The sequence below is a fragment of the Oryctolagus cuniculus genome, chromosome 2 (genome assembly GCF_964237555.1).
Source record: "Oryctolagus cuniculus chromosome 2, mOryCun1.1, whole genome shotgun sequence".
NCBI classification, from domain to species: Eukaryota; Metazoa; Chordata; class Mammalia; order Lagomorpha; family Leporidae; genus Oryctolagus; species Oryctolagus cuniculus.
The window spans coordinates 112,719,930-112,849,985 of record NC_091433.1 but is presented as its reverse complement, the minus strand read 5'-3'; the positions used below and the strand labels follow the sequence as shown (position 1 = coordinate 112,849,985).

Genomic DNA, 130,056 nt, shown 5'->3' with positions numbered 1-130,056 from the left:
AGATTGGCATCCAGTGAGGTCTGTGGATGGTAATGCCAAGCGGTGTGTGCAGGAAGGGTCACGTGGCGAGTCAGGAAACAGAGAGAGCGGTTGAGCCCAAAGCCAGGCTTTCACAGCCTGCAACATCTGAGCACTCCTTTCCAAGCACAAGTGCCCTCAATAGTCTGAGGACCTCCTACTGGGCCCGCTCCCCAAACACCATCATTGGATGCCATGAACATGACTCTGTGTTTAAGCATCTGCATGAGTTCAGGTGCCAAACCATATTCAACCTGCAGCCTTCTTGACTCAGCCTTCCTTTTTGCTTATTATGTTCCTTCCACATTTTACAGCTGATCTAAGAGTAAAACAAAGTAGAAATGACTTTAAAATCTTATCTTGCCTTGGTTTTGTCCTTGGAGTACAGTTCTCTTGTCTCGACAATAATCCCAAACTCATGGGCCTGGGGACACTTGGAGGAAGGCACCTGGCACTGATGCTGGCTTTCCTGGGGCCTGTCCTGAGCTATGACCTGAACTGTGTACCTAGGGACGTGAGAGGTGGCACAGACTCCACGAGGCGAACTGCACTGTGAAAGCTTTCTTTTTTCCTTAAAGATTTACCTTGTTTATTTTGAAAGGCAGAGAGAGCTACAGAGAGAAAGAGGAAGAAGATTCAGGGAGAGAGAGCTTCCATCTACTGGTTCACTCCCCAAATGGCCAACAACCACCAGGGCTGGGCCAGGCCGAAGCCAGGATCCAGGAGCTTCTTCTGGGTCTCCCGCATGGGTGCAGGGGCCCAAGCACCTGGGCCATCTTCTACTGCTTTCCCAGGTGCATTAGCAGGGAGGTGGATCTGAAGGGGAGCAGCTGGGACTCGAACTGGTGCCCACATGGGATGCCAGTGTCATAGGCGGCAGCTTTAACTGCTACTCCATGGGCAAAGCTTTGGCTAGCCTTTGAGGGAAGAGTGGTGGCTCTGATTCCAACAGACACGATAAGGGGATAGAATAGGCCTATTTTGAGGGTTATCAGATTTAGCAACAAACAAACGAAAACAGGGTCTTCAGTTAGATTTGAATACCAGATAAACAATGAATAATACTGTAACATGAACATGTCACGTGGAATATTTGGGACATGCTTCCACTAAGCATGATTTTTTGTTTATCTGGAATCAACCTCAATGGGGTGCCTGGTGCTGTCCCCAGTGCCCCTCTTGTTTCCCAGGGCCATGTGCTGCTTGTCCCAGACTCTCTTTGCTGGTGGTGGCTGCAAAGGTGTGAGGCACATACATTCTCCGAGACATCCTCACCCAGACCCCTCCTATTCCTGTAAATTCCCCAGCAGCCCATGGGCAAGAGCAGGCCACAGTTCAACCTCTGCCCGGCTTGAGAGATCTTTCCCAGATCTCAGCACCTCTCTCAGCCTTGATATACCACCCACTGGTTCACTCCCCAGGTGGCCACAACAGCCAGGGCCGAGCCAAACCAAAGCCAGGAGCCAGAAGCTTCACCCAGGTCTCGCACGTGGGTGCAAGGGGCTCAAGCACTTGGGCCATCCTTTACTGCTTTTCCCAGGTGCATTAGCAGAGAGCTGGATTGGGAGTGGAGCAGCTGGGTCTCGAGTGGGTGCCCGTTGGGATGGCTCCGCCTCAGGTGGTGGCTTTACCCGCAGCACCACAGCGCCAGCCCCGTGGGTTCTCTTTAGATTGCAAGTGGCCTATGCCTGCACTGGCGGGAGGCATGTGTGAAGCAGCCTGCTACACAGGAGAGGAGCCTGGGCCTTCCTGGGCCATAAAGATGGGGAGTCCTCTTCGGGAACATTCAGAGCCATGAAGATGGGATGCGGGGCTCCAGGGCTGCCAACTTATTCCTCACTTCTCGCTTCCCACGTCTCCCCACCCACAACCCAACATTTCCAGCCTTTGGAAATTCCAGAGGAGCCTCTTGCTCGGGGCTGGGAGTCCAGCGGGCAGCTCTCTGAGAGGCGCTGCCTCCTCCTGGGCCTTTCGGGGCGGCGCTGTAGCTCCCCCAGCCCTGCGTCGTGTGCTCTAGCTGCTGCCCTGCCGGTGTGTTCGTTCCCAGAGCCAGATTCTCTCATGGCCTTTGTAGGGACATCCCTCAAGTTCCCCCAGGGACCCCTGGCCGGCCAGCGTGCTTCCTTTCTCAGGCGTACGTGGGAACGGGAAGTCTGTGCTGGGATCAAGGGCACGCAGCATTTCCCAGACACGCTCAGAGCCTGCTTCCTTTTGGAGGTCCTGAGGTCTGCGCCACATGGAGCCCACGTGCCTGAAACGCTGGGTGTGGCCAGCTCTGCTGGGCGTGGTCACACCCCTTCACTCCTCAGCAGATGGGCTGCAGAGGGGCTGGAGTGGCCAGCACTGGCTCAGCAGAGCGGACTGTCAGGTCTCCAGGAAGCCTGCAAGCTGGTTGTGAACACAGCCCTTAGTAAGGATTATCCAGGCTTCCAAGTAAACAAAGTCCATAACAAGAGATAGTGGATATCTAAGAGACAATCTCTAGAGTAAGTGTTTAGCCTCGCGGTTAAGACAGACGTGTGCCACCACGGAGAATCTGGTTTCATTCCTGGCTCCACGCCTACGTCCTGCTAATGCGCACCCTGGGAAGCAGTGTTGACGGCTTAGGTGCCTGGGTGCCCTGCTACCCGCCTGGGAGACCTGGATTGCATCCTCTGCTCCCAGATTCTGCTGGCTCAGCCCTGGCCTTTGAGGGCATTTGAGGGAGGGAACTAGCAGATGGGGGCTCTTTCCGCCGCTCAAATAGAAATAAATAAAATGCAAACAACCAACAAATCCAGACCAAAAATACACCTAAACATTCCTGTGCGCTACTATTCCCTGTGCTCTTCAGGTTGTTTACCGTGCGTCTGCATGGTGGAATTAGGAGGGCATGCCAAGACGTTAGTGGAAGATGGTACTAAAGGATTATTTTGGGGACCAGCATCGTGGCGTAGGGGGTTAAGCCACTGCCTGTGACGCCGGCATCCAATAGGGGCACCGGTTCGAAACCAGGCTGCTCCACTTCCAACTCAGCTCCCTGCTAATGGCCTGGGAAAATAGGAAGATGGCTCAAGCTCCTAGCCCAGCCCTGGCCGTTTAAGCCTTCTGGGGAGTGAGTCAGAGGATGGAAGTTTCTCTCTCTCTCTCTCTCTCTCTCTCTCTCTCTGCCTTTCAAATAAATAAAATAAATAGATTATTTTTAAAGCAAGCAAGGAGGTCAGTGGACAGTCCCCATCTGGGTGGTCCACCCCAGCTGTCCTTGTGGGTTTCACAGTGATGGGCTCTGGGTGGTGAGTGCCTGTCTGCCCTGAGTGCCCGAGCTCACAGCCTCTTTCAGGAGCATGGAACATGGGCCATCTTAGTTAGTCCACTGGGGCTGCCCTAACAAAACACCGTCAGCCAGCACTGAGTTCTTGCAACTCTGGAGGCTGCAAGCCCAGGGTGCAGGGTGCTGAGGGCTCTGAAGAGGGTCCTCTGCCTGGTGTGCACATGGCTGCCTTCTCTCTGTGTCCCCACTTGGTGAAGACAGGAGAGCTCTGGTCTCTTCCCATGAGGCACTACTCCCATCAAGAGGCCCCCACCCCAATGACTGTGATGCAAGCCTAATTAACCTCCAGAGGTCATCACACAGAGGCTTGGGCTTCCACACAGAGCCTGTGGGAGACACAGATCTGCAGTTCCTGGTAGAAGGGCTCAGCATCTCTGAATGGGGGTGAGTCTCGATACAAGAGGCTGCTCCAGGCTGTGAGTGTCCCCTCCCTCGCTGCCTCCCACACCCATCAGCTCCTGGTGTGCCCACCTGCAGGAGTTCAGGGACTGAAAGGGACAGGAGGCGAGAAGGGTGCAGATGCGACCTCCCACCCCCACCACACAATCGGTCCTGCGGGGAGGGCCCTGGAAGAGGCTTGGTAGCCACTCTGGCACTGGAACTGTGGGACCACTCAGGAGGCTTGGGACAGCCTGGCTGTCAGACCACCCACTGCCTGGAAGAAGCTGATGAGCTCGCGCTCTGTGGTGTTTGTGTCCCTGTGCCCGGGGACCCCAGGAGACAGGTGGATACTGAAGCTATGGCAAAGTGGCCTGGCCCTGCGAGTCAGTCCTCTGTCCGGGGACACTGACCACAGACACCCGCTGGGCATACTTCAGGGAGGGGAGGGGACAACCCAGGCCCTGCCCCAGCGTTGTGAAAGACTCAAGGCAGCTGCCTTCTGCTAAAGGGACCAGGAGACACTTCCCGAGGCTACAAAGGGAGCCCTGACTTCCACGGGGTCGGGGGTGAGGGAGTCCACCCAACTCCGGGAGGGCCACATCAAGCATCCCTACCGGACACTGCCTTCTAGAGGTGATGTCACATTGGTGACAGTGAAAAGACGGGGCGTGTAAGCTGGGGACAGAGAGCACACAGCTAACACATCCCCATCACCACAGGCAGTCTCATCGTGGCCCAGTCTCTCTGAGAGTGACGTTGCCTAAGGAATCCAGCCGCTCAGAGCAACACCAATAGTGATGCTTCCGCTCAGGCCAGCCAGCACCCCCCCCCCCCCCCCGCACACACACACACCCCAGCTGAGAATACTGATCGCACCAGCATTTGAGACGGAGGAGACGCTGCTAAACCTGCGCTTGCATGGGTGGTCCCGGCGTTTCCAACCCATCAGTCACCAGTCATGGGTAGCAAGTGCGAGGGAAAAACTTATTCTTTGACTTTTACGTTTTGCACAAGATACTACAAGCCAGAGGTTACCCTGAGACTTAAAAGAGTAGCGCCTTGTTACCACGCTTTTACACACTTAGCTGCCGTCTGTGGGCAGTTGGCAAGCCTGCCTCCCTCCCCTCCCCACTCATTTATAAAGTAACCTCCTACATGGTGCTATTAAAATAAAGACTTACTCATCTGCTTAGTCAGTGTTGAGCAGAATTTCTTTCATAGGTTCCCTATGAATGAGTTCTGAAGTAACAGGTCTAGAAAATGAAACTGCCCAAAAAGATTATGAAAATGATTTGAAAAGGTGCCAGAAAATACTTTGAGAGAGAGAGAGAGACGGTGTGGGAGGGCTCAGCTCATGGGAGTGTTCCAGGCCTTCCAGATTGTGATGGCAAAGGAGCAAGCTCAAGAACTGCCGTGGGAATAAATGATTCAGGATTCAAGCGGGACAGCCCCATGGTGGAGCCCACAGAATTTTCCAGTCAAGAGGCCACCTGCAAACCCATGACCTCACGGCTGCCTCCTGATTCTGTGGGTGTAATCGAGGCCCGGACTTTGGGTCCCAGCTCCACTGTGTACAGCTGTGCGGCCCGGGGGCAAATTGCTCAACCAGCCTGCGCCTCAGTTCCCTTTGCCTGTTACATGGAGATAGCAATGGTCCTCCTCTCCCCAGTTCCTCAGAGCTCAAGAATTAGATGAGGGGCCGACGCTGTGGCACAGCGGGTTAACGCTCTAGCCTGAAGCACCAGCATCCCATGTGGGCACCAGTTCTGGTCCCGGCTGCTCCTCTTCTGATCCAGCTCTCTGCTGTGGCCTGGGAGAGCAGTACAAGATGGCCAAGTCCTTGGGCCCCTGCACCCACATGGGAGACCCAGAAGAAGCTCCTGGCTCCTGGCTTCAGATTGGCACAGCTCTGGCCGTTTCGGCCAGTTGGGGAGTGAACCATCGGATGGAAGACCTCTCTCTCTCTCTGCCTGTCTTCTCTCTGTAACTCTGACTTTCAAAAAAAAAAAAAAAAAATTAGATGAATCATCACAGTCTCTGCCATTGGTCTGGGTGTGACTCTGTTTGCATTTATTTAATTATGCAATTAGTTCTTTTCAGTAATGTAACAAGCAGCCATGGATCCCTGCCCAAAATGTAGGCCAGATCTAGAATGGCAGCCTACCTCTTACCCTCTGGTCCCCAAGATCTCATTCACTCCTTCGCCCCACTCCTGGGCACCCCGCCACATTCAGCCCTGTTTTCCTAATGCCATTGATTCCATTTTTATTAGGTTGTATGCTTCTGTATGCGTTTCTAGAAAGTCTGTACATTTGTGTCTTAATTGCTTTTCACTTTATAAATATGGCATAGCTACATGTGTGTTTTGGGAACTTTTTCTGTTTTCACTGACTGCTGTACAGCTGAGACCCATCCGTAGTGCTGTGTCCCTGTAGTTCATTTGTTCTGACTCCGGCACAATAGTGCATGAGCACACCATGCTGTAGTCACCCATCTTTCCAAGGGGGATATGGGAAGGGGCCTGGCCCAGACTCCTCCTTGGGGCTACAATCCTAACTGTGCACATCGGCCCTTATACAAGTTTAAGGGTTTCTCTCAGGTATGGATCTTGAAAAGGAATGCTGGCAGAAAAGGTGTGGAAGTTCAATTTTAGAAGACAACACCAAACCATTTTTTTAAAGACTGGGTGCCAAACTACAATGCCAAGAGCTTCATCCTCTGTAGTAGTGTTGGGGTTTTTACATTTTGCTGACAAGTGGTTCTTTCTTTTTTTTTTTTTTTAAGATTTATTTATTTATTTGAAAGGCAGAGAGAGAAGATAAGAGAGAGAGAGATGGAGACAGAGAAAGATCTTCCATCTGCTGGTTCACTCCCCAAATGGCCACAACAGCTGGAGCTGGGCCAGCATCCAGGTCTCCCACATGGGTTCAGGGGCCCAAGCACTTGGACCATCCTCCAATGCCTTCCCAGGTGCATTAGCAGGGAGCTGGATCAGAAGTGGAGCAGCCAGGACTTGAACTGGCGCCCACATGGGATGCTTTTGTCACAGGTGGAAGCTTAGCCTTCTATGCCACAGTGCTGGCCTCAACTAAGGGTTATTTCAATATGACTTGATTTACAGGTTTCCTCACGAATCCCTGGAGTTTGCCATGTGTCCCCCAAAAAGCATGTATTGGAAGTTTAATTTCCAAAGCAGCAGTGCTGGGAGGTGGACTTAGGGGGGGGCATTTGGCTCTTGCGTGCTCCACCCTCCTGAATGGCTGAATGCTAATTATCAAAGGTCTGGGCTGTGAGTCTGCTCTCTCCTGTTTGCCCTGCCCTGCCTCTCTGCCTTCCACCATGGGATGGCCCAGACATTGATAGCATGGCCTGGACTTCTTGACCTCTACAAGTGTGAAGCAAACAAATTTATGTTCATAGTAAGCTACTCATTCTCCTGTTAGAGCAGAAAACATGAGACTAAACAGTGGTTGTTTCCCCATTCTTATATTGGGTCATTTGTATGTCTTTTCACAAAATTGATTTGTAGAAGTTCTATACATTCTCTTGGTATTGAACCTTTGTGGTTGATATTATGAATGTCTCATTCCAGTTTCAATCTTGCCTTTTCACTTTTTAGAGGCATCTCTTGGTGAGTAAAAGCTCTTGATTTTAATACAGTTGAAATTCTTCATTTTATAGTCAAAAATTATCTGTTGGTTAAAAAACGAACTTTGGGGACAAGATACAAAATATAGTCATCTGTATTATTTACTATGAATTTTAAAGTTTGTTTCTGACTTTTGTGTCTTCAGTCTACTTGGGATTTTCACATAGTTCCTTTTAAAAGATTTATTCATTTTATTTGAAAGGCTGAGTGATGAGGGAGGGGAGAGGTAAAGAGAGAGAGAAAGAAAGAGGGGGGGGGGGAGAGAGAGAGAGAGAGAGAGAGAGAGAGAGAGAGATTCCAATGGCTGGTTTATTTTCTGGCTGATCATGACAGCCAGGTCCTGGCCAGACAGAGGCCAGGAGCCAGGAACTTCCTCCTGGTCTCCCACATGGGTGGCAGGGGTCCAAGCACTTGGGCCATCTTCTGCTGCCTTCCCAGGTGCATTAGCAGGAAGCTGGATTGGAAGTGGAGCAGCTGGAACTCCAGCTGGCACTCCAATACCGGATGCTGGTGTTGCAAGTGGTGGCTTAACCAGCGGTGCTACAACTCTAGCCCTTATGCATGCAGTTCATTTTTTCTAATATGCATAATTATTTTTCCACATCTATTTATTCATATATCATTTCTTCTCCTCACCTGCCTCCATTATCCTCTGTCATATACCAAAATTCATTAACCTATGGGTCATTTTCTGGGATCTCATTTGTATTTCATAGTCTGTTTTTCTGTTCATTCACCAATACTGCAAAGTTTTAGTCAGTTTCCTAAAAGTAGATATCTGATGGTAAGTTCCTGCTCACTTCTTTTTCAGAAACATTTCAAATAAGTTTAGAATCATGTTTTCAGGTTCTATTAAAAATTTACTGGGAATTTGATAGGAATTGCACTAGATATATAGATCAAATTGCAATGCTAAGTTGTGTTATCCAGAAACTTGATATATTTGTCTCTTTAGATCTTCTTTAATATCTCTTAATAAAGTTTGGTACCATTCCTTTTAGGGGTTTTGCACATTTATTCTCAGAGACTTGATATATTCTATTTTTCTTATTTAAAAAAACATTTGGGGGCTGGGTGTGTGGCATGTGGTTAAGATGCTACTTGGGATGCCCCATTCCATATTGGAATGCCTGGGTTCAAGACCTGGCTCTGCTTCTGATAGCACCTTCCTGCTAATGTACACCTTGGGAGACAGTAAATAATGACCCCATATGGGGGCCTTGGATTGAGTCCCAGGTTCCTGGCTTCAACTTGCCTCAGCCCAGCATCTGGGGAGTGAACCAACAGATGGAAACTCTCCCACTGCATCTGTGTCTCTTGTCTCTCTGCTTTTCAAATAAAAATGAAAATACCTATTAAATAAAAGTTAAATAGCTTTTGATGCATACTTTTGTAGTTTTTGGAGAAAGTGCAGTATTTTAACGTACACACACAGCATGCACTTACCAAATCAGACAACCAGACTTTCCATTTTCTTATCTTTCCTTTGTGTTTGGAGCCAGCCAGCTCCTCTCCTCCAGCTCCTTGTTCAGAAAATTCTACATTATTGTGATCTATGCAGCCTGAGAAGCCGAGGTCCTCTGGCCGCACAGCCCAGTGTCCTTTCTCTCGATGCCGCCCACTGAAATCTCCTGTTGGGCTGGGCAAATGCTCCCCAACGCCAAAGAAAACGCAGTGGTGCTTTGTTAGCCTCCACCGAGAGGCAGCCCGCACCTCGTGTTCCACAGTTCATCAGCCTGGCAGGGAGTGCCTACAGGGCCTCCTCGAATTGACTTCACTTCGGTTGGAGTGGAACGTGGGCCTGTCCCTCCTGATGACTTGAGCAGTGTCATCCCAGTCACCTGCTTTCTCTAATGCACCTGAGACAGTGGAATAGGAACCGCAGCCCACGTGTGCTATAGCCGTCACGTGGCCAGCGTTTTAACACGCACTCACCCAGGAGTGGAGCAGGGGCCTACCCAGAGGCAAAATCTCAGATTTTTCCTGTGCCCAAAGCCAGATGGACTTTGTTAAGGGTAAATATGTGGGATCCAAGAAAGGCAGGCCCTTGATTCCCTGCACCCTTCTCCCTGACTAAACTGGGTTTTGCTAATATTCCTAATACAGCTTCTATTCGGTCTTTATGTGTGTGTACGTGGAAGACGGCTCTTCTGTCTTACTCCGTCAGGATTCTCACAGAGCCAGGCACAGAGCTGTGCCCACAGTAAGTCCTCATGGAAGGTCAAATGGAGGCGAAGTGGACAAACAGACAGATTTGCAGGGTGCAAGTCGGAGGCCCCGTTGGAGGCTGCGTTTAGCTACAGCGTCCTGTGTGGCGGCCGAGCAGAGAAAGGCTGCTGACAGCAGACTGGCGTGGCTTTTGTTCATGCAGAGATGGGTGATGGAGAGAAGGAGACAGGGTGCTTTGTCCACTCAGAAAGACCAAGGCAGGAGTCAGAAGCAGGACTCTCCCTGCTTCCCTGAGGCCTGCAAGGCCTGTGTGTGCACAGTTAATCTCTTAGGGACAGGAGGGATTTCCCAAAAGCTCATGGGAAAAGTAGATTATGAGAGGAGTATGTGTAGATGTCCAAATATTGTTGCATCAAAATAAACTTAACTTTAAGTTCCATTTTTCCAGGACCCTTTGGAAGTCTCCTGGTATTTTCCATATGTGCCCTAACGGGTGGGAGTGCCACGTCTCTCTTGAGACACAGCTGTGTGTTTCTTGCTGCTGCTGCTTCTCTTGCTCGTAGCCTAGTTTCTCTTTGGTTCTGAAGTGCGTTACGTGGGAAACCCAGGGTGAGCTCCTGGCTCACACCTTCTGCCTGACTCGACCCCAGTCCTGAGCATTTGGGAAGTGAACCAAAGGATGGGAGTGCTCGCTCACTCTCTTTCTCTCTCATTGACTTTCAAATAAATAATACAATAAATAAATTTAAAATGTGTGTTAGATATTTCTCAAAACCTATTTCTCCCCATTCTGATGTGCTCATCCGCAGATAACAAAAGAAAGGGTGGCACTGATGCCAGCACTGTGGCATAGTGGGTAAAGCTGCCACCTACAGTGCTGGCATCCCATATGGGCGCCGGTTTGAGTCTGGCTGCTCTACTTCTGATCCAGCTCTCTGCTATGGCCTGGGAAAGCAGTAGAAGGCAGTCCAACTCCTTGGGCCCCTGTACCCATGTAGGAGACCCAGAAGAAGCTCCTGGTTTTGGATCAGCACAGCTCTGGCTGTTGCAGACATCTGGGGAATGAACAAGCAGATGGAAGACCTGTCTCTCCCTCTCTCTCTCTCTGTAATGTTGCCTCTGACTCTCTGTAATGTTGCCTTTCAAATTCTCAAATACGTCTTAGCATTTCAGTGTGCACATAGGTGTATTTGCTTCTTAAACATTTTTATTATCAATCTTTTTGCTGGGCTGTGTCATTAGAAATGACAGCTTCCTACTCTCTTCTCTTTGCCATGAATGCTTTTTTTTTATTTGACAGGTAGAGTTATAGACAGTGAGAGAGAGAGACAGAGAGAAAGGCCTTTCTTCCACTGGTTCACTCCCCAAAAGGCCAACACGGCTGGAGCTGCGCCGGTCTGAAGCCAGGAGCCAGGTGCTTCTTCCTGGTCTCCCATGCGGGTACAGGGGCCCAAGGACTTGGGTCATGCTCCACTGCCTTCCCAGGCCACAGCAGAGAGCTGGACTGGAAGAGGAGCAGTCGGGACTAGAACCCGGTGCCCATATTGGATGCCAGTGCCGCAGGTGGAGGACTAACCAAGTGAGCCATGGCACCGGCCCCACTAAACCGGCGCCCATAAGTACAGTTCAGAATCTTAAAGGCAAAGGACAGAACATCCCACTGAAAGGATTAGTTTTTTCTGACGTTCCTTCTCCGTAAAATATTGTATTAGCTTTTTGTTACTGCAAGGAAAAACCTGGGGCACTAACTTTATAAAGAGAAAAGGCCTACTTAGCTCATGGATTTGGAGGTTCCCAGTCCACGTTCAAGCTGGCTCCATTGATTTGGCCTCTAATGAGGCCAGAGCCCTGGCAGGTGTCTGTCTGGACACTGGAGACGGTGCTCGGCAGGAACCTTGACAGAAATGGTGACATCAGAAGAAACTACTGGGGTTGTAAGTTTATTACTGTAAACCCCAAGAAACCAAGGGCCTTTGATACCAGGTAGGAATAGACAGAAAAGATCTGCTTCGTCTTCTGACAAAAATAAACAAGAGGCACTGGCAAGTCCTTTGATCTGCTAAGAATAGCTCAAGGTTTTGATCGCTTACTGCCTGTCTTTTGTTGTTCTAAGCACTATGCAGGTTGGATATCACTAATCTGAAAATCCAAAGCCTAAAACGTTTTGAATATGATGCCACAAGTGGAAAGTTCCCAAGCCATGAAACTTTGTTTATGTGCAAAATTACTAAAAATATTGTATTGCATCAGGTACATTTGGACTATAAATGAATTCTCATTTAGCCTTGGGTCCCAACCCCAAGATATTTTAGTTTGTATATGCAATTGTTCCCACATCAGAAAAATATCCAAAACCTGGAAGATTTCTGGTCCTAAGGTCAGATAAGGAATACTCAGTCTGTATGTAAATTCACTCCCTTCTTCATACTTCTGTGGTCCATGCTGTTTGAATCTTACTCCCATTTTTCAGATAAAGAAATGGAGGCATGGAGTCACACACAACAGCCTGCCCAGGGTTGCACAGTGTTTAAGTGGCTGGGCTGGGACTCCCCAACCCAACACGTGCGGCTCCAGGCCTGGTTCCTAACCTCCCCTTCTCGGAAACCACTTTTATAGAGGTGAATTGATTTGATGTCATAGTTGTTTATTTATTTAGTATTTATTTGAGAGGCAGAGAGATGGAGAGAGAGAGAGAGATATCTCCTATCTGCTGCTTCACTCCCCAGAGCCTGCAATGACCAGGGCTGGGCCAGGGCTGAATCTGGGAACCAGGAACTCAATCCAGGTCTCTTACATGGGTGTCAGGGACACAACTCCTTGAACCACTGTTGCTGCCTCCCGGGGTCTGAATTGGCAGGAAGCTGGAAGTAGGAATCAGACCCAAGTACTCTGATATGGGATGTGGGCATCTTAACCACTGGTCTAAAAGCTCACTGCTCACCTCACACTTCTCATCCTACCTCTGTGTGTCCCCTCTTCCTGGAGTTCACTGAGACCAGAGCAGGAGAAAAATTCTCTCATTCCCTTCCCAGAGCTGTAAGGGTGTGGCGAGCGGCTGCATGTAGGGGGTTCCCCCCACCCCCGCCGCGCAGCTAGCTCAGGTTTCAGGGGGAGGGGTGCACTCCCACAGCTCCCCTTGGCCAGCCCACTCCCTGGGTGACCCCACGGGGGTCATGGCACTTAGGCAGGCCACATGAGGTCAGGGAAGACAGGACTTTCTTACCTTTTATGCTTCTGGGACTCTTGATTGGACTTCTATGTTTTCACAGCTTTTCAAACCCTTTAATTTGGGCCTTGGTGGAGTGGCGGGGTGGCGGGGTAGAGGGGAGGAATCTGTCTCCTCCAGTGCCTGGCGTGGATTCCTGGTTGGGAGGGATGTTGGCAGAGCCGGAGGCTGTGCAGGGGCTCCCACGATGTGGAAACCAGAATAGCTCTCCTAGCTGTTCCAGGTCCAGGAGCAGCGGCCAGCTCTGTCTGTGGGATACGATGTTCTGTGTTGTTCCAGGGACGGGGTGCTTGATCGTGTGCACAGACTTCTAGCGGGAAGCCTCATGCAGTGGGAGATGTAAGTCTGCAAGCTGCCACGGCTGTCACTTAGCAGGGTCTTCTGCAAGCTAACATCAGGAACATCTATTGCCTTGAGAACATTGCGTCCAAAATAGCAAATGAACTAAAGCTGTAAAGTAATCCAAATCTACAGAATGAAGGCAGACAGCTCCATAGGGGAGCTCTAGGTTTTGAGTATACTGGTGATGCCTAATGTGGCCTGCCTGTGAATCTCCCTATGCAGATTTTTCCCTGAATGCAGTAAGGTTATATGTAGTTATGAACTGTAAAATTGGTCTGTATGAACTATATTAAATGTCTGAAGTTTGAAAAGTAGATTCACATGTACAGGTAAGCATATTGTGTAATTTTGCTCATAGAACTGTATAATAAAATATGATTTATTAAAGATGGGAAAATATCTAGCACAGAGAATACTTATTTCTACCAGGTTTTCTTACACTTCAAAAAGAGAAGTTCAAGTTTATCAGTGAGTCTTCTTCTCCACACCCAGCCTCCAAAGTTTGGTGACTGCACTGAGATACGTTTCAAGGGACAGTCCCGTGCCACCTCCTGGGGAGCTCCCTGTATGTTCCTGAATCTGGGATGTGGGCTCCAGGCTCTGTGCTTGCAGTGCCTGGGAACAGAGACCCCCACGAGGGAGCCACCCAGCTCAGGACCCATTTGTTCCATTCCCCATTAGACGAGGTGCAGCCAAACACTGAATGCACAGCACCGGCCCATTTAAGGTTCAGGATAGAATTTGCTCACTGGACTGCCTTTTCAATGACAATGCCAGTGTTCATGCTGCCCCTCCTCTCACCAGCGCTCCCCTTTGTCAGGGACAGAATCCCACAGCTGCTGAGCACACAAGACACCACCAGGCCTCACAGCTCACCGCCAGCGCGTCCTAGTGCGGGCCTGTCTCTTCCCAGAAGAAGAGGTGCTACAGCCTACTGGGTCCAAAGATGCCCTAGGGACCAGGTGGCCTGGGCCGGGTCAGCAGCCAGTCAGCAGTGACCGGGTCTAGGGCACGGCACTCGTGGAAGCACTCTGAAGTCGGGAGAGAGACACTTAGCTTCCAAAACTTTCTGGAAGTTGCATGGGAGGATCTTAGGGAAGGAAATACCTGTTGTTGTGTTGAATGAAGTAGCATTCTGCATCTGAGAGTGGTGATTGAGTCCCTGCTCTGAACCGGCACAGTATTCCCAGAAGGTGGCCAATACAGGCCTGGTTCATCATGTACGGAATACCCAACCTGCTGGGTTAGCATTCGACCTGGGGCACGCTCCAAACACTCATCCAGGGACTTCTAAGAGGAGCCCACGTGGAGGCTCCAGGTTCGGAGCTCCTGGAGCCAGGGCTGCACAGCCCAGCACCCTTCATGAATGCTGTGGGTCACTGCTCTGGAGAGCAGGCAGCGGCGGCCGTAGGGGAAGCGAACTGCGTCGCAGCATCAGTTTTTCAAACAGTTAATCATCCCACCCCCATGGCAACTCCCCAAGCAGGCACTATTATCTCCTGGGTTGTTGGTGGGGAAGCTGACGCATGGAGAAGCCAGGTCTCTTGCCTGCGCTCACACGGGCGGTCCTCCAAGGTAACTCAAGCAGTCAGCGCTCCCTGGGGAGAGGGCGTTGTGGGTGGGGATGTCCCGGAAGACTTTTCCTGCATGACCTCCAGCCAACGAGGCTTTCAGGTGGACTCGTCTTGGCCCTCCCTCCCCTCCGCCTGCACTGGCCACTCCTCCCTCCTCTCACGGCCAGCTGAGGTGCCTCCTGTCCTGTGCACCTGTGAGCTGTCATGGCGCAGCAGACTGCATCCCAGGCAGCGCTTTTCTGCTGTTTGATCTTGAACTCAGTTGACAGGTTTAAGTGTTTTCTTAATTCAGTGAACGGATTCCTTTCTGCTGTCCTGTTTGTTTTAGGGCCCTGCCTTTGCCTCTGGGAAGGGAGCAGTGGGCCCAGGAGAGACCCTCACTGAGCGCGCCCACCCGGCTCTGTGCAACTGGCTAGCGTTCACCTGAGTTCAGCTCGCCCTTAGGGCAGCTGCCCTCCTCTGCCCCTGTCTGTGTCGCCCTCCAGGAAGGAAGGTCGGCCTGGGAGGGGAGGTGGTAGAGATACCGGGGTGTCCCATGTGGGTCTTGTATTTTCTGTATTCTCATTTGTAATTTCTTTCTGAAAATGTTTTTGCAGATGTGGCAACGGTCAAGCTTTGTAACTACTGTTGCAAAGAGTGCTCTCCAAGGTGGAGGCCTGGCTGTTTCACGGGGCCGAAGCACCCAGGGCTCAGTGAGGAGCGGCTTCGTGGCAATACATTGGCGCCCGTGTGTGTCCATGCGGTTGGGAGGCGGTGTGCAGTGCGCCTGCGCACTGGGAGAGGGATGGGGGGGCGGGAGAGAAGGGGCGTGGGGAGGGGAAAAGGGGTGAGGAGTTAGAAGGGGCGTGGTGGGGAGAAGAGAAAGCAAGTTGGTAGGGCTGTGGTTTCTTTTTTGCAGGACAAAACCCGTGTGATTCCGATATATGCAAACCCATCTTTAAGAGTTCAAGGAAACTGAGTTTCATATTAGATAATTGTCCCCAAGAAAGACACCCATATGTCTTGTAATAGTTATTCTTTCACTTTGTCTCATAGAAAATCACAAACATATAAACACAGAATATTACGAAGAACTCCCACGCATCCCATTGCTTCAACAATGATCAGCTTATACGCCCACCTGGATACTCTCTGGATTTTTTTTTTAAAGAAAAAACTAAATATCATATCATTCATCTATAAATATTTTAGTGTATGTTCTTAAAACCCAAGAAGTCTTGTTTTCTTTGAGACATAATCATGATCACGATTTTAAGGAAAAATCCAATTCATGTGATTTAAAAATCTCCCGATACCTAAGCCCTTTCTCACTACCCTCAGCTTTATAACTCTTTCTTTTTTCTTAACCTTTATTTAGTAAATATAAATTTCAAAAGTACAACTTTTGGATTATAGCGGCTTTTCCCCCATAACCTCCCTCCCACCTGCGACCATCCCATCTCCCCCTCCCTCTCCCATTCCATTCTTCATTAAGATTCATTTTCAATTATCTTTATATACAGAAGATCAACTTAGAATATAATAAGTAAAGATTTCAACAGTTTGCACCCACACAGATATACAAAGTATAAAGTACTGCTTGAGTACTAGTTTTATTGTTAATTTGCATAGTTCAACACATTAAGGACAGAGATCCTACATGGGGAGTAGGTGCACAGTGACTTCTGTTGTTGATTTAATAACTGACACTCTTATTCAGTGATCACCCGAGGCTCTTGTCATGAGCTGCCAAGGCAATGGGAGCCTCTTGAGTTCACAAACTCCGACCTTATTTAGACAGGGACATAATCAAAGTGGAAGTTCTCTCCTTCCTTCAGAGAAAGGTACCTCCTTCTTTAATGGTCTATTCTTTCCACTGGGATCTCACTCACAGAGATCTTTTATTTAGGTCATTTTTTTTTTTGCCACAGTGCCTTGGCTTTCCATGCCTGAAATACTCTCATGGGATTTTTAGCCAGATCTGAATGCCTTAAGGGCTGATTCTGAGGCCAGAGTGCTGTTTAGAGCATCTGCCATTCTATGAGTTTGCTGTATATCCTGCTTCCCATGTTGGATCATTCTTTCCTTTTTAATTCTATCAGTTATAATTAGCAGACACTGGTCTTGTTTATGTGATCCCTTTGACACTTAATCCTAACTTTGTGATCAGTTATGAACTTAAACTGATCACTTTGACTAGTAAATGGCATTAGCACATGCCACCTTAATGGGATTGATTTGGAATCCCCTAGCACGTTTCTAGCTCTACCATTAGGGGTAAGTCTGATAACTCTTTCTGTTGCTTATTTTTTTTAACAAAAGATTTACTTATTTATGTATTTGAAGGGCATAGTGACAAAGAGACAGAGAGATCGAGAGAAAGAGACATCTTCGATCTGCTGCCTTACTTTCCACAAGCCTACAATAGTCAGGGCTGGACAAGGCTGAAGCCAGCAGCCAGGAACTCCACCCAGGCCTCCCACATGGGTGGCAGAGACTCAAATGCTTGAGCTATCACCTGCTGCCTCATAGGTGCACTGGCAGGGAGTTGAATCAGAAGCACAGCAGCCAGGACTTTACCTGGCATTCTGATATGAGATGTGGGCACCCAAGTGCCAGATTAACCTGCTGTGCCACAGTGTCCACCCCCTTTTTTTCCCTAAGGTGTGTTTTTTTTTTAAAGATTTATTTATTTGAAAGTAAGAGTTACAGAGAAAGAGAGAGATAGGGAGAAGGAGAAGGAGAGGGAAAGGGGGAGGGATAGGGAGGAGGGAGGGAGAGGGAGAGGGAGAGGGAGAGGGAGAGGGAGAGGGAGAGGGAGAGGGAGAGGGAGAGGGAGAGGGAGAGGGAGAGGGAAAGAGAGATCTTCATCTGCTGGTTCACTTCTCAGATGGCTGCAATGACCAAGGCTGGGCCAGGCCAAAACCAGGAGTCAGGAGCTTCATTTGTGGCATTGCATGGGTGGCAGGTACCCAAGCACTTGGGCCATCTTCCACTGCTTTTCCTAGGCCATTAGCAGGGAGCTGGATCTGAAGTGGAGCAGCAGGGACGGTAATTAGTGCCCATAGGGATGCAGGCTTCGTGAGCGGTGGCCTAACCTGCTATGCGACAGTGCCAGCCCCCAAAGACCTGTTTTTTGCAGTCCAACTCTGATCCTTCCAGAAGCTGTACCTGCAGAAGTCAGAGGTGTGTCTGAGTGAGGCTGAGCCACTTCTGCTTCTCTGGAGCCTGGAAGGATTGGAGGCCACCTCTGATCCAGTCTCTGGGCATGGCTCTGTGAATGCACCTGCCTTCTCTCTAGACTTGTGCCTATCTCTCTCGCCTGTGTATGCACCCCTCCCATTCATGGCTGCAGGAGATCCTCTAGAGCAGTGAAGGAAGGACTGAGGCAGGGCCACCGTCAAGGAGAGCAGCATCAAGGGCCGGTGTGTGTCAACACCGTCTCCCAAACAGAGAACGAAGAGCCTGCACCGCGGCTCGCGATGCGTGTGACGGCCAGAGAGCACAGAATCGCCCTAGGGAGCTCATCATGTCACAGATACGCTGCCGCTTGAGTGATCTGTAGCGGTCAGAAATTAGGTAGTTTACTGCAGGTCAGGCAACAAGCTGAAGAGCCGGCGGATCTAGGACACGCCCCATCCTCTGGCGGCTGTAAGGACGCGTCAAAGTCACCTTTCTGAGGGCCCCGGCTGCGGGGTTGTGGATGTGGGAGGTGATGCACTGGGGTGAAGCCTGGCGGCTTTCTGAGTCGCCCCTCCCCGAGGCTCAAGTCAGGTGCAGAGGGGAATGAACTCCTTCAGGCGGTCAGTGAGATGCATGGTCTGCTCTCCGGTCCGTGCCTGCAAACTACATTTTGCCGCTGGAGAACGAGCCAGTCCATTATATTGGAGTCAATGACACAGAGTGCTTTGCTCCAGCTCAGATGTCTAAGAAGAGCCCTTGTCTTTCTGAGGGCGTGTTATCAGTTTCATGAATATGCACTCTGTCTTTCATTAGCATTCTTCTAGCAAAACACGATTCTGAGTCATTTCTGAAATTTCTGCTCTCGCCTGCAAGTTGTTTCTCAGTTTTTACAAAAATTGCCTTTTCTACTTACTGGCAGGAGGGTTTTTCTACCACACGAGCCTAAAATGGGGGTGCTGAGCAAAACCACAGCACACCTATGGAGTTGTGATGGCGACAGTGCACGGCTCTCTGGCCCACGGCCTCGCTCAAGCTTCCTCCTCTCCCCGGGGCAGAGCCTTGGGAGAGAAGGGAGGTTGGAGGCTGAACAATGTTCACCAGAGGGAGGCTCACTGTCTCGACTTTCTCAGATTTGAAACCACAGTGAGGCTGAGAGAGCTTGGCAGTTGGAGCCAGCAGGTAAGGAGCTGCTGTATGAGTCACGGCCAGAGAGCTTTTGAGATCCAACCCCACGGCGGTTTAGATCCCACTCACTTGTGTGCAACTAAGGGCAGCGTGGGCCCAGCCTGCTCCTCTGTCCCACGAGAAGCAAACAGGAAAAGATGCTGTCCCCTATGCTACCTAGTAGTGTGACCTTCAACCAAACGTATCTTTGTCTCTCGCTCTACCTAATTGTTGTAAGGATTGTCTAGGGCGTCCCTTAGCAGCCACCCAAATGAAGCCCCATTGGCCTCGTCTGCTGTGATGTGACACCACCTCTTTGTCAGCCTCCGCAGACATGGGGAAGGGATAGATGTCTGTCCATAGCCGTCACAATTGCTTCCGTTGCTTGCTTTTCAAGGACACTGGGGAAAGTCACCGTTCTACCACTCTACTCCATCCCAATCCTAGGAGGGCACACATCCTCCATCCCCTGCCTTTCCAATATGTGTGCCTTTGGGGCTGGGGGGTCTCGACAGGGCTGACTCTACCTCTGCAAGCAGGGCTTTGACAAACTCAGCCCAGTGCATACCCACACAAGGGCTGCCAAGAGCTTCTGGAAACTTCTGGTTCGCAGAGGCGTCTTCCGGAACAGCATCCACAGAATTGTTTTTGGCAGCTCTGTCCTCCGATGGGAGGCTCAGTCTCCTGAGCCCAAGCCCGGAGGCAGGGTCGGAAGCTTGTGTTCCTGGACTGCCTCCAAGTCCTTTCAGCCCAGGAGAGTTGTTCTTGCTTCCTCTGGGACTGCTCTGAGAAGCTGTGGCGTGACTGCCTGCAAGTGGCACAGCCTGGCCCTCCTGTTCCCCACAGGGCTCAGGGGCCCACTCCTCTAGGAGTGCAGAGGGAGTTGCTGAGGCTGGCAGAGCTGGGCACTGGGAACCTGTTCCTGTTGTTCTGTGGGATCTGGAATGACCCAGAAGTAGGGCTCCACTTAGAAGAGTCACAGGCAAGGCAGAGATGAGCTTAGCCCAGCAGGCCGACTTGAGTCCCTTTGTTGTCAGGGTCACCACTGCGGCCCCGGGGCCTCCTCACCAGAGCAGTGACATATCTTGGAGCCCAGCTGTCCCTGGGCCACTCACAGGCACATTTCCACAGGCAAGTGCCTGGGATCCTCTGGTCGGGCCTTTAGTTGGATGCATGAGTCAGCACCAAGAAGAGGCCACAACCCAAACCCAGCAGAGCAGCAGAGGCAGGCCGGGCTCCAGGGCTGGTGGGGGGAGGACCGACAGCTGGTGGAGGCTGCAGGCATCTGGAGCCGCCCTTGGGCACCTGAAAGGATTTTCAGACACACACCTGCTGCCAGTTAGGCGATTTGCCCCTGCACCTGCAACCCAGGCCTGGGCCCCTCCCACCGCCTCTCAAGGAAGTGCTACAGGATTCAGGGTTACAACTGCCGGTCACCGACCTCGGAATTCAGAGCCCAGAGCAGATCCCACGGTCATCTCATCACAGCAGCACTCTGCTTTGTTGCTGCTGCTGTTTGGGACAGCGACTAAAATGAAGCTGCAGTCAGAGTGCTGTGGGGACACGAGGTGGCCATCATGCCCCCCAGGATACGGTGGTCCGGCGGACAGAGAGGCCAACTCTAAGTCAGGTGTAGACATGCGGACAGTTCCGGACGTTCATATGCGTGTTGTGTGTATACTTTAGAAAGGAACTACCCTTGAACTCCCTTAACTGTGACTAAGCTGTCCTTGAATGTGCTGGCATTTAAAATAGGGCTCACGTTTATAATTTTATGAACAGGCTAAGGGGAGCACATACAACAGCTGTTGTGCAGAAGAGCTGGAGAACAGGATGTTCCTGAAAACTGGGCGAAGAATTCAACGCAGAAAGGACCCACAACCAAGATTGCTGAAATGCGAAAGCTGGAAGCCCAAACAGATTTGTTTAGCCGTTAAGCACTTCTGTTTCCTTTATACTCTTGCTCATTCCTGTATTCCCAGGCCTTCTAACCACGTGGGACTCAGAGGCATTGCTCAGTAAGAGACTGATAAATGGCTGTTTGGCAAGCAGCACAGGGCTGTCAGAGTGGTGGCTGTCAGCGAGAATCTTGGGTGTTAGATTAAAGCCAGCACAGGGGCTGCAGCATTTGGGGGCCTCGCACAGAGCTGGTGGGGCAGTCACCTGGGGAGAGGTTCGGAGGGGACCTGAGTGCCAGGGCAGGAGCGAGGCATCACCAGCACCCTGCAGGTGCAACCAACCCTGTCTCTGGTAAGTGGGTGTTTCCAAGGCACTTTTTATTTTATTTTTTATAAACTTTTTTTTATTTGACAGGTAGAGTTATAGACAGTGAGAGAGAGAGACACAGAGAGAGAAAGGTCTTCCTTCCGTTGGTTCACCCCCCAAATGGCCGCTACAGCCGGAGCTGCGCCGATCTGAAGCCAGGAGCCAGGTGCTTCCTCCTGGTCTCCCACATGGGCACAGGGGCTCAAGCACTTGGGCCATCCTCCACTGCCTTCCCAGGCCACAGCAGAGAGCTGGACTGGAAGAGGAGCAACCAGGACCAGAACCTGGTGCCCAAATGGGATGCCGGCGCTGCAGGCGGAGGATTAACCAAGTGAGCCATGGTGCCGGCCCCTCCAAGGCACTTTTTAAGCGAGCATCCAACTCTGTGTCTCTCAAGCCTGCTCAGTCCCTGGAGCCTTAGTTCCCCAACTTTTCCAGCAGACTGCTCAATCTCCCTGTCGGCGCGTTTGAGAAAGGACTTGATCGCCCTCACTGTGGAAAAGGACCCTTGCTTTCAAGCTCAGACCCCAAAGAAGCTGTGCAATTGTTCTTCAAGTGGATCCCGGCAGGGTAACCACAAATGCCAGCCCCGGTGATGGTTTCTAATTGAATGTGACTTTCTTCGTTAACGCCTGTCCTTGCCCCCAGCAGCAAACTGACAAGCACGGCTGGCCTTTGTGAGCCGAAATGATGTAGCTGATAAGCAACAGCTTGTATTAATTTCTCCTGATAATCTCATGGTACTTTTAATGAGATCGGTGGCGAATATGCCATCGCCAGGGCGAATGCATTTGTCCTTGCAAAACAGAATGTCAGCAATTTTTGCTTCTTTTGTGTGCGAGTCGTAAGGGGTTGTGTTTTCTATGGCAATGCATACGCCCTGGTATTTTAGCCGCACTGCTGGGAGGACAAGATTTTGCCAAGAACAACAGAAGCAGAACAACCACAATTAAAGCAGATGATTAGCATTTGGGAAAGCCTTTGTTTTCCTGGTTGAAGTAGGTTGTGATTTAGCAAAGGGCCCAAGAGATGGCTGGTTGCTCAGCCTCCACATAGCTTGGCCATGAAAAAACAAAGTGGGTGAGCAGTGGGGACCCCCCTCTCCTTCATGTGTGATCCTACCTTGTTGTCCATAGCCAAGAACTTGCACTCCTGGTGCAGCCACAAGTGTGGTGACCTGCGTTTATGGCATTTTGCAGAGCAGAGACAATGATAGTGAAAACTGGAATACTAGTGAGAAATATTGCTCCAACTCTTTGATCTCATTTCCCGAGCATTGCTGCTCCTTCCACCACCCAGAGAAAGCAAAGCTAACGTTCTATACTGGTTAGAAGGGTCTTGGCTACAGTATCGGTCATGATGGCAGTTTCTGTCTTCTTTGGCTATTTTTTCTATTATCAAAATGTAGCATGATGTTTTCAACTGGGCAGTTCACGAAATCATGCTGAAAATTAACCACCTCTCTTCTCCAGCTGAACAGAAAGGAACTTGTATGTAGAAGTCACTAATGCAGGTTTCAACTGAGACAGCCTTCGAATTTTAATGAGAGCGTTTTCTGCTTATTTATGGGGCCTATCACAGAAGAGAACGGATATGAATATTGTCTTCCATGAGCAGCAGGATCCTGATGGGTGCTAACAAGCCTGCAGGGCAGAACGGGATTGGTTTCCCCTGTGCAAAGAGCAAGTGGGTTTGCAGAGTGCCCTGTCTCCTCTGTTTCATCTCATCAAGAAACCAGGGTGGTGTCATCGTCTGTTTTCTGTTGCTAAAACAGAGCGTCTGAGGCTGGGTGATTTATAAAGAAAAGGAGTTTGTTTTGACTCACTATTCTAGAGGCTGGGAAGGCTGACACGGGGCAGCTGCTGCTGGTGAGGGCCTCGGGCTGCTTCAGGTGGATGGGCCAGCAGGTGCCTGGGGAGGGGAGGGCAACTCCCACAGCAGTTAACCCCCGCCCATGAGAAAGGCAAGAACCCATGCCTAGGGGCTCTGGCCCCATGGCCCAAACTCCTCCCACCATTGCCACATTAAAGAGGTGCCCCTGAACACGAGTTTCGGAGGAGATAAACCATATTCCAGCCGTAGTGGGAGGCTGCTCCAGGAGCTGCTCTGTGCTGTCAGAGCTTTTTGCTGCTGACGTGGTGGGCTGCAGACGATGCCTGCTACAAATCAGCCAAGAAGGGCGGTGTGGGAACAGGAAGCACTGGGTAGAAGGGGGCATAGATGGACTCCATTGCCTTCTCAGCTTGTGCCTGGTGACTTGCAGCAGCCAGCGCACGGAAGGCAAGCATCCTTCCTCAGGCCCTGGTTTCAGGTTTATGCATCCTAACTTGGGGCTAAAACAGCAAACCATACATATAATGTATATGAGGCAGAGTAGCGTCGAATGCATTAGGATGAAGCATGAGTTGGGTGCTTAGTAGATGTCTTCAAAAGGGGCACAGGCAGTGGCGCTAAATAGTGCTTTGTAGCCACACGGGGGCACGATTCTCCCCCGAGTGGCACGGCCTTCCTGCTCCAGGCTGATGGCCCTGCGCACCTGACACGGTTGGGTGAGGATCCTGGCTTTGGGAGAGGCTTTCTAAATCCATGGCATCCTGCTCAGGGAGCAGCGTTCCGGGTCACGAGGCTCAGCAAGGAGCTGGGGTTAAAGTGACTTTGGAGGAAATGCGTGTCTTCTCGGACATGCAGAGGGCACGTGGACATAGAAGGAAGTCAAGCTTCGGTCTTGGGGAGTATAAACACCATCTTTCAACATGTTCAGGACAACCTGTCTGCTTGCTCTCTTTCCAGGCTGGAGGTGAGACTAAGCAGGAAGCGGAGCTCGGGTTCCTGGAGTGTGTGGCCTCCTGGTCCTGCTCTGGCCTTTATCGTATGGACAGCCTGATTCCCTGGGCTGGGGGCTTTGGCTTGGGTGTGAGCCTCCCAGTGCTGACAACATTCACTGCGTGTAACTTTGTTCTTGATCTAAAGCTCTTAAGTCACTTTGTAATTTCATTTATCTTCATACTAAAAAAAAAAAAAAAAAAAGAAGAAGAATAAACTGCTTTGCCCGCTGGGAGGATTGGCCACCTGAGGTCAATTCCCAGCAGAGAAGTTGTGCTTTTCTGGGAACAGTGTGTCTAAATCCGTCTCTGGGGCTCCGGCTGTGACTCCGGGCTCCCTCATGGTTGCTCCCTCCATGCCACGGTCTTCTTTGCCGTAGATGAACGGCTTTTCTGCACCCACAGACCTCCATCTGTGACCTCAAAGACACCTCCCTGAAATAATGGCCATGCTCAGAGACAACTAATCAAGCTTACTATTGCGTACCAGGGGTGTCAGTGTCTTCATGCGGCCGAGATGCTGACCGATTTGTAAAATCTCCAGTTGCACCCAAGTAAATCACATATGCTCACAGGTACAGTGATAGCAATGTAATTAATATAACTATCAATACATATAGAGACATGCAAATCAATATAATGAATATAATAAATATGATTATTTTATATAAGTGTATTTGTTGTGAATATCTTTATAATATAAATATCAATAAAATGTTGTTGAATGAACCAATAAATTCTTTTTTAAGCCAGTCTAAGTGTTTTAAGCAGCACCATGATTTGTTCACTTCACACAAGCATTCTCTATGTGTGTAATTAGTACTGAAGGCAAGCTCATTTCTGTTTAGCCTTATGAAATGGAAAGTTGCTTTCTGATACTTTAACTTCCCTAAAGATAAAATTGAACAATATTATAATTTTAGGGCATATGATTCTTTTTCTACCCCCAAAATCAATTCTTTATAAATTCCTTGTTGCTTACCTTAAAAAGATAAAAATCAAGATCAAGATACTAAACTAATATTTAAATTATATTTTAGGGACCAGCACTGTGTCATAAAGGGTTAAAGCTCTGGCCCACGGTGCCAGCATCCCATATGGGCACCAGTTTGAGTCCCGGCTGTTCCACTTCTGATCCAGCTCTCTGCTGTGGCCTGGGAAAGCAGTAGAAGATGGCCCAGGTCCTTGGGCCCCTGCCCCCACATAGGAGACCCAGAAGAAGCTCCTGGCTCCTGGCTTCAGAATGGCCCAGCTCAGGCCATTGCGGCCAAATGGAGAGTGAACCAGTGGATGGAAGACCTCTCTCTCTCACTCTCTGCCTCTCCTTCTCTCTCTGTGTAACTCTGAATTTCAGATAAATAAATAAACCTTTAAAAAATAAATAAATTCAGCTGGTGCCGAGGCTCACTAGGCTAATCCTCCGCCTTGCGGTGCTGGCACACTGGGTTCTAGTCCCGGTTGCCCCTCTTCCAGGCCAGCTCTCTGCTGTGGCCCGGGAGTGCAGTGGAGGATGGCCCAAGTGCTTGGGCCCTGCACCCCATGGGAGACCAGGAGAAGCACCTGGCTCCTGGCTTCAGATCCGCACAGTGCGCCGGCCGCGGCGGCCATTGGAGGGTGAACCAACAGCAAAGGAAGACCTTTCTCTCTGTCTCTCTCTCTCACTGTCCACTCTGCGTGTCAAGAAAAAAATTATATTTTAATACCACAGTCGTATTGAAAATAACATTGCTAAAACTCAATTCCAAATGGATGGCAGACTTACACGAGGAAAGATGAAATCATTAAAGTTTTAGAAGAAAATACAGGAGAATGACTTCAGGCAAATCTTTCTTAATTAGGATGCAAAAAGTACCATCCAAGAAAGCGAGGGATAAAGTCAGTGTCTGAGCAGTGCTGGATACAGACAGTAATTTCCCCATCTGGATGGAAACGGGTACGGGGCAGGTCTTTCTCGTCCTGGGAGGACAGGCCTCCGAGAGCAGTGCCAACCTGCAGGCAGCCCAGAAACTCGTGGAAAACAGCGGCAGCAGCGCTGTCCTCAGCCACTGTTGCTTAGGGAGGGGCTGCAATGTGTGTGCAGTTCTCTTTCCCACTTCTCATCCTGCCCGGGGGGTGACCCACACCGTGGACAGAGTGATGCTGAGGAAGCCAAGGCTGAGGTCTGGAGACTCGCCCAAAGCCGGGCCCCTCCCCAACAGTGGCAGGAGAGCCCAGGACAGTCTGACCGTGCACCTGCTCCACACTCCTTGGATTCAGGCCGCCCAGCCATTCGCAAGCTTAGCAAGAGTTCACGCTGGCTCCTTCCTTGTCTTCTCTGGGCCAGGCCTCCTGTTTGTCCACGTATTCTGCTTTGTTTGATTCAGAACGTGGATCGATTGTTTGATAGAAGAATCCAAACCTAATCTAAATTCTAAACAAAGTAGGTATGCAAGAAACTGCCCTCAGTCTCCTGCCTTGCAAACCATGTTCCCTGTGGAAGTCCTTTTGGTTTAAAGGTGTTATGATGCAATGGGAGCTTGTAGAATAAGAGGAGCTCCTGTCCATCATTGTCAAGGGAGATCAAGGCTTCAGCTAACTGTTGAGTGATGGAGAAAGGTATTTGGTAGCCTGGCCCCAACCTCATGGTCTCAAATCTCCCTCCCCTGCACAGTACCTGGGACCCTTCGTGTTGCTGTTCGATTTATGAACAAGATAATCACACTCATTTTGAGGTCTCAGCCTCGGCGCACTAGAGCGTGTTAGTATCAATTAAAAACTCCAACACAGAGCTGCTGAGGCTGGGGGTGTTAAAGAGTTGGGTGTGAAAGTCTGGATATCAGAACGCATTGTAGACATTTGCTTTAAAAAGCTATCCCTGTGACAGAGGCTCAGAAAGAAACTTCTACAATGAATGTTCAAAGTTCCAGACTGAATGTGTTGCCCACGTGCTGTAGGGTATGGAGAAAAATTGTAGCACAGGCTTTTTTTTTTTTTTTTTTTTTTTTGATCGACACAATGATTGCACATATTTACCGGATACAGTGTGACATTTTGATACATATGCACAACATGTAAGATCAGAGTCACTAGTATGTTCATGACCTCCAAAATTTATCATTTCTTTGTGTTGGGAACATTCAAAAATCCTCTCTACTAATCTTTTAAGCTCCATTGGCTTTCTCACGTGTGTTTGGTATCATTTCTTTTCTTTTCTCTCTCTCTCTCTCTTTTTTTTTTTTTTTTTGACAGGCAGAGTGGACAGTGAGAGAGACAGAGAGAAAGGTCTTCCTTTGCCGTGGGTTCACCCTCCAATGGCCGCCACGGCCGGCACACCGCGCTGATCCGAAGCCAGGAGCCAGGTGCTTCTCCTGGTCTCCCATGGGGTGCAGGGCCCAAGCACTTGGGCCATCCTGCACTGCACTCCCGGGCTACAGCAGAGAGCTGGCCTGGAAGAGGGGCAACCGGGACAGGATCTGGTGCCCCAACAGGGACTAGAACCCAGTGTGCTGGCGCCGCAGGCGGAGGATTAGCCTATTGAGCCGCAGCACCGACCTGGCATCATTTCTAAGGTGTGGGGTGCCTTGGGTGGCTCAGGCCATTCTGGGCTCTCAGGAGAGAAGGAGAATTATGGGCAGGTGCATTTCAGTCGTCCAGGAAGCAGGGGCAGCTCACTGGGTCTGGTCCCATATGGGTGGAGTCCACAGCCATCCAAGGGGTTTTCTCTGGGAAACCCAGCCGTGCCCAGGCCTAGCAGGGGGTGTTAGTCAAGTATTTGCACCTGAGCCACAACCCTGCCTATGCGTGTAAACACCTTTCTCCCCCTTGATAAAACAACCAAATGAAACCCCTATATTTTGAAATAACAAGTATTTTTAACATGTCATGACACTGACCTGACTAACTTGAAGGCTGGTGTTTTTTTCGGGACCCATCTTCCTTCTGGGGTTTATCCCACTGGTCCCAGCTGGATTCCCTTGAGTGTTCTAACTGGCTGCTCCTCAGTGTAGCGTGGCCCCATGGCCCGGATCATTCTTGGGCCCTTGGTTCTCCCTCCCAGGACTCTTCCTGCAGCCAACCAGCCCCCTTGCTGGCTCCTCATGCAGACCCCCCACCCCCGTGCCCACAGCCGCTCTCTGCCCACGATGCTCTTCCCTGGACCCTCTGTCTCACGCTCTAGAAGAGAAAACCCAGGAACCTCAACTCTACCATGAACCCACGACAGCTCAAATCCATGTTTTGCGTGCTGAGGATTTGCTCATGGAAAGGCCATGCTGGGTGAAGCCTGGTAAGAAATAGCCTCGAGGGGCTGGTGCTGTGGCACAGCGGGTTAAAGCCCTGGCCTGAAGCGCCAGCATCCCACATGGGCGCCGGTTCTAGTCCCGGCTGCTCCACTTCTGATAAAGCCCTCTGCTGTGGCCTAGGAAACCAGTAGAAGATGGCCCAAGGCCTTGGGCCCCTGCACCCATGTGGGAGACCTGGAAGAAGCTCCTGGCTCCTGGCTTTGGATCGGCCAAGATCCGGCTGCAATAGCCATGTGGGGAGTGAATCAGCAGCTAGAAGACTCTCTGCCTTTCAAGTAAATAAAATAAATCTTTAAATCTAAAGAAAGAAAGAAACAGCCTTGCAGGGATCCAGCTGTGTTGCAGATTAGATTGTGCACTGGAGGTCCCAGAGGAGGAACCCTGCTCAGCTTTGCAGAGAACAGAGAGAGGCCTTTGGGGATCCCAGGTGAGCCGGGCCACCCTCCGACCAACACCCTAATGCACATCTCCCACGTGGCTCAGAGCACAGCCCTGGAGAAGTCCCTCCTGCAGCTGTACGGGAATGATCGTTTTGTAAGCAGAACAACATTCTTATTGCATGCAGCGAGGGCTCTCTTGTAAAGGAATCCTGCAGCAAATCCTTCGCTGATGAGGAACCCTCCTGCAATGCAAATGCAGTCCACTGATTAAAACCCCACATGTGACTCTTAGAGTTTCTTTCCTTTTTTTTTTTTTTTTTTTTTGGACAGGCAGAGTGGACAGTGAGAGAGAGAGACAGAGAGAAAGGTCTTCCTTTGCCATTGGTTCACCCTCCAATGGCCGCCGCGGCTGGCGTGCTGCGGCAGGCACACTGCGCTGATCTGATGTCAGGAACCAGGTACTTCTCCTGGTCTCCCATGGGGTGCAGGGCCCAAGGACTTGGGCCATCCTCCACTGCACTCCCTGGCCACAGCAGAGAGCTGGCCTGGAAGAGGGGCAACCAGGACAGAATCTGGCACCCTGACCAGGACTAGAACCCGGTGTGTTGGCGCCGCAAGGTGGAGGATTAGCCTAGTGAGCCGCGGCGCCGGCTAGAGTTTCTTAAAACAGTGGAATGCATGCACACACACACACACACACACACACTTTTCCAGATGCACAGACACATCAGAGAGTAGCGCCAGCTGCTCTGCAGGCAAGCCCCAGGCTACCAGCCGGGGACAAACCAACAAGGTTGCTACTGGCTGGAGCCCCTGGTTCCTTTGTGGCTCTCCACTTCTCTGTTCCCAGGTCCTGGGGGTCTCTGCAGCAGACAGGGGAGAGAGGAGAACCCCCCTGCTTGTTTGCAGCCTTGGCTGGGATGACAGCCACATCACCTCCCTCCCCTCCCGCGGCAAGCCCTGGGTGCAGCCACAGCTCCGCAGCGTGAAGACGGAGCAGTATATTTTGACCAACAAAGGCCACCTCCACCACATCCAACGTGCTGAGTCCCAAGTAAATTTCCTCCAGGTTATCCAGATTCTTATGCGGAAGTTTGAATAACTTGTGGCATCTTTACTTTCCAGAGAGTGAACTGAGACTGTAGGGACATTTATTTGCATTTTGGAAGAGAAATAAAGATCCCAGCGACTTCCTGTGCTTTGCAATGTCAGCTTTACATGACTGTGGCATTGATTTTGATAATAATAAAAATAATAACCATAAAGCAAGGAAGCAAAGGAGAAATGAACTCCTTGGAAGCAGTCCCTGTGGGGCGGCTTCCCTCCAGGGGCCTAGGGACAGACACATCAGCTAAGGGTCTCGTTGTTCCCCACCCCCACACCCCGGGGAGATGCAGGCCTCCCCTGTTCCTGTTTGGCCTGTCACAATGTCTTAGGTGCTTGGGTGACATCCTCGGCCTGGCCGTTGATCTCCCCTGCTGGTCCCTGCTCCTCCTGCAGCAGCCTGGACCTCCAGTCCCCTCCGACACCAAGGCCAGCTGTTTCCCATGGCAGCCTGCACAGACCGCCTCCTTCTGTCCAGGAAGAGGCTTGCCCAGGGCAGGCGGCGGTAGAAGTCTCAAGTCTGAAATAAATCCAGACCCCGGTGGCCGAGGCCCTGCAGTCCCACCCGCCCCGTGTTACTGCTCCCATAGTTCAGATTTCTCTCCAGCTGGACTCGTTCCAGCTCAGAACTATTGAACTAAACATGAGGCAGCCTTCATGAAGAGGATCCGGCTCTCTCGTCTCCACTCTGCTCTCTGGATTCGTCTCTCACTCGTGCTCTTCCCCTGCCTGGATATCATTCTGGATTCCCTGTTCTTTAGTTTTTTAGCCTCCCTCCCCCCACCACCCCCATCCCCCCACTCCCCCATCCCCCCACCTCCCACCGCCCGACTCTTAGTCACAAAATTTCTCCCTTTCTTGGGACACCTGCATTCTGTGTCTGAGCGCTGGTTCAAGTCCTGGCTGCTCCACTTCCGATCCAGCTTCCTGCTGGTGCATTCTGGAGGCAGCAGTTGATGGCTGCAGTACCTGGGTCCCTGTCACCCACCTGGGCAGCCCAGAGGGAGTCCTGGCCTACTGGCTTCAGCCTGGCCCAGTCCTGAATGTAGCAGGCATGTGGGGAGTGAACAAGCAGATGAAAGATCTCTCTCTCTCTCTCTCTCTCTCATTCTGCCTTTCAAGTAGATGAAAACAAATAAACATTGAGAAGACCATAAAGGGCCAGTGTGGTAGTGTAGCAGGTAATGCCACTGCCTACAGCGCCAGCATCCCATATAGGCGCCGGTTCGAGTCCTGACTGTTCCACTTCTGATCCAGCTCTCTGCTATGGCCTGGGAAAGCAGTAGAGGATGGCCCAAATGCTTGGGCCCCTGCACCCACGTGGGAGACCCTGGAGAAACTCCTGGCTCCTGGCTTTGGATTGGCACAGCTCGGGCCATTGCAGCCATTTAGGGAGTGAACCAGCAGATGGAAGACCTCTCTCTCTCTCTCTCTTTCTCTCTCTCTCTCTCTGCCTCTGCCTCTCTGTCACTCTGCCCTTTGAAATAAATACATCTTAAACAAACAAAAAGACCAGAAAAAATTGCTTGGGGTTTAAAAATAAATGTTAGAAGTATTGAACATTCAAAATCCAGCTTTCCTTAAGCTTTATAGTTGAAATTATACAGTTTATTATTCTGCTTACTAATTGAATTTTACAACCTTTAATTATGCCTAAGTCTTTTAAACTGCATTTACACATCTGAAATATTTGTCATTTTGAAAGTGCATTTATTTATTTATTTCTATTTATTTGAATGGCAGAGAGAGCAAAGACAGAAAAAGAGAAAGACAGAGATCTTCCATCCTCTGGTTCGCCCCCCACCAAATGTCTGTAACAACTGGGGCTGGGCTGGGAAAGCACCCATGTCTCCCCAGCAGATGGCAGGGACCCCAGGACTCGAGCCATCACTGCTCCTTCCTAGGGTGCACTTCAGCAGGAAGCTGGCATTGGAGGCAGAGCCGAGGTTCAAACGCAGGCTCTTCGCTACGGGATGCGGGAGTCTCCAGCCGCGTCTCAAGCGCCGAGCTCAGTGATTGTCTTCTTAAGTCTTTCCAAAGCCTGTAATAAACAAAACCCTTCTAAGCACTTAAAACGTCCTTGATAATCTGGTAGGTTAAACTGATAACACAGGTCGATCTATCCCCTCACCCTCTATCTAGATGCTAAAACTGAACACCTGATTAGACCTTTACTGTGGAGTCATCAGGCTAATCTGTTGGATTTGCCAAAATGTCAGAGATACTACGAAGCGTTCAAGGATGGGACCCACGCCGACTGACCACTGACATCAGCGTGGTCACTGTGCTACTTCCTCCTTCCTCGGCTTAATTCTGACCTCCTGTGTCGAGACGCTCCTCCACCAGTTATGCCAGGAGTGAGAAAGTTGGGAGTTCACGGCAAGAACTCAGCGCAGGGAGCTGGGGCTGCAGCTCGGGGCTCCAGTTTGCATGGCCATGTTAATTTCACCGGAGCCCAGATGCCACCTTCCTAGCACTGGTCCCTCTGAGCGTAGCCCTTGGAGCCAACGTGCTCACCACCCAACTCTGGCTCCCTTTGAATCAGCTGCTGCCTGGGTTTGCACTTCTGGTTCTCTCTCTCCTCCCTACTCCTCCAATCTTTAGGGAGCCTCCCTCGGCCTCCTCATCAGAGTGTCACCTCCTCTTAGCAATTGTCGCAGCCTCTTTTACCATCCTGGCTGGGTTCAGTGGAAGGAATTCTGTGTCCTCTGCGTGTTACTTGTCAGATAAGGCCCAAACTCTGAGCGATGCTAACAAGCTGTGGACAGGATTCTGCATCTCTTGTGGGCTTGTGCTTGTTCTGGTACGCAGGGCCTGGCATTGTTGGCCACTGCTCACATGCCTGGGACACCGCAGAGGGCCCTCTGTGCTCTGCACTCCCTCCGCCCGCCCCCCACCCGCCATGATCTCCAGCTTGTTCTATGCAAGCAATAACGCACTGCAGTGCTACCCGCGTGCACTCAGCCTGGGCGAGCCCAGATGGGAGGGAAGATTAGCTCAAGACCATACAGGGTGTTGAGGGCAGAAGAGGAATCCCTGTTCCTCCTCCCGCCGACACCCCCTTGGATGGGCTTTCCGCTTGTACTTGAGCTGCTAACATAAAAGAAACGGGCTTGCTCTCGCCCCCTATTCTCAATATGCTGATTCATACTCCCCAAGCGGGAGCAGCTCTGAGATCTTAAGATGTCACCCTATCCTGGGTCCTGGGGTTAACGATGATCATTTATGGCAGCCGGGGGCGGGGGGATTTCACTTCTTCATTCCGTGCGGCTCGGTGAGGTTATAAAACTTGCACTACACGCTGTGATCTGGTGTGCCAGGTCGTTGAGGCTGAAAAGGGGGGGGGGGCTCGGATGTGCATTTGTGAGGATTTTTTGGCAGCAAGAAGGGGAAAATGAGAAAACTTGAGGTTCTACGTGTGTGTGTGTGTGTGTGTGTGAGAGAGAGAGAGAGAGAGAGAGAGAGAGAGAGAGAGAGAGGAGAGGAGAGAATTTATGGGAAAATATACGAGTAGCTCATAGAATCAGAAAGAGTCTGGGAAAATGGGCTCTGGGAAGGAGCCCTGGCGTCAGGGGTGCAGGCAGACCTGCGGGAGCCAAGCGGATGTGGACAGCGGACAGTGGTGCACGTGTCGTTTTGCAGATTGGCGGCCATGGTACCAGTGCCATGAATGCTAGTGGAACTGACCTTGGAGAAACATTCGTGAAAGGAGCACATGATGCGTCGCCACAGAGGGGAAGGGCGTGGGCAGACACCGGGAAGGACTGGAAGGGGCGTGTCTGTGGGGAGGAGGCTCCCGGACCCTCGGACAACCCAGCCTCTGCCTGTGGGTACTGCTGTCTCTTCCAGTGACCATGCTCAGGAGTGTTGGAGCAGGGTTGTGGTTTGACTCTTCCAAGTTGATGATGGGATGCAAACGTTGTTCTAAGCTGATGATTGCCATGTGTCTAAGTACAAATGGTCCCCAGCTTACGATAACTTAGGTGTTTTTGACTTTATGGTGGTGCAAAAGTGATCCACGTTCAGCAAAAACCACACTTGGAGTCATGAATGCGGCTCTTTCTCCAGGCCAACGCTGTGTGGCCACAGCCTCTCTTCTGATGCTGGGGTGGGGGCTCCCAGGCAGCCCCATGGTCACGAGGGGAAGGGCTGAGGCTCTGCCATGTGCCATGCGAGGGGCTGGGGTGCACCGTGGATCAGGGGTGTTCCGTGCATTTTCCACTTGGCACAAGTTAATTGGGATGCAGCTCCAACATAAATGGAGAGGCAGCCATAGTTTCCAGAAGACAGACTTTTTTGTAATGTTTGCACTGCTCTGTATTTGTGCTTCTAGACAAACAAATGTCCTAAGTCCCCTTAGGGGCCAGCACTGTGGTGTAGCTGGTAAAGCCGCCACCTGCAGTGCCACCATCCCATATGGGTGCCGGTTTGAGTCCTGGCTGCTCCACTTCCCATCCAGCTCTCTGCTGTGGCCTGGGAAAGCAGTAGAAGATGGCCCAAGTGCTTGGGCCCCTGGGCCCACATGGGAGACCTGGAAGAAGCCCCTGGCTTCAGATCAGTGCAGCTCCGGCCGTTGCTCCATCTGGGGAGTGAACCAGCAGATGGATGGTCTCTCTCTCTCTGCCTCAGCCTCTCTGTAACCCTTCCTTTCAAATAAAATAAATAAATCTAAAAAAAAAAGTCCCTTTGATCTACAGTGTTCCAGAAGGATGTGGCTGGAGGATATTCTGACATCAAAGTGTATGAGATCCCGAAGACCGTCCTCCAACAGGCACCAGGACCTGCTGGGTGGCCGTCAGTCACCCACCACCGGAGCTCGGGCGAATGCAGTGAGCTTTGGTTTGGGGCCAGCTGTGGCGCTGCTAGGGGTCTGATATTCTCCTAGACTGAGGATGTGACCTGTTTTGTTTTTTTTTTTTTTAAACCACATTTTTTTTTCCTGGCTGCTTCTCACGCAGGATTTCCATGGCCTCTCCTTGCCTGTGTGGACTGGCTGTGTGCCCGGATGCTTCACCTTGGCCTGGGGGAGCCGTGAGAACTCACCATGCCTTCTGCCATCGAAGGAGCCTGGTGTGTGGGGAGCGTGAGAAGCTTTCTCCCACGGGCTCGGGGAGGAGACTGCCACGCAGACACACCAGGAGCTCCTAGGAGAGGGACGGTCCCTCTGGCCAGCGGGCCCCCTTGGCTGCTGACCGGCGCTGCAGGAGGGAAATGCATCATGCTAAGACTTAGTGTCTGCAGCTGAGCCACCGCGGGACGGAAGAATGGCGCTGGCAGCTCCGGCCGGTGAGGCCGTGGTGGAGATGCCCGGTGTCCCAGGGCAGTTTTGCTTTCTGTGAGAAGGACCTTTGGAGAGATTGTATCTCTGGATTAACTGTTTCCTTGAGTAATTTTGTGAACGGGGCTCCTGCTTTGAGGCTGATAGTGGAATCCGGTTATGTTTCCAGGATGTTGCAACTTAGGATACAATTGTCTGAAAACAAACAAACAAAAAAGCCTGATGTTTCTGTGCTAAGAATGGGAGACAGCCCTGTTCTCTGGCCGAGGAGGACCTGTCCTGATGGACTTCGGGGAGTCCATAATTTGTCAGAGAAATTGGTGCGTTTTTCCCTTTTAATGTTAGTCCACGCATTGAACTTGTAGCTTCTTGCTTTAACACATCATATCAATGTGTTGTTCAGTTGAACCGAGTAATAAAACCTTTGTTCACGTCTGCAGCCAGAGAATTGCTGGATGCTATGAAATACTCTTCCCACTTAAAACGGCGAAGAGAAACTTGCCTCTCATATGTCACAGAAGCAGGGCTTGGAGCACCAACCTACGTGGGATCATGGCTGTCCTGGTCCTCGTGGGCTGAGCCGAGCGCGTTGTGAAATTCTGTGTGCTTTGCCCGGCACTGGAGGAGGTGGCAGGTGGCACAGCAGAGCTGGGTCAGACCCCGGCTCTGTCCTGCCCTCGTTTCTGTGTGGGCAGCTGCTGTGTGCCGGGAGCCAAGGTTTTGGGGAGCGCGTTGTGAGCAGGATGCGCAAGGCGGAGCATAGAGGACCGGCATGAACTTGAATTTTAACCCATACAGATTGTTGCATGGAGGACATGTTAGTTTTCTGAAATAGGCTCAGAAAAAAAAAATCCCACAAGCACCTATCATGGTTTCTGTGAGTCCAGAATTTGGATGGGGTGGGGAAGTGGGGAGGGCAGTGCTGTGGCATAGCAGGTAAAGCTGCTGCCTGCAGTGCCGGCATCCCATGTGGGCACCAGTTTGAGCCCCAGCTGCTCTACTTCTGAACCAGCTCCCTGCTAATGTACCTGGGAAAGCAGTGGAAGATGGCCTAAATGTTTGGATCCCTACCACTCACGTGGGAGACCTGGATGGAGCTCCTGGCTTCAGCCTGGCCCAGCCCTGAGCGTTGTGGCCATCTAGGGAGTGAAACAACAGATGGAAGATCTCTCTCTCTCTCTCTCTCTCTCTCTCTCTCTCTGTAACTCTGACTTTTGAATAAATAAATCTTTAAAACAGGAATCTGGACTGATGTTCTTGGTGCAAGCTGACTCACAGGGCTGCAAGGAAGCTGCCAGGCACCGGCTGCAGCTTTATTTGAAGGCTCCGCTCGGGGCTGGGGGTGGTGTCTGCCTCTAGGCACATGCAGGTGGTGTTGGGGCTGGGGGTGGTGCCTGCCTCTAGGCACACCCAGGTGGTGTTCCAGGTTTGGGTCCCCTACCCTGGGGGGAGCAAAATGGCATGAGAGCACTCGAGGCAGAAGCTACCATCTTTCTGTGACGTCATCTCCGAGATGACAATTCCATACTTCCACTACGTTCTTTGTTAGGAGCGAGTCCGAAAGTCCAGCTCAGACTCAGTACTCTTACTCAGTACTCAGTACTCCGTACTGTAAGGTGCGTGTCCTAGGGGGGCAGGAAACTTGGGGGTCACGCGTAGGCTGCCACTCATAGTGTATATCAGTTAAAAATCTGGTTCAGCTATTAGTAACAGACCTGCTCTAAGTGGCTTAAACACAGAAGGGTGTCTTTCTTTTGTGGCAGCCATGCCTGCTTCCCCCTGGGGAACAGGGCAGGGCAGGGACAGCAGCCGGAGAAAGCGACTCCTGCCTGGGAAGGATGATGGCTAGAGCACCAATGCCGACCGGCGCCGCAGCTCACTAGGCTAATCCTCCGCCTTGCAGCGCCAGCACACCGGGTTCTAGTCCCGGTTGGGGTGCTTCTGTCCTGGTTGCTCCTCTTCCAGTCCAGCTCTCTGCTGTGGCCCGGGAAAGCAGTGGAGGATGGCCCAAGTGCTTGGCCAGCCGCAGTGTGCCAGCCGTGGTGGCCATTTGGGGGGTTAGCCAATGGAAGGAAGACCTTTCTCTCTGTCACTCTCTCTCACTGCCTAACTCTGCCTGTCCAAAAAAAAAAAAAAAAAAAAAAAAAAAACCCAAAAACACCAACGCCAATGCCCCGGAACTTGCAATGGTTCGACTTAAGAGTGTTCTTCTGTAAAACAGTAGAAAAGAAAGTCACATTCAGTCGAATGTTGCATGAGGGTCTTTGCCCCGGGTAGTGGCCCGTGGTCCAGTCCTCTCTGGAGCTGCTGGGGGCAGCAGCCAGCACCTCTGCAGGCATGTGTGGGGGAGGGGGACAGCGGAGACTGCAGTGTGCCGTGCTGCTCACTTAGGATGCCCTGCAGGGTGGGGGACCCAGTGCCTTTTCCACTTAGTGACGTTCTCAATTCTCATGGGCTCCTCAGGACCATCACCAGTCGGGGAGGCATTCACTCTTTCCTGAGAAAACACCTGTGAACTCCAATTGAGTCCCGGCTGTCAACATTCAAGGGAGTCTGTAGAGAAAGCCGTCGCTGGGGCCAGAGCTGCTGCATAGCAGGTAGAGCCACTGCCTGCAGTGCCAGCATCCTATATGGGTGCCGGTTTGAGACCCGGCTGCTCCACTTCCTGTCCAGCCCTCTGCTATGGCCTGGGAAAGCAGTAGAAGATGACCCAAGTGCCTGGGCCCCTGCATTGGCGTGGGAGACCTGGAAGAAGCTCCTGGCTCCCGGTTTCGGATCAGCCCAGCTCTGGATGTTGCAACCATTTTGGGGAGTGAACCAGCAGATGGAAGATGTCTCTCTCTCTCTCTCCCTCTCTCTGCCTCTGTAACTCTGCCTTTCAAATAAAGAAAGAAAGTCATTACTCCCAGGAGTGGAATATGGACCAGACAGGTTCTCAATGCAAAGCCCCCGCCAACATGTCCCTGCACTTCTGCAGAGGCGAAGCTTTGCATTCGTGATGCCTAATCATGCCCCAGGAGCCCAGGCTTGAGTGCTGCTCACTCCCAGGGCCTGCCTCTCCCTGGCCCGTGGCTGCAGGCTGTCTGTCCCCCATCCATGGCTGTGTGCAAAGTGACAAAGCAGCACTGAGGGGTGCTGGGCCGCCTTCTCAGGGTCCAGTAGAATGGCCCTTCTTTCTTCTGACAATTGAGCTGAGCTGTCCCACTCTTGCTGCAGGGTCTCGGGCCTAACTCACTTTTGCTTTTTATGTCTGGCTCCCCCACAGCCCTGGGGCTGCCACAGAAGTAGACCCACCTGCTTGGTTCCCCTCCAATGTGTGTGTGTGTGTGTGTGTGTGTGTGTGTGTGTGTATCGATGGGGCTGCTCCGCAAGCTATGGGCTGGCTCCTGGGAGCAAGCAGGCAGCCGAGCGAGTCTTAGCACTCCCGTCCGGCCCCTGCTCGATGATCTGAGTTCTGGTTCCTGCTCAGTAGACAAGGAGCAGCCAGCCCACTCTGGTGGGAACACCCCTGCATCCTTACAGCGTGTGTTTGTGTAATGCGCACTGGGTGTGAGGTCTGCCTGAGACCATCTGAGCTTCTCCGTGAGAAACAGACCTCAGCTCCGGGTGCGAAGGGGTTTTACTAACGTGGGAAAATGCTTAGGGTTGTAATGTGAAGTGAAATAAATCAGGGTGCAGAGTTGTGTATACAGTGGAAGCGCAGCTATGTAAACAGAGAGCAAAAGAAATGCACCAGACTATTAATAGTGCTTGGCTTTCGGGGGGAGGGTGGGGGTGGGACTGGCACTCTCTACTCTTCCCAATTTTCTAGATTATTCTCAGGCAAGATGTATAACTTTTATCATCATAAAAGTAGACGTTTTATGAAGATCTGCGTGGTGTGCAGGTCTTAATACTCCCGCTGCAGCTTTCAGAACATTGGATAAAAGAGAGTCTTGGCGCCAGATCCGGCAGCCGCTGTCCGGATTAGCGTGTGCAGGGTTCTCTCACTATTACGCAGGTCGGGGTGGGACAGAAGCTGAACTTCTGCCCAAAATAAAAACAGAACAAAACACAGAAACAAACAAAAACTCCACCAACTACGGGCTGAGTATTCTGTATGTGAAATGCCCAAAAAGTGTTTTAGATTTTAGATTTTTTTGTATTTTGGCATATTTGCATATGCATAATATGACTATCTTGAGGATGGGACCCAAGTCTAAGTGGGAAATTCACTTATATTTCATATACACCTGAAACATTTAACTTGCAGGCAATTTTAGAAAATACTTTTAATAATTTCATGCATGAAACAAAGTTTCATGATCTTGAACTTTCTGTTAGTGCCATCATGTTGGTGTTCAAGGAGTTTCTGGTTTTGGGACATTCCGGATTTCAGATTTCCAAATTAGGGATATTTAATCAGAAAAGAATTTCCTGCTGTGGGAGATGACCCGAGTACCTGGGCCCTTGCCACCCACGTGGAATCCCAGATGGAGTTCCTGGCTCCTGGCTTTGGCCTGGGCCAGCCCAGTCTGTCGTGGCCATTTGGGAAATTTTTTATTTATTTATTTATTTATTTATTTATTTATTTATTTATTTTGACAGGCAGAGTGGACAGTGAGAGAGAGAGACAGAGAGAAAGGTCTTCCTTTGCCGTTGGTTCACCCTCCAATGGCCGCCGCGGCCAGCGCGCTGCAGCTGGCGCACCGCGCTGATCCGATGGCAGGAGCCAGGAGCCAGGTGCTTTTCCTGGTCTCCCATGGGGTGCAGGGCCCAAGCACCTGGGCCATCCTCCACTGCACTCCCTGGCCACAGCAGAGGGCTGGCCTGGAAGAGGGGCAACCGGGACAGAATCCGGCGCCCCGACCAGGACTAGAACCCGGAGTGCCGGCGCCGCTAGGCGGAGGATTAGCCTAGTGAGCCGCGGTGCCGGCCGGCCATTTGGGAAATTAACCAGTGGTTGGAAGATACCTCTCTCTCTCTCTCTCTCTCTCTCCCTCTCTCTCCCTCTCTTCCTCCCTCCCTCTCTTTCCCTTTCAAATAAGTTTAAAATATTTTTTGGAAAAAGAACTGTGTTTCCTCTTGCTAAGAAACACCCCAGATAAAAGTCGGGTGGATCACAATGGGTGCCCAAGCCCACACTCTCTGGAGGACACTGTGAGCAGTGCTGTCTCCCTTGAGGACTTGGTAGCCCGACTAGAACCTCCAGTGGCCGGCGACGTGGCCTCCAGGCTCGGAGACGACTCGTGCCTCACTTAGCTAGTTCCTTGTTACATTTCCTCATATGGAACGTGCGCTTCTGCTGGGAACCATCAGCATCCTGACCGCGAGCTAAGGGAGTGAGGAAGTTCACCAAGCCCGACGTGGTCTGGGGCTAAGGCTGCCCTGCAGCTTCATACACCGCCACAGTGCTGATGAGCATGGAGCCACTGCACCAACGACCAGGTTTGCACACAACAGAAACCTGCCATAAAAAGGCATGAACAGGGGCCAGAGCTGTGGCGTAGCGGGTAAAGCCACCGCCTTCACCGCCGGCATCCCATATGGGCACCAGTTCGAGTCCCGGCTGCTCCACTTCTGATCCAGCTCTCTGCTGTGGCCTGAGAAAGCAGTAGAAGATGGCCCACATGGAAGACCTGGAAGAAGCTCCTGGCTGCTGGTTTCGGATCAGCCTAGCTCTGGCTGTTGTGGACATCTGGAGAGTGAACCAGCAGATGGAAGACCTCTCTTTCAGTCTCTCTGTAACTCTGCTTTTCAAATAAATAAGTAAATAAATAATCTTTTAAAAAAGTTTTTAAAAAATGAGGTGAAATTCACATAACAGTGTTAAGTACTTAAAAATGAACGCTCTAGGGGCCCGTGTTGTAGCTCAGCAGATTAAGCTGCTGCCTGAAAAGCCAACATCCCATATAGGCACTGGTTTGAGTCCCTGTTGCTCCACTTACGATCCAGCTCCCTGCTAACGTGCCTGGGAAAGAGCTTGGTCCCCTGCACCCACGTGGGAGACCTGGATGAAGCTCCTGGCTCCTGGCTTTGGTCTGGTCCAGCCCTGGCCATTGCAGCCATTTGGAGAGTGAACCAGCAGGTGGAAGACCTCTCTTTCTCTGCCTCTCCTGTCTCTGTAACTCTGCCTTTTAAATAAATAATACTCTTAAAAAAAAAAAGTGAACAGTCCAGTGGCATTTAGTAGGACCATAACATTGTACAAGCACCACTTCTATGCAGTTTCAAACCGTGTCTTCACCCCAAAAGGAAACCCCATGTCCATGGAGAAGCTGCTGCTTAGCCCCGCCTTCCTCAGCACCTGGCAAGCCCTAAACTTCTTCCCATCTGTGTAAACTTCCCATTCCAGATATTTCATACAAATGGAATCATGTGGTCTGTGGCCGGCTTCTTTCCCTTAGCGTGTTTTCAAGATTCACCCAGGTCACAGCCTGTGTTAATACTTCATGCCTTTTTATGGTCAAACAATATACCGTTGCATGGTCCCAGTGCTTTTCTTGGCTGCTCGCGATTTCTTTGAGAATTCGGGTTCCATACAAAGAGTTAGCTTGTGATCTGTTTACTTCTAGTTGGTTCCACACAGCTGCGATCGGGCAAGTTCTTGCCAAGAGCTTTGCTTCCTTCCTGTCTCGCTCTTTACCTGGCTCTGTTTCGACTGACCTGTGGCTACCTTGGCAGAACCCAGAGCACAGTGTGGGAGACCAGGCCCTTTCCTTCACCTCTGTCAGAGCCACTCAGAGGCCAGCCTGGTGTCCTCTCTGACTGCTTGGCAGGTGACTTGGCTGACTCTGCAAGGCCCTGCATTTAAAACAAACAAACCAACATTTATTTGCTTACTTGACAGCCGGCATTCACTGGTTCTCTCCCCAAATGCCCACCATAGCCGGCACTGAGCTGGGCTGAAGCTGGGAACTCAATCCATGTGGGTGGCAGAGGCTCAGTTACCTGAGTCCGCGTGGGTGCCTCCCAGCTGAGCATTAGCAGGAAGCCGGAGGCAGGAGCCGCAGCCTGGTATCAAATCCGGATCCCCAGATGTGGGATGTTGGGGTCTTAACCACTAGACCGAACACTTGCCACCTCCATCTCCTGAATTTTTAAATTCTCTCTGTCTTCTGATAAGAATCATTTCCTCAGCCTCTAAACAACATCTATTGCAAAACAAAAAAGCAAACTAACTCTGCAATGAAAGCTTGTCGTGCCCTACAGTGTGCGTGCCGTTAGGATACGAAGAAGCGTGCACGTCGGAGCCTGTGGCATGCAACAAAGCAACGCTAAGGTGGATTGGCCAGCATTCATTGAGCTCTTACTCTGTGTCAGGCATTGTGAAGGGTCCCTTGAGAGAGGTGTGGTTATTTCTCTTTCTTTCACCGAGCTGGCAGAATGGGGGACCACACCCAGCAGCTTTGGCTCAGGGGACTCCGGGTTGGATACAGTTTGCATCTGCCAAACCTCAGCCCTCTTGCTGCTCACTCAGGCATTCACTGACAGACGCGGAGGGCCCCCTGCGGGATGTGTGTGCGGGAAGGACCCAGAGATTCCCCCCAAGAGCTGGGGGTAGGGTTAAGGATCTCAGGAAGATACGAAAGGGGTCCTTCGAATGCTCAGGGACTACAGCGAGCAGAGAAGAGCTAAGGCAAGCTCCACACAGGAGGCGGCACTGGAATCGGACCTTCCAGACTAAGCAGGACTTAGCTTGGAGCGAGGGGAGGGAGAAGTGGCTGTGTTGGGGTATGCCGGGCGGAGCAGAGGTAGAAGCATGGGGAGCAGACAGGTGCTTTCAGTCTGAGACCCTGCGGAGAGCAAAGAGGGTGAAAGGGCTGCCGGGAACTCTGGGGGAAGTGGGTGTGGCCGGAGGGGGCCCCCGATGTCACGCGAGTGGAGCCAGGTTAACAAGCTGGTGTAGAATAGCCCATGCATCGTAAGGGACAGCACTCGTCACGACTCTGCTCAAACTCATTCAGGCCCTGGTGCTGGGTTCTCGCCTGCCCACAGCCCCCAGGCGGCCTCCCTCCTGGCCGTGCCCCCTCCCTTCCCTGGCTCCCGTTCCTCTGTGTGCTGGGACTGTGTCCTCCAGCCTGTGCCTGTAGGGAGTGTGCGCCCTCTCCTTTCCATCCAGAGCCAGAGACCAGACTCCACGGAGGGGCACTGAGAGCCCAGCCTGGGGTCCGCGCCGTGGCACTGCTGCTGCCAGTCAATATCTTTTCTCTCCTTCTTGCTTCATGGAGAAACTCATGCTATTTCCGGTGGCCATGTGCGCCGTAGAAGACTACCTAGCTGGAGAGGCCCTGTGACTTAATTCTACACACAGAATTCTGGAAAGCTCCAAGACAGTGGGGGTGAGGGTGTTATTACAAACTATTCTGTACTCCTTCATTTCCTCTTACTGCCTGTATGGGAGAGCATGGGCGTGCTGGCTGGAGTTCCAGCAGCCATCTTGGGCTGTGAAGTCACCGTGAAGACAAAAGCCATGCTCCAGGTGGTAGTTCAAAAAGACAAGAGCTCAAGGGTACCATCCGCCCACGATGCCTAGGCCCAGTTGTTTTTACAGGCGAGGGAAATGAGATCCCGACTTAAAAGCCTTTTTCACTTTTTCCCAGGAGAGGACATGAGGATGGCAGGTGCATGAGGATGACGGACCACAAGACCACTGGAAGGCGGGAGGGGAAGGCCCTCCAGGGAAAGGTGTTGTACGTGGTGACAACCCCACAACGAGCTGCCGTTACCTGGGTGCTGAGGCCTGACCCTGAGCTAACCACCCCGCTTAGATCCTCTCACTTAATCCACACCCAAGGGCGGCCACGAGGGCTCTCTTGGGACCCTGGCTCTTCTCAGCTTACACAGGAGGAGAGGGAGGCACAGGGCACGCCCTTTCTCAGGCCGTGGAGTTGGGAGCCGGTCTGCAGCCTGGATCTGTGTGACTCGGGGACCAGTCCCTAAGCATCATGGGAACCTGGAGGAGCTGGGCAGATGGGAATGCTGGACAGTGGCCCCATCACATCTGTGGCTTTGTGTCATCATAAAAGTGAAAGTAAACAAGTCAGAGAAGCGGGTGGAGCCTGGTGGGTGAGAGGCAGGAGGACCAGCCAGGCCCTGCAGTGCCTGGGGCTGGGCAGATGCAAGTGGCGCCTGGGAGAAGTGGGGGGGGGGGGGGGAGGGTGCACAACGTGGGACCAGCGTGCTCAGCTGGGGACACCTCCGGCCTTCGGCTGGGGGAGACCCGGTCAAACAAGAGCGAGGACTCTCATTGGGCTTCACGCTTCTGTGAAGAGCCACAGTAAAGGGATGCACTTGCTCAAGTCCATGTCTGATGAACTTGGCAGTGGCCATCAGGAACTGTGCCGACTTGTGTTCAATACAACTGAAGTCTTCAATCATGAGCTTTTCAAGAGACAAACCCAAATTGCGTGGGGTATTTGTGCTCCAAGTTAGAGTGGTTTGAGAGAACAATTAGGGGCACAGAGTAACGCGGTGAAAATTAACAAGCTGGCGGTGCTATTAAGAAAAAAAATCAGTCGGCTGGGTGGGTGCTGTGGCACGGAGGGTTGAGCTGGCCCTTGGGAGGCCTGCGTCCCATGTCACAGTGCCTGGTTCGAGTGCTGGCCGCCCCGCTCCTGATCCAGCTCCCTGTACTGCACACTGGGAGAGGCAACAGGCGATGGCTCAAATACGGAGCCCCTGCCACCACACAAGAGCTCTGGATGGAGTTCCAGGATCCTGGCTTCAGCCTGGTCCAGCCCCTGCGGCTGCATGTGTTTGTGGAGTGAACCAGCAAATTTAGCATCTCTCTCTCTCTCTCTCTCTGCCTTTGAAGTAGATAAAAATGAAACATTTGTTAAAACACACACACACACACACACACACAACAACAACACCTAGCCAGACGGTACACCAGAGAACAGGCTCCGTGCAATCAAGCAGCAACAAGCATCAGACCAGGGATGGTGCCGCCCTGAAGGGTTTTTGTCCGACTGTTTGGAAGCCATCAAGCCTCCGAAACCTCCCAACTACACCAATTGATGCGGAATGATGAGAGCTGTCGTTGGCCCCCGCGCACCATGGGAAGACACCAGTCATACCTTCATTCCCATTAGCCAAAAACAGAGGGCGTCCGTGACGTTGATGATTCATGCTTTGCTTGATGTTTTCTTGGCACCGTTTTAAAAGCACAGTCTGCCTTTCGCAGACTGGAGCAGCTGATGCAAAGGATAACCTGGGAATATCAGCCCTGAGTGTGCCGGTGCTGAATCAGCCCAGTGCCGCCTCACTCCCTGCTGTCCCCGCCCTCCCCCTCGGCCAGGGGAGCCCAGCTCTCTATTGTTTAATTGACATCACTGTCTTTGGTGAGGGCCCCATTTCCTTGCTTCTTTTCACAAGAGAGGTGTCTGCCGGTGCTGCTCCCGGGAACCGCTCCCAGAGGCTGCCCGGGTTCGTCCCCCAGGCCGCCACCTGCTTCCAGGGTCCAGGCACGCCCCGCTCTGCTTCCTTCCGACTCAACCTGGCAGCGGCCATGGCGCGTAGGCCTCTCCTGCCTTCTCGAAACCCTCCCTTGCCGGCTTCTCTACGCAGCTTTCTTCTACCTCCGGGGCGGGGAGCACCGAGCCCGCTGGCGCTCTTCCTCTCTGCGTTCTCTTTCTCATCCAGGCGAGGACTTCCATCCCCAGTGCCCCCCGACGTTGCCTTCCTCCAGAATTCCAGGCTCCTGAACATGTCGGTGGCTGTCGGACACTGCCAAAGCAGAACCAGCGGTTTCTTCCCTGTCCATGGCCTCCATGGGGCACTGCTCAGTTGTACAAACCAGAAATCAAAGGGTTACGCTCAACGAGTCCCTCCCTATCACTGGCCCAGACCTAATCCATTCCACCACTCTCCTGCTGCACGGAGCCACTCCGATCGGTCTGCATCGGCTATACCCATCAGAAGACCCCCCGCCCCAGCCAGGGGACCAGCTGGAGTTCCTTGCTTCTACTCGATGCCACACAACGGCTCCCCCTTAAGGGTGAGAGCTATCCTTGGAAAATTCTAATCGGACCCTGTCCATTTCCAGTTTATGAATTCCTTCCACTGTACCCTGAAGGCACAAAATGCCAGCTCCCCACCCCAATCATCTGTCCCTGCTGGGTCCCACACAGAGGCCAGGCTGGCCTCTTTCAGGCTCCGTTGCGCCCCGGGGGTCTTCTCTGGCTCCCGGCTGCCACTCAGATCCCAGCTGAAGGCGCCCTTCCCGCGTGCCCTACTTGGCCGTCCCGCTTCCCTGTGAACTGATGCTAGTTTTTCACACTGTCCCTATCCCTGGCTTGCATTTTTCTCGTGTGCTTATTTTCTGTCTCATTCTCCCAGAATAAAAGCTGCATGAGAACAGGAACTGTCTGTCTGTCTCTCTCTGCTGTGGTCTCCCCCAGGACCTGCGTCAGAGCTTGGCGTCTGGAAAGCATTTGTTAAATACTTGGTGCATGATTGAGTAACAAGCTTCCTGTCGTTTGCTTCAAATATTCTGGCATCTTCTTTATTACTGGCTGCTTTGTTGAGTAACGTTTCTAAGACCATGCAGTTGATGCCAAGGCGCTCAATTTTTAAAAGATGACACGTATTATTCAAAATGCTAGACTGTGGAGTGTACTCTGTGGCCCAAGTCCTTTATGGGTGGGACAACTTTCAAATTACTAACGGCACAAATTGGCTTTTTCCAGCCAGAGCCCTAGCCGAGGTTTAGAGGTAGTGTTTACGAATGTTCTAGGCACTTCATGGATATTAACTTTTAACTCTCACTTTGCCCCATGAGTAGGGAACCCTTGTGGTCTCCATTTTGCAACTGGGCTGAGCGTATGAATCGGTGTGTCACGAGTACCCACGCTCTGAGTAGTTCAGCTTTGCTGTCAGATGTCTGCTCAGGGTTTCTCAGGGCAAAACCAAGAGATCAGACAGGCTGGGCTTTGGGGGGAAATCGACTTGCAAGCTTGTTCAGGCAACTGTCAGGATCTGCTTCCTTGTGTCTTTGCACCCAAGGTTGCTGGCTGCTAGGGGCTTCTCTCTGCTTACAGATCCCCTGGCTTCCTGATCACGTGACTCCCACCCCGTCCCCCGCCACAACCTGGAATTTTCTTCCAACCAGGGAAGACTCCCTGCTTTCAAAGAGCTCACCTGATCGCATGAGGGCCGTCCATCTCTTCCTAATCTGGCGGTCAGTGGACGTGGGCTTTGACTCTTTCTGTAGAGATACCCCGAGAGCAGTGCCCGGCTTGGCGTCTGATTGAATCAGCAGGGGCAGGAATCAGGGAGGAGCGTGTTTAGAATTCTGCCCAGCACACTGAGGTTCTGGGAAGTTGTGTGATTTGCCCAAGCTCACAGTGGAGCCTGGACCGGAACCAAAGCATTCCGGCCCCCAGCGTCCCTGATGAGTGACACCCTAGGCGAACCCAGTGTGCCTAGGGAAGTCCTGCTGGACTGACTTCCGAGCACTGTGATGCAGCCCAGCAGGCGAGGTGCATGGGCTATCTTGCTACAAGGATTGTGACTGCCCAAGTGCTTCACCCACCCACTCCCCACCCTGCCCTGCCCCTGGACAGAACTGAAGGTGAAGGAGACAGAGCCAGGGCTGCTTTCATGTGGATCAGACCAGAGGGAGCTGGCGCTGAGGCATGGATGGTGAAGCTGTCACCTGTGATGCCTGCGTCCCACCCAGGAGTGGTTGTTCAAGTCCCACTGCTCTGCTTCTGATCCAGCTCCCTGCTAATGCACTTGGGAAAGCGGTCCAGTGCTTTGGTCCCTGCCAGGCTCTCGGCTTCTGGGTCCTGGCTTCAGCTTGGCCTAACCCTGAATCTGTGGATGGAATCTCTCTCTCCCCGCCACCCTGCCCCGCCCCGCCCACAGCCTCTGTCACTCTGCCTGCCTTTTAAATAAATAAAATAAATATTTTTTTTTAAAAATGGATCAGATGCTTCAGCCAAAAAGACAAATACCAAAAAGACAAATACCATATTTTCCCTGATCTGTGGTAACTAATAGAGTACCAAAAAAGTGCATTTTTTTGCATTGCAATCTGCATAAAATTATTCCTTTTCATAAACTGCTGAGAGGAAATGTCTTAAAGTCTAAATGAACATAATTATTATCTTGTAACCGCTTAGGAAATATTTAGCTGTCAAAGTGTCATTGGTGCTATTTCATTGAAAGAAATTGTGAATGACTAATTGACAAAAAATGTGTATGGGTAAAATGGTCATATATACATTCAATTATTTTTTATAGCTGTTGTCTATATTCACACTAGAGTCTTTTTTTTGCTTTGGTTAAACTTCTTATTTGGTGAAGCATTAAGCCTTTTTACTGTGATGTAAATTTAAAATATGATATTTCAAAAACTAAAAAAAATGGAGAAAGGAGGGAGGGTGGAAGGGAGGGAGGGAGGGAATTTCATTATGTTCTTAGACTTGTATAAATCATTTTGAACAGATTCAGTATTAAAATATAAAACATTTAATTCAATATTAAATTAAAATACAAAAATGAAAAAAAATGAATCAGACCGTAGGATGCCTCACTGTTTCCCACCAGTCGGCACCATTCTAGGATTATGCTGCCCACAGAGCCTGGTCACCTGTTCAGACCCTTTTGTCATCAGCATGAGTGAGACCAAGACAAGCCACACGGATGAGAATGTCCTCATGCAATGCTACTTAGACCACATGTAATGCACACAGACGATGTGCATGCAGGCCGAACCCTGCCTGTTTGCATTTCAGTTAGGGCCCTGCCCCCGTCTTATACAAGAGGCTGGTAACATGGGAGGGGCTGAGCTTACGGACTCCTCGCTGGCCACCGCTGCCCACTCACTAGGGGAGTCGCTGTGTGTGGGGTGCCCACGCTCTCACTTGTGCACTGCATTCACGCCTCTGCTTGACTCCGTATCTCTGTGGAATAAAGATGAAGGCACACAGGCCCACAGCACAGCCTTTCAGCTAGTCACAGTGGACTCACCGCTGTGTGTTCAGGAGCGCGACGGGCACACTCCCGGCACCGTTACCTGTGAGCCGGCTGTGTTGGTGGGAACTCTCTGGAACACCCTGTCTTCACACTGTACTCTGGCTTTCACCCTCCCCACGCTAATACCCTCTCCCTACCCTCCAGCCCAGGCAAGAAGAGATGGGGGATGGAAGTTTGTTCAGGAATCAAGACTCACATTGGAAGCCTGATCCAATGAAGCAGTGCACGGAAGGCCACAGTTCCTGACCCTCCAGGGTGGCAGCTCAAATCACTGCTTTCGGAGAAGGCCTGGCTTCCAGAATGTTCCGGAAGGTTCCTCATAAGTGTAAGAAACCACAGCCAAAGCGACAAGATCCGCTGTTTCTAAACCATTTCAAGTTTATTTCATTCATCCCTGTTCCCTCCCCCTCTTTAACTTTTTTCTTTTTCTTTCTTCTTCTTCTTTTTTTCAGTTCTCCCAGGGATTAGTGAATTGACAATAAAAGTCTTGCTTTGGCTTAGTGGGTGGAGCCACTGCCTGTGGTGCCAGCATCCTGTGTGGGCACACGGCTGGAGGCCTGGCTACTCCACTTCCGATCCAGCTCTCTGCTGTGGCCTGGGAGAGCAGTGGAGGATGGCCCGAGTGCTTGGGCTCCTGTACCCATGTGGGAGACCTGGAGGAAGCTCCTGGCTCCTGACTGGCCTGGCCTAGCCCTGGACATTGTAGCCATTTGGAGAGTGAACCAGCAGTTGGATGATCTCTTGCTCTCTCTCGCTCTCTCTCTCTCTGCCCTCTGCCTCTATGTAGCTCTGCCTTGTCAAATACATAAATAAATCTTAAAAAAATAATAATATTCGGGGCCAACACTGTGGCGCAGTGAGTTGGAACCCTGACTCGAGGCGACGGCATCCCATATGAGCACCAATTCAAGTCCCAGCTGCTCAACTTCCAATCCAGCTCTCTGCTGTGGCCTGGGAAAGCAGTAGAAGCTGGCCCAAGTGCTTGGGCCCCTGCACCCAAGTGGGAGACCTGGAGGAAGCTCCTGGCTCCTGGCTTTGGATCAGCGCGGCTCTGGCTGTTGCGGCCAATTGGGGAGTGAACCAGCGGATGGAAGACCTCTCTCTCTGTCTCTACCTCTCTCTGTAACTCTCTTTCAAGTAAATAAAATAAATCTTTTAAAAAAAAGTCTTCAAAAGCTAGGCAAAGGCTGGCTCTTCACAAAAGTGGACAGGCATAACCACCCCTGAGCTCTGCTCCAATTGTCCCCACACAACCCCTGGTCCAAGCACTTTTCTCACTGCTTAGCTGTGGCCCATCCCCTCGTGGATGGCAGGAAGGAGATATGCTAAAGTCAGCCCCTGGGGCTGCTGCCCCGCTCCCTCTCGCCGTAAAAAGTACACACTGCGGTGAGTGGCACCACAGAGATGCCCCTGAAGGCAGAGACCTTGCTGGCTTGTCGCCGTACTGGAAAGAAAGAAAACCGCAGGGAGTAAGATCGGACCAACTAGCAGAACTGCTATGTCCACAGGTTGCCCAAAGCCCTTGATATTGTCAGATGGGAAACGCCCTGTGACTTCTGGCTCAAAGGTCAGGGGTGGAGAACACATGAGTGTTTTTGTCTGTAATTGCAACCCAGTGGTAACTGGAGCTTGACCTCTCCAGGGCGAGGTCAACCCCACAGGGCTCTGCATCCACCGGTTCACCTGGGGCTTCCTCCAAAATGTGACTTTTTCCTATGCTCTATGGGCTTTAGGGTATCGGAAGCTGGCCCACTGTGCACCAGGTCCCAGGTCAATTACAGCTTTCCAGGCTGGGTCTCCAGCCTGTGGTGCACCACCCAGCAGCACTTGAGCTCAGTTACCAGCTCTGGCTCCTGGCTCCAGCTTCCTGTTAATGCCGTTCTTGGGGAGCAACAGGTGAGAACTTCAGAGGCATGGATGTGCAAGACCTGGTTTGAGTTAGCTCCTGCTTTCTGGCTTCAGTCTAGCCCAGTCCTGGCTGCTGTGGCCATCTAAAGAGGGAACCTCTCTCTGTCTCTCAAATAAATAAAATTTTAAAAATATGTTAAAGGCTTTCAGGGTTCATGCACGAGCTGATGTGTGTTAGCCCCCCACCTTCGCCCCCCAGAAAGCAATCCCAGTGGCTTTGTGGTTTGTCCTGAGGCTGCTGGGCAGGCACCGCCTGGATTCTGCTGTCCCTGGGTGCTTCCCATATTTAAAAGACGCAGAGGCAGAGGCCGTGGAAGACCGCCCCGCCCTCTGCATCATTCAAAAAGAAAACCGGGAGGCAGAAGCCGCTCACAGTTCTCGGCCGGAAACATTCACCGACCATTTTTGAAAGTTAGGTTACTATACCTCCGTTTAACTCCTCGCAACTTTACGGTTGCAAACTAGCACATCCTGAAGGCTGGAGGATGCAGAGAAAAGTCGTAAATCACGTAAGCCTAAAAAAATAACAGGGCACGCGTCCACGGAGCAGCTTCGAGTGGTGATGATTTTAGAACCTGCGAGTTGCCGGGTCAGAGGAACACACGCAGAAGAACACACGCACTGAGTCGGTATCCTCAGGGCCAAGCAAACGCCGACGCCTTCACGATGCAGTCTCTCTTCCTCCTTCCTCGGACGACTTGGAAAAGCCACGAGAGTTTCACACAGGAGCCTTGCCAGGCTTCACAAACGGGCAGTGCGGATTTGCAATCGAAATGCCTGTGAGAAGCGTGCATTTTATTTTCCAGTGGCTCTCAAGACTCCTAGATGGAGCATTTCCCCCCAGGGGCAGGCGATCCCGGGGTTACAGGCGTGCACCAGGGGTCAGCGTTTGGGTCTCTGTGCCAGAGACAGGCAGGCTGCTCTTCCCGGAAGGGCTGCAAAGACCCTGGGAACCGGACCAGCCCAGCTCACAAGAATGCAGAGAATGTCGGGAGAGGAAGTGGTGGCTGTGAGTCAGCATGAATCATCTCGTTCCAATGAGGTGTGCGCCTTTTTTTTTTTTTTTTTTTTTTTTGGTCTTGATTGTGTGGACATCGTTGGAAATGGAGGGAACTAAGTGACTGATGGCTGCTGCTTTTTAAGTTTCCAAGGGACACTGCTGACATAGATTGCCCGAGCTGGTGCACGTCTTCGGATCTCCACAACACCAGAACCGTTCCTGGCAAGGTGGAGCCACCAGCTTCTCCCTGGTATGTTTCTGTCATTTTATTATTATTATTACTATTATTATTTTGGTCATCATTTCCACTATTGGCCTGAGCCTGAGCTGTGCTCCAGCTCTAGGCTTGCTGGAGTGGACGTTGCATTTTGTTCAGAATTGGGAGAGCTGTCATTTTAAGCAAAGGGGCTCCTTCTGCTGCACCCCGACTGGGAGGGGTCTCTCTGAGTTGTCTTGAGAGAGACAGCAGTGTTGGAGGGAAAACACCCACCCAGAGAGTCCTCCATAGAAGCCCAGAGTGAGGTTCAGGGAGGGAGGTGGGTGACTGTGTGCTAAGTCAGGGGTGCTTCCGCTTCTCAGGGCTGCAGGAAAGACAGCCGGTGAGCAAGCTTCTGGCGTGTGGTCCCAGCTGCCCAATTCCAGGGCGAAAAAAGCCATAGGAAGGCAGCATTGTGGCTTCCTTCTCTTGATGGGTCCAAATGACCCCAGGGCTTTATTTTATGTCCTTTCCCTTCATGCTGAAAGTCGCAAACCTTGCTAAAATCAGAAAGAAAAAAAATATTGGGGGACTGGGGCTGGGGGCTGAGGTCGTGCAGAGGTGGAGGATGGGGCGGTGGGTTCATGGAGGCCCAACTTGACCTTGAGCCGTGCTGCTCGAGCTGTTACTATTCTGATGAGCTTTACTGTCAAGTAAAATACAGGAAACAATTTTTTTAATGTCGTTCTGGTTACTGTAAATGAAACGGTTAAGATGTCATAAATACCTTATGATAAACATTTTTCGAATTTGCTTAAAAAGCAGTGGGCAGGGCGTGACCCGGAGCTTTTTCAGTGCAGTCATTTGAGTGTGTGGGCTTGCTGAGCTAATAATGAGTCAGCGCCCGCTGGCTAAAACTGGTGCAGCTCCAATAGGGTCTGATCTGCCCTTGAGTGCAGCCTGAACCCAGGGGGACCTGGCTGTTTGGTCTTTGATTAAAAATCACCCCCCTCCTTTTTTTTTTTTTTTTTATTTCCTACCTTGGGTCTGGCCCCTCTGAGCTGCGGCCCAGGGGTCTGTGATGTGTCAGTAACCCAGGCCTCCCTGGGCTGTTGTTAATGACTTTTAGATTCTGCCTTGAGTAGAAGGAGAATCCGGGAGTTTATGGAGGGCGGAAGCGGTGTGGGGCTGCAGGCACCGCTACTGACCTGTGGTGACCTGCTACTGTGTGTCACCCTCAGCCAGGGCTTGGGTGGGAGAGTTGGGGGTGGCAGGGACTCTGAGCTGGCACTGTGCACGTGCTGTGGAGCGCACGCGGGTTCGGTGGGCTTCGGATTGGAAAGCAAGGTTGTGCGGACAAAAGCGTCCTGAGCACCTCACTCTCCTTGGAGATACAACGGGAGGGGTGTTGAACAACATTTCAAAAACGAAAGCGCTGGGGCTGCAGACCAGTAGCTGGGTGGCAAAGGCGGCTCCGTGTGCACCCTCCTCCCCCACGGCAGGTTCTGTGCGGCCTGCTCAGGATCGTGTGTGTGTGTGTGTGTGTGAGTGTGTGTGTTTAGGTAACCGTGGGTGGGGTCTGAGCTCTCCACATCACAAGTCCTGCCACACCCTGATGCCACAAAGCTCAGATAGCGTGGTGACAGGGGCGCGCAGGGGCCAGGCTGATGATGGGTTCCAAATCCCGCCTCGCAGGGCTGCCACGGGCACCTATCAAGTGCCCAGGACAGGGCCTGGAAGGAGAAGGCTCAGCCTGAGCCCTCCAAGGGTCTCTTATGTGTCTGGCCTCTGAAGTCATTCATTCGGGCTGTGGTCCCTGAGTCAGCTGCACAATGCTCTAGAAAGATCCCGTGATTTCAACATAGACAACGGTTGTTCTGAGAACCCCAGCGTCAATCTGAGCCCTTGGCAAAACAGACGCCAGGAATTTCCAAGGTGGGAGACCAGCTTGTCTCTTGGGGAGGGACCATGTTAAGCGCTCAGAGAAGCGCCACCTTGACGGAGACCAGAGCCTGCAACAGGCAGCGTGCCCCAGGGCTCCCCGTGCTGTGGATCCGCTTTCTCCCAGTGTCCAAGGACGTGCCATCTCGGACAGGGGCTCAGTCTTTAGGTGCACCTGCAGTGGGGAACTGGTGTCCAGGTGGCTGGTATCCTCGGCAGTATCGATTGTGCTCTTCCGGAAGCGTGGAATCTGGGCAGATGTGTGCTGGAGGTCACGTCACCTCTTACTGCCAGGGACGAGCCCAGGGTGACCCGAAGTTATCCCTTTGCAAGCTGAAAAAAAGAGTCATTTAAAAGGGCAAGGAAGTGAGGCCAGTGGAGTGTTTATTAACAGGGTCTGCAGCCTGGTGGCTTTCCCAACCCCTAGAAGGAGCTGATCTTACACAGAGGTGTGGCCGAGGAGAGGAACGCGTGGGGCGTCCGCTGCACCGACCTGGTCCCTGTCACAAGCTGCCACGTGGTGCATATTGGGCAGGTTTCTTGACGTCTTGGTGCCCAGCCTTCCTGACTGGGAAATGAGGGGGAGGGCAGCACCGGGCTGTGAGTTATTGGTGAGATCTGTGCTCCGTACCCAGGGACAAGGGGGACCCCCAACAGAAAAGCAGCTCCCACCTTTTTCAGCCCCAAGCACGCAGCTGGAACCTCCCAGGATTTCTCTCCCCTCTCCCTCCCCACCACGCCCACCCTGGAAGACAGAAAGAGGACTCACTTGAGGTCCAGGACCCCCCAGCAGGTATCAGGCATAGGCAGGCAGCTGCTCCAGGGGGCTGCTCTGCGCTGGGGACGCCCCACCCAGATACGCAGGCAGGAGAGGGGCAGGAGACCAGGCGGGCTTCTGCGTGGGACCCATGCAGACTTCGGCCACGGGCCAGAGCTTCCCAGTGGAAGCAGCAGCCAGTCGCCTCCTAGTCATCTGGACGCTGGTTGTTGAAAATCATTGCAGTGCGTGGAAATGAGTCATAGTGAAAACATTCAAGGAGATACACTGAAGACGCCATCCAGGGCCAACCTGCACGGCCAGGGCCTTGCGATTCCGAAGATAATTCTAGACCATGCACCTGTCCTGCCAAGGGTCCAAGGAAGCAGCCCGGCATCCTTGGGAGCATGCTGCCCTTGACCCTGGCTTGTCAGTGTGCAGCAGGGAGCGCCCTGGGTGTCTGCGCTGTGAGAGCCCAGTCTTTGAATGCTGAGAGCTGTTTGCACCATGGTGTTGATTGGTGGGGCTTTCCCTGTAACTGACTAATGCCTGCACATGCGCTAGAAGCAAGAGTCCCCCCCACTCCCACCCACAGCGCCAAAGGCAAGGTCAGCGCCGTGCTTGGCCTGGGACCCAGGGGCAGAGATTGGGTTCCCTACAGGTTCTTGAAGTCTCTGCTTGGACGACAGAGCTCACACAAGCAAAACCCAAGAAGGGCCCATTGGGAGGAGGAGCGGCCGGGATGCCTGCTGGCCTCAAAAGATTTCTTCTGCTTGAGACAAAAAATAGATGCTACTGCTTTTTGTGTGATCAGAAATGCTCAGGGCTACCGCTATCTTATCCATCGTGGTTTTCCTCCTTCTCTTTTGCCCTGCAAGGGAGGGCTACCCTGACAGGGACTGAAGCTCTTCCCTCTGCTCCCGCTCTGTTAGCAACTCACTGCACTGAAAACATCGGGCTTCTCATGCAGGCAGAAGATGTATGAATTTTTAGCTGTTCCCACTGGATACACCGTTTATAGAGGGATGCAGCCTGCTCTGCGGTCTGTCCTGCTCTCAGATAGAAAGCAGGTTCTCCGGCGCAAGGATCTACCAGCAAGCCATTCATTCAGCTGCCTGCTCTGCTACTCCTAGCGCTGGCTTCCTTCCTACTGTTGTCCTGTGGTTTAGAAAAGGCTGCTGGAGCTGCAGCCAGCACCTCTGCCCTGTAGACAGAGAGAAGGAGGGAAGGGAGGGGCACAAGTTAAGCCTCCTAGAAATGAGGCTCCTGTGCAGAGCCTTCCTAAGACGTGGGCCAGCCCTCCCAGCTTGCCTCTCAGTGGCAGAGGAGATGGGAGGGGGGAGGGCGAGCAGGAGGGAAGAGAGCAGCATGGCCCTGAGATGCGGCACAGCGAGGGAGAGCAGCAGGAGACTCAGGTCTGGGCTGCAGTAACGGCAAGCACCCTTTCCACAGGACCCCTTTCGGTCCTGCCAAATGGGGAGGCAGCGGTTTCAGCGTCCCTGGCGGAGACTTCAGGTTGAGTTACGTGGACAGACTCCGTGTCCTCGGGGCCAGACCTCTGGTCCAGAGCCACGTCTGGGTGGTTTCCTCGCGGCTCCCCTGGGGCTCCCAGGGCACGGTCCTGACTCAGGAAGAGCTGTCTGGGGGGGAAGGGGTGAGTCATGAGCCCAGACACGGCTGAGGTCCCTGGTTGGGAATGGATGCCCAGCTGGAGCCTGAGGCCACAAAGCTGCCGCGCCGGGAGGAGGCATGGGCACCCCTGTGTCCCCGCGCCGGGCTCCTGAGGGCACCTGTGATGCCTGGCATGCCTGAGCCCGTGTCCGCTTCACCAGATACAAGTCAGACGCAGGAGACCTTGGGGGTCAGCCCCCCCCCCCATGGCCCTGGCGCTGGTCTGTTCACAGAAGAGTTCAGGGGCTTGTCCTGGGTCCACTCAGGACAGAAAATGCTACAAAGTATCAGTCTACTTGTCTTCAGTAGAGACTTCCGGTTTCCCTCCCCTGGATCCATTCCCTTCTGCTTCCTGGGTTGCTAACAATCGCGCTGTTGTCGGGGACAGCAAAGAGGTCGATTCTAGAAAGCTCTTCCACCATGGCATGCTGGGAAATGTGGACGCACATCTGTCCTCTGAGGGTGGAGCCAGGGTTGGCAGCCCGTGGCATGCTGGGAAGTGTGGATGCACATCTGTCCTCTGAGGGCGGAGCCAGGCCCGGCTGCCCTGGGCTGTAGGTAGGTCAGCCTTGGCAAGGTAGACGCGCACCTCAGCTTCGGAAACCGCAGTCAGCATGCGCAGTGCGGACTTTCGTGCCAGTGTCCCCGTTTGTCTAACGTCACCCCTCCTCCCTCCGTAATACATTGCTATGCACACTCAGCTTAGTCTCCAGTGTACAGGTATCAAACACCTCTGAATTCTGTGAAACCACGCCCCTACTCTCCCTCCCTCCTGCCAGCCAGATCCTGTCACCTCCGGGGATCCTTGCTGGTCCCCATGCTCTGAATGTCATCAAAGCATCTTGGGCTTATGTGGTGGCCCAAAACCAGGGCAGTGGGCCCCGTGTCTGAGGCGGCTGCCCCCAGGGCCACCTTAGCCCTTGCCTGGAGACTCAGCACGGGGCAGAGCGACAGAGGAGGGGGCTCCAGCTCATAGCCTGCTCCAGCAGGCGGCCCCTGCACCCTGGGCGGTCTGTCCCCTGGCCACAGGCTGTGCTGCTGGGCTCGTGTCACCGCTGTTGGCGTGAGCTTGCAGCCTCTGTGGTCGCCCTCAGCAGCGTGGGAAGGGAGGCTCTGTGGGCTTCAGCCCCTTGCTGGACTTCTGGCAGCCTGAGCAGTAAAGCAGCAAAGAGAGCAGAGGAGACCGAAGCAGAAGCTGCTTGTGGCGCCCTCCAGAGCCGCGCGGTCCCACAGAGCCTTCTGCAGCCATGGGCGTGTCCTCGGTCTGTGCTGCCGCGGGCAGTGGCCACAGGCCGGTGTGCCTGGGAGGGGGATGGGGAGTTTTTAATTTCATTTCACTGGATGTCAGTGTGCGCTTGCGCAGGCACCTGCGGCTCACAGCTACCAGGCTGGGTGGCACAGACACAGACTACGTGTTCCTGGTCTGGGTGGCTTTGCAAGACAGGCTGTCACTCCAATGAGGTGAAGGCGCCCCCCCCGGGTCCTGTGGTCTTCCACAGAGCCTGCTGTGGCTGTCAGCAGGTCTTGCTTGAGCTGATGACCCTGCAAGCTGGGGGCCAGGAGCTGTGGTCAGGTGGGTAGCCCTGGCCTGTACCACGAGTGGCCACTAGTGGGAGCCTCAAAGTCCCTGTCCCTGGGGCACAAACCCTCCAGCGGGTGCTCAGGGCTCAGTGTGGTGGGGGGTGGGACCTGTGGCGGTGGACACCCCACCCCAGCATCCCTGCTGGTGGTGCCGAGGGTCCCCCTGGGCCAGGGTCTGGGGTAAAGGGGACACACAGCTGGGCCGTCCCAGCTGGTGGCATTTGCTCATGAGCTACCTGGATGGGCACGGACATCCTTCCTGCAGCGCCCTGAGCTCTGTTTTGCCTTCTGTGTCGTCAGCCACCGTCAGCCATGGTCCAGAAACATTGAATGGAACATTCCAGAAATCACCAACTCACAGGAGCGTGATGGAGGCGCAGGCTGTCCGGCTCCGTCCAGCCGTCTGCGCCCCAGATCTGAGCTCTGGATACCGCCTCCCCCGCCAGCGCCTGAAGCCGTCTGGCTTCTCAGGTGCCTGTGGCCGAGGCTGGTGCCCGTGTTCAGGCAGCCCCGGTTGTGCTTCCTAACGGCCCTAAGGAGCCAGAGAAGTGGCTGGGAGCTGTTGCATTGTGCTGCGGTCAGCGCTCTATTTTTTCATTTGTGCACGGTTGTGGCGAATCTCTGTTTATCTCTGTCTTCCCCGCGTCCCGGTATCACTGGGTTCAGCACCATCCACGGCTCCAGGCAGCCGCTGGAGGGTTTGGAATGCTTTCCCCCACAGATAAAGGGGAACCACTTTTGAGATCATGTCATCCAGTGTGTACCGGGGATCTCACAGGCCCTGGGAGTGGAGTGAGGGTGGAGTCGTAGAGAACCTCAGGCAGCCACTTCTCCTGCAGGGTCCCCGTCCTTCTCCGCTGTTCCTAGTCTCCCTGTCCTCAAGCATGGGGAGTTACCTCGAGGGCAGCTGTGAGTTCATCCTGGTGCCGAGTCGTCCTCAGCGCCCGGAACACTGGAACACGTGGCTGTTGTATGCATAGCAGCCCACTCTGAAGGTGAGGCTGGCCAGCGTTTAATTTCATGCAGATTTGCCTTTGAGGCTGGCGCTGCAGAGCCATCTCCACGCAGCGGTCCCTTTGAAGTCCCCTGGGGCGCCTCTTGAGAGCCCTGCTCCAGGAGGCGAGGTGAGATGCAGAGCGAGTGTAGACTGCCACCCAGCAGCGTGAGCTGTGACTGCAGACTGCTCGGCTCTGTCTGTGTCACCTGTCCCAAGTGGCAGCTGCTCTGTGTTCAGCGGCTGAGCTCATCAGAGGAGGCGCTAGGGCAGAGCTGGGGACAGAGCTGGAAATGTCACTCAAGAGGGGTGGGCTGCCTCCCCCAGCCCTTCCATGGCCTCTAAGGCCTTCTCAGCCACACACTCACCCTCACCTCCATCCACTGCTTCCCAGTTACCAGAATGACTAGGATCTTCTAACAGTGATCTCCTCAACTCAATGAAAATGAAAAGCTGGGGGCAGGTGATGGGCGTCTTTGGAAATAGAAATTGTTCTTATTTCAGAAACTGGGGAGTCCCAGGGCAGTCTGAGTGAAGCCATTCAGGGGCACCTCACCGTGACAGCCTCCCCTGGTGGGAAGCGGAGCGCCAGGTCTCAGCTCTGCGGGTTCTGTCCGCACGGCATGCAGGCTCGGGAGAGGTCAGCCATGATGCTTACACGGTGTGCAGTGAGCAGCTCAGCTGCGGTAGGGGATGGAGGAGCCGGCACTGGGATGGACCTCCAGGGGCCGGGGGTGTGTGCCTGGGAACCTGTGTAGCCCCCATGTCTGCTCTATAAAAGTTGGGCACTAACTTTTTAAAAGATTTATGTATTTGAAAAACAGAGTAATAGTGAGAGAGGAAGAGAGAGAGATCTCCCCTCTTCTAGTTCACTCCCCAAATGGATGCAATAGCCAAGGCTGGACCAGGTCAAAGCCAGGAGCCAGGGATTCCAGTCAGGTCCCCTACAGGGGTGGCAAGCACTTGGGCCATCCTCTGCTGCCTTCCAAGTGCATTAACAGGGAGCTGGATCAGAAGTGGAGGCAGCTGGAACTCAAACTGGAGTTCCAAGATAGGGGATGCCAGTGTCACACATAGTGGTTTAACACACTATATATATATGTGTGTGTGTGTGTATGTGCGCGCGTATGTGTGTGTATATATATATAAAATAGATTTATTGTATTTATTTGCAAGAGAGAGAGAGAGAGAGAGAGAGAGAGAGAGGTCTTCCCTCTGCTGATTCACTCCCCAAATAGCCACAACAGCCAGGGCTGCGCTGGGTTTAAGTCAAGATTTAGGAGCTTCCTCTGGGTCTCCTATGTGGGTACAGGGACCCAAACACTTGGGCCATCTTCTGTTGCTTTCCCAGGCACATTAGTAGGGAGCTGGATCAGAAGTGAAGTAGTCGGGACTCGAACCGGCACCTATGTGGGATACCAGTGTTGCAGACAACAGCTTTGCCCGTTACGCCACAGTGCCGGCCCTTTAACACACTATTAACCCATGTTGCAGATGAGTAAACAGAGGCTTTGAGAGCTTGAGGGTGCACAGCTCAAGGCAGACCTGGAATTCCCCACCTCAGCCAAGAACACCCCCCCCCCCCAGTTCAATGTCACATGCAGATGGAAGTCTTCCAGGATCCGAGCAGCTCATGGGTGGCACTAGGAGCTCTGTGGTGAGTCAGAGGAAGGCCCTCCGGCCACAGCTGGCACCTGCACTGGGACTGTGTCGATGGGGGGGGGCTGGCCCCCCAGGCGCCCCTCATCTCTGGAGATGAGTACACAGCTACCCCTCAGGGTGCAGAGGTGCTGAGTCAGGGGAGAGAACATCCACCTCTGGGGGTGTTTCTGAGCCAGATTCAGAACGAAGCTGTCCGTAGGGGCACCCAGGGAAGAGTCCCCCCACCCCCACCCCGTCTCCCGTCCATCCCAGCCTTGACCCCCTTCCCCCACTTCCAGAGTTTCGTAGTTTTTTTTTTTTTTTAAGATTTATTTATTAATTTGAAAGGCAGAGTTCCAGAGAGGGACGGGGTGGGGAAGGGGCACTCATCCACTGGGTCACTCACCGAGTGTTGGCAATGGCCAAGGCTGGGAGCTGGAAACCCGGTCAGGGTCTCCCAGGTGAGAGACAGGGACCCAAGTGCTTGAGCCATCACTGCTGCCTCCAGGGTCTGTGTTAGCAGAAGCTGGGGCTGGGAATGGGCTCAAGGACTCAAACCCAGGGGTTCTAATGCGGGACACAGGTGTCTTACCTGGCTCTCGGCTGACCGGTGTTCGCCTCCCTGAAGGATTTTTTAGTTTTATTTATTTATTTTTTTGAAAGGTGGAGTGACACAGAGTAAGAAAGAGAAAGAGATCTTGCACCTGCTGGCTCACTTTCCCAAATGCTTGCAACAGCCAGAACTAGGCCAAGGCAGAGCAGGAACCGGGAACTCCATCTGGATCTACCCGAAGTGGGGCAGGGCCCAAGCACTTGGGCCATCATCTCATCCTCCGCTGCCTTCCCAGGTGCATCAGCAGGCAGCTGACCCCAAAGTGGAGCAGCTGGGGCTCAAACCAGGCACCCTCAGTGGCTGCCACAGTGCCCGCTCCACCAGCCTGGGAAGGTTTCACAACAAACCTCCTCCAGTAAAAGCAAGCGCTCTCGGGGCTGGCAGAGACACCAGCGGCGACTCTGGGCCCGGCCGCCACTTGGTGCGTTATGATCACCCCAATGCTGGGAGAGGGAGCAGAGCCTGAGGCAGCCCAGGTCGGGGGGCCAGGGTTCCCATCTCAGCAGCACTCGCCTGGGGAGAGGTGTGCTCAGAGCAGTCTGTGCGGCCTCTGGGACCTCCTGGACTTAACCTTCAGAACACCTACGGGGTCATAATCAGAAGGCCCATGGCTGGGGCGGCTGGATGACCGCTGAGGCCCGGGGCGGGGGGAGCACCATGCCAGCAGCATGATTTGAACTCCTTGGCACAGACAGGAACCCTACAGAAAGGCAAGTGATGGGAAAGACAGGGAAAGCCTGCTTGTTTGCGGGAGTAGGGGATGTGGGGGCAGCGCAGCAGGAGAGGAAGTGCTGGAGAAAGTGGGCGGCGTCCAGCCCCGTGTCTGCACCGTGCCTCGGGGCCTGGGAGTGTGGGCGGGCTAACGCCTGTCTCCCCAGTCTTGGGTTGAAGTCCTAGCCGCCCCCACCCCTGCAGCTCAGGATGTGACCCTAACAGGGAAACGTGACGATGGCAGGTGCAGTCCCTTACGTTGCCGAGGTCACCGTGGAGGAGGACGGGCTTGAATGCACCATGGGGAAATTTGGAGACACGCGCACCCACGCACCAGGTGAAGACCAGAGTCGGGTGGCCCATTCTTGTCCCGCACCTGCGCAGCGCTCACGCCCCCCCCCCCCCCCCACCGGGGATGCCTGGGTGCTAGCTATGTGTGGAGCATCACCAGCGCCATCCTCACAGATGTTGGGTGAGACTCCCGGGAGCAGCCTGCGGAGCCCCGGGGCCAGCTCACTGTGGATGAGAGACATCTGCCGGCCGGCCGGCTGGCCTACGAACCGACCAAGGAGGAACCATCGGCCTGTGAGCAGGAAATGACTTCTCCCTGAAGGGAATCCAATGCTCTGGGTCTGTTTGACTTTTTCCTGCTCCGGGGCAGATTGGAGGGTCCCACATGGCATGTGGTGTTTACTTTTGCTACAGGACCAGAAAGACTTGTGCCATGTTTCCACGTGATGTGACCCTGGTGTCTCTGTGCTGAGCCCACGGGAGACTGTCACCCCCGCCCCAGGGCCGGCGGCCGAGCCACGGTTCCCACGAGCAGGAGCGGATTGCGGAGAACGGGAACTTTCCCTCACATTGTCCTGGTCTTGCTCCTGCTTCACTGCCAAGGACAAGTGACCTGCAGAGAGAGAGGGGGACGGAGGGAGGGCCGGGCTCCCAGGTGGCAGCAGAGTCACATTTTATGTGGGGACTTTCAGTCCAGTTTCCTCGTTACTGAGCAAAGGTGACCCGTGAGGCTGCCAGAGACAGGGGATCGACAGAGGGTTCAGAAAAACAGGAACCACCAGTTCATGAGAACTTAGAGGGAAAAAAAATAGTTTCAAGAACTGAGAAGTTGCCACATTATAGTGAAAGAATGTCAGGCTTTGGAAATGACAGAAACCGAGCCATTTCCACCTTGCCGGGCTGGCGGCGTCGGTTACACGAGACGCGACCACACACAAGCACAGGCATTTCTTATAATACCGCACCATTTACAGGCAAGCCGCTGCTTTCTGAGCATTTCATGGAAAGCTATTTTGGTAGCCAGGGTGGCCCGAAGCGGCGTGTGATCATCAAGAGACTGAAGTCCTGGCTTCAGACTCGGGGGTGGGGAGTGCACAGCCCGAGGAGGCGGTAGGACCTGCACCTGGGCCCCCTGCCTCCCACAGACCCCTGCCCACTTCAGAAACCTGGCCAGACTGCTGGGAACGTCCAGCCCTGCCCCTGGGCAGCAGGGACAGCCCTGTGGCAGGGCAGAGTGGGCATCCTGGTTCACCCAGGGCCCTGCTGTTTGTAACACGTGCCAGCTTTCCGACCTGAAAGTGATTATTGTACAATTGAGGACCCGATTTGAGGCTAAGCAGAAACTATGTAATTACCGTGTCTGTAAGATGTGAAAGGCTTTCAGGTCATGTCTTTTTTTTTTTTTTTCCTTTTTAAGATTTATTTATTTGAAAGGCAGAGTTACAGAGAGAAAGGGAGAGGTCTTCCATCCCCTGGTTCACTCCCCAGTGGCTGAAACACCCAGGGTTGGGTCAGACCAAAGCCAGGAGCCAAGAACTCCATCTGGGTCTCCCACACAGGCAGGTGGTGAAGGCCCAAGCCCTTGGCCATTTCTGCTGCTTTCCCAGGTGCCTTAGCGGGGAGCGGGATCGGAAGGAGAAGCAGCCAGGACTTGAACCAGTGCTCATATGGGATTGCTGGCATAGCAGGTGGTGACTTAACCTGCTGAGTCATGACAGGAACCTCAGGTCATATCTGAAAGTGCCAGCCAAAAACATGCCCTGAGGGCAGAGGTTTTGCTTGCACCCCTGGGGCAGTGCCTGCTGGGGCCAGGACGCCAGGGGTGGGGTTTTGCCAACAAGACAGCAGGAAGCAAATATTCCTCACCTGTGTTCCTACCCGAGAGCTGTCTGCAGGCACTATGGGGCACATTTCCTTCCAGTCCTTTTCCTCTTTGTGTGTTTGCTGATTGCCTAAGTGATGCCTTGGATACTTGGTCTCCTTGGATATTGAGAAGAGGACGGCTGACGGTGCATCTTGTGCCTCCTTGTCCCAAACCCCGACTTGCGGGCAAGCACGGTGGCCTCTCTGTGGGAGGGCTCGGCCTTTAGGGCTGTGTTTAGGGTGTGCCCTCCCCGCTGAAGTGTATTAGGGCTCAAACCCGATGAACTTGTAGCTGTGCACCGAGAAATATGGGAAGGATTAAATTCGGCCTCCAGAAATACTGACATTATCTTATTTTAAGTAATTTGTTTGAGAGAGCGAGAGAGTGAAAGGGCGAGCCTATACCCACTGGTTACATCCACTTGTTACAACCCAAATGCCCAGAATGGCCAGGGCTGGGCTGAGGTTGAAGCCAGGAGCCAGGAACTCAATGCACGTCTCCTACGTGGGTGGCAGGAACCCAATTATTTAAGCCATGGTCTGTACTAACAGGAAGCCAGAATTGGTGCAGAGCCAGGAACTGAAGCTGTGGCATGGCTGAATGTGGGTATCCTATCCAGGAGCCAAACACCTGCCCCAGAAATAGGCATGGTAAAAGCAAGCGTGCTTGGAGCAGACTGCTTCTGGGGAGAGCTGGTTTTCTTTTTCTTTTCCCGTTTTCCCCCAAAATTTATTTTATGTATTCGAAAGGCAGAGTTACAGAGAGAGAGAAAGGCAGAGATAGAGATCTTCTATCTGCTGGTTCACTCCCCAGATGGCCCCAGTGGCTGGGGATGGCCCAGGCCAAAGCTGGGAGTGGAGCAGCTTCTATTTGAACCAGTGCTTATACGGGATGACGGGTGGTGGCTTAACTCATTGTCCCTCAGTGCCAGCCGGCCACCCCAGGGTGGGAGGGGGTTGGGCTGGTTTAAAAGGAGAAAACCTGAGCCCTGTTAGTTGTTCTTTTGTAAATTGCCTGCTCCTTGTCTGCCCACTTCCTCCTCCCTCCCTTGTCTTCTGGCTTTTCTGCAGAAGCTCCTCTGACAGCCTGGATTTTAAACTTTAATGCACCTGTTGCAAGTGCTTTCATTGCAAATGCTTTCCTTCAGCTTGTTTTTTTTTTTTTTTTTTTTTTTTTACCATGTCTTTTATCTTCGAGACATCCTTAATTTTTAACTTACTATTTTCTTTTGAATATCCAGATTTTGTCTGGCTTGGAAAGTCTGCTCCTACCCCCCAGTTTGCAAAAAAGTATTGTCACATTTTCTTCTGATCCTTTATAATTTTATTTTGGAAGCTTAATAGCAAATCTGTCAGAATTTATTCTTGTCTACAACTGGAAGGAAGGGGGTCTACATTCTGCTAAGATGGGTAATGAATTTTCCCAGGTGATTTATTAAGGAGCCTAGCTTTTCCCACTGAACTGATGGGATTTTAAGTTGGTGGGTTTTGGGGGTGTGCGGGTGAAATAGGCAGTGTTCAGCTGGGACTGAGCAGAGCTTGGCCGCGAGGGCTCTGGTGTTCAGGGCGCCTTGTGATGTCCAGGCCACTAAGAGCTCTCAGCGAATATTGAGAAAGAAGCAGGAGGCCGGCGCCACGGCTCACTAGGCTAATCCTCTGCCTGCGGCGCCGGCACACTGGGTTCTAGTCCCGGTCGGGGCACCGGATTCTGTCCCAGTTGTCCCTCTTCCAGGCCAGCTCTCTGCTGTGGCCCAGGAGTGCAGTGGAGGATGGCCCAAGTGCTTGGGCCCTGCACCCGCATGGGAGACCAGGAGAAGCACCTGGCTCCTGCCTTCGGATCAGCGCGGTGCGCCGGTTGCAGCGGCCATTGGAGGGTGAACCAACGGAAAAAGGAAGACCTTTCTCTCTGTCTCTCTCTCTCACTGTCCACTCTGCCTGTCAAAAAATTAAAAAAAAAAAAAAAGGGAAAGAAGCAGGAGAGAGGACGCACTGGCCGGGGGCCTGTGGTAATGAGCATGATGGAGGGACATTGGAGCCAAAGCAGAGAGGTTTCAGAGGCAAGCCTGGGAGAACAGGGCCTAGGTGGTCAGCTCACGGCACAGTGGATGCCCAGTGCCAGACACAGGCCGGGCCGGGCAGGGCCCCCAGGCGAGCTGGGAGAATCACATTCAGGTATCTGGGTACTGGGGCAGTTTGATGTCAAGGGTGAACAGTAGACAAGTCACCGAGCAGAAAATGGATCTGAGTTCTCTGGGGGGAGGTGGGGGGAGTAACAAAAAGATCCACGAAAGTTAACCTCAAGAGTAGGAATAGACACACACAAGGCGACAAGTCGTGCCTGAGTGCGGAGGGTGAGCTGAGCCTGGCGATGCGGGGCTGTCCCATTTGCCAAGGGCTCCGAACAGCTGCGAGTGTGGGCCCCATGCACAGAAGTCTTTCTAGGGTGCTGCACTCCATCTTGCCAGCTTTGGGACCCCCAGCCCATTCTGTCCCCCCACCCCCATTCTCGGGGCTGGATCTGCGGCAGGTGTCGGCAGGGCCGGCTTCACTGGCAGGTGCTCCGGGGCCCTGTGCTTGGGAGGGCCTGGCTTGGCTTAATGTTCTGCAGTTGCCATCTTGAAATTCTTAGTGACATTTGAACACGTGTTCATTGCACTGTGGGCCTCACGAGTTAGGTAGCTGGGCCTGGACATTGGTCATGAAGGAGCTTCCTCCCTGCTCCAGGGAGCTGCCGCTGCTGGGGGAAGCAGAGCTGCCTTTGTGACCTGGGCTCTCCACCACCGCTGGATGTGCAGCAGACACAGGTGTGCGAAATGTGGCTTAAAGGCAGCCTATGGGAACGAAGGCATGGGTGTAGAATTGGCAGTGAGATTCTGACCGTGTTAAGAGCCTCCAGCCCCGTGACTTTCTGTATACTCGAGCTGTGTTCTGGAAGCGTCCACAGGGGAAAAAGGCTGCCAGCAGGAGGCCTGAGTGCTCCATGGAACTGACGCTGCAAACCAGGAACGGATTACTGAGACTCAGGGGCCGGATCTCTCTGGCCCTTCCTAGGACCTGCTCCATGAGGGGGAGCTCTTGAGCAACTTTGCAGTTGACCCGCACATCTCAGGGACCCCTTGGCATTGAGGAGCCCAATTCTCTGCTCAGAATTCTTCTCTCCCTACCAAGCCCTGCCACCTTAGGGTCCTCCCTCTCCAGGGGCATCGACATTTGGGGATGAGAGAACACCAGTGACAGGTGTCTTTCTATGACTACAGAGAGAGGAGGCTCAGGCCAAGTATGCACAGAAGCGTCCCAGGGAGGGAGCCCCGCTGACAACCCACGTTCCACCCAAGCTGTCCCGGGGTTCTCCTGAGCTGCACGCACTGGCCATCAGCCATGGTGAGCTCGCCAAGCCTGGTAGCTCAGCCAACAGGTGACACGAGATGGAACAATCCAGCTCAGCTGACTGCTGTTGTCCACAGGAAGCAGAGACTTCGGTAAAACTGCTCCTCTGCTGCTTTTCTGTCTGGGACACCTGCAGGTCAGCTGTTGAGAAAGATGCCTGTAAGGTAGCACCAAAACGGGGCCGGTGTGGCAGCGTAGCAGGGAACGCCGCCGCCTGCAGCACTGCCCTCCCATATAGGCCGGTTCATGTCCCGGCTGCTCCATTTCCAATCCAACTCCCTGCTAGTGTGCCTGGGGAAAGCAGTGGAGGATGGTCTAAGTGCTTGGGCACCTGCCACCCACGTGGGAGACTCAGATGAAGCTCCTGGTTCCTGGCTTTGCCCTGGCCCAGCCCTGGCCATTGGGGCCATTTGGGGAGTGAACCAGCAGATGCAAGATCTCTCTCTCCATATATATGTGTGTGTGTCTCTTCCTGTCTCTTAGTAATTCTGACTTTCAAAAAAATAAATCTTAAAAAAAAAAAAGGCAGCACCACAGGTGTGGCAGAGGATACTGCTGATAGTGGTGTAGATAGTAGACACTATGTCTCAAAGGTTGTACAGTCAGATGTAGAGTGTTGATCCAACAGAAATATCTCAAACCTACAGGACTTCTGAGGCTTTGGCCATGCATTATAAATGTCCAAATGTGCACTTTGAAAGCATCCAAAATGGCATAAAATATGCATCATATGCTAAACGTATGATGGTGGAATTTGCAACTGTTTTTCTTTTTTGTTTTTATCTTGGAGAATTTCCTAGAATAAGAGTTCCAAAAAATGGATTTTAGAGCAAAACATATGTTATGTGAGAATAGCAATGTACTACAGAAGTGATAGTAGCTAACGCAACATCAAAGCAAAAGAGCATTCAAAACAAGGGAACAAAACCTGTTCTAGAAGATTAGAAAGAATGAATTACTAGGGACTGAAAGACAAGTGGCGTTTTAATTGAAATAAAAGAAATGAGAGGAGAATTTGGATGGGAGCAGGAGTGTGGTCAGGGCAGGGTACGGTGGCCCAGGGCAGGCACATGCAGGGCGCACTGCTCAGGCAGGCCGGGGTGCAGGGGGAGGTTAAGGCAAGCTGTGAGCCTCTGCTGCCGGATCCCAGTGGTGGGTGTTTTTTTTTTTTTTTTTTTTTTTAAGATTTATTTATTTATTTGAAAAGCAAGTTACAAAGACAGAAAGAGAGTCTGAGATGTTTCTAGCCACAGGCTCACTCCCCAAATGGCCTCCATGGCCAGGGCTGGGCCAAGCTGACCCCAGGTGCTCCATCTGGTCTCCCACGTGGGTGCAGGGGCCCATGCACTTGGGCCGTCTTCTGCTGTCTTCCCAGGTGCATTAGCAAGGAGCAGAGCAGCCTCTGGAACTCAAACCATTGCCTGCATTGCAGATGGCAACTTAACCCACTGGGCTCTAAGGCAGGGCCCTGGTGCTGTGTGTTTCACCTGCAGGTATAGTGTGCTTGTGTGTGTGTGTGTGTGTGTGTATGAGTGTGCGTGTGCACGCATGCACGTGTGTATACGGGGGGTGGGTGGTCCTTAAAGATTTTTTTTTGACAGGCAGAGTGGACAGTGTGAGAGAGAGACAGAGAGAAAGGTCTTCCTTTGCCGTTGGTTCACCCTCCAATGGCCGCCGCGGCCGGCGCACCGCGCTGATCCGATGGCAGGAGCCAGGTACTTCTCCTGGTCTCCCATGGGGTGCAGGGCCCAAGCACTTGGGCCATCCTCCACTGCACTCCCTGGCCATAGCAGAGAGCTGGCCTGGAAGAGGGGCGACCGGGACTAGAACCCGGTGTGCCGGCACTGCAAGGTGGAGGATTAGCCTCCTGAGCTGCAGTGCTGGCCCTAAAGATTTTTGATCAGAGGATGCAACAGTGAAGCATAGCTTTAGAACAGCCTAGTTCTGGGCAGCACTGAAATACAGACATGCTAGAGAGACTCACAGTCCCTCTAGAAGTTGCTCCCAGCCTGGAAGCTTGGTGTGGCAGGCAAGGATTGGCCTGGACCACGTGCGGTGATGGAATGGCCTCTGCGAGCCACAGTCCAAACACAAGTACCAGGGAGAAAGGCCTGAACTGTTAGGTCCTGGTTTCCCAAGTCATAGTGATGTTTAGGAGCTCTGAGCAGATGGCCACACCTGCGCCTGTTTAGCAGGTGCACCAGGAGAACGCAGCATGTGTGAAGGGTGGACCTGAGTCATCATTTCTCTTGCCCAGGCATTAAGAGTATGACCTGGGGGGCCGGTGCTGTGGCACGGTGGGTTAAAGCCCTGACCTGAAGCGCCGGCATCCCATATGGGTACCAGTTCTAGTTCCGGCCCCTCCTCTTTTGATCCAGCTCTCTGCTATGGTCTGGGAAAGCAGTAGAAGATGGCCCAAGTCCTTGGGTCCCTGCACCCACGTGGGAGACACAGATGAAGCTCCTGGCTCCTGGCTTTGTATCGCTGCAGCTCTGGCCATTGCGGCCAATTGGGGAGGGAACCAGTGGATGGAAGACCTCTCTGTCTCTACCTCTTTCTGTAACTCTGTCTTTCAAATAAATAAATAAATCTTAAAAAAAAAAAAAAGAGTATGACTCGGAATTATTGTTGCAGAATCAGTGAAGTAAGTCCGTCTATGGGACTCCCCCAGCTCCCCCAAGTGAGTACTGGCTGAGCAGCCGCTAGCATCCAAGAGAGGCATCCACATGCCAGGGGCGCATGGCGGCTGCAGTGAGGTCAGCCATCCACGCGGAGATCGTGGGAGTGACGAGGGCCATGGAGAAGTGGGAGGCACAGGCAGGCCTACTGTGGCTGGCCATTAACTCCCATCCCAGGCAGGGTTAGCTCAATGGAATATCTGGATTTTTTAAAACGAGGAAAAGTTCTGCTATTTTTAACTAGCGATATCCTCTGCTCACTGATTTTCATGCCCTGGAATCTCACCAGTTTGCACAGTGAAATTGTTAAGAACACGATAAGTGGCTGACTCAAAGGAGGCCTGGAGTTGGGAAGTCTCGGGCTTGTTTATGCATGAGACACAGATCATCCGGGGAGCATCACAGACAGCGCTTTGTGTGCATAGCCAGTGCGGCCCCTCCAGACCACCTGCTGGGTCCGCTCCGCCTCCGTCCCCGCTCTGTCCCCATGCTGCTGCCTCATACCACACACCCATCCATGTGTGTTCACTGGCGCCCTGTGTGCAGGCATTTTGCACATGAAACTTTTAAAAGTTTACTTATATTTAAGAGGCAGAATGGCAGAGAGAGAGAGAGAGAGAGAGAGAGAGAAAGAGAGAGAGAGAGTGTGTGTTCCATCCACTGGTGCACTCCTTAAATGCCCACAACAGGCCAGGCTGAAGCCAGGAGCCAGGTATTCCATCTGGGTCTCCCACATGGTTTGGCAAGGGCCCAGGTACTTGAGCCATCACCTGCCACCACCCAGGGTGCACCTGAACAGGAAGCCAGATCAGAACCAGAGGCAAGGCTCAATCCTACGCACTCCGGTATGGGACACAGACATCCCAGGTGGTGGCCCACGTCGCTGTGCCACAACACCCTGCCCTTCCTCAAGGACACAGGGTGGAAGGTTTTTAGAAGTTAGAAGGCAGATGTGATAGTTAGCAGACAGGATGGAAAACACCGGAAGCTGATTTACTTTGGAATATACTGCGGCTATAGTTGGGATTGGGAAGCAGCAAGATTCAAATGGGATGAAAACAGATCACAGGTATAGAACTGAGCACTTCAGAGTGGGTACCGATGAGGAGACACAGGTGGATCAGGAAGGACTCCCCAGGGAAGTGACCGTGGCCTTGGGAGGGTACCACCCAAGGAGGAAGTGTGAATGCTGCAGGGGGCTTGGGTGATGGGACTGAGCTTCAAGGAGGGATGGAGACTCCGCCTGGGCCCATGGCCTGGTGAAGCCTCTGGATGAGACCGGGAGAGGCAGGAGGATTTTCATGTGCAGAGGTGGTCCAGGTCGGGGGAAGGTCCAGCAGGTGCGAAAGTGTGCAAAAGGTCATGTCAAGGCTGCGTGCGCCGGAGGCGTCCTGTGTGTCGCTGGGCCGACTCAAGAGAGCCTAAAGCTACAGGTGCCCATTCAGGAGGAGAGACTAGTTTGGGTCAGATCTGCACTGACATAAGTGTGCAAATGTGGGTGGGTGTTCACCACAGCACCCTCGGGAGGACACGCTATTCCATCAGCCGACTTTGCTGCTGCTCCAGACACAGCTGAGATTCCTTTTTGGGCTAGCAGTCACTGCATGGGCTCCATTAGAGGCCGTCGTGAAAAGAACACTCAGTGTTTTGGCTTCAACGCAGTGAGGCCCCTACCTGGTTCACTCCCCCCCACCCCGCCCCGAATAGTTTGTAAAATGGCCTGCATGGAACTCGTCACTCTGTGAAGCATCTGTTGGGGTGCACGATGGGCCCAAAAGAAGAACTTGAAGATCAAACCTGAAGCAGCAGAAGCTGTGACTTCCACCTAACAGGGACTGGGGATTGTCACCTTTGTTCTTCAGTGACAATTTCAACGTGCAAACTGGTGGGATCCTGACGCAGCTCAGTTAGCGGTGCACCTTGCTGGTTCCAAATAGGAGGAAAGCTCCCTTGTTCTATAGGATCAGTTCTACTTAGAAAGCTCCCTTGGTTTTTTTTTTTTATTTTTTTTATTTTTTTTATTTTTTTATTTTTTACAGGCAGAGTGGACAGAGAGAGAGAGACAGAGAGAAAGGTCTTCCTTTGCCGTTGGTTCACCCTCCAATGGCCGCCGCGGCCGGCGCACCACGCTGATCCGAAGGCAGGAGCCAGGTACTTATCCTGGTCTCCCATGGGTGCAGGGCCCAAGTACTTGGGCCATCCTCCTCTGCACTCCCTGGCCACAGCAGAGAGCTGACCTGGAAGAGGGGCAACCGGGACAGAATCCGGCGCCCCGACCAGGACTAGAACCCGGTGTGCCGGCGCCGCTAGGTGGAGGATTAGCCTGTTGAGCCACAGCGCCGGCCAAGCTCCCTTGTTCTATAGGGTCATTTCTACTTGGAATACCCTTTCTTCACTGCATACTACAGCGTGGACATGACTCCAAAGTGGTATTTGGGGCGGAGTGTTATTTTAGGCTACCATCATGGGCTTGTCAGGTGCTTGATGTGGATTCTTTTACTCCCTCCTCCCCCCACCCCCCAAATCACTCCTGGCTCCCTCTGCTATGTATCTGCATGCTCCTGCGTTGTGGACGCTGAACCCTCGGCTCTCTGCTGTTTTCCTGATTATGCAGTCATCGCTGGGAGAACACCCTGAGCTGTTGTGAAGGCAGACCTCCCCCTTGGGCTGAGGTCAGGTGGGCTGAGTGTCCCCGGAGCACCTGGGGCTGGGGCTGCCTCCGTTGGGTGCAGTGGTCTTTGCTAGAGGCGCATCACTTGGGATTCCGAGTTAAGACATGGAGGAGGTGTGCAGAAAACAAAACCTTGGTTGTTTTTAGCCTTCTCCACCTGCTGGGTAGGGAGGACCCCCATGGCCACCTTGCACAGCCCCTCCTGCCCTTCGACACCACTCTGCGACGTCCCCTCCAGTGGCCAGCCCAGTTCACTTTCTCATGGCTGAAGAACTTCCTCATTTTCATCGAGCTGACCTGCGCTTTGGAAATTAGCCGACTTCTGATGTGTAGTCTGCTCTTGGGTCCACGGTGGCTCAATTTGTCTGCCTCCCTTTGCCCCACCGGGATATTCCCAATCCCAAAGTCCCTTTGACTGCATCCCACCTAACAGTTCCCTTTGCTAAATATTCTCAGCTGTCTCCATCCTGTTAAAACTGGGTCTTAGAATGCAGCAGGATACTTCAGTGAGGTTTGCCCGCCTGGAGCAGGAAGGGCCGCCACTGCCCACCTTGCTGGGCCCTGTTTGTGCATGTGGGACCTCTTTGCTTAGCTGTTGGTTATGGCACCCTTCTTGTGACTCAAGGACTCCCATAAGACTTTTGCCCCCTTAATTTCTGCTACAAAAGACAAATCTCTATATTCTGAACTTATGGGCTTGTATGTTTTCTCATACAAAAGTGCATAATCTAATATTCCCTGTATTTAACTCTGTTTTTGGAATATTTAAGTCATTGTCTGTCCCATCAAAATCTTCTGGTATTCATTATCCCTTCAGGGACTCCGTCATCAAGGGCTCTGACAGATACACCATCTGCATTGTTTCTAGGTAGGGCTAGAGAGAGGGAGATACAGAGAGACATCTTCCATCTGCCGGTTCCCTAGCTGAGGCTGGCCCAGGCCGAAGCCAGGAACCAGACTTCATCCGGGTCTCCATGCTGCATCAGAAGTTGCCCAGCTGGGACTAGAACCATATGGGAGGCCGGCGCCGCGGCTCAATAGGCTAATCCTCCGCCTGCGGAGGCCAGTCTCTCTGAGAGTGACGTTGCCTAAGGAATCCAGCCGCTCAGAGCAACACCAATAGTGATGCTTCAGCTCAGGCCGGCCAGCACCCCCACCCTCCCCCCCCACACACCCCAGCTGAGAATACTGATCGCACCAGCATTTGAGACGGAGGAGACGCTGCTAAACCTGCGCTTGCATGGGTGGTCCCGGCGTTTCCAACCCATCAGTCACCAGTCATGGGTAGCAAGTGCGAGGGAAAAACTTGTTCTTTGGCCGGCGCTGTGGCTCAATTGGCTAGTCCTCCGCCTGTGGCGCCGGCACACCGGGTTCTAGTCCTGGTCGGGGCACCGGATTCTGTCTGGGTTGCCCCTCTTCCAGGCCAGCTCTCTGCTGTGGCCCGGGAGTGCAGTGGAGGATGGCCCAAGTGCTTGGGCCCTGCACCCCATGGGAGACCAGGAGAAGCACCTGGCTCCTGGCTTGAGATCAGCACGGGAGGGTGAACCAACGGCAAAGGAAGACCTTTCTCTCTGTCTCTCTCTCTCACTGTCCACTCTGCCTGTCCAAAAAAAAAAAAAAAAAGAAGAAGAAGAAGAAGAAGAATCATATGGGATACTGACCTTGCCAGTATCGCCACAGCGTCGGCCCCATAACAACATCAGGGTTTACATGGTGAGCAGAACTGGGCCTTAGGACTGAGGTCTGGAGCCTGAGCCGAGATAGTCCTCTAGGTGGCGCCAGTCAGATTTCCTGGGCCAGTCAAGCAATTGTGAAATCAGCAACCTGCACCAGAGCCTGGTTCTCCACCTCGGATTCCGGGATTTCCGGGGGGCCGGAGACTGCTGAAGCCTCGGGTGGCTGCTGGCTGCGTTTCCTTGGTTACCGGTCCTGACAGCCTGCCACAGGAAAATGACCTGAGCTGGATGGGACGCGTGCGCTGACCCAGCTGGCTCCTGGGACTCCCAACTTCCCTTTAGGTCTCCTAAAGCATTATTTTTGACATTGCACATTGTCAAGGGTTATAGCTCATTAGTTTATAGACGTAACATTTATTGCTATGCATACATGCATTTAAATTCCTTGAGATTCAGTTGGGGACACTTTTTTTTTTTAAAAAGTGCTGCAGTGTAAGTTCCTATTAAATATTTTGGAATTGGGGTGGAGGTGAAATTGTCTGATTTCCTCATAATGGCTGTGATTGCGGAGTGGTGCTGAGTCAGAGACACTTCGCCAAAGGGCTCCTTACCTGTGATGGTTGCAGCGAGTCCCACGAAAGTGAGTCCTGACATTCACGCGGTGTTTGGGTTGGGGCGTCCCGGGTCACGGGGGCGGAGGCAGCCATTGGCCCCAGTGGCCTTATAGGAAGAGGAAGGCTCTGTCCCGCCATGGGGGTGATGCAGCAAGCACGCGCCAAGGCCGTGCTCCTGCCCTTCCCAGCCTCGAAACAGAACTCCCCTCTTTATGTTTCCTGGCCTGTCGTGTTCAGGTCTAGCAGTGCGAAGTGGCCTGGGATGGCACCGGCCCCTGCGCTGGGTCCAGCCGGGAAGCACGAGCACGCTGAGGGCGCCGTGCTGGCTTGAAGCAGAGGCATGGGGCGCTGTCAGCCTCTCCCCAGGCGACCCTGTCTCCTCCCAGCTCTCTGCAGCACCCCTCCCACCTCCCCTCGGAGCCTCCCCTCTGCGGCTCCTTCTTCACCCCTACTCCGGGCCCCGCCTTCTTTGGTTCTTTCTTGTCTTCCTCACCAGTAAGACCCACTAACCATCACCTCTCCATCATCATGCCCCCACCTCTCTTGGGAGGGAATTTTATAAAAATCAACTTAATTTTGGGTAGCCTAGCGATTCCGTTGTGTCTGGAAATGCAGATGGTAGCACCCTGCATTTCTGGGTCCTGCACCCACCTAACCAGGGATGGGAAATATTTCTTAACCATTGGTATCTGTACTGAGCATGTATGTGCTTGCCATTGTCGCTCCCCGTCTTCGTGGGGGAACGACACAGGACCCTGCGCTGTTCTTTCGTCTGCTCGGCCCTCCCCGGGTTTGCTGCTGGTTCTTCCCGGGTTGGCTACTGACCCTTCCACCTCCGTGGAAGGGCGGTTCCCCCTGGCCACATTCCCCACTTCCGCAGGGGAGCGGCACACCGCCGGCCGGCTCTCTCGGGGGCTGCACAGGTGTTCCTTCAGCTAGATGTTCCCCTTAGATGTTCCTCTTAGATGTTCCTGGTACATGCCATCTCTCTCCTCCTTTATAGTCCTCCTCTGCCAATCCTAACTAGGCTGCCCACACGCCGAGTATGCTGCTCTCCTCCAATCAGGAGCAGGTCCTACAGTTTATTGGCTGAACTGGAGGCAGCTGTGTAGAAGCTGTTTTCTTCTCTCCCAGCACCATATTGTGGGAGAGCAGATGCATAGAATAAGTCTTAATTCCAGTAACTTAGTCTAGTCCGAGTTGCTCCCCACAGCCATTATTCCCTAATGTTCTGATGGCTGTTGGCGGGGTCTGGGGATGAGCTGTGGGCGTGGACACAGCAGGCAGGTGGAATCGACAGCCCCATCACGATGTCAGTAGCAGCATGTAGCACTTGTGAGACCCACGGATGTTCCCATGGGGCATGCGGGGACTTCTCCCTTCCCCAGCCCAGCTCCCAGCTATGGAAGGGTGACCTCAAAGCTCCTCAGGAAACCAGAAAGGGGAAGGAAAGGGCGCGAGGCCGGCGCAGTGGACAGGAGGCGGCGTCCTCTGGTTTCTGTCCAGAGGTAGGGTGGGACCCCGGGTCCTCTGCAGGCCTGGCCACTAGACAGAGCTCGAGTCAGGAGAGATGTGTGTTATCCTCCTGCTATTACCAGAAGGGTTGGAGAATATGGCTTTGGTATTTGGGAACCATGAGAGCCCTATACCCTACCCTAACCAGATGTGTTCACATGTTTGCGAGGGCCTGGGCACAGCAGGAAAAGGCAAGCCATTCCTTTTTAAAAAAATTTTTTTAAAAATTTATTTGAAAGGGAGAGAGAAAGACACTGAGAGATCTTTTGTTTGCTGCTTTACTCCTCAAATGACTGCAACAGACAGGGCTGGGCCAGGCCAAAGCCAGAGCCTGGATCTCCATCTGGGCCTCCCATGTGGGTGGCAGGAACCCAAACCTTGGGCCATCACCTGCTGCCTTCCCGAGTGCATTAACAGGGAGTGGGATTGGAAGTGGGGTAGCCAGGACTCAACCGGCTCCCATATGGGATGCTGGCGCCGCAAGCTGCAGCCTAACCCACCACCCCACTGCACTGGCTTTGCCTTGGCAGTTTTGCCTATAGAGGTTTCTCACCTGCAGTTTAGCCTGTAGCTACTTTAGGGGCGTTTCATAAAGGAACTAGATTTTCTTTGTACTCGGGGTCATTTACGGAGTGGCTGGTAACTCCAGTGCAGCTGTGAGCTTTGGAAGACCCTGCACATCCACCTTGGGAATGAAACTGGGTACAAGAAAGGAGCAAGGAACAAAGAAATTATCTCCTTGGAACAGTGGTTGAAGACACAGCTTGCAATGCTGTCACGGGGTGCGCTGGGTACTCCGGTGCAGCACCTGGGCCTGAATCCTATCTACTCTTGACTCCAGCTTCCTGCTAGTGTGGACCCCGGGAGGCAGCAGGTGATGGCTCAAGTAGTTGGGCTCCTGGTATTAGCCTGGCCCAGCCCTGTTGCAGGTATCTGGGGAGAGTGAACCAGTAGATTCTCTCTCTCTCAAATAAAAAGAAGAAATTATTCCCCCAGAAAATCACTCCTCCTGTATGCCCACTGCTAGAAACTCTTGACATCCTTTTAAAAAAATGCAAAAGTATTCATCAAGATTATCTGAACTTCACAAAGTGATAAGGGTTTCAGCTTAATAGAATCATTTCGGTCTAAAATTCATATTCAAAAAATCCCTAAGTAGTTTATCTCACGGGGCGGTAAAGGCAGGCGCATCACCCGTTTTACTGAGCTGAGCAGTTTCCGTCTGCGCGATGTCACTTCAGGTCACTCCAGGTGAACCGCACAGGGATCACACACAATGCAGAGGCAGTGACAGCGACTCGACCGGAAGTGGACATTTGTATTCCTAAGCACCCGGGAGGCCCGAGGATCCTGGAGGCGTCTCCCCGCGGACCAGCGCAGGAACGCACCCTCCGTGCCGCCCTCCTCCCGTCTGGCTAATTCCCGGCCGCGCACGCTTCTCCGCTCCATTTGCGTTAGAAGTTCGGTGTTAGCCTCCGGGCTTTGCTCTTGACACTGCTCCTAATCCTCTACTTGATATTCGAGATTGCCCTTCTCAGGGAAGAAGCTAGTTTCCAAATTGCACCTGCGCATTTGAAAGTCAATCCGATGCAAACGCTGGACTGGCCTCCGGTGCGCATTCACTCTGGGACGGAGAATGAATCCGTAATGAATATGCAAGACTCTGGCGGGGGTGGGGTAGGCCAGGAAGATAACTCAAAGGGGAGCCCTGGCTGCGGGGTGAAACCCAGGCTGTGGGTGGGGCCTTGTTCTCTCCCACCCTCGCCCTCACGCCCCGCACCACTCCAGCTGAGGCGCGGCACGGCCAGGGGGTGGGAGGCACCGAGTGTGAGACCAGGGTGAACACCGGGAGCATGGGCTGGCTGCAGGCGCCGTGCTCCCGCAGTGTGAACAAACACACGGTGCCCTGGGTTCCTTGATGCGTGTTTGAATCCATCAGTGTGGTTTCAAGAACTGGCAGTGAATGGTTTCTAAGAAGCTGCTGCTTTCGTGGCTCGCTCGCCATCCTCTGATACAGCTAGAGCGGTGGGGGACTGGACACTGAAGGGTTAGGGTCCATTGGAAGATGCTCAGGTCTTGGGGTGTCTTGGAGGGTGATGGCACCATCTGCACCCTCTCCCCTCTCGCCTACCCGGGGTGTGTGAGGAGTCAGGGTGGTCGCAGTGGAAATTTGGAGTATGGAGGGCTTGCTTTCCCCCAAAAGTTATCCTCAGCAAGGTCAGAAGTGCCTGCCTGCCCACTGCCCACTCCTGGGGACCTTCCAAATTTACCACAAGAACAGCAAGCGAGTGGCGATTCCCTACTGAGCTCACAGTTTACTGTGAAAACAAGTTAGCTATCCCACCCTTACTGATGGTGTTTTTATTTTACAGTGCCCCTGCCAGACAGGATAAAGAACTATAAATCAGGTCTTTTGTTGAGTTTGTCCCCACCTTATTGGTTGACAGTTTTGTCCCCCAAATTATGCTTAAAAACCCCAGTGCCACAGGGTCCTTGGGGTTTTTTCCCTCTTTTGGATCCCCCTCCACACTGCTCTGACTGGAGGTCTCTGACTCTAATAAAATCTCGCTTTTAAATCTCTCTGCTGTCCGCTTGGAAATTCTTCTTCCATGTGAGACAGAGAACCGAGGTCGTTACATGTTCTCCACCACCATTTCCCTTTCCTGTAACAACAGTATCTTCTGTCGTGTTTGGCCAGCGAATGGCTCTTAGTAGCAAAGTGAGTTTGTCTGTTGATAACACAGAACGCTTTTGATACTGGACTGATTTTCTCTAAGGACCTGACTTCCCGCGAGCATTTAAGATGTAGAAGCCTCTCTGCTGTGTCTTCCGCCGCCGTGGCCGGGCATCCCTACTGCAGGTGGAGGTGTTCTCCTGAAGAGCCGCCGCCTCCCTGCTCTCAGGGACTCAGAAATGCACCTGCTCTCAGCTGTCACGACTCATGAAATAATGATCATCTGGAGCATTTGTGTATTCTGTGAGGGAGGGGCTCTTTTTGTTTCTTTAAAGATTCATTTATTTGAGCAGTAGAGAGAAGGAGAGAGAGAGAGAGCGTGTGCTTCCATTTACTGGTTCATTCACCAAACGGCTGCAACAGCTGGGGTTGATCCAGGCTGAAGCCAGGACCCTGGAGCTCTATCCAATCTCCCACATGGGTGGACCAAGCACTTGAGCCATCTTCTGCTGCTTTCCCAGGCTCATTTTGCAAGGAGCTGGATCTCAAGCAGAGCACCCAGGACTGGAACTGGTGCTCCAATATGGGCTGCAGGCATTGCAAGTGGCAGCTTAGCTCTCTGTGCCAGAAGGCTGGCCCCAGAGGGGCTCTTTGGATGCGAATAATATAAATCCTTTTACATGCTTAATTGAATTCACATTAATATTTTTCTTTAATCACCAGTCAATAAAAATATAACTTCCATCATGGTGTGCGTATGGGTGGGTGGTGTGGTGATGGCTGCAGGCCCCGAGCTGAGCATTATAGCTCTAGGCCAGTGTTGGTGCAGGCCAGGAGGGCTGTAAGGAGGTGGCATTGCACTGCCCGAAAAGATGTTCCTCAGGAATTTTCAGTTGTAAATTTGGACCCTGTTCGTTTTGAGCTCCAGGATGAACATCGCAGTACTGCTTTTCATTCTCCCAGGAGGAGTACAGCTTTTGGCCCCTGGCGTCATCGCTGAAAGTTTTGCTTTTTATGGGAACTTTGAAAAGCAGATCACTTACACAAGTGCAGTTCTATGAGGCATTTGTGGGTTGTTCACACTGAAAAACTTCTGGCTGGGGCCAAAGGATAGGAGCAGGGGCTTTATTTAGTAGCGTTATATTTTTAAAGGGATCTGTGTTCTTGTTAGGTTTTACAGTAAGGAGGAAAGTTAGTTTTAAAGTTATTTGCACAGGCACTACCTAGGTGATGATTGTGGTTCAGGGTCATTGTGTGAATGATATCCTCACACCGGAGTTGTACCTTTATGATCTCTCTTTTGCACATGGAGAAAATGAGGCCCAGAGAGATGAATAACTGGTCCCGGGCCACAGAGCAGGAAGGTGACAAGGCCTGGGTTTGAAGGCGGACAGTTGGTCCCCTAAGTGCTTGTTCTAAATGACCATGCCGCTAAGCTCAGTGACGCTGTCTTTTTGATTCGTACTCATTGCTGCGCAAGGATGGATGAATGAGAACCGGGGCAGGTGCGATGCCAAACCTTGGCGGGTGCCCACACAGGTAGGGCTGTTTCTAGGAAGCAAATCATACCTTGCGGTCTCAAAACTCTTTCCTAAAGGTGAATTCGATCAAAGCTGGACTCCTGTTTCTTCTCTCTGAGCAAGTGTGGTCTGTGTGAACACCTTTTCAAGTGGAACTGTTGCACTAACGCTGAGAAACCTATTGCTTGTTATGAAGTGAATGTCAAGAGCCTTTACATGTTAAGCTCATCAAGCCGTATCCTGCTTGGTCAAACTCCACAGAAAAGAATCCTGAGACCAAAAGAAAATAAGATTCCTGGAGTAGAGGGAATTGGTGTCTTAAAAAACGATTGAGTGAGAAATAATGTTCACCATGGAAGGAAGCCTAACAATTCTATCATGCAGCCTCTTGTCATTGCTTAGTCTACTACGTTTGAACAAACTGTTTAATCCAGCTTTATATTTTTTCTGGATGTTTTAACTTCCATTTGAGGTTATTTTATAATGTGTTTTGGGGAGGTTGGGTCCAGGTTTTTGTCTCTGACACAAGAACCCAAGGATGAGATGTAAGTACGAGGTTAGCTGAGAAGCAAGATTTATCTGCCTGCAAGCAAAGTACACATTCAAGAGAGAGCGAGATGTACGTGAGAGTGAGCTGTACTGAACAAGGCTCAGGGCCATTCCTTTGTCTGACCTGGAGGCATAGAGGGTGGTGTCTGGGGCTGGACTAATTGGATATTCATGGAGGACAATTTGTGGCAGGACTGAGTGTCACCTATTTCATTACCACTTGTGGACAGCTCAGAAGTGTCATGGTATCAGGTGCATGATCGGAGTAGAAGTGTCAGCCATGGTAATTTTATTATAATGACCCTATAATTACCTAAAGGTGATTGGAGGGATGCAGCCAGCAGCCCCGTTGGTTGCTCTCGACCTGTGCTGTTCTGAGCGGTGTTTTAGCAGTAGCTTCTGTCTTCCCTGGCATGCAAAAGGGAAGGGTTTGAGGATGCAAGTGGGGCTGCCCACTTCCGTTCTTCCTGCCTATGCCAGTTGCTGTTCAGCTGTAAAGGGGGATCAGAGGGATCCACCTTGGCAGCCTGGATACCATCTCTGGGAGTGGAACTTCTCACCATGCTAAGGAGCAGAGCCACTAAGAGAACTGGTCTCGTCTGAGTTTACTGGATTTTTTTTTTTTTTTTTGGTATGCATTTCTTTTTTTTTTTTTTTTTTTGATTAATTTATTTATTTGAGTGGCAGAGTGACAGAGAGAGGGAGAGACAGAGAGAGATCTTCCTTCTGCTGGTTCACTCCCCAAATAGCCGCAAAGGCCGGAGCTGCGCTGATCTGAAGCCAGGAGCCAGGCACTTCTCCTGGTCTCCCATGTGGTGCAGGGCCTAAGCACTTGGGCCATCCTCCACTGCACTCCCGGGCCACAGCAGAGAGCTGGATGGGAAGTGGAGCAGCCAGGTCTCCAACCAGCGCCCATATGGGATGCAGGCAGAGGCTTAGCCTACGATGCCACAACACTGCCCCCTAGTATGCATTTCTGAGTCTTTAGTTAAAAGCACAGTTGAGTAACAGTACTTACTGAAGGAAGAGGAATCCACACTGGTAGTACTTTTTTTTTTTTTAAAGATTTATTTATTTATTCGAAAGTCAGAGTTACACAGAGAGAGAAGAGGGCGAAAGAGAGAGAGAGGTCCTCCATCCGCTGGTTCACTCCCCAATTGGCCGCAACGGCCAGAACTGTGCTGATCAGGAGCCAGGAGCTTCTTCTGGGTCTCCCACGTGGGTGCAGGGGCCCAAGGACTTGGGCCATCTTCTACTGCTATCCCAGGCCACAGCAGAGAACTGGATCAGAAGTGGAGCAGCCAAGACTAGAACCGGCGCCCATATGGGATGCCGGTGCTTCAGGCCAGGGCATTAACCTGCTGCACCACAGCGCCGGTCCCTGGTAGAACTTCTTTAGAGGGGTAAAGACTATACTTGTAGAGGCATTCTGAGTTGGTTAACACTCTTTTGGTTAAAAGTGTCAGACAACCCAACTCAAAGGGCTTTAAGCAAAATCCAGAACTTACCATCTCATCTAAGTGAACAGGCTGGGAAGAGGGTTGGCAATGATGCTTCTCAGACGAAGTCAGGATGTCTCAGCTTCTCTCTCTTTTCCACTTCTGGTTCCATCTCTAATGCCTTGGCCCCTTTTTCCAAGAAACTCAACTCTGCAGGTCTCGGCGTGGCTGCCATTTGTCTCTATAGGTCTAAGTGGAGTGGAAAGAACTTTCCTTTCAGCATTCCTGGAGCAGTGCTAAGGCTCACCCTGATTGGACCAGCTGAGGTCATGTGCCTCTGCTTGAGCCAATTGTAGTTCTGCTGATTGGTGTACCCAATACGTTATGCAGGTTGCGACACCAGGGAGGCAAGCCAAGGAGGCCGCTAGGCTGTACCCAGTGGCATGGGTTATCCACTAGATTTAAGCTTCCTGGTGTGCAAGGAGCCCTCCCTTGACTTGCAAGCAGCCGCCACTTGCTTATGTGTGACACTCGCTGTCCCTTTGTAGACTGGCTGGCAAAGGGACCTCGGTAGCTTGCTCGCAAGGCCTCTTACAGCCTGAGCACCACTTTCATTAATCCTAAGGCCCCCGTGAGGTGGTGACAAGCCCAGCTGCTGCCCACAGACCACCTGCCCTCCTTGCGCGTCTCACCCCACCCTGCCGGCAGCCCCAGTTCCTGGTGCCCAGAGTTTACCTCCTTCCTACTTGGCACGGAGATCTGTGTCTTCCGTGTTTGAGGAGGACTTCCTCATCCGGGCATTTCCATTTCCTTTCTGGGAAGGAGACGCCAGAGCTCTGTCTTTCTGACGGACTCTGCACTCTCTAAGTTAGGTGCTCCGCAAGTGAGCGCTTTGGGATGTGCTGATTGCAACGTGTTTGTCAGTTAGCGATCGCCGCCTTGTTTACTGTGGTCGTCCCGTTCCCTTTCAGTCCCTCATGGCGCTTGAAGCTCTTTAGAAAGACACCGCTTGTTCCGCCCCAGCGTTCGCTGTGTGTTTCTGATTAGTTAAATTGGTCTTGACCAGCGCTAAGTTCACATTTCAGCTTTGATGGATGCCTTCCCCGTCTGCAGACATGTTTCTTGTAAGCCCCTACAAGAGGAGCCTCTCTTATTTATTCCTTCTGCGCATGTGGAAGAGGTCACGGGTGTCAGAAATTCCTAGGCACGGTCACACTTGGCAATGTTGGAAGAGACTGAGAGAGAGTAAGTAATGACAAAGTCCTTGTAACTGGGATGTGGAAGAGGATCTTTGGCAATTCCCTCAGCTGATAATCGCCAGCTTCTGGTTGTGCTTCTTCTTCTTTTTTAAGATTTATTTATTTATTTGAAAGTCAGTTACACAGAGAAAAAAAGAGAGGCAGAGAGAGAGAGGGAGAGGTCTTCCATCCACTGGTTCACTGCCCAATTGGCCACAATAGTTGGAGCTGCGCTGATCCGAAGCCAGGAGCTTCTTCTGGGTTTCCTATGTGAGTGCAGGGGCCCAAGGACTTGGGCCATCTTCCACTGCTTTCCCAGGTCATAGCAGAGAACTGGATCGGAAGTGGAGTAGCCGGGACTAGAACCGGCATCCATATGGGATGCTGGAATGTAGGTGGTGGCCTTACCCGCTACACCACAGCGTGGGCCCCTGGTTGTGGTTCTTGAGCAGGGAAAATATGAGGGTAGAGCTGTTCAAAAGAAATGAGACTCACTGGCGTTTAGAACAAGAGACGCGAAGAGGAAGTGACCGCTGGAATGGTGCCAGGGCCCCGGCCTTTGATGAACGTGTGTCCACAAAGATGGACTGTACATTCCAGGCCCTTTCCAAGACAATCTGTGGCCGTGGAGGCCAGCAGTTTCAGTCCTACGGCCATTTGTTCCTTTGTTCCCTTAATCTCAGTGGCGCTGAACTTTGTGCAAAGAGTGAGCTGGGATGAAGCCCAAAGAAACGCACGGGGAGCAGGGGAAGTGGGGAAGGCAGACCCGCCGCCCGCCGTTCTGAACCGACTTCAGGCCTTGGCTGGTGGGACCCCACAGGAGGCGGGGCTCCTGTGAGGAGGGAGGCGTCTCTGGCACCTGGTCCACCTTGTGACCTCTCTTCACCTTGACCTCTCAACCCCATCCTTCCCCTCTACAATAGAGCTCTCCGGTAAACCTGGAGGGGCGGGGATTGGATTTCCATTGTATTTCCAGCACAATACAAATTCTTACTGATACAATGTGGGCTTTTCCAGTGTGGAAGTGAATATTGTCATACCGAGGTACAGAAAACAAGTCCAGTTGTTCTTGAAAAAAAAAAAAAAGCACACCACGTTTAAATAGTATGTCATTCTCCTAAGGCAGCGCACCCCTGTACCTCCATCTTCACCTGGCATCAGGGCCATGTGAAAGCCTGAAAGATGTTGTGCCTGAGCTTTGTGGACCAGGCCTTACAGCACGTTCATTTTTTTTTTCTTTTCCCCCATTTATACAGACTTTTGTTCTGCTCTTAGATAAAATACTAATAAACAGGAAGTTGAAAAAAATGTGGTGCAATTGTTCTGAATGTTGTTTTTCTTGCAAGGCTCCGTGGGCCACACTGCACCGTCCTATTCTGAGCAGCCCCTGTAGGTGGTGGTGTTAATAAAGAAATGAGGCCGCCCAGCCTCAGCCCGGCTTCCTCCTGCGGAGGCCTCTGCCGCCCGCCCCCGGGTCTGCTCAGGGATCCCAGCAGTTTCCTTTTTATTTGTCCTGAACCAAATTGGAGACTTTTAAGGAGGTGAAAAGTAAGGCCCTTCCTATGGAAAAAAATATATATATATCTTTCTTCTTTACTCCTTGTGCTAAGTGCATAAGAATATTTTCTTTCCCCAAAGTGTTCCTTGTGTATGTGTGTGTGCAAACATGCAAAAACCAGGAGCAAAAGAATTTCACAGGAATGTACAATTCTTTGTTTATCTTTGGGACACCTAATTAGACCCCCACCCAGGACTGCTGTGCCCTTTGAATAAGCTCTTAAGAAAATCTAAAATGTGATTTTTTTTTCTTTCAAAAGAATGACTCTCATAACCAAAGCAATACCTACTCAAGAGAAAATGGGTGAGAACAGAGAACTGCTGAAAGAATCTCTGGCCTGCCCAGGTCCTCTGTCCTGGCCCAGCCCTGGCTTGGAGGAACAGCCAGAACACAGACAGGAGAGCCAGGAAGAGGTGCCCAGCTGTCCTTCAAAACCCTGCCCCAGGCCTCTGTCTGGTGTGTAGCCTCCCACCTGTGTGAGGGCTGGAGTTTGGGGCCCACACGCCTTTGCATTTTGCTTCTCAGCTCCAGTGTCTCCTCCGTGGGTTTTGCACAGCAGAGGTTGCCCAGTGGGAAACAGGAGTGCAGTTTCCAGGAAGGGAAAGCAGAGACAATAATAATTCTTACTAATTTACTAATTTTTAGTAAGTATTATTATTTGTATCCCAGGGAGGGAGCTGGGCCAGGGGCTGTCCAGGTCCTAGATGGCAAGATAGGAGCCAAACACAAGGTCTCTGCTCTCCCAGAGGCACAGAGAAAGAGGTGGCAGCCGCAGCCCAGGCTTCGAATACACAGTGACTCTGTTTCAGCGGGGCCCTGCCTGTGGCCTGAGCCTGCACCAACCCAGACCATTGCCTGCTTGTCTGTTGATTGCCACATGAAGCCCAGGGTTAAGAACTAGAGGGGGCAAAAATAAGACATGGTGCTGTCACAGGAGGGTGAGCCTGGCCAGGATGAACAGGGGTTCTAAGGCTAAGGATGGGGACCCTGTTCTGGTGATCTGATAGGCATGAGCCAAATGCCTGTAAAAAAGTTGTTGTTGTTGATGTCAAAACAGGAGAGTCAACAGATCTCTCTCTCTCTCCTCTCGCTGTTGTTTCGCACCTGGAGGAAAGCAAACCCCTTGGGTATAGCAGGCTCTTGCCATTTCCAGGAAGACTTTTCTTGGTTCAGTCCCTTTCGGGACGTGTTTAAAGGGCCTTTTATGCCACAGCTGAAAAGTTCAATTTCACAGGATCCACTCACTTCCTTGAACAGAGTCTGGCACAGCGGTCGTTGGTCTTGGAGCCACGTGTGTCAAGAGCACCTCACACGTCCTGGGCGTGACCACGTCGATACGCAGCACGCTCATGACTATTTTTAACATGGTATTTTCTGTTCATGGTCATGAACCTCGCCCACCCCAGCCGGCCCTCATCACCATATGGAGCATTCCAGCCATGACATGGGACTTTAAGATGCTGGATTCAACTCCAACAGTAGAGGCAGGTTGAGCTAGTCTTCCAGGATCAATGGGTGGGTCCCGGGCGCTGGTGCTTACGCCCAGTTTTCACGAATTAGGAAGGCCTTTCTTAGATGACAGAGGGCCAGCAAGCGGGGGTTCTCTTCAAGGCCGAGCATTTTCACTGATTTCAGTCTTACTGTGCTGGCCCACAGGTGCCAGGCGCTGGCGAGCACAGCCACCTTGCCGTCTCTTGTCCACAGCTTCCCTGCCTGCGGCTTTCGCAGTCAAATGTGAGTTGAGTGGCGGTCATCTGTGAGTGGTATTTTTGGAACATGCCCGCCCCCTACCCAGTTACGATACCTCCCTTCTCCTCCCCTCCCTTCCCCCCGAGAGTGCTCTGTGGGTCACAGCCCTGTGGGCCCTGCCATCAGGACTGGAAAGACCAAATGCCGCTAGGAGTTGCAGGCTTGCCTGTGGCCGGCGCTCTCCCGGCCACTTTAAAACCTGAGCGCACCACGCCTGGGCAGCGTCTTTTGATGTGTTTTGGATTTTAGAAAATGACAGATCTCTGTATGGCTGAGAGTGCGCTTGGTCTGTTTCAGAGTGAAACTCCTCTTGAGGTCGTTTTACCAGTGGGTTTGCCCACGCTGGTGCTGCTTTCCTTTGACACGGACGGAGTGAGGGCCTCTCTGGGAAGCGATCGCTGCTTGCCTGGTGCGGGACTGGGTGACTCTCTGGTTTCAGGCGGGCTTCGGCCTGGAGTGGCTGGCTGCTGGGTCTGCCCCTCCACGGGGTGCTCCCGTCACAGAGAAGGCGGTGGGAGAAATACCGCAGACGGGGTGGTTTCAGAGCTTCGGGATTGTCAGCACGAGAGGTCCCTTGTCTTCTAGAATAGACATAAGTGCTTAACTGAGAGAATCTGCAAGTCGCTGTGCTGAGTCACGCATCTGCTTTCCTGGTTTCCCCTCTCCCAGGGAGCGTCTGAAGACATCTTCTGGGTCATTGCCATTCTTCGTGCTCGTGTGCCTTCCTGTGTTTTGTGCCATCAATCTAAGCCATTGCAGAGACCTGGAGTCACTTGATCGACCCTGGGGCTCTCCAGCACCCCCCACGGAGTGACCGTAGCAGGGGAGTGTGCCGAAAGGCGACCCAGTGAGCACTGGCCAGGCTCTGAGTTCAAGGGCAGCATGCTGCTTTCAGGCTGTTTTCTCCGTCGCTGGCAGTTGCTGCGCCAACAGCAGGCCCCTTTCAGGTCTCGGGTAAATATGGTTTCCAGTTCTGTCCCACGTGACAGCTGTCACAGGTCCTGCCTGGGCTCCTGTTAGGCCGCCGAGGCTCATCCTCATCTGCACCCAGTCGCAGTGCATTGGCATTTCCTATTTGCTTTACTGAGAAGTTGCTGTCTCATGTAAATTCACCTATGAAATTCACATTTCCTACTTACTCCCTGTGATATGACAAGTTCATCTCACAGCGCAGAGGGGAGAAAATTAGCAAGCTGCCTGTGATCCCATATGGTACCAAACGAGTGACACATGCTACTGCATAAGGTTTTTTAAAAAATATTTTACAGATAAGTTTTACAAAATAAAACTTGCCTTTTCTGTTAACAAGGAACACTTTTCTTCCTTCTTTTCCCCATTTCTGTTGGTTCTTTATTTTTAGTAATGTTATGTATTTTCTCATTGCGTGAGGATCTTAATCATTTCTTCCTGACAAATAATCATCTACGTTTCTGGAGTGCAGGGTGATAGTTCAAGACACTGCGCTCTTTTTTAAACACTGAGTGAATAATTCCTTTCAATTGTCTCATCTTCAGGAAGACGGCTCGCCCTCTTTTCTGCTTACGGTCACAGGGGCTAATGTTATTTTGAATAGATTTTCTCAGTGGTGAGAGAGAAAGAGACCATGCGCAGAGCCCCCGCAGCGGCCACGAGATCACAGCCTGGTTTATTTGACTTTTGAAATGACTTTTAACAGAGCGGTTTTTAAAAAGTGTGTCTTTTACTAACCCAAAATAGCACGGCCCCGCTGCTTCTCGCTGGATGCCGCCCCTGCACCCATGTGCGGCAGACATTAGCTTCTCAGCCTCAACTTTCATTTCTGAAATCTGTGGGAGCGATGCCCGTGCCCACTGTCCCCAGACAGGGCTGCTCTGGGTTAGTGTCACTGACATGTAGCCCAGAGCCAGGAGCTTCTTCCGGGTCTCCCACGTGGGTGCAGGGGCCCAAGGACTTGGGCCATCCTCTGCTGCTTTCCCCGGGCCATTAGCAGGGAGCTGGACTGGAAATGGAACAGCTGGGACTCACATGGGATGCTGGCACTGCAGGTGGTAGCTTTACCCAGTAAGCCACAACGCAGGCCCCTGGAGGCTTTTAGTTCAAGAGAAAATTGTGTTGGCAACAAACTAGGTCCCTGGTAGTCTGCAACCCCTTGGATCTTCAAGTGGACAAGACAGGCTTCTCACAGCAGGTGGACACCATGGGTGTGAGTGGACTTTGAACTTGGAAGGGCCTAACCCACCCTTTTCCAACTTTAATTCTGATTTCTTTTGTATCTACTGTTCTGAAGTGCACCATTTTACTAAGGAAAGTCAATTTGTGAGAATTATTCATATGCTTTTTCTAAGTGGTTTATGAGAATGCTTCAAAAAGTAGAAAATGGAGATAGCAGATAAATCTAGGCGTGGGTGTGTGTGGTACAGCCTGTTAAGCCACTGCTTGGGAAGCCCACATCCTATATCACCGTGCTGCTTTGAGTCCTGGTTCCTCCACTTCCCACCAATTTCTTGTTGCTGCATCTTGAGAAGTCACAAATGATGGCCCAAGTGGTTGGGCCCCTGTCACTCAGAGGGGAGACCCAGATGGAATTCTAGGCTCCTGGCTCCAGCCTGGCTCAGCCTTGGTTGTTGTAGGCATTTGGGGAATAAATCAGCAGCTAGAAGATCTCTCTTTCTCCCTCTCTCTCTCTGTTACTCTGTCTTTCAAATAGATGAAAAAAATTTTTAAAAAGGTTAATTTATTTTGGTGCAAATTTAAAAAAAAATTAAAAAGATTTACTTATTTATTTGAAAGTCAGAGTTACAGATAAAAAGGCATAGACAGAGAGAGGAAGAGAGATCTTCTGGCTGCTGGTTCACTCCCCCAGATGACCACAAGAGCGTGGGTTGGTTGCATCAGGCTGAAGCCAGGAGCAAGGAGCTTCATCCGGGTCTCCCACATAGGTGGCAGGGCCCCAAATACTCGGGCCATCTTCTTCTGCTTTGCTAGGCACTTAGCATGGAGCTGGATTGAAGTGGAGCAGTGGGGACTTGAACTTGCCCATATGGGATGCTGGCAGGCATCTCAGGTGGCAGTTTTACTAGCTACACCACAACGCTGGCCCGGTGCAAATACATTTTGAAATTCCTGCACACAAATCTCGAGAGCTAAAAATCTCATAAAAGGCATATCAATACCTACTCTATGACCTCGGAGTATCATTTCCCAGGCCTTTTACATGATATACATTTTAATGATTTTTTTAAATTCATTTTTTTATTTGAAAGGCAAATAATCTGGGAGAGAGGGGGCATGCCCCCATTCACTTGTCCACTCCCTAAATGCCTGCCTCCATCAACACTCTGATTTCTTTTGTATTTCTTTTGAACCAGAAATCCAATCCAACTCTCCCACAAGGGTGACAGGAATCCAGCTACTTCAGCCATCACTACCACTTGCCAGCGTCTGCATCGGCAGGAGGCTGGGTTGCCCGATTCCAGCCCAGGTCCTCTGGTGTAGGATGTGGGCGTCTTCAAAGGAGGCAGGGGTTACACCTGCTCCCGATAAACCTTTGGTTTTGATCCCGATATTCAACCCCTATCGTCCAACAAGTTCAGAGTTTCGATTTTTTTTAAACAACTGTACCTCAGTGGAGTGAACATGAATTATGTTTAATTCCACACAAGCCACCAGCCCAGTTGTAGAAAATTTACCACTAGCAACCATTACTCCGCCCTCACTGTAACACGCGCGGGCCCGAACTCAGCAGTGACGATTCTGTGTGGAGGTGGTGGCAAAATGAAGAAATCGCCGGGCGTGGGATCTCAGATACTTTCATGTGTGAAACAAAAGCACAAAGTACTTTTTCTTTCCAAATGAGGCAGGACCACAACGCAGAAGCCAGCTCACCTTTCACTTTCTAGAACATGGACATCCTGCTGGGGATGCCCGTGCCGTTCAAACACACACTGCACGCATGACGCCACTCCTGGCGCGTGGATACCTGGAGTTTGCAACTGTCCCAACGGGAAGCCTGATACATCACGTTCAATGCCAGTGTTGCTGGGGGTGATTGTCACAGTGTTTTGTAATTCAACTAGCTGTGCCTTTTGGGGGAAAGTCTGTCTCTTTTCATCTGATACGTGTGTTCCTGAATCTAAGGTCTTTCTGAAATGGACCACACACATTCCATTGGGAATACCAAGCTGGAGGAAAGAGAGAGACGGAGAAGCCGAGCGCAGCTCAGGGGTGGGAAGGCTGGCAGGAATGAATCAGCGAGAGCTTGCACAGGACACAGAGCAGAAGTCGCCCGCATGGGAAGGGGATTTGTACCCAGGAGGTAAAAACGGCATTTAGCGTGCCGTGAAAAATGGGCGAGCAGAGTAATGGGGCAAAACCGCGGGAGGGCATCCTGGAACAGAGTCTTTGAAATACACGTGTGAATGGGGCACATTCAGCAGAGTGTGAATGCACCTACCAGAAAACCCCCTGCGGGCCCGTTCCGTTGACATTGCCGAGAAGGAAAAAAGCTGGTGAACAGGAGGAACAAAGAGATAGGTGGGACAGATGGGACGGTGGTTAAATATGGAGGCCAGCATTTGCTCAGCCCAGGGACAGTGAAGGCTAGCTCTCCGGAGCGTCTGGGACTCTGAGGTGGACACAGACAGTCCAGCCGCGGATTGGGGTGCCGGGGCAGCCCCTCTGCCTCCCTGTCCCCGAGTCTGGGCTTTGTTTAACCTGCCCAGGCGGGGCCACCCTCGTGCCTGCCAGACCCTCTTCATTGCTCTGAGGTGCTGTTGATGGACTACTACGGGGAGTCACATAGAAAATCATAATGGGAGCACCTTTTAAAAAGAAAAGCGTTATCTTTGGACTTTCCAAATGAGTTGAAGCATTATTACCAGGATGGGACTGCTTGGCAGCGAAGCGATAGTTGATGGAAGGGCCTGGAAGGAAGCCACTGATGTCTCCCCCAGTCGTGCCTTCGGGTTCATTCCCCCCTAGGGGTTGTAGTCTTGAGACCTTGAGACGGCCGCTCACTCGCTCGCTTGCTCTGCCGGCTGAACTGCTTGAGAGCAGGGCTCCGGGGCGCTGGGCGAGAGCGACTTTGCCCTACAGGAGCGGGGAGTGGTCTTTAGAAGAAGAGCTGGATGGCCGAGTCGGAGCCCTTGTGTTTCTCAAGTGCTCCGTGGATTGAGCGTGAGTCACATGGGACCTCAGGGCCTTTGAAGGCTGTGGTTTCTGTTTTAATTTCCTTTCCAGTTTTCCTTTCCTTTTTTTCTTCCTTCTGCTCCTCATCTGCACTCTTCTGTCTGTATTATTATTATTATTGCAATGTACATGAATGGGTTTTTTGTAAAAAAAAAAAAAAGAAAAGAGTAAAGAAAAGGTTATTTTTTCCTAAAAACAAGAGACGGGCAGCCACACCGTGAAGCCACCCTGCAGAGCTTCCAAAATAGAAGGATCGAGTCAGAGGCATCACACGGGCACAGCTCTTCTTTTTCCATCTGGGGAGTGACTCAGAGAGGTGCCCCTTCTCACCGGGTGGGTGCCAGCACCTTGTTCACTATTGCAGATGCCTGCTCAGGACACTAACGGCGTAAAACAAGAGAAAAATGGCAGTGCCCCTGGCAGTCTGAGGAAGGAGGCACGTGGGGCCCCCTGTTCCTTCCCCATGGCCACAGCCGCTGGCTACCCCCAAGTGGGACTCGGGACCGAGCAGAACAAGACGCCCAGTGAGGAGAAGCAGTCCCCTGGGAGAAACCTTGTGAGCCACCCACTGTGAGACGGGCCTGTCCCCAAATGTCACCTCCCCCGGCCCCTGCCATTTGGCCTGAACGGAGTGAGGCTTGAACTCCCACAAGTAGAGTTTCACAAACACACACGCCTCCCCTGGGACTCCTGGTGAGCCCTGCTCCGGGCAGCAGTGCCCAGTGCCCACCTCCCTAGTCTTTCCAGGGTGTGGTGAGGAGGGGAAGGCAGCGGGGTGGCGGTAGAGAAAGGAGACTCTGGGCTGTACCAGGAGCTGGAGCCGGAGTGGAGGGCGGGGGCACAAGGAGTGCCCATGACCCTGGGTTAGCTGGAGGGACCGTGAGCGTCCAGTGCGGACTTAGTCCAGGGAAGGGCCTGAGAGCCCACCACACCCTTTGCCTCCTTCCTTTCCTTCTCCTGCTGCTACTTGTGGTCCCCTGCTTTCAGCTCCAGGTGACCCGGCTGGTACAGAAGGAGAACTGTGACAGGGGCCTGGGGCCCTGGCCACTGGGCACTGGGATTGCAGTGGGTGTGTCTGTACATCTTCAATCACATGTCATTTGTGTTTGTGTGGATTCTCTTGCAAATTGCTTGCACACCATTGTGGTGATTGGCATGACTTTGCATCCTCAGAGACCCACCGTCTGCCCCCCGCCCCCAGCATGCTCCACATCTGGCGAGCGCCGTCCTGTCCTGTGCCAACCCTGTGCTGGGAATGACACTTTAGCACCAAGCAAGCATTGCTTCCCGGCTCAGCTTCAAGACCCCATGCCAAGCTCCTGGGCCTTGATCTTCTTGTGGTGTCTACCTCCCCCTGTGCCCCAAGGTCTCTGTGTAATTCACAGGTAAGGCTGTCCCACTGGCACGACCGCAGGAGGTGGGTACGGGAATCCAGGGGCCCAGCTGGGGGTCTTCTCATTGCAACTGGTCTAAGGAGCCGCTTACCAGGGGCTTTCTGTCTGTAAAAATCCTCCCTGGTTAAATGAATGAATGAATGGGCCCAAGCCCGTTTGCACCCCACTGCCTCCTCACCCCACCCCACTTCGCTGGTCAGCTCTGAGGTCTGGATGAAACCCTGTCTTGTAAAACTCAGATACTTTGCCAACCCAAAGGAGAGTGATAATGGTATTGGAATAAGCAATCTAATACACTTCTCATCTCCGTGGAAAGCACCTTGGAGGGAAGGTGATGCTTCCGTCAGCCCCTGCCTACTCCCCGAGGCTCCCTGATCCCACACGGCAGAGGGCGTGGTTCCTTCTCATCACCAGAGCTGCCTTTCTCAAGGGCACCTTCACCTCGCTCTCGATCTCGGCTCTCGGGAGCTCAGTGGATTAGGTTCTAGCCTTGATGGTGAGATTGTACACCTGCTCTTCTCGAAGATAAATGATGTCATCTCATTAGAAAAACAACCTCTGAACAGTGTTGCTTTCCTATTTCCTGTTAAGATACTGCCCACACGGCCAACGGGGCTATTTTTGAAAAGATTGTTCTTGGGGGCATTGGCATTTAACAGAGCCTGGGTTCGAGTCCCTGCTCCAGCACCTGATTCCAGCTTCCTGGTGAATCAAATCCAGGGAGGTAGCAGTTATGGTCAATTAGCTGGGTTCAGGCCGCCCACATGGGAGACCCAGATCGAATTCCTGGCTTGGCTTTGGCCAGCTCAGCCCCAGCCACTGTGGGCTTCTGGGGAGTGAAGCAGCTGATGGGAGTTCTCTCTCTCTTTCGTTTTTTCTCAAGTATAAATAAATATTTTAAAACAGACTGTATTTGAGTCTGTGGGGCAGGATTCATTGGGGCGTGCACAAGTGCTAGTCACCAGGACAGATAATAGAATGGGTGAGTGAAAGAAGAACTTTCTAAACTAATCTTCGGGACGATTCTGAGAAGCTGCGCCCTGGGGATGGCTGCGGTGAACGTGAGGGGCCTTCTCCAGTCTGCTCATTTCTGCCTCTCTGCGGCGGCCCAGACACCCCATCCTAGAGACACTTCCCGCTATGCGCTAGACCGCCGTGTGGGCGAGAGATGCCCATCAGAACTGAGAGTCCCAGGGACACAGAGGCCACGGCACCCCAGGCAGGCTGCTCAGTGCTGAGGGAGACAGGGGGAGCCGAGCCAGACATGGCGTCTGTCCCGGACAAGTCACCCCGTCACCGGAAATGTGGGGACATGGAGCGGACCCCAGCGCCGGGGGAGGGGCTCCGTGAGCTGTGGCGGAGTGGGGGGTGTCGCTGAATGGGAGGGTAGGAGCAAAGAGCAGGTCTGGGCTGGCAGATACCTGCCGTCCTACACCTGCTGCTTCCTTCTCACCCGTGCGACACCAAGAGTGCCTGAGAGGTTACAGCTCACGGTCGAAACGTTGGGCAATGTGCTGGCACAATAGCTGCCTGTCAGCAACGCTCGGCGCGTCGTCGCGTCCCTCTGGGTCAGCCCCAGGCAGCCGGGTCCCAAGCTGGGCCGCTGGTATATGGAATCCACACAGCAGTACAGCTCACACGGCGCCGACTCTGAACAAGCATCCCTCTGGGTACAGCCCAAAGCCCTGCACTCCGAGAGCCTCAGAGAGCCAATCTCCATACTTGGGGCCCCTTCCTGGAGCAAAGCCTGCAGCATGGGGCCTGGCCTGGCCGCCCAGGGAGAGGGAGAGGAGAGGCTTTTACTGGGTGTGGAGCAGTAGCGCCTAGCAAGGACATGTAGGCTACATGTCCACCTGCCTCCCGGTGGCCGTGACCACCCTCGGAAGGCACACACGAGGGAGGGGACAGCCACATCCCCGGTAGAGCAGGGCTTGAGGTGGCTCCTCCCTCCTCACTGGCGAGAAGCAAATGCAGGTCACTGGTGTGATTACGACTCCATGCTTCCTAAACGAACACTAATGCAACAATGGTTTCCCAGTGACGGCCTGGAAATAAACTGTGGGTAAATAACATCTGCTCGAAGCTTGGACACCAGTTTCCTTTGGTTTGTGTTTTTAAATGCTTTGACAATGTGGGTTGTTTTTTTTTTTTTTTTTTTTTTTTTTTTTGAGAAAAGAAAAAGTAAATAAAGGCTGGCGATGGAGCGAGATCTGCAGCCAAGCTGTTCTCCAAGCCCACCGTCACCCGGGGCACCCAGTTGGTGACGAGGGACAGAAATTCGATACGGAAATCAGATGCAGTGCAAAGGCACCCTACCCCTGCATTCACGGTGAAGAAAACAGATTTTGTGATGGGGTGTTCGTTGCCTTCCTTCTGTGGGAACATGTAAATGAGGATTTTTTTTTTTTCCACGACGGCTTGTACTTTGTACCCATTGGAGACAACTGTGCTTGCTCGCTGCCCGGGGGAGGCTGCTGCTACTGCTGGTGCTGCTGCTTTCTCCCAGCGATCGTGACGCATCCCCTAGCAACAGGCAGCCGCAGAGAGCGCTGGGAGGCACCACACGCGCAGGGGCAGGGACAGGGGCAGGGCTGGCCAGGGCCGGGGCCAAGGCAGCAGCAGAGGGAGGACCAGGGCAGAGCGCATCGCCTCCCTGCCCTCTTGTCCGTGCCTGTGGCCCGAGGCAGGTGGGGAGGAGACCCCCGACGACGTGGGAAGTCCCTGGGATCGGCCGACGTAGAAGACGGCACATTCGGTTGGGCAGTCTGGCGTGGACATTCTGGACGAGTGCCACCGAAGTGCTTTGGAGTCACCCTGGATGTGTCCTTCTCAACACCAGTCCAGGAGGCAAACCGGCTCATCAGCGGTCCCTGGGACTTCTCCAACCCTCAGCTTCGGGTTCGAGGGAGCTGGCAGAACAGGGCTGCTCAGCAGGCAGAGCCTAGAATCGGAGCTCCCCAGGGCTTTCGGGAGAACAAAATCTCTTCATTCCCCACCCCTACCCTGAAGAGCGGCTTTCCTGGTATTCACACACTGGTTTTTGCAACTTTTCAGACGAATGCCGCAGGGCAGGCACATGGAAGAGAGCTGTCCTGGATAAAGGAAGTATGGGTGCTTTTGAGTTTACAACATTAATGAAAGTTGCTATTTCCCACTAGAAAGACAGGTGCAGGGCAGGTAATAGCGCCAAATCATTCTGGCCCCCTGGCCCCCAGTCGTGTTTGCTTTTCTGGCTGTTCTGACTGGGCTGGAACTTCCTCTGGCCTGGCTCTCCTGGGAGTCGATGGGAACGTGTTGAGATAGGGTTCTAGGGCATTTTCTTAAGAAAAAAAAAAAAAAGAAACAGAATATGAGTGAAAACATAAGAGCCGTGTTTGGGGAGAAGGCCCTCGTTAATGAAACTATGGGAAATAACTCATGAGTCCTGTTCTTTTATGAAACCGTCGTGACACCGACACAGCAGGCTGCACACAGACTCCGCTGAGCATCCTGGGAGCGGGGTGAGTCAGGGCAGAGGCTCCAAGGACCAGAGTTCCTACCCGAGTGCACACGGTGCTGTCACCACGTTCACGTTCAAGACCCTGTCCCTTGCTGGGTGCTAGGGCTCTGTGCTCCCATGCATGGGGTTCTGTGGCTCAGGGGTGCTGGCGGCTGCCCCGTGGTCACGTTGCTCAGGTCTCTTCCGCCTTGTTCTAAATTTATGGTAGGGTTTCGTTTTCATTCCCAACAAACTGAGCCAGCTGGAAGGTGACATTTGGAAAAGTGTCAAGGAGTGAATAACACAGTCACCCAGCCTTATGCTTGGGGCATTAGATTCACCAATCCACCTCCTGGTAACACTTCTAGCTAGTTAACCACTCCTCGGTTGCTAAACAGATGGAGAAAACGGTATGGGCTGTGCTCCTGGCCAGAGACCCCTGAAAGCAGGTGTTTATCCGGGATCTTTTGCTGTTAACTTTGGTGGAACTTCCGCGGGGACAGCTTGACGCGAGGCACAGTGTTTGGTGTCGCTCTGGGCTTCCCTTGGTGGCAACCATTTTTTAAGTGTTCACTGGAGGAAAGCCCGTGTTGTCAGAAGGCTCTTTTCAAGATAAGTCACCGTGCAGTCCAGGGCCGGAGGCGTGGGGACACTTCTCTATTTCAGCAACTACCCCGGGATCCATAACTGTCCCGTGCCCTCGGCTCACGGCTGTCGCCCTCCTCATGAGGATGTGGGAAAGTGGGCTTCTCTGCCCGCCGTCACCCGCGGCCCCACTTTCTTCTCAACAGCTCACAGGTAAGGGAGTGAGAGGACATGGAGGGGGCTGGCGTGCAGTAAATACAAGTTCATTCTGGGCAGATTTGGTGGCTGGAGATCAGCAAACCAAGCTCTGCCCGCGAGAGCGCTGAACGCGTCCATTGAGGGTGTAGGCTGCCGCTACAGCTGACAACCCCGCCGTCCCTAAATGTCAAAGCCACCCCAGAGCACAGATGACATGGGACCTAATGATCCAACTCCCTTTAAAATACACTGCATGTAAATACATTTTTGTGAAACCACAAGCTGTTTCTCTCAGTTTTGTTTTCAGCTGGCTTTGATAAAGAGATGGGTTAGCTTCCTCCAGCTAATTAAACAGCTTTCAAGCCTACATCAATGAAAGGTTTTTAGGGGATTCTCAGAATTATAATCCGCTCGTCATGTTCCCGGGTGTCCACAGTACCGTCCCGCCGTGCTAGGACACCCTGTCAGAGCACAAATGTTGAGCCCTAACACAAGTTTATGAGCAAAGCCATTCCTGCTCTCCGAGAGACAGGGATGTGTCTTTGTCATTCCCTCCAGCACCACTGTGGGTTGGATTCATAGCGCAAGACATGCACCTCACTTAGAGAAATGAGTACTCAACATTATCCAGTGTATTTTTCACATAGCTAATGTTATAGCTGGAAACTGATTTTATTTTACTTATTTATTTTTCCTGTGGCAAACAGAAAACGAAATGTGAGAGACCCTAGCTTCCAGGGCAAGAATTCTGAGTTTCTGAGTTTTTCTTACCCTTGTCTGTTTGGCATTTCTCTCTCTCTCTCTCTCTTTTCAGTTGCAGTTATTTCTAGCTTATGGAAAATTATTCCTTGCTTTCAAAAAGAGAAACTTGATTTTTAAAATTTTACACTTGAGCCAGCCCTAACCCCTAAAGCTAGGTTGCTTTCACAAAATCGTTGTAATGTGGTAACCCTGTTGCACACGACAGCCTGGCTTCCAGGAAGAAGGTAAAATGGGAGTAAAGTCAGTTTGGTCTAGGAATGTCTCTAACTGCAACAATGATTTTTAAAAATCTTGGTGTTCACAAATGTATGTTGTGAAAAACAGGAAGAATCAATTAGCTAGGTTGCTTGTGAAGTAGTTGTGCCTAAAGCATTCCTTTCTGGTCTAGGAGAGTTCACATTTTGATTTCTGTGATTGAAAATAAAACGTCTGCTGCTCTTGTTGCTGTTGTTAATGCTTGCACGGTTGGTTCACTGAGGGCTTCCGCGCTGCACCACTGAGCTACTGAGAAATTCCCGGGTTATCACAGAGACACTTGAGGCTGAACTTGAGTTTGTCCCCTGAGCACGGCCTTTTCTGTTGTGGTGAACAGGGTTCAAATGACAACGATTCTGAAGAAAGTGCCTGGGGACCGTGGCGTGCTTCACTCTTTCCAGATGAGTAAGGTCACCATCACGTCCCAGGTCGTACGTCGGGGCAAGGGACTCCGTGTGGTTTAAAAAAGAGAGGCAAGAATTAGTTCAGGACAGCCTTTTTCTGATTGTGAACCCGAGGTGGTGCTGGGGGCAGCTGGGGGCAGGGATGCAGCAGTGAGATTCTGCTCCCCCCCTCCCCAAAAAAATATCACACATTAAAGTGAGCCCTGGAGTCTTCTCTGTCATTTTTGATGGTGGTGCTTTCTTTGTGTGTTTGCTTTCCAAAGCTGTTGTCTTATATAACTCAGGCTGCCTGCTTTCAAGAATATCAGAACAGCCCCACAGTCTCGAAAGCACTGGAACATTCGACAGTGAAGTGTAAATTCTGAATCCCACGTTGCAGGGAGAGGGGGGGAACACCAGGTCAGGGTGTCTCGAAGGGAAGATGTTAGTACATTAATATTCAGCTCCCTTGCTGTCTGCCAGCAGCAGTGCCCACCTGCCCGTGAGATCTTTCACACCAACCACAAGTGTGTCTTTCTGCGTCAGTGACTTAAAATGCTGCCTGTGGAATTTTCTGGAAGGTTCTGTTGTTCGTTCTTGCTCCTTTTTTAACTACTCCTGTGTTGGCTGGGGCTTTATGAAGAACTCCACGTTGAACAGAAATGCTGCCTTCTTTCTCTCTGACGGTGTTTCCTTTCTTTACTACTTTGAGAATTTCCAATTGTGACTAGATTCTAAGAATACACATTGGTGCAAAGAACGTCGTGTGGGGAAAGCTAAGTAATTTGTAAATGGTTTGAAATCAAGGAAATGCTCTCCTGACTCAGGAGGTGTTTTTCTTCCCAAGCATTCTTCAGTTTAATCAGCTAAAGCACCGTGTGGGATTTCTTTCTGAGGGAGTTGTCAAAGGCAGCTCAATTTTTCTAACTACAAATAGCAAGGAGGAATACTCCAAGTGTCGCCTGAAAATGTCTAGAACTGTCCGCAGAATGTTCTGAACAATTGTCCCCTTGATGGAGAATTGTTTGGGCTTTTTAGAAACTCATTAATTTGATTGTAAGCTCCTCAGTGTTATCAGGAAAAAGAGCTTTAGAAAATGGTTTCAGAATGTGTCATTTTCTCCTTGGTTTAATCTGAGACAGTGTGTGGGCATGCTGGTATTTTAAAAGGCTAAAAATGTTGTACCTATTGCTGTACCTTCAACTCGGAGGGAAGATTACCCACGGAGAAGAACCTTCTTCTGGGTTCTCCCTCTGAAATACTGCTTTTCTTCCGAGGAGTAATTCTTGAATTTTTAAGAGAGGATTTCTCATTTTTTTTTTCACTTTTAATTTGTTGTTGTCATGAAGCAAAAACCAATTTTAGCAAGCCAGGTCAGCTCTCCGTCATTTTGATCCTACGATTGAATGGTTTGTAAAATAAAACCCTGTGTTTTTGTCGTAACCAGTTTCATTATTTTTTTGTGAAATGATTTGCGGTGTAAGACTGCCATTTGGTTTCAGTATTAATATATGACACGAACTACGTGGGTGTCATTTATTTTCAGTAGCAAATAACTGTTTAACCGATTATTTTATCTTAGAATAATCCAATAGACTGCTTTGGAGTCATGGGCAGCATCTTCAAACAATACTGGCTGTGTGTTGCAGTAAAAGTACAATTCCAGGCTGGGTCGTGTACAGCCAGTTTCCTGGTGACAGGGAGGTCAGAGACAGAGGATGCCATGCATTGGACTTCAAGATCCAAAAGTCAGTCAATCATTAATTTTTCTTTTTCCAGCAAAGTCTGATTAGGCTGTTTCATAATTTGAATTTACTAGAATTCTGGTTTTTCGATTCTTTTGTGTTTTTTTTTTTTTTTTTTGCATTTTACCCTAAAAAGGAATTAATTGGGTACAAAGAAGTAACTTTTCTGTTTGTATTGTGGCTTATTGATTTTTTCATAAGCTGTATTTGGTAGCTAAAATGTTGAAAGCAGTTCGGGAACAAAATGTCTGCCTAAACCATGACAAAATTGGCCACAATTTGCCGATCGGGCTGATAACAGAAGCCAGCAACACCAAATAGGTAGAAAAACAGTTTGTTCGGTGATGTGAGACCACTGAAGGTCTCTTTTGCATGTTATTTTTTTCATTCTGATGTTTATGTTGTGATGGAAATACATGAAGAGAAGATCAGCTCACCCCGTGTTCTTGATTAACCATTTCATCTTTGGACTTCTTTTAAAACTTCATAGAACAAGCTGCTCCCTGGGCACCTGAGAGACATTTGAGTGAAAAGCCAGCTGTGCACCTGAGTCTCACGTCCCACCCTGGCTGCCCGGGCTCACACGCACCTCAGAGCTCACCTCGAGTCTTTTAGGGAAGCATTTAAATTCCATTCCCTTCCTCGGGTCTTCCACACTGAATTCTACCAGTGTTCTTACACTTTGACAAGGCTAAATCAAGAGGTGTAGTTTGCAGTTTCAGAAATTAAAAACAAAAACAAAGAAAAAAACCACTTTTGGACCTGAGCATATGGTTAACAAAAATTTCAAGAACTAAAAGCACACGTGTTGTCTTCTAAGACTAAACAGTCGTGTTTTACATGAGACAATATTTGTTTCAAATGATGGAACGTCCGAGAACAGTATCTTCACCCTCAGTTCTGTTGTTTTGACTTCTCGTGCTGTGTGTGTGGGTGTGTGTGGTGGTCTTATTTTTTTTTTTTCTTGTCTTAAAAATCACACACTCCAGGACAATAATTAGGATGGGGGTGATGTTTCTACTTATCTAATCTTTGTTTTCACAAATAAATACAAATAACTCAAACTGAAACTCGATGGCTTTGGTGATAATAAATTAGCAGCCACGGGGAAATTTTCTTCATTTTAATGTTCTTTCACAACCCACATTCAGTTTCGGTAGGAAAATTATTAACCTTTTCAGCAGCATGCTAAAACATGGGTTCACCATGGACTCCTCAGTATGATTTGCAGGTTTTGGTTCTATTTTGAGATTTGGGTGTACAGGGTTTTCTTTTCTTTTCTTTTCTTTTCTCTCCTTCTTCTTTCTTCCCCGTCGCTTTCTTTGACAGCCATGGCCAGGCCAGCAGTGCTGTAACTGGCGTCACTCCCACGGGTGCACGTTCCCCGGTGTTCGTGTTTATATTTTCTGGGGGGAACACGGGAGTCCTGTTTGCTCTTCTGCTGATGGGGGCCGTGAAGCAGGAAATGTTCTCCAGTCTCAGGAATTTTTCTCCTGTGGAGGCAGTGAGCTCTCCACCCCGATTTGTAAAAATCCAGTCGAGCCGCATTTGCCACCGGCAGACAGCTCTGTGTCAGGCATTCGTTAACCTTGACTCCCAGCTGCCTTGGGTGGCCTCATGTCAGTGTCCCTCAGACCCAAGCAAGGAGGGCCTGCTGGAGCTCGTCCCCCACCCCTCAAAGAGCTGCACGGCTCGGGCTTGCGAGGGAGGCCTGGGACGCTGGCAGCAACGCTGATGGCTGTGCCGCAGGCAGGCCTATGGGGGAGAGGCAGCCGTGACCTTATAGCTATTGCTACGTCACCTGAAACACACAAGAGGGAAGGACCTGGGGCTGGAGAGGCCGGGGCGGGGCGGATCCCGGAGGATGGCAGTTTCCATTGGAGGTATCCTCTTCTGCACCTGCACGGAATGCCCTGGTAGCGGGACGTGCACCCACCCTGTGTGTGACAAGCTTTGCCTCGAGTTCTCACGGCCGGTGTCCTTGCTCAGCCGCTCCCATCACCAGCCTGCACCCTGTCTCCCCATCACCAGCCTGCACCCTGTCTCCCTGGTCAACCCCCGGCCTGCACCGATGATCGTGGACACTGAGGAAAACACACCTTCTGGGCAACAGACGTGTGCACTTCCAGGGCCACAGCCTGAGCAGTTTTTTTTTTTTTCTTTTTCTTCTTCTTCTCATACTTCCTGTATGAGGTTAGTTTTTTAAAATGATAAACAAACTTTTTTTTTCACCTTTTTTTGGCCTGGTTGTCTTTGCCTCCTACCTGTCCTGTTGTGAGCGTGTTGTTGGAGCTGTGCACCTGTGTACTGATGGCAGGGTGAGCAGAGCTCAGGGGTGGGTGGGCTTGGTACCCACCTCTCCACCCCAGGGTGGCAGTGAGGGAAATGGAACTGGTGAAAACAGTTCTTTTAAAAATTCATTTATTTACTTATTTTCATTTATTTGAAAGGCAGACACACACACACAGATGGGGAGAGAGAGAGAGAGAGATCTTCCATCTACTCGTTCTCCTCTCAAATGCCTGCAACAGACAGGGCTGGGCCAGGCCTTAGCCAGGAAGCTGGAACTCAGCCCAGGTCTCCCACCTGGGTGACAGGGACCCAAGAACTTGCGCCACCACCGGTTGCCTTGCAGGATGAGCACTAGCAGGCAGCTAGACTCAGAAGCAGAGCCAGGACTCCAAGGCAGGTCCTCTGGGATGGGATGTGGGCCTCCCATGTGTTGTCTTCACAGGCTGCAACAAATGCCTGTCCCTGATGAAAACATTTCTATTTCCTTATTTGAGAGAAAGGCCAGTAGAAGTCATGGCTCAAGGCACCTCAGCCGGCCGAGTGTTCAGTCCCAGTGAGCCAAGCAGAGGCAGGCAAGCATGGCGGGGGGAGCTGGCCAGCAGGGACTCTGGTGACTAGGGAGAGGTCATGGCGCAGGTGCTGTATCCCACAGCGCTCAGCCCCTGTGGGGCAGACGAGCAGGGCCTGGACAAGGAGGTTGAGAAATGAGTGGGGCCAACGTTTCTCCCTCCCCTGGTCTTTCCAAGAATTGCTTTAAGATCCAAAGGGCTCCCGAGCAGCTGGCTCTTTCCTCCCACCGTGGGGTCTTGGAGGCTGCCGTGTGGAAGAAGCATGGACAGAGTTGCCAACACTGTGGACAGCAGTGGCCAGCCAACCATGGTCGCCATGACGGGTAGGGAGGGACGGAGGCCAGGGCCCCTGTCCAAGAGTGTCACTAGGAGCAGTGAGGGGTCCTGCAGGCATCCACATCACATGGGGGCTGTGAAAACACCCCCGAGCCCCAGCCCCAGAGCCTCCAACTCACAGTAGTGGCCGAGGTAAGGGTGTGGCTGATGGGTCAGAAAGACATCTAGCAGGGGCCGGCCCTTGTGTGGCTGACCCTGGTCTATTTCGCCTTTAGTGCAAACCGAGGGAGCGCTTACGGGTGCCTCTCTGGACCAAAAGGTGGGAAAATTCTGCAAGATCCTTGGGGGAACTGGGTGTTGAATCATCTCTGGGCTCCTGGTCATCCCGGAAGCTGGGGATACTGGGTTGGAACCTGGGTGCCGCCGTTCACCTGCTCCTTGTTGAGGTCTCGGTCAGCTCGGGTCCTGCGTGGCCGCGTGAGAGGATCCCAGTGGCAGCGACCAGACAAGGCTGGGGCAATGCTTAGCTGAAAGCACACAGCCGGGGCCCTGTGTGGCAGGCGGGGCGTGCCCAGGGGATCCGGGTTTGTCCAGTGCAGCCCTGGCATGGACGCACACTCTGCGGATGGGGCAGTGAGAGGCCTGACACACAGACACAGTCTTTGAGACCCGCGTGTTGGTCTGTGTTAATGCGCGGAACAATTTGCAGAAACTGCTTCTTAGGGGAGGCCCCGTGAGCGGCTCCTGAATCTGCTCAGAGACAGGCGGCCACGGCTCTGCAGATGGGAGCCTATGTCAGAGACGAGAGCTGGCAGGGGCCCGGGGAGGGGGGGCGGGCTCTCAGGTGTCCACACCTCACTCCCCTGCCCTGGCATCTCCAGCAACACAAAAGGCCAGGGATCTACACGATGAAGCCAGCTCACGTGTCGCCAGAATGAGTCTGTGTTGAGCAGTGATGTAGTAAGAGGAATAGAACCCATGGCCCTGAGAGCAGGACTCCTTGGCATTTCTGAGTGGGCCCCTCCTTGGCAACTATTTGGTGATTGTAAGAAGTCGACTTCCAAAGCCGTGGGGATCCGATGGGCAGCGAGGCCCCCTCTCAGCGCCTTCCTGTGTTGGCACAGCCCTCCGTGCTGCCAGGGCGGCGGGGCGAGCTCCCGTGCGGTGTAGCACATGGGGGATGCAGGTCCTCCTCTGGCCTCTCCCAGGGCCTGGATGTCACATTTGTCTTCTTTACGCCCCTCTGCTTGGGTACTTCCTGCCCAGTGAGTGGCAGCTTGGATGGATTGACTGGAGGAGCCGAACAGCCTGCCTGCTGAGCCCCGCTTTCTGGGGAGGGGTCGGGGAGGGGTCTGACCACTCCCCTGTGCAGGGGCTGTGCAGGCAGCTTCTCTGTGGCTGTCATCAGACAAGGAGTGTGATGCGAGAGCGAGTCAGGGGGCGTGCAGAAGACGGGCTGGGCTGCATTTCAGGCCTCTACTGTGTTCAGTGTGACCTGGGGAGAGTGTGGTGTAGCCACAGGGCCCCTGGGTCTGGGGCCTGAGGCAGCAACAGTGGTGCGGTTCAGCCACGCCGGGTAAGGCTGGCCCTCCGGGTGACCAAAAGCCCATTTAAAAGACACTGGTGCTCTGGCCCCACTCCCAGCAGATGTGGGTACTTCCAAAGGTTCATGGAAAATGAAATCAGAAAATGGCTGTGTTTTGGTTCCCTCCTGCTAAGAAAAAATGGAAATCCAGGCATAAGCAGCATCTTCAAAAAGTTCATGAAAAATATCTATTATGAAAAAACTGCATGGATTTCAAAGTTTTGGACATCAAACTAGACATAGCTTTTGATTCTTGTTTTGCATTTTCAGAAATACCATGTGGAAAGCCACGTGGGTGGGGGGCTCAGAAACAGGGGCAAGCGGTTTACAGCTCCTGGATGGGCTATGTGGGCTTGTCCAGAGATAACCAGGTGTCCAGGCTAACACAGAGGCCCAGGAGGTTAACTGATCGTGCAAAAGCTCCCGGACTGCCTAGCTCAGGCCTCGCAGTGCGGAGCAAAAATCACATCTCCTGAGCTTTGGCCGCTGGCCTCCAGGGACCGAGTGGGAGAGGCCCACGTCCTCGTCCCAGCTGTGTCCCTTCCGGTGTGACCTCAAATAGGTTGCTCACTTCCTCCTTCTGTGTTCCTTGCTTTCTCCTCCCGTCAAACACGGGGTTGATCAGATGATTGCGGAGGTCCCGCCACCCCTCTCTGCGATGCCCGGCCAAGTGCACACTGGTGGGTGGTCCAGGTGCGCCTGGACTGTTACAGCGTGGTTGCCTCCCACTCAGGGTGGGGGTGCTGGCGAGGAGCGTGGCTAGGAAGCTACCTCTCTCCCTCAGCGCTGACACTGAAGGAACCCGGCTTCCCTTGTACCCATGTTGGCCACTGGTGTGTGACTTAGTTCCTGTTTCTCTTGGCCCACCCAGGAAGGCACTGCGTATGAAATCCTGGGCCCAGGTGCCGGAGGGGAAGCCATGTTAGAAAATGCTAGCTCACAGGACACCACGCAGGAAGCTGGTTTTCCCAGCAGATCCATCCGAGCAATGTTTCTCCCGGACTCCGGGGATGTCACAGAGCTGGGTTTGTAGGCTCCCAGGGAACTTGGCTTCTCATTGCCCCTAGCACATGATACCTTTAGGAAAAAAAAAATAATAATAAAGGCTGCAGGAGTTTGTCCCCTCCACTAATGCATGTGTTCAAGACGTAGGGGAAAGATACTGGGCGGGGTTTCAATAAAGAGAATGTGGCAGTCGCCACAGCCAGGACCTCGAGGGCTGTGAGCCCACGAGGAGCTCTGCTCTCCATGGACTGGGCGGGCTGCCCTCAGCAGGCTTTCCTAACGCCACTCAGTGGAACCCAGCTGGCCCAGCCCAGGGAGCACGAGGGGTTCTGCCCTAGATAGGTTGGGGAAGCACCCAACACACGCGAAGTCAAGCAGCCCTCTCTGCCCCCTCGCTTCTCACCTTTGGATGCTGCTGTGCGCTGAGAGCAGTCTGGAGGGAAAGGATGGAACTTTTCCAAAATCACACATCCTGCCCCCCGCTCGTTTCACACGAACAAAAGGCAACGGGGAGGGGCAGGCTCTGCTGGTTTTCACGGGGCACCCAGGGTTGCCTCGGAAGGGACAGGAACATACCAAGGAAGCTCAGAGTGGAACCAGGTGGAGCCCAACCTTTCTCAGCCCTCAGCAGATCCTGGTCAGAGAATATGGCCGATTTGGCTTCCCTCCCCTGGGAGCCTTGTTTCCAGCCCTCTCTCCTGGACACCTGCTGGCTTTGTGGGGCTCCCCAGGATGGACCCGGGGAGCTGCCGCCCTCTGTGTTCCTGAGGCTCCCCAGCTCTGTCTGTCTTTGGGAGGATGCGTTCATTTGTTTGGAGAGCTGAGAACTACCTTCTGTAAGCAGGGTGCTGCTTGGAAGGCAGAACACAGCGGGCTCGCCAGCAAAGCAGTTATCAGAATCACAGTCAACTTGAGGCTGGGGTCAGCCCTGGGCTTGACCGGAGACACGCTTCTCCCCTTTCCCTCGGCCTCACCGAGGCTGCTCCGACAAGCTCTTCTCCTCATTGCTTGATGTAGCCGAGAGAGGCTCCTCTCCTGGGGGGCTCTTGTCTCCTGAGCTGGGAGGCAGGAGGCTAGGGACCTCCTGAGGCTGCAATTGCATGGTCACCTCTCATCAGACGACCTTGGCCCTTAGAGAGAGGAGGTGAGGGCATCACTTTGGTCCTCCAGGAAGTGCTTGTGTGACCCTAATGCCAACAGAAGCTCCACAGAGGAACCAAGAAGGCAGAGCAGACTTCAACTTTTCAATATGCGTGTAGGATGGCCCCAAGTGAAGCAGCGAGGACATTGGCCTTTTCTGTCTCTTCTGAATAATTTTTAAATGGATCCCTGCACCACTGTCACCGCCTGCAGGCTCCATGGGTGATCCCTGCTTGAACAGATGCTGATTGATTTGATCCCCCGGCTTGCAGTGGCATTTACGATCTGTCTTTCCCTTTTCGGTTTCCACGTACTGCAGTGACAGTCGCTCAGTGCGGTTGGCAGTGACCTGTGTTTTTCATGCATGTTTTTGTTTCAGAATAACTGGGAGATGAAACAGGAAGCCCTATGACACACTTGATCGAAAATGACAGACACAGGAAAATCAGGACTCAGCCCCCTCCAGTACCTCCACCTGCTGCCTGCTCATGACGGCCAGAGTGTATGTAGCTGAGGGTTTTCCTGGGCGGGATTCTAACTACCTTGGACTCCAGGGCCTCTGCATTCGTTGAGAATGTGTCTGCAATGCTTTGCTCATGGGCTGTTCTATTTTTTTTAAAGATTTATTTATTTATTTGAAAGGCAGAGTTACAGAGAGGCAGAGGTAGAGAGAGAGAGAGAGGTCTTCCATCCAATGATTCACTCCCCAGAGGGCTGCAATGGTCGGAGCTGCACCGATCCAAAGCCAGGAGCCAGGAGCTTCCTCTGAATCTCCCACATGGATGCAGGGGCCCAGGGACTTGGGCCATCTTCCACTGCTTTTCCAGGCCATAGCAGAGAGCTGGATCAGAATTGGAGCAGGCAGGACTCGAACCGGCGCCCATGTGGAATGTTGGCACTGCAAACGGCAGCCTTACCTGCTACGCCCCAGCGCCAGCCCCTCACAGGCTGTTCTGCTCGGTTTTCTGTTTATTTGGCCAGGCTCTGTGTGTCTTGATTCCTTTTCTATCAAAAGCAAAACTAAGCTGAACAGAGTCATTTGTGTATTAGCTATCTAAAACACTAATTGAAAGATTCCAGATAGCGTTTGAGATTCATTTCTATAAGGCCGCAAGTGAACCCTATTACAGTCACACAAATCAGCGTGGTGTTTGAAAGTGGGTTGAACTTAAATCTCATTGCTCAGCCCTGCTTGCCTGGTTTCTTCCTAGACCTCCCTAGATCTCCTCTCGGGAGTCTGGGCTGGCAAACTGATGTTCAAGAACAGCACTGGGAGTCACGCCCACCCAGATCATAGTCCACAGACTGTGACCCCAAGATCGCCCGCAAACTTGAGCTTTAAATGGAAGACCTCTGCCTTCCCTGCTACCTCCCTCCCTGCACCCACCCGTCACCCTCTGACTTATTCATTCCACGAAGGAGCCTGCTGCATGCCGGGTGCTAGAGACGAAGCAGAGGTGACCCCGCCCATGCCTCCCCAGCACCTCGTGCCCCCGTGTGAGTGGGCTTTGCTCCAGAAGCGCTGGGGAAGCAGGTGTTTGGTGCAGTGACTAGGATGCTGCTAGGATGAGACGCTCACATCCCGTATCACAGTGCCTGGGTTTGCAGCCCAGCTCTGCTTCTCATTCCCACTTCCTGCGAATGCTCGCCCTCGGAGGAAGCAGCGGGTGGCTCAAGTAAGTGGGCTGCTGCCGCCCATCTGGGAGACCTGGATCGAGTTCCAGTTTCCTGACTTTGAGCTGGTGCGGGCTTTGTTGTTGTCAGCGTTTGAGGAATGAAGCCATGAATGGGAGAGTTCTCTCTCTTTTTCTCTGCCTGAGAGAGAGAGAGAGAGAGAGAGAGAGAGACGGAGGAAGGGGGAATGAGAATCAGAGAATGCTGTATTGCTCACCATGGATGAACAGAACCATCTCATTTCTTTTAAATTTCCTAAATCCACCCTTCAAATCTGCAACCTTGGAATTGGCTTCTGAACATTTTTTTAAAAATATTTATTTATTTATTTGAAAGGCAGAGTTACAGAGAGGCAGAGGCAATGAGAGAGAGAGAGAGAGAGAGAGAGAGAGAGGTCTTCCATCCACTGGTTCACTCTCCAATTGGCTGCAACAGCCAGAGCTGCGCCAATCCGAAGCCAGGAGCCAGGAGCTTCTTCTGGGTCTTCCACGTGGGTGCAGGGGCCCAAGGACTTGGGCCATTTTCTGCTGCTTTCCCAGGGCATATCAGGGAGCTGGACTGGAAGAGGAGCAGCCAGGACTCGAACTGGCACCCATATGGGATGCCAGCGTCACAGGCAGCGGCTTTACCCATCATGCCACAATGCCGGCACCTAGATGTGGTCTATCTTATTCCCAGTCTGCCTACAGCATCTGACTGTGGGTTCAACAGCTGTGTGGAGCGCTCCGTCATCCCGCTGCTCCTCGGCCGCCTGGGAGCTGAGCACCGCTGGTGGATGACGAGGCTGTGACTCCGGCTCTGTGGCCGGGAGGTGGAGCAGCCAGGGAGGACGCAGGCTGTCCTCTGAGACACAGCCCTGCAGAAAAGGCTGCTGGTGAACTGTGCCCTCTGCAGATGCAGCGTCTTATCAGAACCCCAGCTTATCTTGCTGGTAGCCGGCCTCAAGTTAAAGTCCCTTTGCTCCATCCCTAGATGTGTGCTCAGCGGGGCATATCTGGCTGCTGCTTTCTCCAGCACAGCTCTGACAAGACCCAGTGGGCTGAGTGCAAAGAGCCCACCCCACCCTGATGCCCTGAGCCGCTTTCTTTTCCTGTCTCTGCTGGCCCTAGCCGGGTTCTACCTGAGAGGGAGGCGGTGCAGGAGGGCCGGTGTGTGTGTGTGTGGGTGTGTGTGTGTGTGTGTCAAGGACAAAGCCCTGGAGAGTACCAAGGAGCTCCGGCCCAATCATGGGGTGCGGATGTGCCCCGGGGGTGGCTCACACAGGGCTAAGCAGCCACCCCCGCCCTGGCACAAGGGACTCCCACTAGGGAGCAATCTCCCCTAAACTAGTCACTGCTCCCTTGGGTTCTGGAGCGAATGAAACTGTGTCTTCTGCCCATGTCCCCATCCTACCTGCTCGGATTACTTGAGGCCTCAAACAGATGGACATCTCAGATTCAGGGCCAACCAGAAAGAGCCCACATGGTGTTTTTAGGACAACCACCAAGATGATGAAAGAAAGAGCCAAGGGGCACCAACCACACACTCACCAACAGTTAGGACAATAGTTTCTTGAATTACTCAGGAATTAAAAAATCCAGGCACCCAGGGCCTACCTGGGTTAATCACATCAGAATTGGAGTGTGTAGGGGTGGGAGTGGGGCAGACACGAGTATTTTTTTTTTTTTTTTTTGACAGGCAGAGTGGACAGTGAGAGAGAGAGACAGAGAGAAAGGTCTTGCTTTGCCGTTGGTTCACCCTACAATGGCCGCCGCGGCTGGCGCGCTGCAGCTGGCGCACCATGCCTATCCGAAGGCAGGAGCCAGGTACTTATCCTGGTCTCCCATAGGGTGCAGGGCCCAAGCACTTGGGCCATCCTTCACTGCCTTCCCGGGCCACAGCAGAGATCTGGCCTGGAAGAGGGGCAACCGGGACAGAATCCGGCGCCCCGACCGGGACTAGAACCCCGTGTGCCGGCGCTTCAGGCGGGGGATTAGCCTATTGAGCCACGGCGCCAGCCAGACACGAGTATTTTTAAAAACTCCCCAGGTAGTTCCAATGCAGACAAGGTAGAGAAACATTGGTTTAAGGCTGCACTGTGGAATATGGTAGCCATTAGCCATTCACATCTATTGAACACTTGAAATGTGGCCTCTGCAGCTGAGGCATGGATTTAATGTGCGCATTTTATTTAATGTGAATGTAGATATCCACACGTGACGGTGGATCCCTATCGGAGAGTGCCGAGCAAATGGATTATCACAGGGAGTTCTCCTGAACACATGGTCTGGGGGATCCTCAGTGCTCAGCCACCAAGGGAATCTGTGGAATCCAAGGGCAGTCTGCGGTGATTCTGTCTGTGCCCCTGACGAAGGCCCGCCCCCTGTCCTGGCCTGTGAGGTCCTTGTCACCTGTGTTCTGAGCTAGCGTGACGGGCTTTCCAAGCATTGCCCTGGGTGATAGGAAAGGGTCATCAGTGTCTGCAGAAGTCGGAGACCTGCACCTCCGTCCTCCAGTGTCCACCTGGTGGTCTCCTCGGGTGTTCGTGATCCTTCTGAATTGCCACTGACTTGCTGTCATCCAACAGCTTAGGAGGGTGGGAAAGAACTCTGGGAAAAGCAGGACCCCAGGAGCGCCAGCCCTGGGGGCTCAGAGACGAGGCTCAGCAGCCTCCCCCGGGCTTGGGGCGAGAGATGGAGAAACAGAAGCCAAAGCTGAATCATTTTCTGCTTATCACTCAGAGGCTGTCAGGTTTTCTTTTTTTGTCGGAGGGAAAGCACCTTCCGACAAATATGAAGACTATTTTGAATTTCAGAGCTTTCCCTTTTTCAGGGCACGTTATCATCTCTGACTTATTTTGTCCTCACAACAAGGCCCCAAGGGAGGGATCTTTAGCGCCTATCTAGCACCCAAGGAAAAAGCTCAATAGTACAGCAAGAGCTTAAAATCAAAGGTCTTGTTTTTGCTTCCCTGGCATAACTGGTGGTGCAGCTCACATCAAATGGACACAGCTTGTGTACTCCTAGAGTGGGATGTGTTTGTCCTTTTTTTACTTAAAAACGTTTACTTATTTATGTACCGGAAAGTTAAAGAGATAGAGAGGGATGATCGATAAATAGATAGATGAGAGGTCAATTGATCTTCCATCCACTGGTACATGCCCCAAATATCTATAACAGCCAGACCTGGACAAGGCTGAAGCTGCAAGCGTGGGGCCCAGTCGGGGTCCCTAATGTGTGTGCAGAGACCCAATCACTTGACCTCTATCACCTGCTATCTTCCAGGGTGCGCATTAGCAGGAAGCTAGAATCAGGAGCGGAGCCAGGCCCTCCAAAACAGGATGTAGGCAGCCCAGCCAGCATTTTAATGGCTAGGCCAAGTGCCACCCTGAGTGAGCGGTGTTTTTTACAGAAGGACTTCACATGTGTTCTATCCTGCTTCATCCCCGCTTTCTAACCCTATTTCTTCTTCAGAGCTTTGTTGGTTGCTTGATTATCGTCTTGCAAGTTCATTGTGTTTGGTTTTTTTTTTTTTTTTTTTTTTTTTTTTTTTTTTTTTTTTTTTTTGAGATACAGAAAGGCAAAGAGAAACAGCCCTCACCTGCTTGTTTATTCCCTAAATCTTCGCAATCCCCAGGGCTGGGCCAGGTGTTGAGAACTCCATCCAGGTCTCCCACGTGACCCACAGGATCCCAACTGCTTGAGACGTTGCTGCTGCCTCTTAGGCTCTGCCGAGGGAGGGGCATGGAGTCAGGAGCTGGAGGGAAACCCAGGCCATCTAATACAGGCCGGGGGCATCTCAGCCACCAGTGTCCACACCCACTCCCGCAGGGTATCTCTGAGGGGACAGAACGCAGGACAGAGGCCTGTGGCTCTCCACGGGAGACATCCCTGCTGGCTTCCGAAGGACATCCTGGTGCGGAACCAGCCACAGGTGGACACTGTCCCTTGAAGATCAGCTTTCTCGTGTGTAGACGTGCGGAGAGGCATTCTGCAGCAGCCTTGCCAGTGGGCGGGAGCACTGGGGCCGAGTTCTCCTGGGAGGCCCGTCGCCAGCGGCAGCAGTGGGCGTGGGGGTGGGCAGCACTGCCGAGCTGACCTCCGGGGCTGGTTGTGCTATCAATCACGAGCCCTCCTGGTCATGCCATCACCTGGCCCCTGTTTGTCTCTTACATACATAGGATCTGATGAGAGGTTTGCAAGTGCTTTGCTGAAAGCAAGATGCACTTTCTGGGGCATTCCCCTAATCGGCTGTGCTGGTGAGGCTCGTCAAAACAGGAAATGAGGTTAGCATGGAATGACTTTCTCTAGAGAACTGGTGCTGCCTGTAGAGACCACCACTTTCTTCCCAAACGCTTGTGAGCCTGCTTTCACGCCTCCTCTGGGTGTTCCTGGAAGCTGGCCAGAATCTGCCCCGCTGTAGTTTCTAGAACCCATTCCTCTTTAGGACATGCAGGGGATGTCACTGGCTCCCAGCCTTCCAGACCCTCTCCCTTTCAAACCACTCTCACTAAGTTGGTCTGAAGATAGATCTGCAAAGATCTCAACAAACACAGCAAAAAACATAACTTGAGCTGAGAGCGCCTGTGCAAATGCCCAGGGTGCAGGGGTCACCTGCATGAACTCCCTGTGGCTCCTGCTCACGTGTCCTTGGTCTATCAGAGATGCCAGATGGAGAAAATTAATCCAGTGGAGACGGAAATTCAGTAGGAGCACTCCTCTCTCCTCCCCTGCTCCACCGTGTGCCCATCTGGCTCTGAAACACCGTGTGCGCCGGGCTTCGTTGACGCGAATCCCCGTGTCGGGTTTTCTGACTCAGTTTTCAAAAGCAGTGAGGGTTTCACTAGGCAAGCTGCATCATGCTGCTCTTGGCTGAGGCTTTCTGGCCAATGGCTCTGCTTGAAGTTTCCAGATTTCAATGCCTGTCGTACTAACACTAAAGCACTTTCTGAGTCTCGTTTGCTTGTGCGCTGTAGAAGAGAGTCCACGGCAGAGAACGGCTGGCCTTGGCGAGCAGGTGCCTCGGGAGGACTGTGGTCCCCAAGTTCTAGACTTGGATTTCATTTCGCAGGTCTGCCTGCCCACGCAATTATGCTTGTGTGTTTGAATGCACAGAGCAGCTTTTTTTCTCATGTGGCTTAGCAGGACCTCAGAAGTTCTCTTGAATTCCCGTGGCGGAGGTGGATACGATTCTGGCACTGTTCCCTTCAGTCCCGGTGGACTCGCCTTGCTCTGCCCAGGTCTGGAGGCTTTGTGTTTTCAGTGCTGACTGCCTAAGTGAGTGGATACATAAATGTGCACCTGTATAATAATGCCAGCTGTCATCTGAAGCCCTGGTGGGCCCTGAATGCAGTTATGAGATTTACAATGGGATTTCTAGTCCTTGTAACAGGCCCCAGAGGTGAGATTGTTCTCTTGGGTTTGGTTAAGAAAATAGGGGATGGGGCTGTAGTGTAGCAGGTAGAGCTGCCACCTGCAGCGCCGGCATCCCATATGGGCGCTGGTTCAAGACCCGGCTGCTCCACTTCTGATCCAGTTCTCTGCTATGGCCTGGGAAAGCAGTCTAAGATGACCCAGGTACTTGGGCCCCTGCACCCGTGTGGAAGACCCAGAAGAATCTCCTGGCTCCTGCCTTTGGATCAGTCCAGCTTTGGCCATTTTGGCCTTTTGGGGAGTGAACAAGTGGATGGAAGATCTCTCTCTATCTCTCTGCCTCTGCCTCTCTGTAACTCTGCCTTTCAAATCAATAATCTTTTTAAAAAAGAAAGAAACCAGAGTTTGAGCTGGAGTAATCAATCTTCTCCATATCAAAAACCTGCTGATAGGGCCAGCATTGCTTGCAGCACCAGCATTCCATACTGGGAGCGCTCCTTTGAGTCCTGGCTGCTCTGCTTCTGAGTCAAGCATTGCGCTAATGTGCCTGGGAAAGCAGCAGGGGAGGACCCAAGTGCTTGGGCCCCTGCTACCCATGCGGGAGACCTGGAAGGACTTCCTGGCTCCTGGCTTCAGTCTGCACCAGACCTGGCTATTGTGGCCATTTAGGGAGTGAACCAGTGGATGTAGATATGTGTCTCCCGCCTCCAACCCTGACACTCTTTCAAATAAAAATAATCTTTAACAAAACATGTGGTCCTGTGGTGATGCATCTGCTAACTCTGTTCAATCCTGAGCAGTCTGACCCCACCCCTTCTCTCTTTTATGCTGCCTCTTGGTAGTTCTTAAACACATTTACGTTTGCAAATGTAATGTTTCCTTAAAGAGAACAGAGAGAGCTGAGCAACAGTTGGGAAGGGAGACAGCAGGACATGGTTGAAGACAGGAGGTCCGGAAGTCAGTGCCTGGTGCTGAGTCCTTGGCTTCCCTGCCTGCCCCGGCAGCTCCTGCACCCCAGCCGCTCTGCCTCCCACCAGGGCTGTGCGAGGATCCACACGGGCAAGGTTGCAGGCAGGCAGTTTTCTCTGAAAACTTCCTGCTACCAAGTGAGGGGGTCACTGGGTCAAAAAGGCAGAGGCTGCACCCTGGTCCCCCTGGCAGTAGTATCTGGACCCCCATGACATCCCTTGGGACCACCAGCTCTGTGCTTGAGCCCTGCCTCGCACAGGTGCTGCAGAAAAGCCAGCCACGAGACCTTGACCCTCATTCTTCTGAGGCTCCAGGAGTCAGAGGAGTGGAAGACCCTGGGGGCCCTGGGTGGGCCTCTATCAATACCGTGGAGGAGGGGATGGGCTGAGAAGCCGTGGGAAGAGCTCCACCTGCCTCGGAAGGGTGTGTAGTCGCCATGTGAGGCAAGAAAGAGACCCTCAAAGCGATGACTGTTGCACCTGCTGCCCCGACTCACCAGTTCCTACTCCTTGTGAGGCAGCAGAGCAGAAGTCTGTAACTAGCGCCCCTGGTCCTTTTAGACGAGATGACTGCGTCCCGCAGGGTGCTCGGGACTGTCCTGTCTATGCCTGTTAGGAATCAATTTGATGCTGCTCACTTGTTCTCAGCACTGCCTTCCACTCTCAGTCATGTTCCGGTTTGGACAACACCTACCTGGTTAGAACACCCTGTCTTGAGGTTCCCTTCTGTCTACTTTTTCATTTCCCCAAGAAGTTGCTTTACACCTTAACAGCCCAGTCATCTGTGTAAGCAGCAGACGTGTGTGGCCGTTCGCCTGTGCGGCTGGCAGGCTGCCGTAACACAGAGTCAGCAGTGGCGGGGTGAGAGTGAGTGTGTGCAGCTAAGCGTCTGAGTGTGTGTATGGGGGCATGGTCATGTGAGTCTTGTGCCGTGCACGTGTGATACGGGTGTGTCATGCGTACGAGAAGACGGAGTGAATGTCTGATGTGTGTGTGCCTGGGGTGCATGTGTGTATGTGTGGGGGACGGAAGTGGTGTGACACATGTATGATGTGTGACTGTGTGTGGCTGGGTATGGCTGTGTGGGACCGTGTACCACGTGCCTGCGTGGTGGGTGAGTGGCTGGCAGGTGTCTGTGGCAGCTGTGGAGGGGGTGGCAGCTGTGTGCATCTGTGCTGGTGCGTGCCCTCTGGGGCTGCTCACAGACTCACTGCAGGGTTCCACGTGGCACCTCTTGTAAGGGAAGCCTCTGCACGTAGGGCCTCCCCACTGCCTTCCCATGAGCCACACGGTTGCTGCCACAGCCCTGGGGCACCCAGCACAGTGACACAGCTTCATGGGGCAGCTGCCGGTGTGGGAGCTGTCGAGGCAGGCCCTGGCTGTGCTGTCCTGCTCAGCTGGTCCCTGGAAGAACCGTTGGTTCTCAGGAAGGTTGTGCCTGGGGCAAAATCACCAAGTCGAAGTCTCTCCTCCTCCTCCTGCCTGCTCCGTGACTCAGGGCCACGTGTCGATTCTTCTGGCTCCAAGTTCTCCCTTTCACGCTTGTGATGGAAGAGACAGGAGCTGCCTCCTCCAGCCTTCTGGGCTGCGGGCGAGCCCAGGGTGCTTCCTCCTGCGGACACGGCAGAGGAGGCTAAGCTTGAGCTGCGTAGGGTCCCCACCTGGGCCCTGGAGCAGGGGCCTCCTGCCTTGTGTCCCTACCACGGCGACCCTGGCCCTCGCCTGCTGTCCCCTCTACAAGAGCATGAAGGATCCACAAGATTCTTGCCTCTCCCCATGGCAAGAATGACTCACTCAGGAAAGCATTTTGAAGACATTGTCAGAGCTGGCGCTGCTCTTTGGGGTTGAGGAAATGGGGACAGGCATGGCCCCCACCAGCCCAGCTGTTTGATATTTCTGAGCCTTGGTGTCCAAATCCACAGACTAAGAACAATAATGCCTACTATTTGCAATAAGTGATGAAGGCACTGCACGTAATACCTGGTGCAGGGGCTGGTGCTGTGGCTCAGTGAGCCAGGCTGCCCCCTGCAATGCCGGCATCGCCCGGCAGAGCAATGGCTTGAATCCCAGTTGCTCTGCTTTGAATCCAGCTCCTGCTAATGTTTCTAAGAAGGCAGTAGAGGGTGGCCCAGGTGACTGGGACCCTGCAGCCTATGGGTGAGACCCAGATGGAGTTACAGGCTCCTGGCTTCAACCTGACCCAGCCCTAGCCTGCAGCCATGTGCAGTGTGACCCAGGGGATTGAAGACTCTCTCTCTCTCTCTCTCTCTCTCTCTCTCTCTCTCCTGTCATTCTATCTTTGAAGTAAATAAATAAATATTTTAGGGGCCGGCGCCATGGCACAGTAGGTTAATCCTTCACCTGCAACACCGGCATCCCATATGGGCGCCAGGTTCTAGTCCCGGTTGCTCTTCTTCCAGTCCAGCTCTCTGCTGTGGCCTGGGAAAGCAGTAGAAGATGGCCACAAGTTCCTGGACACCTGCACCTGCATGGGATACCAGGAAGAAGCACCTGGCTCCTGGCTTCGGATGGGCACAGCTCTGGCTGTTGTGGCCATTGGGGATGGAACACCTTTATCTCTGTCTCTCTCTCTCACTGTCTGTAACTCTATCTCTCAAATAAATAAATTAAAAATTCTTTAAAAATAAATAGATAAATATTTTTAAAATGCCTGGCACAAAGTACACAGTCAATAAATAGTGACTATCATCAGTATTATTTTAATTCATAAAAATGGAGTTTTTAAAAAATATATCAAAAGTAATAGAAACATGCCATCAGTTAAACCACTCTGATGGGATCCTAATGCCCACAGCTGTGAAATAGAAGATAGCAAAAAACAGGTGGGGTGGATGTCTGGCCTACTATTTAAGGCACCAAGTTAAGACACCACATCCCATTTCCAAGTGCTGGGACTGAACCTGCAGCTCCGGCTCCTGACTCCAGCTTCTGGGATGCAGACCCTGGGAGGCGATGAGGATAACTGGCTTCCTGCCACCCACCTGCAGACCTCGTTCAAGTTCCCAGCTCCTGGTTTTGGTCTTGGCCCAGCCCTGCTGTTGCAGGAATTTGGGGAGTGAAGCAGCAGATGAGAGTTCTGTCTCTCAAATATATTTTTAAAAATATTTTTTTAAAGATCAAAGAGGAAGGGAGGGCAGCAGTCTCAGGGAAAAAAAAGAAGAAAGAAAGGAAAGAAGACAGAAATAGCAGCAGAGAATGAGAGAACAGGAGCACAAGTCGGGCCAAGGGGCCAGGCCCCTCCTCCTCCACCTGTGACAGACAGGGCCAGGCCCCTCCTCCTCCACCTGTGACAGACAGGGCCAGGCCCCTCCTCCTCTACCTGTGACAGACAGGGCCAGGCCCCGCCTCCTCCACCTGTGACAGACAGGGCCAGGCCCCTCCTCCTCCACCTGTGACAGACAGGGCCAGGCCCCTCCTCCTCCACCTGTGACAGACAGGGCCAGGCCCCTCCTCCTCTACCTGTGACAGACAGGGCCAGGCCCCGCCTCCTCCACCTGTGACAGACAGGGCCAGGCCCCTCCTCCTCCACCTGTGACAGACAGGGCCAGGCCCCGCCTCCTCCACCTGTGACAGACAGGGCCAGCAGAACCAGATGTGCTATAGGCACAGCGATCTGCTGTAATGTAAATATTTTGATGTCTTTCTTTTCCTGAACTTTCAACCTTGCCGGTGGAAAAGCTATGTAGAGTTAATGAATTGTTTTTCGGAGGACGGGCTTTTGAGGAAATAGGGAAAAGAGGAGGATTGCCATGAGGTGATCGTCAGTCTTGTGCGTGACTGGAAACCTTACTCGTCTGCTTCTGAATTCTGTCCAGGAAGCCCTTGGCCAGCATAACTCAGCGCTACTCTGCTGGATGGGAGGAAAAGCCAACCAGGTAGAAATGGAGCGATTAAAGAAAGCCGACTCGGACAGACGAAAGGGGGGAGAAGTCACCCAGAGGAAGAAGGTGCTGAGACAAGACAAGCCCCAAGGCAGACGCCAGTGCTTGTCACTCTGCTGCCCTGGTGCCTCCAGCCACGCTCCTGGTGCTCTGCGTTGATCCATTTCGGCTCTGAGATGTTGCCAGACACCTTTGCCTCTTTTCCTCCAGACAGTGCCGTCCTTGTTTGCAAACGCTGTCCACTCAGTCCATGGTGCAGGACGATTTTGTGATGACCAAGAGCTGCGAAGTCCCGGATTCTAGCAGCAGCTCTTCACCGAGAGCATCGGTCCGCCCCTGCCTGGGATCTCCTTAGCTGGTCACTGAATGTGTTGCTGCATAGCTGCCAAATCTCGTGAGATCTGGGGCTGCCGCTGGCGAAGCTGGCATCTCCCAGGAATGCCCATTTAAGTCCTGGATGCTCCGCTTCCTACCCGGCCTGGGAAAGCAGCGGAGGATGGCCCAAGTGCTTGGGCCCCTGCACCCATGTGGGAGAGGAGGGTGGAGTTCCTGGCTCCTGGTTTTGGCCTGACCCAGCCCTGGTTTTGAACCAGTGGATGGAAGCTGGGGCGCTCTCTCTCTCTCTCTCTCTCTCTCTGTGTGTGTGTGTGTGTGTGTGTGTGTGTCTTCTTCTCCCTTTGCCACTCTGCCTTACACACACACACACACACACACACAGGAGATGTGCAAAGTGCTTTGAACTCGTTGGAGGAATGAAGACAGTCTCTCCGTCTCGAGTGAACCAAGTGGTGATGGGGTATCTTCAGCACAGTAGCAGGCGATGGTGAGCCCTTGGGGGCTAATGAGAGCTGATGGCAACCTTGACCTCAGGTCCACTGTCTCCCTGCTCACATTTATACCAACAGCACTGGCGTCTGTTCAGTTGGATGTTGTCGAGCCAACCTTTCCAATAATGCTCCCACTGGAAAGTAAACTGAGGACGTAGAGAACAAATATTGCAAATATTCTAAAGCAAATGGCAGTGTTGATGGGATCTCTAAGAAAGTTTTTCCTGTCATCTTGGAAGAAGCAGAAGGAAGCAAGAAAGATGAAACAGATTTTTTTTAAGATTTACTTATTTGAAAAGCAAAGTTACAGAGTGGGAGAGAGAAGAAAAGACGGGGGCAAGGAGGAGAATCTTCCATCCACTGGTTCACTCCCCAAATGCCCACAATGGCCAGGGCTAGGTCAGGCTGAAGGCAGGAGCCTGGAACTCCATCCGGGTTTCCCAACTGGATGCAGGGACCCAAACATTTGGGCCATCTTCCACTGCTTTCCCAGCCACGTCAGCAGGGAGTTGGATGGGAAGTGGAGCAGCCAGGACTTGAACCGGTGCTTGTATAGGATGCCAGTGTTGCATCAGTAGCTTAACCTGCTGCACCACAAGGCCAGCCCCTGCACTTTTTTTAATGATGGAATTGCAATAACCTACAAAGTATGTTAAGAGAGGCAAACTTGGGGCTGCTCTTATGGTATAACGGGTCAAGCCACAGCCTGCAATGCTGGCATCCATAGGAGAGCCAGTTCATGTCCCACCCGCTCTGCTTCTGATCCAGCTCTCTACTAATATGCCTGAGAAAGCAACAGGTCATGGCTCAAGTGCCTGGGTTCTAGCCATCCATGTGGGAGACCCGGATGGAGTTCCTGGCTCTTAGCTGAACCAGCGGATGGAAGATCTCTCTCTCTCCCCCACTCTTTCAAATAAATGACTAAAGTTTTTAAAAAGAGAGGCAGTTTGTGGGAAGTTAGTTCCTAATACTCTGTGTCCCCATCCTGCTTGTCTCCTTGTCCTTGCAGAATAAACTAAAGAATTTGGCTGAAATCCAAGCTGTGTGTGTGGTATCTTTATCTGATTGACCTGTACTCCCAATCCTATCTTATCTTTGTAATTTATTAGCACCCTCCTTTCTGTTTTCTGGGTTCATTGCTTGTTTGAATGTTTTACACACACACACACACACACACACACACACACGAGTCCATGCTGCAAAAAAACAAGTGCAAGGCCTCTGGTCCTCTGCAACTCACTTGGAAGTCTTATCTGGAAGGTCTCGGCTGGTGTCACCAGAAAACTACTCCACACCTTCTGATGGTCCTGTGGGTAAACAAGACCTCAGGTGAACATCACCATGAATGCAAAGTTCATGCACTTTCCTGCCTGTGCCCTTGCCACTTGGCAGAGGTTGGAAGTCAATACCAAATGTGTTGAGATTGATACACTTGATGATTTGTTTCTAGGGCTGTGTTAATAAAGTATTGTTGAGGGGCTGGTGCTGTGGCGTAGCGGGTAGAGTTGCCACCTTCAGTGCTGGCATTCCATATGAGCACTGGTTCAAGTACTTCTGATCTAGCTCTCTGCTATGGCCTGGGAAACCAGTGGAGGATGGTCCAAGTCCTTGGGCCCCTGCACCTGTATGGGAGACCAGGAGGAAGCACCTGGCTCCTGGCTCCTGGCTTCGGATCGGCACAGCTCTGGCCATTGTGGCCATCTGGGGAGTAAACCAGTGGATGGAAGACCTCTCTCTCTCTCTCTTGCTCTCTCTGCCTCTCTGTAACTCTACCTTTCAAATAAATAAATAAATATTTAGTAAATAAATAATTTAGTTTCCTGTGGTTAATACTGTCTTATTCCTTGATGGATTTCAAACTATTCAAATTGAAAAACTGTGTGCTATTTTTTTAAAGATTTATTTATCTATCTGAGAGGCAGAGTTAGAGAGAGAGAAGTGGAGGAAAGAGAGAGGGAGGTCTCCCAGCCACTGGTTCACTCCCCAGATGGCTTCAATGGCCAGAGCTGTGCTGATCCAAAGCCAGGAGCCAGGAGCTTCCTCTAGGTCTCCCACATAGGTGCAACTGCCCAAGCACTTGGCCCATCTTCCATTGCTTTCCCAGACCACAAACAGAGAGCTGGATTGGAAATGGAGCAGCTGTGACTTGCTCAAGCCAGCACCCATATGTGACGCTGGCACCTCAGGCGGAGGGTTAACCCACTGGGCCATGGCGCCGGCCCCAACTGGGTGCTATTTTAAGGTGCATTTGTAATCTTGAAAATCTCATTTTATTGTGATGCTGATTGTCGTCCCAGCTCCTGTTTGTTGGCTGGTTCTTGGTTCTAGCAGATCTTCTTGGGGCCATGAGGGTAACAACTAGACCAAACGTTCTCCAGGCAGGGAATGAAATGGGAAATTTTAAGTCCAAGACTTTTTTTTTTATTATTTGACAGGTAGAGTTACAGACAGTGAGAGAGAGAGAGAGAGAGAGAGAGAGAGAGAAAGGTCTTCCTTCTGTTGGTTCACCCCCCAAATGGCTGCTATGGCCGGCGCTGCGCTGATCCAAAGCCAGGAGCCAGGTGCTTCCTCCTGGTCTCCCATGCAGGTGCAGGGCCCAAGCATTTGGGCCATCCTCTACTGCCTTCCCGGGCCACAGCAGAGAGCTGGACTGGAAGAGGAGCAACCGGGACTAGAACCCGGCACCTATATGGGATGCCGGTGGGAGGATTAGGCAAGTGAGCCACGGTGCCGGCCCCAGTCCAAGACTGTCTAGATAATGTTTGCAGAACAGAGCTCCCATGTGTGTGCATGTGTGTGTATTTCTACTTGAAAAAGTTCTCTGGAAAATTATGTAAACTCTTGTTGTCATATGCATGGATTCTTTCTTGCATCAAAATAAGTTTATCTTTTAATTCCATTGACCATGAACTGTAAGGGGTGCCCTCATACATAAATTGTGCATGAACATGTCTCATTATGAGAAAGACTTGAAAGACTTTCTTCCATTGGTAGATAGAGCTTCCCTAATAACAAATCATTGCAGCAGCTGTTGCCTTGGAAACTCCCTCCGTTCTCCCCTCCCCCTCGCTCTGTAGGGGAGAGGGCTCCCTGTTTGCTGCCCTGGTTGTCACACATTGGGGGCTCTTTCTTTACTCTAAATTCATGTTTCGTGCATGTTGTTTCAACAGGGGAAACTTTCATGTTTTCTAGGAAAGGGGCTGGAGAGGGAGGCAATCGCCTACCTTGACTCTATTGTAACACAGCAGCTTAAGTGACAAAGAGACTGCAAAGTCAGGGATCATCTTGCAGAAAAGGTTACGGAAGCACAGTGTCCACTTTTGGCTCCTCCTTCTAAGGGTATCGCGTTGGAGTGTTACTCAGATCCTCCTAGCGCCTGTATAAATAGGAAGGTTTTCTAATTTTTGTCGGTGTTTGGGTGTTTGTGGCTTTGGTATAAAATAGTCTCCCCTGGAGACCCGGAAGAAGCTCCTGGCTCCTGGCTTCGGATCGGTGCAGCTCCGACCTTTGCAGCCAATTGGAGAGTGAACCAGCGGGTGGAAGACCTCTGTCTCTGTCTCTGTCTCTCTCTCTGCCTCTCCTTCTCTCTGTGTGTAACTCTTTCAAATAAATAAATAAATCTTTTTAAAAAAAATTAGTCTCCCCTGAACCCTTCTAACTGCAAGAAGCAATGCACTTTTCCAGCAAGTTCGCTTGGGACGCTAACACTGTCTGAAATATCTGTGAGCAGATGTCCTCCTGCAAAACACTTGTCACAGCCGGAGACGGTGCAGTGGGGCAGGCGGTGACGTCATCCCTCTTAAAGGTACAGTAATGAGGGTGGGCTTTCGGCCAAGCAGTTAAGACACCAGTTGGAATGCCTGTGTCCCACATTAGATCTCCTGGGTTCAGTGTCCATCTCCCAACTCCAGCTTCCTACTAGAGCAGATCCCGGGAGGCTTTGGTGGTGGTTCAATCACTGGGTTCCCACCACCCACATGGGAGACGTAGACTGAGGTCCCAAATCCTGACCTTGATCTTGGCCATTGTGGGCATTTGAGGCTTGAAACAGTGGGTGGAAACAGTTTCTCCCACCACCCCATCAAATAAATAATATTTTTATTATTTTTAATTTGTTTTAAAGATTTTATTTATTTATTTGAGATGTAGAGTTACAGACAGTGAGAGAGAGAGAGAGAGAGAGAGAGAGAGAGAGAGAGAGAAGGTCTTCCTTCCATTGGTTCACCCTCCAAATGGCTACAACAGCCGGAGCTGCGCCAATCCGAAGCCAGGAGTCTCTTCCTGGTCTCCCATGAGGGCGCAGGGGCCCAAGCACTTGGGCCATCCTCCATTGCCTTCCCGGACCACAGCAGAGAGCTGGACTGGAAGAGGAGCAGCCGGGACTAGAACCGGCTCCACAAATAATATTTTTTGAAGGTGGAGAAACAAAGACTAAGAGTGGGCAAGTAGCTGGCGCCATGGCTCAATAGGCTAATCCTCCACCTGGTTCTAGTCCCTGTGGGGGCGCCAGATTCTGTCCTGGTTGTTCCTCTTCCAGGCCAGCTCTCTGCTGTGGCCAGGGAGTGCAGTGGAGGATGGCCCAAGTCCTTGGGCCCTGTACCCGCATGGGAGACCAGGAGAAGCACCTGGCTCCTGGCTTCGGATCAGCGTGGTGCGCTGGCCACAGTGCACCGGCCTCAGCGCGCTGGCCGCAGCAGCCATTGGAAGGTGAACCAATGGTAAAGGAAGACCTTTCTCTCTGTCTCTCTCTCTCTCACTGTCCACTCTGCTTGTCAAAAAAAAAAAAAAAAAAAAAAAAAAGAGTGGGCAAGCAACTTGTCCCAAACAAGGTCATTAAAAATTGACAAAGCAGAAACTGGCATTGGGGCACAGCAAGTGAAGCCACTGCTTGCAATGCCAGGATCCCACATGCACACCAGTTCAAGTCCTGGCTGCTCTACTTCCAATCCAGTGTTCTGCTAACACACCTGGGAAAACAGTGGAAGATGGTACAACTGCTTGGGAGTTCTGGGTTCCTGGGTTCTTGGCCTAGTCCCAGCTATTGTGGCCATTTGAGGAGTGAACCAGCAATTAGAAAATCTCTCTCTCTCTCAAATAAATAAATTCATCCTTTTTTTAAAAAAAAAGTAGCGAAGCCCATACTCAGAATAGGTCTATTTAGCCAAACTCCTTAAAATGCCGACTTAGTTTGTGAAACAAGCCTGTGTGGTCGGTATTATTATCTCCGATTTATCACCGATACACAAAGCCGAAGGCAAATCCTGTCCCTGAAGACCACGCTGCCAGAGTGGGAAGCCATGCCGCCTGCCTGCAGCACACCTGTGCCAGGCTGGGATGCAGGTGCAGGCTCCCGCCCTCGGTGCCTCCCTGTCTAGATGCAGTGTGCACGATCCCTGTGTGCAGCTTTCACAGAGGGCCTCTCATCCAAGTGGCAAGACCCAGAGAAGGGCCCATGCCCCTTCCTTCACCCTGTGAGGCTTGAAAAAACATCTGCCTGGACTGCCGAAAGTGGGCGTGGCTCTCTTCTGCCATGAAACAGAAAGAAGTGGGCCAGCACTGTGGCATAATGGGTAAAGCTGCCGCCTACAGCACCGGCATCCCACCTGGGCACTGGTTCCAGTCCCTGCAGCTCCACTTCCGATCCAGCTCCCTGCTATGGCCTGGGAAAAGCAGCGGAAGATGGCCCAAATGCTTGGGCCCCTGCACCTGCCTCGGAGACCCAGAAGAAGCTCCTGGCACCTGGCTTCAGCCTGGCCCAGCTCTGGTCATTGCAGCCATTTGGGAGAATGAACCCTTCTCTTTCTGCCTCTCTGTAAATCTGCCTTTCAAATAAATAAGTAAATCTAAAAAAACAAACAAACAAACAAAAAACACACACACACAGAAAGAAGCTGGGGAAACTTGGAAAATGGGAACCCTCAGTGTTCTGAAGTCACCAGCAGTCAGCTCAGAGAGTGTAACCATGTAGCCCCAGAAAGCAAAGCTCGACAGAGAATGTGGAGGTTTTGCTGGGGAATCTCTGAGTCCCCCGAGTGGCACAGGGGCCAGACATGGCCATTCAGCATTGTGCACTGTGCTTCTTGGGCACATCTTGGGCAACGCCATGCAGCCAGAGGGGGCTGCAGTAGCCAGCGCCCTCGCAGGCAGCACCTGCTCCCGCAGCTGAGCTCAGCATGGGGACGATGGTTCAGTACGCGCTAGCCACCCGAGGGCTGCTGTTTTAAAGGCTCTGTGCGTGCACACAGAAATTGGGAACTTGATCGCTGTGGGCTGACAATGTGTTTTGAAAAGGGATTGGTGGGATGGGGGTGGAAGGGGGCATTCTTTCCCTGTAAGTTCCCGTCCATTGTTGAGCAAACATCATAAATCTACGGCAGAGAGACAGGCAGCCTGTACTCAGATTACCTCCCGCTACAATTTTAACCTCACGTTTTAATGCCCTAAACATGAATAACATTGTATTCCAGCACAGGTCTGATTAATGAGGCTACTTTGCCAACTTCAGGGTCGGAGAGCGGTTCCCCACCCCCTTCGGGTTTTTTTCCCTGTGGCTTAGTAACCACTTCAGCAAATTTCCCCATTAAGTATACAAGGCGACTGAGTGTAATAAAATGTAAAGGATGTGGCAGATAAACACCAGCGTCTTTCCAGGCAGAGCTCGCCTGCTAACACAGAGAGCAGGTCTGCTCAGGTTTATCCTGAGGAATCCAGAGTGTTCCATCGTTAATTTCAGCACAGAAGTCGGCCACACCTTGCCGTTTGCCCTTGGATCATCTCGGGTCTATCCATGACACTCACAGGTCCGGCCACGTCCCAGGCAGGCACGTGGTTCATACAGGGAGCGGCCACACGTGCCGAGTCCTACTTGCGTGTGCCGTGACCGATGCCCGCGTGTTTGAGAGTGTGGCTGGAGGTCGTACTCAGGGGGAGCCCCTAACCCTGGAGAAAGGGGAGCTGTGTCTCGTCCAGAGACTGTCTGCCCTGCGAACACGATTGTGAGGCCCTGGGACAATCCCTGGTCAGCACTCACTGCGTGCGGGACGGTCCCCACCAGGAGAGTGGTGGATCCCCAGCCCTGGCTGAGTCGGCACGGGTGCTCCACGTACCCCATCTTGTCTGCTGTTCTCAAGGAACCTGTGCAGCTGGGGGACGTGATCGCCACGTTTCCCGTTTGGTCAAGCTCGGGGTGAGGGGGTGACGTAACTTACCTGGTGGTGCAGCTGGAACCTGCTGGGCTCCGGCTCCGAGTCTCCTTCCTCTGGGTTCTGTCCCTATGCCCAGTCTCTCCATTCTCTCTCTCTCTCTCTCTCTCTCTCTCTGTCTCTCTCTCTCTTCTCTCTTTCTCTCTTTCTCTCACACACACATACCCTTATCTGCACTTGAACTGTTTTGTGGGCCAGTTCAATCAGTAACAAAAGCCACAGCAGAACCTGTATTGGGCCGAATTCCAGGAATTTAGAATGGAAATATTCCACGCTGTGCAGGCTTTAAGCATCAATCTTTCAGATGAGCTTTGATTTCTTTTCAAACCAGGACTCCTCAAGCTGTCTCCCTCCCAGCCTGATAGTAAATATTTCAGTCTTTGTAGGCCCTTGTGGTCTCTGTTGCAGCTACCCAACTCACTCCATAGCACAAAGACAGTCATAGGCAATACACAAGGGAAAGAGAGGAGCTGTGTTCCAATAAAACTTTATTGAAAAAAATAGGCAGTGAGGCAATTTGACATATGGATACAATTTGAGATCCTACGATTTTCTTTTTTTTTTTTTTTTAAGATTTGTTTATTTATTAGAAAGGCAGAGTTACAGACAGGCAGATGCAGAGAGAGAGAGAGAAAGAGAGAGAGAGAGAGAGAGGTCTTCCATCCTATGGTTGACTCCCCAGATGGCTGCAATGGCTGGAGCTGCACCGATCTGAAGCCAGGAGCCAGGAGCAGGAGATTCCTCCAGGTCTCCCTTGTGGGTGCAGAGGCCCAAGGGCTTGGGCCATCTTCTACTGCTTTCCCAGGCCACAGCAGAGAGCTGGATTGGCAGTGGAACAGCCAGACTCAAACCGGTGCCCATATGGGATGCAGGCACTGCAGGCGGTGGCCTTACCTGCTACGCCACAGTGCTGGCCCCTGATGTCACAGCATTGGTAACTCACAACAACACAAAGGTAAAAATCAATGTCTGGGCCAATGGCAAGGTGGCACCGGGCTCCGAGAGTTAATCGGCTGCTTTGCCTCTTCTGCTTCTCAAGGCTGCCTCTGTTTCTTGGCTTCTGGCCCCTTCCTTATCCTTTGTACATGTACATCTCTCCCTATTTGCCTCCATCGCCTTCCCTCCTTTGAGCTTTTTGCTTCCCTTCTTTTTTTTTTTTAAGATTTATGTATTTATTTGAAAGGCAGAGTTGCAGAGAGAGAGAGAGAGAGGTCTTCCATCTGCTGGTTCACTCCCCACAGGGCTGCAACGGCCGCAGCTGCACCCATCCAAAGCCAGGAGCCAGAAGCTTCTTCTGGGTCTCCCATGCAGGTGCAGGGGCCCAAGGACCTGGGCCATCTTCTACTGCTTTCCCAGGCCATAGCAGAGAGCTGGATCAGAAGTGGAGCAGCCAAGCTTTACCTGCTATGCCACAGCGCCGGCCCTAACTCTACAATTTTCAACCTAAGCTATCATTAAAAGTGTTATCGGGGCCGGCACTGTGGTGCAGCAGGTTAAAGCCCCAGCCTGCCACACCAGATCCCATATAGGCGCTGGTTCAAGTCCAGGCTGCTCCTCTTCCGATCCAGTTCTCTGCTATGTCCTGGGAAAGCAGTAGAAGATGGCCCAAGCTCTTGGGCCCCTGTACCAGCATGGGAGACCCAGAAGAAGCTCCTGGCTCCTGGCTTCTGATCGGCTCAGCCCCGGTCTTTGTGGCCATTGGGGGAATGAACTAGCAGATGGAAGACCTTTCTGTCTATCTCTCCCTCTCAACCAAATAAATAAAATCTTAAAAC

General features: G+C 52.2%; 2 long non-coding RNA genes across 2 annotated transcripts; one reads left to right on the top strand and one right to left on the bottom strand.

The window, feature by feature from the left end:
* The first annotated feature begins 51,371 nt into the window (after positions 1 to 51,371).
* On the top strand, positions 51,372 to 122,113 carry LOC138848557 (uncharacterized). The gene is made up of 3 exons (XR_011386489.1): positions 51,372 to 52,247; positions 108,737 to 108,859; positions 120,187 to 122,113. It is a non-coding gene; the product is annotated as an uncharacterized lncRNA (long non-coding RNA).
* LOC138848559 (uncharacterized) lies at positions 82,589 to 83,751 on the bottom strand. Its single transcript, XR_011386491.1, has 3 exons — positions 83,715 to 83,751; positions 83,049 to 83,228; positions 82,589 to 82,933 (listed from the first exon to the last, which is right to left on the bottom strand). It is a non-coding gene; the product is annotated as an uncharacterized lncRNA (long non-coding RNA).
* Positions 122,114 to 130,056: the final 7,943 nt, after the last annotated feature.